A 143449-nucleotide genomic window follows, 5' to 3' on the forward strand; every position below is an offset into this window, starting at 1 on the left:
GAAATGTATTCATAATAAAGTTTTTTTGGGTGAGATCGCGTTATTTATGAATGTGTCGCAACCCTCTTCCACGCGACACGGCCAATCAGTAAAAAAATGTGTCACGTTGACAAAAGACAAATAGTTCACGACTTTAGCCTACCGGTGTGTTGAAGAGTGAATCCACAATATTTACAATTTTTGAGTAATAAATGTTGTGGATTCACACAGCATCTTTTTAATCGACGCACATTCCCTGCCACATGGGTCGGCAACGTGGACTGTGACAGATTGACCTGGAAGCAAGAGAGAGAGAGCGACAGAGAGAGAAGTGCACGCTTGGAATTACACAAAGAGACGAAGGAGGAGCGTATGGATCAGAGAACAAAGCACAACGTGAAGATGTCAACAGAGACTGCCAAGCAGGGTGGCCGTGGGAAAGACGCGTCTCCGCTAGAAGGGTCGATGGCCCATGGTCAAGACCGGTGACAAAGGGCGGTCGGAGGAGAGAATGCGTCAAAGGGGATCGCTCGCTGCGGAGATGGAGCAATGAGATCAGCCGATGCTCAGAGGAGCGATGGATCGCGGCGTCGCAGGACTGAGATATGGAAATGGCTTGGGGGGGGCCTTCAGTGGATAGATTATGGCTGATGATGAAGCAACGTGTCGGGGTTTTTTTTTTAATAAAAGTAAGCATGCACACATTTGTATGAAATTACTGAGCATAAGCGCGCAGCTGAAATTCTTAGAAAAAAAACATCCCTTGTATTTATATAACACACCCCTGTGCCATTGACCCCAAATATCCAAAAAGTACTTCCTGAACGAGCCCAAAGAGAATTAGAAATAAACTGAGTTCGGTTCAAAATATTCTCTCCCCGCATTGAAATGAGGCGAAGTTGAAATTCCTTCATCAGATCACGACGAGACGAAGCCACGTCCTCGACGCCTGACAGTGCAGTAGACTTAACAATAATAATTTCCCTACTCTGAAAATATCACTGCTAATTGGCAAGGCTATTTTTAAAAATGTTCCTGTCTCTAAATACTTAGCCAACTTGTTATATATATGTTTATGCGTGTTACAGGAAATGTAAGTGTCTGGAGAAACTTCTTCCATACGAGGAGACCACACGCAAACATCCAGAAAAGATAGAGATAAGCTTGCAATTTTCAGATAAATTCCCAAAAAATGAGGTCTAGGTTAGACATTTCGGAAGTGATGTCACTCATGTGACGACCAGAATTGGCATCGGATGGAGCCACTATTGCGATCATGAAGACATTGTACATGAAATCCGAAAATCCTCATACCGAGGGCTCAATAACGTGCAGCGTTTTTTCTACTGCCATCTATAGGCCACATTGCAGCCCAGCGAGTGGGTGAAGCAAGCACGGGGCGATACAAACTGGATGATTTAAATAACTTCTGGATGCAATAGCATCTCACGACGATAGGCAAAGCAGTGGCACATGGACATCGATTTGCCGTTATTAGGAAGCCATTGGGAGTTATGCTCTTTTAAATTCAAGTTGAAAACTAATTTCTTAAAAAATTGCTCTTTGTGTTTAGTTTGCTGTCCTTCCCTCACGCCTCCGACTAGCACGGTTGGCTACGTAGGGTGCGAAAGAAGTTCAACATACACACGTACATCCTGGGGAAATGAGGGATATTGTTTATTTATTGTATAAAGTAAGAAAAGGGCAGAGGAAAGTTGAAATGTATTTGAGTCTGTAATTCAACAGGGGAAAGGAATTGACAATAGACATCACTCGGGGAAGGAAGTTTCAGGTTACGCGGGTGGCTGCATACACGAATCTCTGTGCGATCCACCAACCCTGGTAAGGGAACAGGATTAATGACAGTTCCACGCCTTCGCAGTATTCGTTCTCTGCAATGTTGACGTGCTTGTCTTTGTTTTGCCTACTCGACATCTTTGAAAAAGAGCTTTATAGCTCATCGGATTCCTCCAGTACACATTTGTGATTCTGATTATTTTGTTGCTGCTGCTGTGCTCACGGCACCACGGATCTCTCGTGTACAAATAGTCGGGGCAACTGGCTAAACGGGATCACCCGTGCAACAAATCGAATGGTCTTGAACGTAAATGTAATTCTGCTGTAATGAAAAGTATGTTTGACCAAGACATGTTGCTGGAAAGAATGATGGCCAGTAATGGGCGAGAACACTTACAAGCCATTTCGCCACCGAGGGGCGTCACGGTGGCGAGATGTTAACTACCCCGCCTAGTATACAGGTGGTCGTGGGCTCGACCCCTTTGCCCTCTGGGTGGGTGAGTTCTCGATGGAGCTTAGCACACGCCGAGCGGGAAGCGGGCATTGAAGATGGCTGCACTCCAGTTGTTGTTTTTTCTCATGTCCTCGTTTGGACACAGAGTTTGCCGTGTTTGCTCTGTATATTTGGAGTTTGCATGTTCTCCCCGTGGTCGCGTGGATTTTTCTCCGGGTCCTCCGGTGTCTCACTCCACGTTCAGAAACACGCGTTTGCAGTTTTTGGCTGCTATTCCATTCCACACGATACACCCACTATTTTATAGTGCTTATTATTTGTCGCTTCTGAAAAGAGAGCTGTATAGGTCAGTGGGCCTTACCTAGTAAAACAATAGTTTAGTTGATCATAGTTTATAGTTTAAACAGGTCAAAGCCTATGCTACGATCTCTGCCTTGGATGGGATTCGCAAGACCGCGAGGGATCATGATACCAACGGCTTTGGGAGGCCTTCATCCAGCGGTGGATTTAATCACGGCTGATGGTTATGATAAGAGGAGTCCACGGTTGAGGGGGCTTGCTGACTCTCCAGTGAAGTAGAACTTAGTGGGGGGGGGGGGCTTGCTGACTCCCCAGTGAAGTAGAACTTAGTGGGGGGGGGGGTGAGGGGGCTTGCTGACTCCCAGTGAAGTAGAACTTAGTGGGGGGGTGAGGGGCTTGCTGACTCCCCAGTGAAGTAGAACTTAGTGGGGGGGGGGGGGGTGAGGGGGCTTGCTGACTCCCCAGTGAAGTAGAACTTAGTGGGGGGGTGAGGGGATTGCTGACTCCCCAGTGAAGTAGAACTTAGTGGGGGGGGGGGGTGAGGGGGCTTGCTGACTCCCCAGTGAAGTAGAACTTAGTGGGGGGGGGGTGAGGGGGCTTGCTGACTCCCCAGTGAAGTAGAACTTAGTGGGGGGGGGGCTTGCTGACTCCCCAGTGAAGTAGAACTTAGTGGGGGGGGGGGGTGAGGGGGCTTGCTGACTCCCCAGTGAAGTAGAACTTAGTGGGGGGGGGGGGGGGTTGAGGGGGCTTGCTGGCCCCCAGTGAAGTAGAACTTGGTGGGGGGGGGGGGGTGAAGGGGCTTGCTGACTCCCCAGTGAAGTAGAACTTAGTGGGGGGGGGGGGGGGGTGAGGGGGCTTGCTGACTTCCCAGTGAAGTAGAACTTAGTGGGGGGGTGAGGGGGCTTGCTGACTCCCCAGTGAAGTAGAACTTAGTGGGGGGGGGGGGGGGGTGAGGGGGCTTGCTGACCCCCAGTGAAGTAGAACTTAGTGGGGGGGGGCTTGCTGACTCCCCAGTGAAGTAGAACTTAGTGGGGGGGGGCTTGCTGACTCCCCAGTGAAGTAGAACTTAGTGGGGGGGGGGGGGCTTGCTGACTCCCCAGTGAAGTAGAACTTAGTGGGGGGGGTGAGGGGGCTTGCTGACTCCCCAGTGAAGTAGAACTTAGTGGGGGGGGGGTGAGGGGGCTTGCTGACTCCCCAGTGAAGTAGAACTTAGTGGGGGGGGGCTTGGTGACTCCCCAGTGAAGTAGAACTTAGTGGGGGGGGGGGGGGTGAGGGGGCTTGCTGACTCCCTAGTGAAGTAGAACTTAGTGGGGGGGTGAGGGGGCTTGGTGACTCCCCAGTGAAGTAGAACTTAGTGGGGGGGGGGGGGTGAGGGGGCTTGCTGACTCCCCAGTGAAGTAGAACTTAGTGGGGGGGGGGGGGTGAGGGGGCTTGCTGACTCTCCAGTGAAGTAGAACTTAGTGGGGGGGTGAGGGGGCTTGCTGACTCTCCAGTGAAGTAGAACTTAGTGGGGGGGGGGGGTGAGGGGGCTTGCTGACCCCCAGTGAAGTAGAACTTGGTGGGGGGGGGGGGGGGTAAAGGGGCTTGCTGACTCTCCAGTGAAGTAGAACTCGCTTAATGTAATCGGCCCCCTGGAAGCGTTAACGTCAATTCGAGCGTGACGGCCGTGGCTGAGTCTTCCAACTCGACGACATCAGTGAACTCTACCCCCCCCCCCTCCCTCTATTACTGAGCCGCAATGAACACATCAGCAGCAGCGGATGCGGTGGTGGTTGGTGGTGGATGGTGGTGGGTGGTGGTCTAGGCATACGTGAAGCTTAAAGGGGCTTAGGATTAGTGACAACAATTGAGGCACTAAATATCGGCTCCAATTCAGATCCTACAGAATGAACAAAAGCCAATTAACATAAGCTAATTCATATTTCTCACCCGTCTTGTTCTCTGATTTCTCACGTCTCTCCATAATAAAGTTGTTTTGTTTGTTAGGTTAGATCACGTAAATGAAGATGCGTCATTGTTTCCTCTCTACATCACATTTCACTGCACAGCTGTCTCATTTGCGTCTCTCTTCTCATTACGCGTCTGTTGTCCACATCTCTCTCTCTCTCTCACCTCACCTCACAGCATCTCTATCTCTTGTCTAGATCTCTCATCTCACGAGGGTTTTTTTTTTTTAATATGAACGGGCCAGCACCACCGTCTGTACGTGTGCGTGTGAGCATGTTGCACTTATTTCGCACCGCACGTAGCCAACCGTGCTAACCAACAGCGATTCACGAGTGATTCCAAAATAACGCCAGCCTGCACGGAAGCTAAATTCAAATAAAGACTCGGTGAAAACTCATTTCGTAAGGGATCGATGAAAAGGTGCATTTAAAACTTTGCAGGAACAGCAAAAAAACAATCGATGACTAATCTGCAGTGAAAGGAGTTTTTGTTTATTAATATATGTGTTGAAATATATATAATTGGCAAAACATATCTAAATCTTGTGGCAGCAGACAGCTGCTTTAAATCAAAGATTGTTTTCACTGGGGTGGGTTTTCTGCACGGGCTTTGAGCTGTCGTCAGGGATGACAAAGGAAAATGTAAAGACTTCACCGTGATCGCATTTCTTTACAAAATGAGTGAAAGTTAACACGTGTGGATGTTCGTTGCATTCCATCCACGCATGTCACTTTGGAAGTGTCACATTAAGGAAAAAAATGTTTAATCGACTGCGTTAATAGATGTAAACCCACATTATTGGACCGTTCACCATTTACGCAATCGTCTCCTTGTGTGTGTGTGGCCATTATCCAAAGCCCTCCCCTTTCCTGCTACAAGTGACGATTCCCGTGAAACGGCCCAGCATTGCCAAAGAGGAGCCTTCTGAGGCGTGAGACGAAGTTGAAACATTTTCCTGACCAAATAAAGGACCGTAATTACAAATGAATACCGTATTAGTAGAGTTGCGCGCGCGCGCGGAGGAACGATGCTTAAAGCAACGAGCAGATGATCGGCTGGTTACGCCATCAAGCTGGCACGTGACCGTGGCTCTGGTGCCCGCATCCGCCAGTCGCCTTGGCCAGTGGAACTAAAGCACCCGGATCTCTCCTTGTGACTTGCCATGGACTTAAAGTGTAGCTAGCCTGGCAAAAGAGCCACGGTGATGTAACTCTTTAAACGATTTTAACTTTTTTAAATATATAGCTATTTTTTTCTGAAGCGACCTGGCCACAAACTACACCTCGGCGAAGTGGAGTATCATCGTGTGGACATTCAAAGCAGCCAAATACTCTAAACGCGTGATGTTGATTATAAATGCGGAGGGGAAAAACCGGAGGACCCGGAGAAAAATCCACGCGATCACGGGGAGAACTCGCACACTCCAAATACACAGCAGGCGTCAGGGTCTGGGTCGAACCCACGAACCTCATGTACACCAGGCGAGGTAATTAACATCTCGCCGCTTTGGCGCCCTGATACTTGTTGGTGAACGACTGCTGAGTGTGTGTGATATTGTGATTGCTGCACGACAAAATCCGGGTGATTCAGCGGCACTTGGCATCTGGAACTGTTCCGAACCTCTTCAGGGCCGATGGATATTAATGATTCTCAGGGCGTTTCGACGTCAGCGACGATAGTGACGGCGCAGCTGTCGAGCGTGCAGGCGGTGCAACTGCACCGGGGAACATGAGAGAGGGGAGGGTGGTGGTGTGGAGTTTGAGGCCCCGTTTAATTCTGCGCACCACGTGGCATGAGCTGGGACCTGGCTATGTATGCTATGCTTGCCTTAATAGGTGCTCGCGAACAGCATTTTCCCGAACGGTATGCCCGGCTGAATGGTGATGTCTGCGTGCGAGTGGGAGTTTCTGTGTAAGTTGGGAGCGGTGGCGCAGCGGTTAGCGCGCTGCGGAAACGCCCCCAGACGCGGCCGAGTTCAATTCCCGCTCACGGCCAACACGAGCGACAATTCTCTGAACCCACTCCTGGCCCTTCCCGAGGTCGACTCAGCTTCAAATTAGTATTTGGTTTTGGTGTGTAATTATCAGCGCAGGGAGAGACAAAGACGGCTAGGCTGTGGTGCTGGCCAATCAACCCATCGTGTGCTTTGGCGGCCTTAATAGGTGTTCGCGAACAGCACTTGTCCCAAAAAGTCTGTTGAGGCTGTACGGGGGCGATCTTTGTCTCTGTTTTGAGATGTGGTCTGGCTTCCTGATTAAATGTCTGGCTGTCACTTCAGGGGATCGCAAAGCGCCCCCTGACAAAATCCACGCAGCATTAAAGCAGCACAAATGGGGGGGACAACTCTGCACACATTTTTCCATCTGTGGTAGGTGCTGATGGATGTCAGATTTGAATGGGTTTCAAGTCAACTGCTCGTAGCAATAGGCACCGTACAGAGGTTTCTTCGCAGCTGCTCGCTTTTTCTCTGGGCAAATGGAAGGTTATAAATGTATTCATATTCTTGGTTCTTTCAGGCCTGATGAAAACCGCTTGTGTTGCGATCGAAACGTCGTGGGTTTTTTGCTTTTATTATTTTCAATTTTATTATTAAAAATATATATTTGATCATTGTTACTCTCTATCACCTTTGTGAAATAATAAAATAGTGTACTCATCCTACAATTCAATGAGGCTCTGTGCAGACTTAGCTGTAAGGAAAAACAATTTAAAAACTAAAAACGGGAGAGAGTCGAAAAATGGTTCCTTCCTCGGCAGAGAGGACACGTGTCTAACTCGACTGTGCAATTAATTAAATTTAAAACAATCCGTTCTCTCACGCCAACGTTTACTCTGCTAAATATACTGAGCATGGATCGTCCTGTCAAAAACGATTTGGCCTGGCTGTCCGCACAGTGCTCTTTCTCAACCGTCTAGCCATGGCGGCCCCTCCAATCAAGCCAACCGGTCCCTCCACCCCCCTCCCAGATTTACAAGACCACAATACAGGTGTAGTGACATCGAATGAGTCATTGTAGAGCGTGGCGCTGAGAGATTGCTAGACAATGGAATTAGGGGTAGCAGCCCGCTCTACCAGTTAGAGCCGTGGGCCAAGCCCGGAGCCTTCTGGGGGATCCAGAAGGGGGCGTGGCCGAGGGCGGAGCCTGGCCACGGTGGGGAGAATAAAAGGCGAGCTCCGACTTCCAGTCGGGGCTGCTGCCATCGGGAATGGAACTCGTGGTGCTGCTGTCGTCGTGGTCTTCGCCTCTTCAAGCTGTGGGTCTGGAAGCATGTTGGCTGTCCCGACCCGGTATGGAGTTATCCCCTATGGCTGTGAGAGCCGGAATAAACAAGAGGGATAACGCCTCCTGCTAGTGTCTCTGAATTAGTACACTACACAGGGAAGGTTTACGCGTTCCACGCCTCGAGTCAATGCAATGTTGGCAATTAATTTGTTTCACGTGTTCGCGTGTTTTTTTGTTGTTGCTGCGACGTGGCACCACTGACGTTCCCCGTTCACATTTGAAATTTATCCTGCGCGGACTCCATGCCGAAGCATATGCTGCCCTGTCCCCGCCACCCCAAGGGGTTCACGCCTCCAGAGAGTTTGAGAACACACTTTGCTCTACCGTCGCAGCAGAATGCCGCAGCGAGGCTGCACGGAAGTGTGTCGAAGGTGAAAGCGTCACATCGACGAGCGCGCCACCGCGCTTACTCAAATGCATGCTCGGGTAGCGTGCATTTGTAGCGTTAACCCTTTGACCCCGACCCCCTGGGAGGCCTGAGTTCTCGATGGAGTTTGGCGCATGCCCAGCAGCAGGCGGGCTTTGACGATGGCTGCACTTGGTAGTGGCCTTTTTTCTTCCTTTCTCTCTTACATCCTCGTTTTGACCCAGAGTTGGCCGTGTTTGTTCTGGCGCAGCGAGGATGTTGGCATCACCTCACAGATGACGGTCTTGGGCAGGAACGTGATTTGCATGAGGCTAGCGATTATTTAAGGATGTATGGTAACCTCCCTACAAGTTTGCGGTCGTGCCAGACTATATTTTCCAGTTTATGCGCCAGATACTTGGACATTAGTTCCCACGTTATTTATCACTCGGCCCCATCACCTACTTTCACCAGTTTAGCGGTCGTTAGGGTGGAAATGGCACCAGGAGTCTTCTTGTTTCCACCTCGGAAAAGTATGAAAAATACAAAAGGGGCACCACTGGGGCGAGATGTTAACTACCTCGCCTGGTATACAGGAAGTCGGCACGATCCAGACCCTGATGCCTGCTGTATATTTGGAGTTTTGCATGTTCTCCCCATGGTCGCGTGGATTTATCTCCGGGTCATGCGGTTTTTCCCTCAACATTTAGAATCGACGTCACGCGTTTAGAGTATTTGGCTGCTATACATTTCCACACAATAAGCCATTTTGGTGAGCTATCATTTGTGGCAAGGTCACTTATGAAAGAGAGCTAGATAGCTCAGTGGGCTTTACCTGGTAAAGTTAAAGCTGTAAAAAAATAGTTTCATAGTTATATTTATTTGCAGACCCGTCATTTATATATTAACCCCTGAGCCATATCAGCTGGGGTACAGCCACACGCGACTTTATTATTGTACTTTCGCCAATATACGTCACAAGATGAAGACATTTCCGTTCCGAATTGGCACAGAGTTGTGCATCAATCACCCCGGCTTAGGGAATGGGCCGTGGAAGGCAACAACACCAAACAGATCGCTTCTAAAAGCCCCTTCCAAGAACCTCTTAACCACAATGGAGTGGTCGGAATTCCCTACATGTCCCGTTGTAGTAGCGTTTAAAATATAACATTCGTGATTATTTTTGTCATTTTTTTATTCTCAGAGCAGGAATTTTGTCCCAATAAAATACAATTATAATTTAACGTGATGGGGATTTTGTGTGTGTGTTCGAAGTTATGAGTGGGTAGTGGTCGTGTAGCAGTTGGCACGCTGCCCTACGAACCCGGCGACCCGAGTTCGATTCCCGCTCACGGTCAAGAACAGTGACGATTAACTTGAACCGGTCCTCAGCCTCCCCTAGGTCCACCCAGCCTCAAATTTGTCCCTGGTGTGGTGTGTAAAAACATCGCTACACTGGGGAGACAAAGGCGGTCGGGCGTGGTGCTGGCCACCCACCCGCTCGTGTACAGTGCCGGCCTTCGTAGGTGCTCGCTAACAACACTTGCCCCAAAAGTCTGTTAAGGCTGTACGGGGGATCTTTGGGACTGGAAAGAGACCATCAACTCATGCCTACACTTGAGAACCCAGTTTAATCACAGGTGGCTGTTATCTGGATTTGGACCCAGGTTTTAAGTGATGCTGGCTCAGTGCGCTGACCCCATTAATCACCCGGCTTGCTCAACAAGATAGTTTAAACACTGGTTGTACTCAGGACGTCCTTGTCTCCACTACGAGAGTGCAACATTTATCACTGCCAACTTGGGACCACCAAGAGAGCTGAGCACTACCAAATACTTGTTTAAGTGTGGTGGATAATTACTGTTTTATCATCATCTTCATCATCATCATCATCAAAGATTTCCTTTGATGTCAGGTATAACACGGTTGCAGGAGTTTGAAATTCATGTCAAGAATTGCCTTAAAGTACCTTCGTCAAGTTTCTCATCCGGTGGGAGTCTTGGAACCTGTGTTATACGACCAAAATATGTCTTTATCACGCGTTGCCTGCAACAGAAACAGACTGAGCAGAAATGTAACGGGATCTGAGTTTTCCTGCCATTTGGAGACGTGGCCAGGCACAGCCGGTAGCCATCTGCGAAGTCCGGTGCCTCCAGCACCCAACCATGAAGCCGCGTGCAATGGAAAAAGTCAGCAAAGCGATAGGAAACAATTGCGCGTGAAAAACGCGACGTGAGTACTCCATCTGAACAAACTGCAGTAATTACGTTTTTTTGTTTGTTGTTGCTGTGGTTTTCCTATCTCGAGATGTGCGTCAGTATGTTTTTTTGTCGCTTTATTATATTGCTTGAAGAAGAAGAAAAATAATTATTACGATTTGAATGAGTGAATATGATTTTGTGATCAGTTGTGGCCTGTGGATATATTGATCTCTTTATTACAAAGAAGGTATATTGCCCTTGTTTGCTTGAAATGTCACCGATCTATCTAAATAAAAGTCGCAAATTGTTTGTGTGTTCACGCGCTTACGAAGGATTTGGCTCTCCAACGGTGGGGTTTACGTAAAATAAAAATAGCCAGGTACCACGCCGTAGGCCCCTCAGTGAGCAAACACTATTCCTTTTTCACATCCGGCAAATGAGTTTAATTAGCGATTTAGTGCGATTTTTGTGCGCTTCCTTTGTATTTATTTAGTTATGACGCGTATACGACCATACCAACTCACGCGCCTTTGGTGGCGTGGACGGCCCATGCCAAGTCGCACGCCTTCGGTGGGAGTGAGGGGGACATTTTCTTTCGCATTAAAAATGCTATTAAAAAATACACTAAACGCTCAGGTAAATTCTTCACTGTGTGGTGTCCCCCCCCACCCCGATGCGTGCAGTTACTACTATACAGTCGTATAGGCCATAGATATTACTGCAGAGCGGCCGGGGAAATCGTGGCTGGGGGGGGGTCAGGGGTAGCAGCCCAGCCTGCCAAGGTGCTACCTCGGACGGCTGGACAATCTAGGCGAGGCTGCAGGCTCCGCACGGGACTAGGCCTCACCACACCACTCTGTCAGGTGAGTACTTTGTGCTTTCGAGTCGATAAATACTGCTATAGAGTCAGCATGTACTACTGTAGTGATAGCAGGTACCACCACAGTCGGTATCCACTGCTGTAATAATAGCAGCAACCACCACAGTCAGTATGCACTGCTGTAATCATAGCAGGTATCACCACAGTCAGTATGCACTGCTGTAATCATAGCAGGTAACACCACAGTATGCACTGCTGCAGTGAAAGCAAGTACCACCACAGTATGCACTGCTGTAATCATAGCATGTACCACCACAGTCAGTACGCACTGCTGTTAGATTTTTAAGAGTAGTTTTGAAAAAAAAATGTGGCTCTGACAACGCCGGGTACATAAGCTAGTTATATATAAAATACATTTCTTATTTTAAGATAATGTTATTGATGAGTGAGGTTTTTTTACGCAATGACACAAATGTTATATTCTTGGTTCTTACGGTAAAGTCACGTAAATAAATAGAAATGTATAATTAAAAATAAAAATCATACATTTTAAATAATAAAAATAATAAATTTAAAACAATAAAAGCAATTTTTAAGATCAATAACACTGCGGCCTTAACAGGCGATATTTCGGGCAATGGCCCTTCTTCAGAGCACAAAGATAAGGCCATAAACAAATATAGTGGTGCGGCATGGAAGTTCGTAGAGAGGGGAGGAGGAAAGGCGGGATGTCTGCAGTGAATTATCTTTAATTACAATGAGTGGGTGAGCATTACTTACGGGGGCGGCATTGTTCCTCGAACTTTCATCACGAGCAAGGCCTGGCCCCACCGCTCCCACCGGCGCCTAATGATGAGCCACCACCGTTTTTTGATCTTTGCTGAAGGTAATTCAATGGCACCGTGCCCTCTTTCTATACGCATACAAATAATGTATCTTAGATCCAAGTCGGCATATTATGAACAAACAAACGATAACATTTACTTGACATATTTTACCTATATTATTGGTTCTTTCGGTAAAGTCACGTCGATAAAAAATAAAAATAAAATACAAAAATAAATTAAAATAAAAAATCTATAAATGTTTTAATTTTGTATTTTAATTTTCTACGTGACTTTACCGAAAGAACCAAGAATATTAATTCCTGCAGTCACGAAAGTTTTAAGTCAAAATATTTTATTTCTCTTCAGACATTTGCTAATGAATACAGTGTACAGCAAGCCTACCAGGTCGAGAGTGAATGTTTGACTCTGGAATACAGCGGCAACAGCTTCCCATTGAGCTGGTGATTAAACTTGACCTTGGAAGCTCTCACAATGTTTTTTTTCGTAGAATAAACATTGCTCTAGTTCCACTTCAAACTGGTTCCTTTTTAACCACGGCTCTCTCGTAGAAAATGATGTTGCTGAAGTGTCGCCGGGCGGATACACACGACACCCAACGGAGTGTAACTTTAAATGTTAAAGTAACACCGAAAACAATTGTAATGGATCTACATCATGGGACCTCCTTTGCCAGTACCACAATATGGGAATAAGTTTTTCCCCTTGTATCTGGCAACAAAACAGGTGTTAAGTTGTTAAAACACCAAACTGAAACATTTTACAAGGAATCATGTCTACACTAACCACAATGCTTGTGGTCAAAATGCAAAAAAAACACTGATAATATATGCATTGTCTTTGAAACTGATTGGTCCACACCAGAGACGTCTTTCTTTTGCTCCGACTGGACATCTGAAAAATTATTTTATAGCTCGTCGGATTCCTCCAGTATACATTTTTTTATGATTCTGATGAACACAAAGCAGCCTTTTGTGCTTTCAATTCTTATTTTTATTTTTTTATTATTGTCAAGCACAGACCCCTAAGGCCCAACATGCCAAGAAGCTGGTAACAAACAGCCAGACTCCAAGTTTGAATATGTATTCTTCTTCACTTTATTAGTATGTTTTCTTTATACGTGACTTTACCGAAAGAACCAAAGAATATTGGAATCGAGGAGGAGTTCGTGCGTTTATTGAATTGAGCAAAGTTACGGGAAGTCGCGAGAGACAGACTCCAGAAGCAGAGCAGTGCGTGGGAAGAGCGCCGGAGCCCCCGTTTGTGTGATCATTACATTTCAAGATTGGTAAGATACTGGGGTCACAGGGAAATTCACGAGATCATGGTGGTCCTCTGTTTAACGAGAAGAGCATCCATGAGGTTAAAGACTTGCAGCAGAATCCCACCACCACCACCACCACCCCCTGCAATGGGACACTTGTCCCGCTCACAAGGCGTGTGTGTTGTTGTTATTGTTGTTTGTTGTTGCACGTGCGATACGTCTGGGACGTTCGGAGGAAAGCGGCGCGCGCCCGCGAGAGGGCTCCACGACGCTGAGACATTTCGCGCAGATTCAGGGGTCGTTCACCTACTTCCTGCACCACCCACAAACAAACCCACGGACCAACTTTGAAATGAAATTTAATTTAAAAAAAATATTTGAAAAAAATCCACGCCCTGTTGATACGGTTACAGCATTAATTTATTTTGTCTTCTGGATAAGCGATCGACCTTACGCCGACTCTATTTTACGAGCGCGGAGCAACGGGCGACCGAAGGCGTTCGTTCTCTGTACGTTTCCAGATGGAGCGGCCACCCCCCCCCACCCCACCCTCCCTTCAAGACGCCAATAAATAATGAAATGCTAATTAACCTTGCAGATGGAAACAATACAAACATTATGCGCTCGAGATGACAAGATGGATTCGTGCTCAGAACACGACCCTTCGTCGGATATCCGCTGCTGTATTCCGCAGGGGGTGCGCCGCGCGTCTACCATCCGAGTGTGTTTTAATTGCATCTTAAAATGTTAACCCCCACCCCCCACTCTGTCGTGTGCGCTGCGTCCCACGTGGCGCCTCCATTCGCCGCGCCTCTCTGTAAGTTCCCTTCCGTCGTCCGCGAAAGATGATGGGGCCGAATGAGATCTTTCCATTTCCCTCTGTCCGAGCACCTACTTATTGGCACGGTTGGGCTACGTACGTTGCGAAAGAAGTTCAACACGTATGTTGAACATCCTGGTCTCTTGAGTTGTGACCCAGGTAAACTTCTTTCGCACAGTACGTAGCCAACCGTGATAATTGTATGTATGTATGTTGACCTTCTTTCGCAAGTGCACAGCTCCCAGTGGCTTCCGAATATCGGAAGGAAGAGCGTTCCAGACGGCCGCAGAAGCACATCCGAAAGCGCGCGATGCAGAGATCTTTGTTCGATAGCCAGCCAAAAGACGCTGCGAGGATGACCGGTGTTCGTGTGATGGTTTATGTTCCTTGACGAGATCAGCAAGGCATTGTGGTTCATTTGTGGCAAGCACCTTGTGTGTAATGAGTGCGACCGGAAGCCAATACAGTTCAACGAGCACTGCACGGACACGTTGAGATCTTGCAGTACCCGTTACGACCACGTGCCAACTAATTTTGTACGCGCTGCAACTTACACTTGAAACGAAGAATACATGTTGCACTGCACTCACAGTTCCCTGCCCAATCAACTTGGGGTCGAATGCTCCATACAATCATTGATTGATATTGGTTATTCAGCTTGCAATACCGTGTACGCATTGAATCGCGTGCACAAGAACTGATGGTTTTAGATCTGTGCGCGTGCTGTATGGAATTCGTTTGTGTGACTCACGTGCCCGCAATGTTACAACAACATTTGATTACTGAATTCATTCATGACCCTGATTAACATTTTTCACGGAGGGATTGCGTTTATTTACCCAATATTCCCCACCAAAGTAGAGCACAGCGCTCGTTATGTATCTCCCGAATACAATTAGTAGGGTCATTCGAATAGTCATTCTAATACGGTATTCTGTCACCACGCCAATGTTTCTACATTTTCAAATAAACAATGCTACACCGCTCATCTCTGCCCTGAACTACTGATGGAAACTTACACATTCTTGTGACAGGGGACCAATCCTTTAGAAATACAACCACCGCTGGATCATCACGTAGTGGAACTCATTTCCGCCTGGCCAGAGTCGATGTCGCGAGTCGATATATCTGACTGGGAGTTGAGCTCACGGCCTTCCGATTGCGAGTTGCGTAAACCGATCGCATCTCCACAGGACAGGTCAATGCGCGACCGGCCTCTCGCTGATGAATTATTATTTAACCACAACTTCCTTTATCCAACAGCAGCCGCCGCCGCTGCTGCTGCTCCTCGGGCGATAACAACACAACCACGTGTGCGCTCAGGCGTGCGGGTTGCACGAGGCGAGAGACCATCAGCCAGTCGTGCGCAATGCCTCAGTGGCCGTGGTATCGAGCGTGCAGGTTCGTTAATTTCTTCATCTCCATATATGAAAAGTTGGTGTCGCTGCAAACAATGGCACTGCCGTTCTCCGCTCGCATTCGAAGATTTTTCTCCTGCACGGTAGCCATGCCGCAGAACTGCGCGCGGCGCTCGTGGGTGACATTTGCCGCTCGCGGCGAGAAGGGGGTCCTGTCTGAGTGCGACTCCCAACTCGGGCGCGCCCTTTCTGTGTCGAGTGCCAATGCTCACCGCCCCCCCCCCCTGTTCCACGTGGGGGTTTTCATCCCCGGGCTCCTCAGTTCCCTCTCGTCACCAAAAACGGGCAAAGTCATCCGGTGACGAAGTCTCGGACGCGCCGTCGTTCCTACGAAACAAGAGCGGTGCACTGGAAACGTTGATGGAGCGAGTTAATTGACGCAGTAATGTGCGTTCTTATCCTTTATAATGAATCGCAAAAAAAAATAGTCTAAAGATATCTCCGCTGTTGTTTTCGTTCGTTGGAATTCCACGCTATTTTTACACTCGGGAGAGGAAAGGGCACGTTCAATGCAATGACTCTGCAATAATAACTCACGTTTTTCATGGAATACCGGCGATTTATTCCCGGCAGAGCGAGGCGGAGGAAATGAAATAATCACAACGTAAACAAAGCTGATCGGACATCATCACCAGGAATAGAATTCCCCCGCGGGATATTTTTGTTCGTTCTCCCGCAGGGCATCTGTAAAGAATAAGGAGCGCGAGAGTCTGCGGCGCGTGAAACACTTTTAACCGTGAACGACGGCGAGCGCGTGGCTCTGACGATGCACGGAAATCGTTGCTATTTACGCGATGTCGCGTAGGATTGTCGGTGAATACGTAAATAATAAACACTCCCGGTGGCTATGAGATGTTGACTTGCCTCGCGTGGTATGCAGGAGGTCGTGGGTTTGAGCCCAGCCCTGACGCCTGTATTGTTGGTGTTTGCGTGTTTTCTCTCCCCGTGGTCACGTGGATTTTTCCACGGCTACTCCGATTTTTCCTTACACGTGTAGATTGGACGTGCGTTTCGAGTGTTCGGCTGCTTTAAGAGGCCGTCCATAAATGACGTCACGCGAATTTGGACGATTTTTGACCCCCCCCTCCTCCTCGTCACACGGTGTCACAAAAAGTCAGACCCCTACTCAAATATGACGTCACAAAGCTCTGCCCCCCCCCCCAAAAAATCTTCAAATCGCTTTAAACTATTGTCATTGTAGTGCGTATTTAATGTGGCGCTGCACTCTGATGTTGTAGGAGAAAACATGTATTAAAAAGTATATTTAATTAAGTAGAACGTGTTGTCTATATTTATTTAAAGTTGCGCATTTTGATGTGAAGTCACATTTCTCACCTCCCCCCCCTCGTCACACATCGTCACAAATGTCTGACCCCCCCCCCGCCCCTAGGTGCGTGAGGTCATTTATGGACGGCCCCTAAATTTCCACGTGACAAGCCACTTCGTTGAGCTACCATTTGCGGCCAGGTCGCTTCCGAAAAAAAAAAGCTCTGATGCTCAGTGGGCCTTACCGGTAAAATAGAAATGAAACAAACTGGGAGGGGAGGGGGGGGGTCGGATAGACATCGCTGTAGCCGTCTTCTAGTTTTCATCACTCGTGCTTTCCAGCAGCATTTGTGCCAGCAGGCGAACTCTGCATCAGTTCCATCCTGCCGTCTCGCCAGAAGTCGTGCTTTCGGGAATAATTGCAGCCTTTTTCCCCTACTCACGATGCAAATAACACAACTCCACAGCCCCTTTGCCAATCCACCGCTGGATGAAGGCCTCCCCACGCTGTGTCAGTCACGGTGGTCGTCTGACCTCACTTTCACCATAGCAGTCAGCGCGAATTGCATGAAGGGAGAGTCCAGGACCGGTTCAGACATCGCTCGCCACCGATGGGCTCTAAGAAATCACAACTGTAATCTAAGCGCAGTGCACAAACCACTGTGACACTTGCTCCACCCTTTTGCAACCTTACAATGGAGTGAAATGAGATAATGCTTTCCTTTGGCAGGAAGTTTCCACTGAGTCTGATTAATGTGTTGCTTGCTTATCCGGTATCTGGTTAGGACATTTGGACAATTGCTCTTTGTCTTTTATTCCCTTTTTGTCAATCCAAGGCAAGAAACGCGGAGGAAATCACTGCAAACATGCAAAACGTAATAACAACAAGCATGTATTTGACATTATCTTTTTATTATTTAATTGTTTCCCTTCTACGTGACTTTACCGAAAGAACCAAGAATATAAATCCCTGCAGTCACGAAAGCTTTAAATCAAAATTATACAAATGGTTAAATGTTTAATTCTAGCAGTCTAGCAATGCCTAATGTGTTGCATTAATATCAGTCTTACAACAACATCCATGTCAATTTATATAGCGTTTACATTTAACTGCATTTTAACAATTGTGGACGAATTCAAAACATACGCACTTCACTCAACTGCTACAAAAGCATTGTCTTTTTTTGAACCAAGCGTTGCGGTAACTTAACGCTATTTACAAACCCCTGCGTTAATTTCCACAACGTTACAACTGCTCACAAATAATCTGCCACTGCTTCGAGATCGTTCAGCAACAACAAAAAATATCGCTACCAAGTGGCCCTTAAACCAAGAATCATCAACCCACGTTTTATGATTCTTTACTTGAATGCGTTACGTGAACACGAAATTTTAAAAAAAGTACAAATTTCTCTCGAAATTAACACAGATCATGATGCACTGATGCATCGCGTCACCAATATATCACCAACGAGCCGGTGAATAACCAGTTAAACCTAGCCAAGTTGCGTGGCTAAAGACCACTGAAACCACCGATCCCTCCCTGCCAGAGGTACCTTGGGACAAAATTAGCTTCTTTAAGTGTCTGCAGTCCATCCAGGAAAGCCAGGAGACGTCTTTACAATCGCGCAAAATTCTAAATGGTACTCCGAAGGATACTGCGCGTGGCGAAATCAGAGAAAGGAAATTGTGCGTGGCATGTAAAATGTCACAATGTGTCTTTTGTCAGAGGGCCCACACGCACGCGCACACAAAGGGAATGAAAGTGGATACGAAAGTAAGAATTGTGTTCTGTCGACAGCGTTGCCCCAGCGCTCCCGCATCACGACGCAGGGCGGTGTTTGTCGGTGGAGGAAGCGCTGTTGAGGATTTGCCTTGCGCGGTTTGCTACTATCGCTGTTCGTTTCAGGGTTTGATCCCTGCCCCCAATGAGCAACACGTGTAGCGTAAACAATAGAAAACTTAACTTGGTCTCGGACTCTCTTAGATCAACTAGGCATGAAATGCATGCTCCTGTGCAGTGTGTCAACGTCAGCAAAGAGGAGGCGGTGTGGCCTCGTGTGGTGCCAGCCAGCACAGTCACCTCTGGATGCCAAACCTGGCTCTAGCGGGTGCCCATTCACTGCGCTTGCCCCCTACGTCCTGTACTGCTGTAGCTAGTAAATGTATCCTTCAACGGTGCAACGTAACCATCGTAAAGATATTCCCTAACGGCGGAAAGCATTGCCAACCTGCCTTGGCTCTTAGTGGAAATCCACCAACCCACTCGCTTCAGCCATCATCGGCAGCAGGCTTCGGGGAGACAGATTCCTAACGCTGGGTTAGCAGTGGCGTAGCGTGGATGCCATGGGCCCCGTGGCAAGTAATAAAAACGGAGGAGCCCTCCTGTCCAATCCCTCGTTCCCCCTCCCCAACTCACCGCAATACGGCCACGCGGGCTCCTCCGGGCTCGCGGTGCAGCTGCGCCGGCCGCACGCTCGGCAGCTGACGCAGCTGCCGGCCACCGCCAAAGGACGTGGTGTCTACGCTACGCAGGTCACAGTGGTCCGGCCGCAGCCCCCCCTCTCCCCCCACCTCCCCCCCCCCCCCGGCCAGAACTGTGGACCGTCGCCCGGGGGGGCCCCCTAGTACTGGCAGATGAAGGGCAGCATGACGCGACAGTCGAGGTCGTTCCAGCGGTGCTTGTATTTCGAGGTGGTGATGTGCACGCAGTCCTCGTTGGGGGTCTCGCCCGCGGGCTCGCCGGCGTAGAAGTTGCGCCAGGCGCCCCGCAGCGGAGAGCCATCGACCCACGCGAAGGTGCCCTCCGCCGCCTTGTCGCTGAGCCCGATCCAGTAGGACGTGTCCTGCGTTTGCTTGATGTACCTGCAGCAGCGAAAGCCATCGTTGTAATCTTGTAATAATCTAAACTAGAAACTCTGCACTCGACAGGAGCGACCTGGCTATCACTAATGATAGCTCGACGAATTGGATTGTCGCGTGGAAATTTACGGCAGCCAAACACTCTAAACGCGCGTTGATTTTAAAAGTGGGAGGGAAAACCAGAGAATGCGTGGAAAAATCCACGCCACCACGGGGAGAGAGACACGCAAACTCCAAATATACAGGCGTCAGGGTCGGTATCGAACCCACGACCCCCTGTACACCAGGCGAGGTAGTTAACATATCGCTACCCTGACGCACATCATCATTGTCAAAGCGGTCGGGCGTGGTGCGGATCGCAGTGATTGTCATCATCAGCAGCAGCATCGTCGTCGTCATCGTAATCATCAACAGTCATCGTTATCGCGGGAGGCGATAGAATCAGCAATCACATCGCGCTCCTTGTTGGTTACCTGGGCTGCGTTTATTGAGAAAGTGCACCCTCTGAAGCCTTTAAAATTGGCTTCCATTTACTTTCAATTCGTAGCCTTAACGACTGTTCGTAGGCGAGTGGTACACGATACGTGTGAGTGGTGAGTATCTGGTGAGGAGTGTCTGGTGAGTGTTTCAGGTTTAGCAGTGAGCGTCATCCCGAGGTTCGTAGCGAGTCGAGAAAATCTCAACATGAATTCCAGCTTGACTGCCAGCGCCCAACGTGAAACAAATTGTTTAGCGTCACTGCGTTGAAAGTGGGCAAACAAAAACTCCACACTGATGTAACTTTCTGACCCCGTGATCCTACTGGACTTCTGTAAAAAAAAAAAACACCTTCAAAGTTCGTCGGATTTTACAGTCGAAATGAACCCGTTCCCGTTCCGATGACGTATGTGCATGTTATCAGTTTTTCTTCCGATGTCGTTCCGATTACATCATCGGAACGTAGCCGGTAGAAAAACTAAAATGAAATGACTTTATCGGTAGCGAGGCTCCCACAAGGTCACGCGGGATGCCGCGTGGCACAGTTTGGAGCCAGCTGTCGTAGAGTGCAGTCGTGCCGCTACCGTCCTCTGTGGTGAGTAACGATGTCTTTCAAAACCAACGGTGCTGCGCCTCCCTAAATAAATAAAAAAAATTGAACGCCGAACCGCTTGCACGTTCCGAGATTCAGCGGTGAACGGGACACCCACACCCGGGCAGCTTGCAGTCGTCTCGGAATCGGGAAAGGGGTCGAGATTCCGATTCTGCAATCGGTGACGTTCCGAGTCGCCGCCCTGTTTCGACGCGGGAGCTCGCGCCCCTCCTCACCCGCTCAGGAAGCGCTGCGTCGCGGCGTCCTTCACCATCGCCAGGGCGCCGCGGCGGTTGGCGCAGAACTGCGCCGCATCCGCGAAGCTCCTCCGCTGCTTGAGGAGCTCGAAGCAGTACATGCCGAACTTGCGCCCCCACTGACAGCGCAGGGGCAGCGCTGGCGGCCGCCACCGGTCATGAAAAGCAAAAAAGAAAACCAGAAGAGCACCGCAGATGTTTCGAGAAAAATCTTCAGCACGTTAACCTCCTGGTGCGCACGAACTGCGCATTCCAGAAAATAAAAAATAAAAAACAATAATATCATTGTTATTTGTTTTTATTATCATACCGCTTGTTTACCCAAGGAAGCCTCACTGAATCTCATGACTTTTTCAGGAGGGTCCTGCCAAGTTTTTGCTAGGGGGGGGGTGTGTGATGAATGCTACGTGCGATCCCAATGGAGTAATTTTGCAAGGGAATTTTTCAAACGCGGCAAATCTGGACCACGACGGCCTGGACTTGTGCGTAACACACCGGACCTTCAAAGTCAACACAACCCGCAGCATTATCCAGGGCAGCCGCTGATTTCGAACCGTGAATTTCTGCAACAAAGCGGCCAACCGCATCGAGGTCTTTGTCACCTCCCAATTGGAGCAATGGTCAAGCCCAGATAATATAAATTTACAGCCCTTTGTCAACCCAAAGGGAATACTCACTCTTTACCCCACCACAAGGGGGACCCGCCCACCTACGGACTACCCATTCACACCGCTGAGTGGACAGAAACGGCACGTTGGAACTTATTTCGCACCGTGAGCAGCCAACCGTGCTAATCGGAGATGCGGCGGGCGTTGACGGGGACAACAAACCGAACACAAAAATCAATTCTAAACAAATGAGTCTTGAAAAATCGCACGGCTCCAGCGGCTTCCTCAGCGCCGTCGTTTAAAAAAGACTGCCGCGTCGCGCAGATCGAACCGGCGTCGATCCCCCTGGGCCGCGAGGAGGCCCGGCGCGCCCGCTGATGCGCCTGCCCAGGGTAGCGGCCCAAGTCGCACCTTCGAGCCTGTGCGCAATGGCGGACAGCTGCTGGGCCCCCTCGTCCGGAGTCGAGACGTTCCCTTTGGTTTCTGCGCCCGTCATTGTCTTGAGCCTCAGCTCCAGAGCTTGCATGTGCTTCCTGCAGAACGTGACAGCGTTTACTTTTGCAACAGCCTTCCTCAACGTGGGGAGGGAAAGGGGGGGGGGGGGTGGAGGTTGGGAGGGATGGGGGGCACCGCAGCAGATGCAAAACACAGATGTGACACGGCAATTAAATAGCCATTCCATTACGCAGCACATAACAGAGAGTCTGTGCTCGGCCAAGGTGAGCCGTTTGTTTTGTGCACACGAGGAGAGACAGCCCAAAACGTCAACAACGCTTGAGTACATTTGGGGCGGCGCTTGCCTCTCTTGGTGGCCCAGAGCCAGCAGTGGAAACTCCACGGTCCCCTTGGCAAAGGGCCCACGTTTGGCCGACCATTGTTAACTTATGTATGCATGCATGTTAAAACTCTCTCGCACCGTACGTAGCCAGCCTTGCTGATCGGAGGTGCGGGAATGGGGGGGGGCGGGGACGACAAACTGAACACAAAAAGCAGTTTAAAAAAAATGAGTGATATTCATTATGTCAGCGCCTAAGGAATAGTGCGCTCAATCTATAGGTCTTTGTCAATGCACTGCTGCATGAGAGCCTGCGCATGCCGTGCGGGTCCGTGGGGGTTGTTAGCCAGCGTGGTTTTGTGACGGTGGGGCGCACGGTAGGACCCCACGCAACCTCACTCGAAAACTGCTTAGGACACCAAGGACTCCAACTGTTACAGCCTCGTGTTACGATACACTACACTATACACGACACTACTATACACTCCACTACTATACACAACCACTATACACTACACTATACACTACTGTACACTATACACTATACGCTTCTATATACTACACTATACGCGACACTACTATACACTACACTATACACTACACTACTATACACTACACTATACACTACACTACTATACACTACACTATGCTGTTACAGCCTCACGTCGGTTTCTCTGCTGTCGCCCCTTCGGTGTGGAATTCTTTGTCCCTTGCACATCCACAACAGCAAATGCACTCGTGACTTTCAAGAAACATCGAAGGGCCTCTCTCTATCTGTGTTGGGTCTCAGGACTCTCGAGCAGCCCTGCGCTTGACTCCACCCCTCTGAGTTGTTAACTTGTCTGCAGAAATCTGGCGGCTTATAAATATCATCGTGATCATTGTTAATATCCAGCAAGGCCTCAGAGGCACTCATTTGAGGCTGAGTCGACCAAGGGGAGGCCCAGGACCGCTTCCGATAATCGCCACTGGTGGGTTCGAGCGTACGGTCACAAGCAGCCCCTTCTTTCCCGTCGGCAGAGCACCGACGGCTCGCTCACTCCTCATGACGAGCACACACACACACAGAGAGCAGACGACGTTCAGCTCCTGGGCCACGCAACACAGCCGGAGCCGGCGAGCCAGTCCATCAACGGACTCGACGGGGCCACGTCACCTGGTCGGTCCACAATAAAGGTTTATCAATCTAAATGTGTCGTTTAACCCGCCACCACCCGACACAGCCAATTGGCTGTTGGCCAATTGGCTGTGTCGGGTGGCTGTTGGCCAATTGGCTGTGTCGGGTGGTGGCGGGTTTAACGACACATTTATATATTTAGGCGATTTAACCCAAAACAAAATCCGTACTACGGCCAATGATTAAGGTTTGTCACGTAAACAAAACGTGCCAACAATCAGTGACGACTTCAGCGCACCGCCTGTGTGCTGCAGAGTAAACCCGCAAACATTTACAAATTTGATTACCCGTGACATTTACGCTAGCGATCACCGCCACCTTCGCCAGGCGATCAGCCAGCATTGTGAACAAGTTCCTCCTTTTTCGATTTAAAGCTTTCGTGACTGCAATGATTCATCTTCTTTGGTTCTTTCGGTAAAGTCAACTTCTTCAAAGAAGAAGTTCCTCCTTTTTTATTGTGGGTTTTTTTGCTTTAATTATTTTCAATGTATGATTTTTTTTATTTTTTATTTTAATTTTTTTTTCCTCCTCGTTTCTGCCTCAAAATTGAGGGACGGCGACGACGCAACCGCGAGCCTCACCTCGTGTCAGCGATGGTCGCCAGCTGCTTTTCGGAGGCCTCGCGCAGCCGCAGCAGCGCCGCCGTGTTCCTGCGCTGCTCCTGGCCCATTCGCAAGTTCTCCTGGGCCAGAGAAGCCACGAGCACCCGCAGGTTCCCCAGCTCCGTCCGCCCGGCCTCCGGACCTGGTTGATTCGCACGGGAGGACGGTGACCGCGCCACATTTCCCACGTGTCCGACAGCCGCGTGAGTCGAGGGTTGGCGGGGGTGGTGGAGGGTGGGGTTGCTTTCCAGAGAGGTGACTAAGGAAGGGACTAGGTGTGTGTGTTGAACTCCTTTCGCACCGCACGTAGCCAGCGGTGCTCATCGGAGGTGCGGAGAGTTTGACGGGAGCCCCCGAGGAAGGGTTGCAAGCCGTGCCCGAAAATTGGCACCTCCGTCTGGGTGGCAGGAATTGACCTGTGCCGGGATCTGGTGGTACTGCGCTGAACTTTCATTACGGTAGAGCGCAGCGCAGTCTGTCAAGGTTCATAAACCATCATCACGCAAACTCCGGTCATCCGTGCAGCAAGGCCTTTTGGCTAACCATCGAACAAAGACGGCCACTGCATCGCGCGCTCTCAGACGTGCTTCTGGAACGTTCTCTCCTTCCGATATTAGGACGCCACTGGAGCTATGCACTTGAAATCGAAATTGAAAACGAATTTCTTTAAAACTGCTTTTTGTGTTTTAGTTTGTTGTCCTTCCCTCGCACCTCCGATTGGCACGGTTGGCTACATACGGTACGAAAGAAGTTCAACATACATACAGACATACGAATCACCATGACGAAGAAATATGTCCGGTTTGGTCTGTGGATTAGGTGGCAACCCTGGGCCTGGGGCTGTTATAGTTTTGAGGCCCCTAATTGGTTATTGAGTTACCTCCCTTGACTTCTACCACCACCAATGGCCTGATGCCACAAACTCCATTGGCGTTCACCTTGGTTATTTCAGATCTAGTTTTTATACGATTTAGAGAGCGAAATCAAAGTTAAAACCAACCAAATTATTAAATTTGATCTGCACAGAACTGTATGAATACACTTAGGGATGCCATGACTTTAAATGGTCAAATCACCCAAAGGATTTATCATAGTGTTACAGTATTCCACTTCAAGCGTTACATATGAAAACCCGTGTGTTGATCTAACCCTGGTCCCAGGCAGGGCTTAATTCGAGCTGGCTCTGCCCGGTCTGCCATCCAAACACTATCCAGGCTCAGCCTTGCTTCGCTTCCAAGATATGATGAGACCGGCTGCGTTCTAAGTTAATTAGTCGCAGGCTATATCCATCGCGAAGTAGGTGAATCATTATTTTAGAAGCGGCATACATAATATCCATGGAAGCTCTAACTGCAGGAGCGTAAAACAAACACGCTGCGTTTTTGTTTTGTTAGATCGCGTAAACATCAATGTGTCGTTAATCCCGCCACCACCCGACACAGCCAATTCGTAAGGTTTGTCACGTAAATAAAACGTGCCAATTAGTTACTAGTTCAGCACACCGGTGTGTTGGAGAGTAAAACCACATAGTAAATGGTGTGGGTTTACTCTCCAACACACCAGTGTGCTGTACGAGTAACGAATTGTCACGTTTTGTTTACGTGACAAACCTCATTAATTGGCTGTGATGGGTGGTGGCGGGTTTAACGACACATTGATATTTACGCGATCTAACCCAAAAACCCCACCGCTATTATGGATATTGGTCGAGAGAGCCTACCACGTGTTAAACTGAGCATTGCCGTTATCTCTCTCTCCTCGTGTGCATGAAGGCCGATGAAACACTTTCATCCAGATGCCAGCCCCCTCCCACCCACCCACCCCACCGCCAAAAGGAATAACGCCAAACCCCGTCTCCTGCGAGAATTCCCAAAACAAACACCCCGTCAATTCTGTCGATGATCTACATTATCAATGAACGAATCGTTAACGTCTGCGCGGGCAGAGGCACCGCTTCCGATTGAATGTTCACGCAGACCCAGCTCCCTCCCTCCCTTGCCCACCTGCTCCCGCAAGCTCCATCGCCCTCCTCCAGCGCCGTAGAGACCCGACACGCGGCTCCTTCGCCTCCCCGCCGCTGCGATCCGCGCCTTCACGCAAGGTGCCGCTGCCGCTTCTGCTGCCGATGTCGCTGCTGCTGCTGCTGGTGGTGGTGCCGATGGTGGTGGCGATCGAGGTGACCGCGTGGCTCACCCTGGAGAGGTGGCTCACAAGAGGCTCGTCGTGGCTCAGGCGTTGCTGCTGTTCGAGGGTCGTCGCCGCGCCGTCAGCCGCTCTCCAGCCCGGCTGGGAAGCGCAGCTGCAGAGGCTCGTGATGAAGAAGACCACGGGGCTGTACCGGGACACCATCGCTTTCTTGTCTCCTTGCTGAGTCTCCCTTAGAGCGACTGTAATGTCGGCGTGTTTATTTACTCTCACGGTGTGCGCTCGCGTGTTCGTGTCCTGGCTTTCGAACTGCACGGCACTTGCCTCCAGCAAACCCGAGAAAGCCGACGCTGGGATTATGCCTCTGTCTGGACGAGCGAGCGAGTGATCGAGTGGCGTCCCCTTCCAACCCACCTCCACGTGTGACGCCGAGGTTATTGCTTCTGCTTTTTTGATTCGGTGCGGGGGGGGGGGTGTCTTAAACGATCCTTGATGTTGTTCCTTAAATACGTCCGCTTGCCAATGTGTGCCTTGAGTGTGCGGGAGGGGGGGTGGTGGGGGTGGGATCACGGGCACGGGTCGCCGGGAGGAAAATCCTGGCACGGAGGTGCGAATTAAATCGGCGTTCAGCCCTCGGCAGGCAACACTTTTCACGAGCCCGGCACACGCGCGCGTACGATAAGCACACGCGACAGCTCCCTTGCCCCCGTGGCGTGGTATATAGAGATTCTATTGGATGTTCCATGCGCATGTTGGCAGCACTGTGGTACAGGAGAGCCAGATCAGGGGTCGGCAAAACCTGCGGCTCGGAGCAAGCGTGGCAGGCTCTTTGCTGACTGCTTCGTGGCGTCGTGTGTAAGTGTGTGTGTGTGTCGTCTCATTGTGGGGAGCGGTAGTGTAGCGGTTAGCGCGCTGCTCTATGAACCTGGCGGCGCGGGTTCGATTCCCGCTGACGGCCAACACCAGTGACGATTATCTGAACCGGTCCTGACTCAGCCCGAAAGGAGAACCTGATGCGGTGTGTAAACATCGTCACTGGGGAGACAAAGGTTGTCGGGCGTGGTACTGGCCACCCACCCCCTCGTGTACCGTTCCGGCCTTCATAGTTGCTCGCTAACAGCACTTGCACCTACAGTCTGTTAAGGCTATAGTGAGATCTTTGTGTCGTCATGTTGCATTTCGGCTCTTGAAATGTGGAGTTTTGTACCCCATTCTAAAATAAAACAAAAACGGCCCTTATTATTATTATTATTATTTTGGTTGCCGACCTTTGAGCTAGACGCTCATGTCGAGGGATCAAGTAGTGCATTAACCACACGTACTTGTGGTTGATGTCTCTGGTGTATGCAAACAAACGTGATCCGATCAAATATGATGCACTGTCTATGAAACTGATTTGCATACACCAGAGACATCAACCATTGTCATGCCAGAGGCGAACAGTAGTCCAAAGACACTGCACGTATCAGAGCAGTTATAGCTCGGGGTGAGCAGCTACATCACGAGAGCGTTCGTGTGTCGTTCCTCCTCCTTCGTTGAAAGAGCGCAGACTCACAGTGGTTTAACAAATGAATCGATTGGCGGTGACCCGGGTCACCATCGTGACCCGGGATGGTGACCCGGGGGTGCCAAAACCTCCATAACTCCGAAACCAGAAGGCCTATGAATACGGGAGATGTCACTGAGCCCGATACGCACGTCAAATATGGAAATAAAAAACACACGCAAAACACCCATAAAAAGGGGGGCTGCTGGGGATTTGTGCGTGGCAACGGCTGTTTATCGCTTGTTTTGAAAGTACATCGGGATGCTGGTCTGGTCATTCCCCAGCACGTTGTGCTTCTTACGGGGGCGGCCACCCCCTTTGTCTTTGGGAGCGAGACCACTTGGAGGCAATGGCACACCAGGTGCTCTCTTGGTACGGCCGGCGGTCATGGTCGTGCTGGCGGGATCGACATTGTCGTGATCATCGCTCCCAGCGTCGCCCTCCGGCAGGACAGGGTGGTAGTACCAGCGATGCTCCCAGAAAAAAAAAAACCTTAAACTATGCCCGGCCCACCAATATTTTGCGACGACACGGGCTACCGCCAATCGATTCATATGGGTCCATATGTGAGTATGTGGTTTAACATATGGGTCCATATGTGAGTCTGTGGTTTAACATATGGGTCCATATGTGAGTCTGTGGTTTAACATATGGGTCCATATGTGAGTCTGTGGTTTAACATATGGGTCCATATGTGAGTCTGTGGTTTAACATATGGGTCCATATGTGAGTCTGTGGTTTAACATATGGGTCCATATGTGAGTCTGTGGTTTAACATATGGGTCCATATGTGAGTCTGTGGTTTAACATATGGGTCCATATGTGAGTCTGTGGTTTAACATATGGGTCCATATGTGAGTCTGTGGTTTAACATATGGGTCCATATGTGATTCTGTGGTTTAACATATGGGTCCATATGTGAGTCTGTGTTTTAACATATGGGTCCATATGTGAGTCTGTGGTATAACATATGGGTCCATATGTGAGTCTGTGGTTTAACATATGGGTCTATATGTGAGTCTGTGGTTTAACATATGGGTCCATATGTGAGTCTGCGGTTTAACATATGGGTCGAAAGAATATGGGTCCATAACTTGGGTTGCGTGGCCACGATCGCACAACTGTGCCTTGTCTTTGGGTTTCCATCGACGGAGGAGAAGTGAGCAACGGCCTATCGATGCCCTTGATGATGTCCAGGTTTACACGAGCGTTTGCGTCAACGTTAAAAGTTCCTCTCAACCAAACGGCGTGGGCACCCTGGAATTGTCACAAATCGTCCGTCCTTTATTCGGACGCCACCGGAGGCCACGCACTTTTATATCTCGATTGCAAACCCATTACTTTGGTTGCGAAAGAAGTGCATAGCTTCAGCGGCTTCCTCACATCGGAAGGAAGAGCGTTCCAGACCCACGTTACGTTCGTTAACATTATTATATCCAGAGTTATAACTTTATAATTGCACGCGTTTGCTTGTGTAGCGTCGGAAATACATAGCACACACCGCCCTATGTACACTTACCCGTAGTTGCGGGCACGGGTCTGTAGGGGGTGCCACCCTGAGCTAGAGAGAGAGAGAGAGAGACGGACCGTTGAGAGGCCGAGTTCCCCCCCCCCCCGACCCCAGGTGAGGGGTTGGGGGGTTATTCCAGAGCCCCCTGGAAGGTTCCAGAAAGGGGGCGGTACCGGGGGCGGAGAGTCCCCGAGGTGGGTATAAAAGACGGACCTCAGGACGGCTCGAGGCAGTGCTCTGAAGACGAAGACTGAAGACCAGCGAGGCTAGGACCCCCGGGACCCGACGTCCTTTTAAGGGCCGGGGCCGGACACGGGCCAGTGGTCGAGACCCGCACCTTGGCTCGGTCGGGTCAGTTTAGCCTCCCCTAGGCCACCCTTAGCCGGAGGACTCAGAGCCCGTAGCCCCAGTGATAGGGCACGTCAGTCCGGAGGCCATACCTCCACAGGTAGTGGGAGTAAAGGGGGTTTCTGTTATAAGATTCAAATAAACCGTGTTGCCTCTAAAGCTACGTCTCCGGTCTCCGTGGGAACCCACTCCACTTGCAAACGACGAATTCTATAACACACAGCAGCAGCAGCGACGAACGTTCCACGCGTCATTTCTCTTTATACCACTGTCGAAAGCGATGCGTTATATTTTCCCGGTGGAATAGGTGCTCGCAAATATAAAACATGCGTGCCACCCTTCGTGGACAACATTCAAAACAGGGGCGGAGCCAGGATTTCAGGCCGGGGTGACATTAAACAAATGTTAATTTCAAGAATGATTAGAGAGTCAGGCTGTTGAACTAGACGCCATCGGTTGGCGACACACTCTGACAATGCAGTTGCACGGAGTCCGCCAGACCGAGTGTCGTACACTTATACGCAGAATGTCGCCCCTGTCACCCCCCCTGGCTCCGCCCCTGATTCAAATTGACCTCGTTTGTGAATAAGCAACCCACCCCGCCTCCGGCTCCCCCCCCTCCCCGCACTCTCCCTGGCGTTGAGCTCCATCTGCCGTCTGTGTGTGCGTGGTGTAGCGAGCCACGAGGCTCCGAAGAGGAGCGAGGGCTCACGCTACCACCGCTGTTAGAGAGGCTGCAACTGGCTCGGGGGGAATGGTTAGCGCGCCCACAAGGGGTTCGGGCCAACCTTGCTTCTCCGCAGCAGCGCGCGGCTCTTTAGGGACTGTTTCGTGACTTTTTTTTTACGAAGGACCACCACCGTCTCCTATTCACGTCGCATTGCGGGTTCTTGGAAATATTGAGGGTTTTTTTTCTTCAGAATTCGACAAAAATTGCTCCTCTTGCTACTTTCGTTGTCGACCCCAGGGTTAACGCAACTGCACTTGCGATCCAGACGTCCGCCGGTTCAATTCCATCTTGCGGCTGCAGCAGATCAGAATCAGAATCTTTGTTTAGACTCCAGGAGGAATCCGATGAGCCATGAAGCTCTTTATCACAGTTGTCCAGCATGGGCAGGTCATCAAGTTACAACAGCAAACAATATGCAGCAACAGCGCACATGTCTCGCCTCTGTCCATCCAGCAGTAGAAATGGGTGCACCACAGTCGATGGGAAGGTCGCGCGTGGTGGGGTGAAAGTGTGGGTATGGCCATTTCTTCCCAATACCCTATGGAGTGAAGGCCTTATGGGTGCAACATTGGCAAGATGTTAACTACCTCGCCTGGTATACAGGAGGTTGTGGGTTCGATCCAGACCCTGACGCCTGCTGTATATTGGGAGGTTGCACGTCTCTCTCCCCGTGGTCGTGCGGATTTTTCTCCGTATCCTTCGGTTATTTTCCCCCTCCACATGTAGAATAAACACGCGTTTCGAGTATTTGGCTGCTACACATTTCCACACGATAAGCCACTTCGTTGAGCTATCATGTGTGGCCAGGCCGCTGCTGAAAAAGAGCTACATAGCTCAGTGTGCCTTACCTGGTACAATACAAAAAAATATCGCTTTTTTATAGTTTAGTTCTGCCAGCAGCGAAGTGAACAAGCAAGGGCCACACCTTTACCGTTTGACGATGCTACCTGAGACGAACCAACCGCTTTTGATAAGTAAATGGCAAAAGAGGAGCAATGTTAAAATTACTTCTTCGGAGGCAAAGGAAGTGCGAGATTGCTCCTAATTTGTTACCAAACGCTGACACCTGTGCAGCAGTAGCATAGGAAAGTTTCAGCACGGGCCAGGGGTCAGATGAAGGGCAGCACTGTGAGGGGGGTCCTGGACCCCCCCCCCCACCCCTCCTCATCGCACCAATCGGACCAAACCGATTGCTGAGAAAAAAGCACCCACTGCGTGGACAGCGTTCCCGATGTACAAAAACGAATTCGTTATTGCGCGCGGACACAGTAGAGTGCGCGCTCGCGTTTAGCGAGCGCGACCGCTTGGCGCGTGAGTTTCTCCGAAAGAAACGTGGCTCTCATCCGCCACTCCGCCTTCTGTCCCTCGCTCAGGCTACTTTCCATCTCCTCGGCATTGCGCTAAGATGCCACTCTTGAACGCTTCCTCTCATCGTTCGGGGAGGGGGTCGCCTGCGACCCGTTCGAGTCAACGTCAACAACAACAACAGAACTCAACATCGGCCACGGTTATTCCACCGTTGGAGGAAGTCCCCTTCACACCGTCGACATCACGCGATGCCCTGAGATGGCGGAATCTCTCTCACGCAAAAGGATTCGCCATTATACAACAATTGCGATGCCAATCGAGACTTGAAGCTTTCGTGACTGCAGGAATTCATATTCTCTGGGTCTTTCGGTAAATACTCTTTGGTTCTATTGGGTAAAGTCACGTAGGTAAAAAATAAAATAATAAAAATCACGACGTTTCGGCCACAACACAAGCGGCTTTCATCAGGTGAAGGGACGAGACTGTCTGGAGGACAGCGTCCCTTCACCTGATGAAGGCCGCTTGTGTTGTGACCGAAACGTCGAGACTGTCTGGAGGACAGCGTCCCTTCACCTGATGAAGGCTGCTTGTGTTGTGGCCGAAACGTCGTGATTTTTGTTATTTTATTTTTTACCTACGTGACTTTACCCAATAGAACCAAAGAGTATGGATCCTTGCAGTCACGAAAGCTTTAAATCTAGAATCTTTCGGTAAAGTCACGTAGAACAAACTTTTTCTTTGTTACAAAAAAATTCGAGAGACGATTGCTTGTGTTGCGATCGAAACGTAGTTTTTGGTTCAAAAAAAAATATTTGTTTTACGTGACCCAAATAATATGAGTTGCAATGCGGATACGCAAAGCATTTAAATGTGACCGCGTCTCAGGACGCTCGACAACAACAAACAACAATGGGCATGTTTATTGTCTTATAGACAGAGGCAAGGAAGTGGACATCACGGATAGCCAGGGGCAGGGTGGGCAGCGGATGAGAATGAGCGACCTCCCACTGAACCAAGAGCCACTTGAACCCGCACCTTCATCACGGCGTCGCCGCTTGATGCCACAGGTGCAGGGTGTGGGCCCTGCTGCGCCTGGGCTGATGCGCGACCTCGCGAGTCGATTCGCGTCCTGCAGGGACCAGAGCGCGGCTCCAACGAGACGGCACCACACACGTGGAGCAGCAGCCGTGCCTCGCGTGTTTACTCACCCAGTGGCCAATCCCCCTTGCGCGTCTCAAACGTTGGGTGATACGTCGCCCATTATTTCATGCGCATTGATGAACGAACGGTTGTATATTGATATACTGTGCATGTAATCGTGGCTGTGTGAGAGTTGATGACATTCAACTGTGCTCGCAGACGGCCTACTTGCTGTACACCCCCCCCCCCACCCCGCTTGGCCACCTCTTCCGTGAACTTGCAACGACCATCACCCTTGGCTCTGCCGCTGCTGCATCTTGCACGGGACCCGAGAAACGTGGGGCAGGCGCTCGTTTTCCTTCCACTCGCCCGCGGAGGGCCCCCATGAGCTGCTTTGCGATCGCGACGACGGCCTTCTCAGCCACGCGCTCGCTTAGCCGCGAGCGCACCCGGGCGGAGAGAGAGGCACCCGCGGAGGCCGCTGCGTCGTGGACAACGACGCCGCCCAAGCCCTGGTGGCTCAGAGAAGGGGAGCGGCGGGCGCTGGGACTCCCCCTGGCCCGGGCCGTCGCCAGGTGTCTCTGCGAGCACGCCGAGCCTCTGGTGGAGGAACGCCGCCTCGCGGAGCGAATTTTTCAAGGAGGCAACTCGTCTTGGCGCGCCACCGCCATGGACGGAATGGATGAGCGAGCGTGCGAATGAGTGTGAGAGTGGGGTTCGGTCGAATGTTGAAATGAGTCGAGCGCAGTTAGCGATTCGCGGGGAGCCTAACGATGCTGCTGCTTTTTATTATCAGAGTTGTCCTTTATTTGTTTGCATTTTGACTGCTTGTGTTGTGGTTATTGCAAACATGATGCCTTGAATAAAGGTGTCAGTTTTTGTGCCAGTTCAAAGGGTAAAACCTATTCCTATATCTTGTTACTGGCAAAGGAGGTCTCATAATGTAAATGCTCACCCCGAGCCCTCAATACTCTGATAGTGCGCTGTTTGTGAGTTGTACGCCTTTTGGCGTCTTCTGGTCCAACACCAGTGGATACTAGGCTCTAAGAAAAGCTGTCTCGGGTGTGGACCAATCAAATTCAAGGACAGTGCATATTATTATCAGAGTTGTCTTTTTTGTTTGTATTTTGACTGCTTGTGTTGTGGTTATTGCAAACATGATGCTTGAATAAAGGTGTCAGTTTTTGTGCCAGTTAAAAGGGAAAAACCTATTCCTAGATGCTGCTGCTGCTGCTCGAACTATCCGCGCTCTCCGATCGGTGACGTCCCGAGCACGTCACAGGGCGGTTGGGGGATACACGACCGCTCACGTGGTCACGAGGCTGTGAACGCATGTCCTGAGCTGTCCACGTGCTCGTTTGACTATTCACCTCCGCAGCTGAGTGTCCCCAACGGCCGCGTGACGCGCTAGGGCCCGAACGGTGCGAAGAGGCTCGACTGCCTCCAAATGTGCAATAAGGGTGGATGTGGGTTTTTTTTTGTAGACGTTGACTCGAACTGGATGTAGGCGTCCCTTGCCATCGTTCTGGACTCGAAACAACAGTAGGACGCGTCGAGAGCGTCACATATGAGCCCAAGGCCGAGGAAGCGCAGGGTAGCTGTGGTTAGTGAGGAGCAGAAGGTGGAGTGGCGGGACGAGAGCCCGAGTGTCTTTTGAAGAAACTCACGCGGGAAGTGGCAGCAGCAGCAGCACGCGCAGAATTTCTTCCCCGCTCCAAACACGACATATGCTCAGTGCTGAGAGCGTCCGCGGGTCCCCGTCGCAAGAGGAGACAACACTGGCAGGAAGATGATGGGCAGGAAGATGATGGGCATGAGGCGGCGAGTGGCGCTAGAGAAGCGGAGACATTGAGTGGAGGCGCGAAGGGGAGAACTCGGAGCGAGGGATGCGCGATTCGCGCGGCGCTCACCCGACTCCCCGCGTAGCACCTCTCTCTCTCTCTCTTGGTCGCGGTCATCTGCCGTGCTGTGCTCGTGCGCAATTCAGCATACGTTGTTGCCCATGGGGAACGCCGTCGACTGGTCGAATTGGTGCCATGAGGTGGGGGCACTGGACCCCACCCCCCGTACTGTCCTTCACCTGACCCCTGACCCTGCTGAAATGGTACAGGTGGAGGTTTCCTATTCTGCTGCACAGGTGTCAGATATGAACGTTGATTTAAAAAAAGGTACATATTCTCACCCCTTCCTCTGCCTCCGAAGATGTTCATGTGTTATCTTTGCTCTCGTTTGCAGTGTACTTCCCAAATGTGGTTGCTTGGTTGTTATCAGGTAGCATCATAACAGCATTGGAGTGAGCAATTGTATGCTCACTCCACTGCTGTTAGAAGCACCTTCACGGGTTATGGGATTGGAAGAGATGGGACCCCCTCACCCCCCACTTTACTCCGTGAGTCACCAAACGGGACTTTGATTTGGTCGAGGTAAAGACACAACACACACTGGGTTACAGAGAATATGGTTACGTTTATGTCAACGTGTTTCTCAAACAGGGTAACATTTACAAGGCGCGGTAACGTCGGTTTGAACGTCGATATTCATTTCAGTTGCACAACTAAAGCGTGACATCTGTTGCTACGTTTGATGATCAATTCACGTGTGATTTTGGACCATTTATTGAATTAACTTTTGTGGTATATCCTCGATTTATAAGCAACGCATTAACTTATTTAATGTGTTGTCGAAATGACATGTTTTCTTTTGCAAAAAAAGTCAAACAGGCATAGCTACTGTATAAGCATACACAGCAATGTGGGTGATGGAGGTAGGTGGTCGGGGAAGTACACGATGGAGACTTCGATAGGAGCACACACACGCTTCAGCAAGATTGGTCGTGCTCTTGTCAAGATCCAGAAAGCAGGGAAGCCTTGGCTCAAGAACAGTGCCGGATTATCCTAATAGCAAAAGTAGCTACGCAAGCTAAGGGCCCGCATTTTCAAGGGCACCCGCGCTAAATGCTTTCAAGCCATCAATTCCGGTTTCAGTGATTCTGCACTTGCTCTATTACTATCAAGGCCGTAATTATAATATATATTGGGGGATGACACATCCCCCTCCCCACAATATTCAAATATGCTCAAAATGCCCCCCCCCCCAATATATTGCTATATTAAAAAATAATTGCTATGTTATGTAAATAAAAATAACAATTTGCTAAACCTTGGCCACAATATCTGGACTTGTCTTCATATAAATCAATGCATAGATTTCTGTTCATATGATTGTGGTTATGGTTGTACTTTATTAATCCCTAATCTCTGCCATTACGTACAATGAAACAATAAATCATAAAAAAGTAAAAACAAAGCAATGTAATACAATACACTATTAGACATTATTGTAAAAAAAAAAACTCCATCCCATGTGTTCGTGACATTTTTATATTATATGCAGGAAATTAGTTTTCAAATTTAGATATTTTTCTGGGTTGGGACCCCGAAACACCCTGGAAGATTTGATCCCCCCCAATGTTGACTCCATGGCTACGGCCTTGATTACTATAGTACTATACCGCCTTCAACTTTCATGAACGACTGGGTGTTTAAGGTTAGCGATTTGTCGTATTATCTGGCTGTATAGCAAATGGAAAATACAATTACTTTACTATGCAAGTCTTTAAAATGTTTTTAATATGTACGTGTTTTTTTTTATATTTAGGGCCCCTTTATAACATTTGCTACTTGCCCGCACTAGCTTAATCCGGCACTGCTCAAGAGCGATGTTGATTACCCTTTGAATAACCCATCCGATAATATTTACCAATTGTAATCTATGTGCAGACATTAACCCCCCTCTTCCCTCTGGCCTTCTTACCTGATTGGCTCACAAGTGACGACGTCAGATGTACCCCTCTAAGACCGAAGGAGGAGGATTTCTCCACAACTCTGTCCGCCTACTGATGCGAGCTATAATTACTGGCGAAACGTCGGACTCGAATTATACATTTAGTTGGTTTACTCTCCAACACACCGGTGTGCTGAACTAGTAACACAAAAACTGGCACGCTTTGTTGACGTAACAAACCTTACTAATTGGCTGTGTCAGGTGGTGGCGGGTTTAACGAAACATTCATATCTACGCCATCTGACTCGAAAAACCTCAATTATGGATCAAGGGCGATGGCACGCCGAACGATCCGTCCCGTACCGCTCAGCAAACAGGGGACGGGATGCGTACGGATGACACATTTACAGTCAAGAAGATGTCGGGATGCAGAGCAATGCTATATCTGCAATTACTAAAACCAACTCCAGTGGAAAATAACGTTCAACATTCGAGCCTTGCATAAGAGCCACCGGCTTTGTGTTGTTTGTGCAGCAGCTGCTGCTACAGGGGACCTTTGGAACGCCTACCCCATGTAAATATAACGACGTGAAATGCTGCTCATTTTTTGTAATTCAATAGTTTATTGACTCAGCAACAGAAGCAATCTGTACGGTGGGGAGCGCAGGGAGAGGGCGAAAGGGGAGGAGGGAGCGGTGACTATGTGACTGTCCATATATTATCATGCTTGTTGACACAGGAAAGCGGAAAACCTAGCCGAATCTTAACTCTGTTTCAGAGTCGTGCCAAGTTTCGCAACATGGGGGCGGTGTTGCGACGTGTAAACACGAACGAATACTTTTCCTGATATGTTTTCACAATTTGGAATGTTTGACCAAATACAAGTAACATTGCATGGGGTTTCGATGTTATGGGAGGAAATCCCAGAACCCGGAGGAAACCCCAAGCAGAATAGTGGCCGAACATAACGAACTCCGCACAGAGAGGCACCCAAGTCAGGAATTGAATCCAGAAACGTTTTTGCGATGAGGCACAACGGTTACCATTGCACCACTCCTTGGAGCGGCTGTTGGTGACGCAGGTGGAGGGGGTGTTGGTGACGCAGGTAGAGGGGGTGTTGGTGACGCAGGTGGAGGGGGTGTTGGGGACGCAGGTGGGGGGGTGTTGGTGACGCAGGTGGAGGGGGTGCTGTGAGTGTAGGTGGATCACATGTTGTGAGTGTAGGTGGATCACATGTTAGGAGTCGAAAAGGAGGTGTGAGCTACTCGCGAGATCTTTGCTTTGCTAATTCATTCCGATACATTCTGCAGATGTTACTTCTTCTTCTTCTTACCCTTTCCCTTTTTGCCTTTTTTACCCTTGCCCTTAGTCTTGCCCTTAGCCTTGCCTTTACCACCCGCCTCCTCCTCGTCCCCCTTGGCGAGCTTGGCCCTCTTCTTGCCGAGTGGTGTCTTCGCGTACCACGACTGTGGATGACAGAGGAACAACGCAGCAACGTGACGGTGTGTGTATCACTGCCGCACACGAGTGCGCGCAGTCAGACGCCACCTTTACTTTCGCTCCAGCATGTTGGGCCTTTTGCTCGGAACTGCGGGCAAAAGCGTCCAACTGGCACTCAGAAGAAGGTCGTGTCTCTGCGTTTACGTGGGTGTCGACTCAGCCGCCTATGAGTGCCTAGTGCGACGTGTCAACATCGTCAGTCGGGAAAGAAGAAGGAGAAGACACATGGGGAGACAAAGGTGGCCGAGCATGGTGCTTGGCCACCCACTCCGTCGTGTGCCATAACCGGGCTTCACACGTGAGCGCAAATAGTGCTTGCCCCAAAAGTCTGTTGAGGCTAGACAAAGGATATTCTCCTTTGTATATACACACACGTGAGGAGCGGTCGTATCGTGGTTAGCGAGCTGTGCTATACAGTGAGGGAAAAAAGTATTTGATCCCCTGCTGATTTTGTACGTTTGCCCACTGACAAAGAAATGATCAGTCTATAATTTTAATGGTAGGTTTATGTGAACAGTGAGAGAGAGAATAACAACAACAAATATCCAGAAAAATGCATGGCAAAAATGTTATAAATTGATTTGCATTTTAATGAGGGAAATAAGTATTTGACCGCCTCTCAATCAGAAAGATTTCTGGCTCCCAGGTGTCTTTTATACAGGTAACGAGCTGAGATTAGGAGCACACTCTTAAAGAGGAGCACACTCTTAAAGAGTGTGCTCCTAATCTCAGCTTATTACCTGTATGAAAGACACCTGTCCACATAAGCAATCAATCAATCAGATTCCAAACTCGCCACCATGGCCAACACCAAAGAGCTCTCCAAGGATGTCAGGGACAAGATTGTAGACCTACACAAGGCTGGAATGGGCTACAAGACCATTGCCAAGCAGCTTGGTGAGAAGGTGACAACAGTTGGTGCGATTATTCGCAAATGGAAGAAACACAAAAGAACTGTCAATCTCCCTCGGCATGGGGCTCCATGCAAGATCTCACCTCGTGGAGTTGCAATGATCATGAGAACGGTGAGGAATTAGCCCAGAACTACAAGGGAGGATCTTGTTAATGATCTTAAGGCAGCTGGGACCATAGTCACCAAGAAAACAACTGGTAACACACTACGCTGTGAAGGACTGAAATCCTGCAGCGCCCGCAAGGTCTACCTGCTCAAGAAAGCACATATACATGCCCGTCTGAAGTTTGCCAATGAACATCTGAATGATTCAGAGGACAACTGGGTGAAAGTGTTGTGGTCAGATGAGACCAAAATGAAGCTCTTTGGCATCAACTCAACTCGCCGTGTTTGGAGGAGGAGGAATGCTGCCTATGACCCCAAAAACACCATCCCCACCCTCAAACATGGAGGTGGAAACATTATGCTTTGGGGGTGTTTTTCTGCTAAGGGGACAGGACAACTTCAACGCATCAAAGGGACGATGGACGGAGCCATGCACCGTCAAATGTTGGGTGAGAACCTCCTTCCCTCAGCCAGCGCATTGAAAATGGGTCGTGGATGGGTATTCCAGCATGACAATGACCCAAAACACACGGCCAAGGCAACAAAGGAGTGGCTCAAGAAGAAGAACATTAAGGTCCTGGAGTGGCCTAGTCAGTCTCCAGACCTTAATCCCATAGAAAATCTGTGGAGGGAGCTGAAGGCTCGAGTTGCCAAACATCAGCCTCGAAACCTTAATGACTTTGGAGAAGATCTGCAAAGAGGAGTGGGACAAAATCCCTCCTGAAATGTGTGCAAACCTGGTGGCCAACTACAAGAAACGTCTGACCTCTGTGATTGCCAACAAGGGTTTTGCCACCAAGTACTAAGTCATGTTTTCCAGAGGGGACAAATACTTATTTCCCTCATTAAAATGCAAATCAATTTATACCATTTTTCACATGCGTTTTTCTGGATTATGTTGTTGTTAATCTGTCTCTCACTGTTCAAATAAACCTACCATTAAAATTATAGACTGATCATTTCTTTGTCAGTGGGCAAACGTACAAAATCAGCAGGGGATCAAATACTTTTTCCCTCACTGTAAACCCGGCGACCCATGTTCGATTCTTAATCATGGCCAACGCCGGTGACGACTATCTGAATCGGTCCCGGGCCTCTCCTCGGTCGACTCAGCCTCAGATGAGTACCTGGTGCGCCGCGTAAACATCGCCACTCCGGAGACAAAGGCGGCCGGGCGTGGTGCTGGCAACCCACCCCCTTGTGTACCGTACCGGCCTTCAAAGGTACTTCTCTCTAACGGCACTTGCCCCTACAGTCTGTTAAAGATAGACGGGGAATCACTTGTTTCAAGTGCATTCCTGACGATCTGCCACTGCTGAAGCAAATAGTTTAATTATTATTCTGTATGTGAGTCCTGTTCTGTTGTAATGTGTGCAATGTCATGGTGGTTGTTATGGTTACGAGTGTTACTTTGAATTTGTTGTTTCTATTCCTCGTTTTTCAATATTTGATCGAATCTTCTTCCTCACTCTAGATGCGCTATTTTGCAATGTTTCTCTTATCTTAATGTTCAGTTCAGTTAAATTTATAATTTATAGATAAGTAATATATTGTACCTTTTTAAATATTTGTTGACTTTTTTCATTGCTGCATTTATTCTATTACTTAAAAAAATTACGCGACCTGTTGCAAACGTGGTGTTTTTAATCTTACAGTTTTTCTGTTTCGCTGATGAAACCCGATTCAAGATGCTTCTCAGCTCACAGGGCAATTCTAAATAAACTGTTCAAACTTTTTCTCCTCCTCCTCCGTCTCCTAATGCAGGTCGGGGGAGGGGTGGGGGGCAGTGTTGAGTGCAAAGGGGGGGAGGGTCAAACGGAGATGTCATCACCTTGAAGGCTTCCTCCTCCTCCAGGAAGACGGGATCTATGCGCGACAGCGACCCAATGAATTCGCCCGCCGTCAGGGGCCGCTTGGCCAACTGCTGCACGCGCCGTTCGCTCAGCACAGCCTGCGCCGCCTGCACCATCTGCCCCTGCGTGTAGCCGTCGGTCACCTTGGCCAGAGAACTGAGGTCGAGCGACGGTGTCACCGCACCGCAGCTCGTCACGAGCAGATGGCGCCAGAGCACTGCGATGCAAACACGCGAGCGGGGCACGAGGCTTATGTGGTTGATGTTTTTTTGTTTTGTATTTCAACTGCATGATAACAAATGCAGTTTTCCATCCACTGAGTATGTTGCGTGTGTGCTGGGAGCGCTGGTGTAGCGGTTGGGGCGCTGCGAAGCCCGGGTTCGATTCCCGCTCACAGCCAACACCGGTGACGATTATCTGAACCGGTCATGGGTCTCCCCTAGGTCGACTCAGCCTCAGATGAGCACATGGTGTAGTGTGTAAACATTGGCACTGGGGAGACAAAGGTGGTCGAGTGTGGTGATGGCCACCCACCCTCTCTCGTGCCGTACCGGCCTTTATTGGTGCTCCGTTTACAGCACTCGCCCCAACAGTCTAAGGAGGCTATACGGGGGATCTTTGTCTTTGTGCTCAAATAAAAAAAGCCCCTTCCGTTGTGGTGCAGTGCTGATTAGTGTTAGTGGCTCTGAGCCAGTGGTGAAAATTCCGCGGTTATATGCTGGGGTCCACTACTTCAAACAATAAATACACAACTAAGCATTACTATATACCCTGAATGTGTTCCGAGTTCGTTTCTTTAAAAATTTTAAAACATCAAAAGCGAATTCTGTGTATGCATATCAGCTTCAAGCCACATGCTAAAACATTTTCGTTGGCTAAACGTTGAAAAAGGGAGCTTCCTACTAAGTGTGAGGATTGTTCTGGGTTAAACTAATATTATCACCGGGATGATTATTTTTTTTACAATCATCCAGCTTGCGTTTGATACCGAAGCGAGAGGCGTAGTCGGGGCGTGGGATGAGCACGATCTTCTGGTAAAGCTTGCAGAAGGACTTCTGGTCGGCCAGGAAGGGCTGACGGGACGTGCCCACCAGCATCACACGGTCCTCAGCTTTCAGGAGCTTCAGCATCTTGGGCAGATCTTTCTTGAGTCGCTTGGGTTCCAGCTGTCGGACAAAGATGAGAAGCCTTTGCGGTAAAACAACAACAAAATACGCACGAAAAACTACGCAAGTGTCGTGAATCTTGAAGCCCCCTCAGGAATCGAAACAGGATAGGGTGGCGACACTCACTTTCTTGTCATCTTTGGGAACTTTCTTGTAGAAAGTCTTCTCGGCATCTTCAATCAACACCACGGACGGTTGAAGCAAGCGTGCTACCTGCAAGAAGAAGAATTGAGTGCGGCGGGGTTGGAAAGTGCACTTGCAAGGTAACTAACCTGAACTGAGTGCATTTGCTCATGCGTCATTGTACATGATGTGAAATGCACAACCGGTGATAAACAGATCAAATGTATTGTTTAAATGTCCTACTCTCAGGCTAAATTCCAGGAATTCCAGGAATTTAGTCTGAGAGACTTACATTGAGGCCTTCTCAACCACTCATCACCACTCATCATTCAGCCAGCAAACTCTAACAATATCCAATGTGAAACCTATTTCCATTCTCAGTTTCTAACAGCACGTTTTGTAATGTATGCATGTTGGACTTCTTTCGCACGGTACGTAGACAACCGTGCTAATGTAGAATACACAAAAGCAACTTGTAACTTGCTGACCCACCCATCCTGGACATCTGTGAAAAAAAGAGCTTCATAGCTCATCGGATTCCTCCAGTCTAAATAAATCTTCTGATCATGAACTCATCACTTTAGGTACGCACCTTTAAAACCATGTGCATCAGCATTTGGAGGCCGCTCTTGCTGGGGTACTTGTCCACAATGGTCTTGGCAGATAGGTCAAACAAGTTGGCTCCAGTTTCGGTACAAATCGCATTTACCAGGGTGCGTTTGCCAACCCCGTTTGGACCCGTCAAGAGCATCGACTTCACAAGTGGTGCCTTCTCATGGACGGCCTGGGAGCCTGCACACAACACCCACCAAGCACAAGTTTCAGTACATCAGAATCAGAATACTTATACGGGAGGGGACCAGACGGTCAAAGACAACAGATCTCCCTTATCGCCTTAACAGACTTTTAGGGCAAGTGATGTAAGCGGAGCACCAACAAAGGCCGGCACGGTACAAGAGAGAGTGGCCAGCCATCACCACACCCGACTACCTTTGTCTCCCCAGTTGCGATGTTTACACACCGCACCAGGTACTCACCTGAGGCTGAGTCGACCTAGGCGAGGCCCAGGACCGGTTCAGATAATCGTCACTTGCGTTGGCCGTGATTAAGAATCTAATATGGGTTGGCAGGTTCATAGCACAGCTCATTTGAGGATGAGTTGATGCCCAGCACAGGTCCAGATAATCGTCACCGGCGTTGGCCGTGATTAGAAATCTAACATGGGTCGCCGGGTTCATAGCGCAGCTCATTTGAGGATGAGTTGATGCCCAGGACAGGTCCAGATAATCGTCGCCGGCGTTGGTCGTGAGCGGAAATCGAACTCGGGTCGCTGGGTTCGTAACGCAGTGCGCTAACCGCTGCACCGCCGCTCCCCACGAACAGCAGTGGAGCTTCCCAAATGGAAATGTATCGACAGACGAAGATGCCCCACTCAAGCTTATACTGCAGACTGTATTGGCACAGCGCCGTCAGCACTTGCTAAGACTGGCAAGGTGTTTAGCAAATGTCACGGCTGTCTTTGTCTCCTCAGTGCCAGTGTATTTTGGAATCTACATCGAGGGTTGATCGTGAAGCGATTTGTAACAATGACTGGAAAATGTTAACTACAATGCAGCAGCAGTCAAATTAAATCTCTCTAATTATTTTGGCCTTCTCCACTATGGGAGATGGGAATCAGAATGAGGTCAAACGTTTTATCATTTGTCCAAGTGTAGGCGATTTTTTTTTATCCCAGCCCAGTTTGTGAAGTGGAAATAAAAGAGTCCAAGGAAAACATCCTCAACGTTTCATATTTGGGCAGATTTTGAACAGAACCAGCCAAAACTTTGACTCACTTTGTGAAGAATATGTCACATTCGGAAAGTATACGTGTTAAATCTACCAAACTGTAAAATAGTAAAGAATTTAAACTTTTGATTTAAAGCTTTCGTGACTGCAGTAATTCATATTCTTAGCTCTTTCGGTAAAGTCACGTTGAAGGGAAACAATCAAATATATATGAAACAATAAAAATTCTCACGACGTTTCGACCATAACACAAACGGTCGTCATCAGGTGTGTCGGTTTGCATTAATTAATTTATTTTAAAACGGTGTATTTCTTTATAAAAAAACGTCAGCGCCACGCGCAGCGATTTATTTAGAAGAACTAGTCGATCTATGTTCTGAAAAGAGGAGGGGGGAGACGAAAAATTAATGTATGCTGTCTGAAAGCCACTGGAAGCGTGAACAATCAATTAAGACCTGAAATGGTTAATCAAATCTTTCCAATGTTTGCTAAGCCAGAATCCATCTTCAACCGAGAAGACGGATTCTGGCTTAGCAATCATTGGAAAGATTTGATTAAACATTTCAGGTCTTAATTGATTGTTCACGCTTACAGTGGCTTTCAGACAGCATACATTAATTTTTCGTCTCCCCCCTCCTCTTTTCAGAACATAGATGGACTCGTCCTTCTAAATAAACTGCCAAATCGCTGCGCGTGGCGCTGACGTTTTTTTATAAATAAAGAAATACACCGTTTAAAAATGAATAAATTAATGCAAACCGGCACATCTGATGACGACCGTTTATGTTATGGTCGAAACGTCGTGAGAATTTTTATTGTTTTATATATTTTATTATTTTATTGTTTCCCTTCAACGTGACTTTACCGAAAGAGCTAAGAATATAATTTAAACTTTAGTAATTGAGCCAATAACTACAACATTTATAGATGAACATAAATATGTTTTTCCTACCCATAAACACCTCAGGACCGTTTTCAAATATTTAACGCTAAAATCTTAAAATAAGATTTTTTTACATGACAAAAATACTACATGTGATGAAAAGTGAATACGTATAACATTTCATTCTTTCAGCAAAAAAAAAATCACCATTTTCCACAAATGCGCCCCAAAAACTGTTCAACTTTTTCTGAATAAACATTGTTGTTATTGACCCTGGAGGGCTGGTGGCCTGAAAGATTTAAAGTATTTTTTCAATGGATTTAACTCCTTGGCCATAATGGAAAAAAAATACACATTTTCTGTAAGAAAAAAAAGTGCAATTGTAGTTGCTGCTCTGCATCTACATCAGCAATACGAAAGAAGACGTCAAAGAAGACTAGTTTAAGAAACCTAGAGGCAGGATGGCGTAGAGTGCTACAAGCTGCCGGACGTCAGACAAGGAGGGCATGGGTTCGATGTCCGCTTGCCGCAGAGTGGATCCCAGGTAGCTGTATTCTCCTGCCGAGAAAGATCAACAGTCGTGGTAAGCCGAGCTTTCCCCGGTGAAATTAGACACGCGGCTATGAGAAACAAATTTTAACGCGTAGGCTTTCGGGACGAACGTTAAGTTTCTTAATTGATTTCGGGTTAAGATCGCGTGAGCGCAATGCCGATGTGTGTCGTAAACCCTCATCCACCTGGCACACCTGAATGAATAAAGTTGTAATTGCCACGGACAAATGTGCCAAGTTTTATGGCGTCAGCACACCGGTGTGTTGAAGAGCAATCGACAACACTGAAACAATTTGGTACGACGTTTCATTGGCGATTACAACCAGCATATATCAGAATTCAACCCTTGTAGAATTGAACACTGCAAGAGTGGTTGTAATTACCAGCGATACGTCATACCCAATTGTTAAATGTTGTGGATTGCTCTTAAGCATACTGGTGTACTGAAGCCATCAAAATTTGCGTGTTTGTTCACATGGCAACTTCATGTATTTTTGTCGGGTGGTAGAGAGTGTATGATACACATGGGCATTGTACTCATGAGATTCGACCCAAACATCAATCATGAATGTTTGCAGACAAATGTAATTGTTGCAAGTGAAAATTGAGTTAGATTAGAGTGCGGTTGGGGACTAGGACAACACACTCAACCACATGATAATTTGAGAAGAGAAAGTGAATATTAAAGACCCTTCATCATCCATAACACAGGCCTTTTGGGTTAGATCGCGTCAGTTTGGACACCTAAGTCAAATAGGATCAAATATCAATCTTTAATTTACTCATACATGAATCAGAAGTAAATATCTCCACATAAATGATGTGGCAGGTATGGTAGAAAATTTCGAAAATACCATTGCCTGTATTTTCTAGGTTCTTCTTGCGTTCATTGTCAACATAACTTAGCCAAATAATCAGTTCTTACCCACAAAGTCAGACAGCTGCACTTTGGGTGGGCGGATCAGAATTCCCTGCAAGACCAGCTCCTCAAACAACGACTCTATAGTCCTGCGACACACACACAGACGAGACGTTAACACGTGGGTGTTTTGGTTAAAAAGTTAAACAATGGAGGCATGTTGTGAACATAAGCGCACGCACAGTCTGCGTGTGTTAGAACAAACATGTGACCTGCAGGAAAAGTGGGCAAATTAATGAGAGTGGCATCCTCTTAATTGCTCGAGCCCACCCAATGCCATGGCATTAGCAGAGGCTTTCCACTAACCCGGACCACAACACATTCTTTATGCACAATGAAGGCCCTGTTGAAAGCGCTGTGAGACGCTCCGATGTATGGGGTGTTGTATGAAAACAACTAATCATTACTATTGTTATTTCTTTCCAGCTTGTCAAGTTTCCACATGTATACTGCAGTGACGTGCGGTGAGGTCAATGGCTGGGGAGGCACTGGCTAGTGTCAGAGCCAGATTCACACACTGAGGGGGGTGTGGCCTCACGGAGGGGGAGTGTCCTCACTGAGGGGGGCATGTTAGATACGTCCCCCTCAGTGAGGCAGATGTGATAGCTGCCTCCCCTGGTGCTTTTTCATTGCAGTTTCATGACGAGACCAGCGAGCCTAAATATCTTTATACACATACGTGAAATAAGTTACCTGGAGTATGGAAGGCGAGGACATGAAATGAAGGGTCAACAAACATTACATTGGTGACATACTGAGATAGTAACAGGCACGCGCTTATTGCCCGTGCTCCATCCAGTTACTGAGGGGTTGCGCAATCAGAGGGGAGGCTGAGCTCGTCACTGCCTCACCTCTCGTCTATTCCTGTATTTGCAGCGGAGCTCCGCAAATTCGGCGATTTTGACCATAAAAATGGTTGGAATCGTACAGAAATGACATTTATAACACAGATCAGTGGAAAAATCTTAATATTTATTTTATTTGATAATTCTTTTTTTTTTTACTTTTCATAACAGCTATTTTCATTGGAGTATGACAGGCGAGGCTCTGCCTCCTCTGCCTCCCCTGATCGCACGTCCCTGGTATAGAGCACCTGTCAGGTGTCAGGTCTTTTTCTTTCTTCTTCTTCTTACCGCCCTTTTTATTCTTTTTCTAAAGAAGAAAAAAATATGTATCTTGACAATGATTCCAAAGTGGATATTTACGTCTGCATTTTTAACGTAACACTTTTGCGATTGACGTTCATTAATCCGTGTACTCTTAAGAAGGGCCATTTGCCCTAAATATCACAGTGTTTATTTGACAAATGTGTGAATTGTTTTTAGTTGCAATAATTGATCCGCTTTGTTTGTAAATTTACCTTCTTTCCACCTTTCTTCTTTTTAACTTTTTTGCCACGGTCTTTTTCCACGACGAGTTTCAGGTTCCTGAGTTCTTCTCGCATCAACTCATCCACCTTGGGAACAACAAAAGTGAAAATCATCATCGCTTGATTAGAAAGCTGGCTCCAGAAGAGCTTGACTTACTTCGTACGACGATAGTTGTTTTAAAAAACTTTGGGGGTGGGGGGGATATAAATAGGATGCAAAATATTGTTACTGTTGTCATTCTGACTTTAAAAAAGGGTCTTTCCATGTTATACACATGTTATTTGCAAGAAACCTTACCGTGTAATTAGGATACTGAATTTTACCTTTGATTTTAAGGTAATAATTGGTTTCTCAGGTTATATTTCTGATTCCAAATACAGTATAGTATATATTTATGAATGTTAGGAATTTAAATGCAAATTAGTGGTTAACTCAGCAGGTCATCCCTCCGGGAACAATAAGTGTCACTGAGCGAAGTTCAACATCAGCTGTCTGATGGAGAGACTAATCAACAAAACCACAACCACTACCACAGAAATGTGGAATATTAACCATTGGTTGAGTGCTGTCAAGAGTGAAATATCAACAAGAATCTAAGTACCTGTTTTCTGATCTCGTTTTCAACCTTCTTCCTCATTTCCTCTTTTACCAGCTCTGCATTGAATTTTTGGCTGAAATTGTTGGATTCATCGCGGTTCTGCCAGACATCTGTGAACAAAACAAAACCGATTGGACACCCTCCCACAATGCGCGCATTCAAACAACATGTTTGAGTAAAGTCCTGTTGTGATTTAAAGCTCAGTTCCCAGGGAATGCCTCCAGCCTGAAAGGCTGGCACAGGGCTAGGAAATGTCTTTGCAAACAGTCACGTTGTAGAGATATTGCAGGAAGTGCTTCCCTCCCATTTTTTGAACTGCTAAAAAAACACACCCTCGGTGCTTTGCAATTGAAAGCATATGCACGCACTTACTTACCCGTGTACGTTTTGTGACCTTCAGAAATAGTCGGAAGGAAATTGGAGGGGGCCATTTTCCACCCTTCTTCCTCCTCCTTTATGAAGAAAAGAAAGATTTACAGGCCATTATGTCTAGCTCAAGCTGTTGTTGTTGTTGTTCAGCAAATGGCATGTCAAAGAACAATAAGAGGACTGTATGCAGCTGTCGTAAAGAATTGCCACGTGCACACAGAATTGCATACTTCGTAAAACGGCTTTAATCCAAGGCGATGTGTTATTTGTTAAGTAAATGTAATGATGCCAGTTTTTTTTTACAAATTTGGTGCTGTGATTATAAAATGAAATCTTACTCCTAAATACAATCCTTATTTTACGATGCTTACACCCACGTCCCTGTAATCTTAATCTGATACTGATAGTCACCGATATTGCAATGCGATCAGTGCTTATAAAAAGAGGTACATGAGGAGACATTTACAATCCGACCTACACATTGCAAAAGAGTGAATGATTGTAAGAAAAAAATGGAATGGGTCGTATTACATTTGGACTAAAAACATGCAACTTTCCCCCAACAAAGTATACATTACTCACTTAATTCACATCTATTGAGACAAATGTAATAGCGTTAACATATTACTGAAGCATCTTACCTCGTCTCCTGCTTTAGATTTCTTTCCTTTTTTCTTTCCTTTTCCCTTTTTCTCATTTTTCCCCTTTTTCCCTTTCTTCCCAGACTTCTTCTTATCCTTTTTATTCTGTTGCTCTGCTTCTTTGGCAGCAAGTTCTGCTGCTACCTGTGAAGCGGATGAAACATGAATAATATGACCGATGTTTTTCACTTTGCAAGCATAACAAAGAAGTCTAAATCGGCCCATATATCCCTGTACGGTTGGCTACGTACGGTGCGAAAGAAGTTCAACATTACGTACGCAATTAAATGTATATAATATTACGGGAAAAATAAAGTAAAATAAATAATTACGATATGAACCGTACCTCTTCTGGTGTCTTTTCAGCAAATATTAATGCAGATCCTCCATCCTCTTCATCGGGATATTCGGGAAACTTTCCAGTTGCATCCCTACAAACAACGAATGTAAATGGATTTGAATCCCAAGAACATTGAAGTATTTATGCTGAAATATCTTTGAAATGTTGCCGACTTACAAGGCTGCTGACTTTAAAGTCTTCTGTAAACGTCCATTCTATATTAATATTTGCAACCAAAATTCACAACCCAGATCTCAATCTACAACCTCCAAAACATATTTGCAGACATATACTTTGAACACGTGAAAAAATCGTAATAAAATCGCATTAATTTAAAACCACTGGAAGTAGTTAAAAACTATTTGAAGAATAATTATACATTATACTGTATACGATAGCTATCAAACGCAGTGCAATAAAATGTAACAATTCCCCTTGCATGTGAGACATAGAATCATTGACGGCTTTTGATTTAAAGCTTTCGTGTCTGCAGGGATTCATATTCTTGGTTCTTTCGGTAAAATCACGTAGAAGGGAAACAATAAAATGATAAAAATATAAAACAATACAATTCTCACGACGTTTCGACTGCAACACAAGCAATCATCATCAGGTGTGAAAAATTTATTGCTGTGGTTTTCACACCTGATGATGATTGCTTGTGTTGCAGTCGAAACGTCGTGAGAATTGTATTGTTTTATATTTTTATCATTTTATTGTTTCCCTTCTGCGTGACTTTACCGAAAGAACCAAGAATATACAATGCGGGAAAAAAGTATTTGATCCCCTGCTGATTTTGTACGTTTGCCCACTGACAAAGAAATGATCAGTCTATAATTTTAATGGTAGGTTTATTTGAACAGTGAGAGACAGAATAACAACAACAAAATCCAGAAGAACGCATGTCAAAAATGTTATAAATTGATTTGCATTTTAATGAGGGAAATAAGTATTTGACCCCCTCTGCAAAACATGACTTAGTACTTGGTAGAAAAATCCTTGTTGGGAATCACAGAGGTCAGACGTTTCTTGTAGTTGGCCACCAGGTTTGCACACATCTCAGGAGGGATTTTGTCCCACTCCTCTTTGCAGATCTTCTCCAAGTCATTAAGGCTTCGAGGCTGACGTTTGGCAACTCGAACCTTCAGCTCCCTCCACAGATTTTCTATGGGATTGAGGTCTGGAGACTGGCTAGGCCACTCCAGGACCTTAATGTGCTTCTTCTTGAGCCACTCCTTTGTTGCCTTGGCTGTGTGTTTTGGGTCATTGTCATGCTGGAATACCCATCCACGACCCATTTTCAATGCCCTGGCTGAGGGAAGGAGGTTCTCACCCAAGATTTGATGGTACATGGCCCCGCCCATCGTCCCTTTGATGCGGTGAAGTTGTTCTGTCCCCTTAGCAGAAAAACACCCTCAAAGCATAATGTTTCCACCTCCATGTTTGACAGTGGGGATGGTGTTCTTGGGGTCATAGGCAGCATTCCTCCTCCTCAAAACACGGCGAGTTGAGTTGATGCCAAAGAGCTTCATTTTGGTCTCATCTGACCACAACACTTTCACCCAGTTGTCCTCTGAATCATTCAGATGTTCATTGGCAAACTTCAGACGGGCATGTATATGTGCTTTCTTGAGTAGGGGGACCTTGCGGGCGCTGCAGGATTTCAGTCCTTCACGGCGTAGTGTGTTACCAATTGTTTTCTTGGTGACTATGGTCCCAGCTGCCTTGAGATCATTGACAAGATCCTCCCGTGTAGTTCTGGGCTGATTCCTCACCGTTCTCATGATCATTACAACTCCACGAAGTGAGATCTTGCATGGAGCCCCAGGCCGAGGGAGATTGACCGTTCTTTTGTGTTTCTTCCATTTGCGAATAAACGCACCAACGGTTGTCACCTTCTCACCAAGCTGCTTGGCAATGGTCTTGTAGCCCATTCCAGCCTTGCGTAGGTCTACAATCTTGTCCCTGACATCCTTGGAGAGCTCTTTGGTCTTGGCCATGGTGGAGAGTTTGGTATCTGATTGATTGATTGCTTCTGTGGACAGGTGTCTTATACAGGTAACAAGCTGAGATTAGGAGCACTCCCTTTAAGAGTGTGCTTCTAATCTCAGCTCGTTACCTGTATGAAAGACACCTGGGAGCCAGACATCTTTCTGATTGAGAGGGGGTCAAATACTTATTTCCCTCATTAAAATGCTAATCAATTTATAACATTTTTGACATGCGTTTTTCTGGATTTTGTTGTTGTTATTCTCTCGCACTGTTCAAATAAACCTACCATTAAAATGATAGACTTATCATTGCTTTGTCAGTGGGCAATCGTACAAAATCAGCAGGGGATCAAATACTTTTTTTCCTCACTGTACATTGACTGCTTGTTGAATTGAAGGCCCTTGGCATGCCACACATTGCGTGAACGTACCTACACTCTATGAACCACTGCCGAATCTGCTCCTGCATGGCTTCCTTCATATCGGGCCCCTCCACCTCAAGCAGCTTCTGCTTGATGGACACAATGCCCTGCTGGTATTCTGTCTCGTGTTCGTCCTGAGTCAGCCGCCGCAGTGACTCCACTTTCTCGGCATTCACTTGGGCCAGGCTTTTCTTCGGCAGATTTGAAGGCAATGTCTGACGGTCAAAGCACACGGGCGCGCTCGTATCATATCCCGCGTCTTTTACGTACATAATTGCACGGAATGTCGTGAAGCGCACAGGGAATTTTGAGGGTTAGTTATCTCAAAGAAATTTGTCGTGTTAGTTGCCTCAACCTAGATCGCGCATTTTACAATCATTTTCCTGGCATAATGACTGGCAAAGTAAACTATTTTGTTTTGGTATTGAACTATGATAAATAGATGATTGTCTTAAATTGATATTCATATCAAACGGGGAGCTCACCATTCCGAGAAAAATCATTTCTTCCTCTCTTTCTCGCTTTGTTCGTCTCCTCTGCATGAAACCTTTCCACATCTGCACAGCAACACAAATCATAAGTTACTCATTGGGTAACTCACCATTCCGAGAAAAATCATTTCTTCCTCTCTTTCTCGCTTTGTTCGTCTCCTCTGCATGAAACCTTTCCACATCTGCACAGCAACACAAATCATAAGTTACTCATTGGGTTTTTCGGTAAAGTCACGTATGTAGAAATACCATAAAATTACATTAAAATAAATCAATCACGACGTTGCGACCGCAACACAAGCGATCTTCATCAGGTGTAAAAATACCTCCGTGATTTGTAAAATACCTCCGTGATTTGTTTTTTACACCTGATGAAGATCGCTTGTGTTGCGGTCGAAACGTCGTGATTGATTTATTTTAATATAATTTTATGGTATTTCTACATACGTGACTTTACCGAAAAAAACAATGAGTAATTTTTGCAGTCACGAAAGCTTTAATTCTATACAAATCATAAGCATTAACATTTAAAAAACCAATCACCTTAACATGACACCATGTCGATGTAAAGCCATCGTGTCTAAAACTAAAATGAATTTCCAGAAGCTTTATGATGAATGGAAATAAGTAATTTGTGTCGTGGGTGCTTGGAAAAAAAACTATGATAATAGGTATTCGATGAAAACCGCAGCAAAAAAATCCTTACCTTCTGAATGATCACAGCTGCTACAGTGATATCCATGGTAACAGCTCCACGCTCCTTGGCTTTGCGTTCCCGCTCCTCCTCCATCCTGATTTCCTGCATGAACTTGGCACGCAGCCTGCCCTGGCGAGCTCTCTCCGTCACCTGGACAATTCTCACCGCCTCCTCCAGGGACATCGGCTTCTCATCTTTAACCTGCTTCTGTTCACAAAATAAACAATACAGCAAGTCTGGCTCTCTCGTTCAAAGAGTTGACTCACAAATTAAGAAAACTTCTGAGTATAAATCTGTTGGTGGTCGATTCAGCTTATCATCGCTGTGTGATTGATGTCATTCAAACCGCTTCGTAAGATGCCAACATTTATTGCACTGTGGAAAGACTGGTAACTGCGTAGGAATTCTTACAAATATCGCAGTTTATCATTTGACTTGCATGATGATTTTTGTTCATACTCTCACTGTGCAGCAAGGATCTTGACATTGTGCCCAACTGGCCAATAAAGGCCAGTTGGCCGAAATATCAAGATCGTGTCATATATTTTGCTTGCTGTTATAAATTAGATATAAAAATCCATTGTACAGTACTGTATTTCAATACACATGTTGTTCCTCAGAAGTCAGGTTGCTACGAAGTGTGCTATATTATCCACCTTTGTGTGGCCCTTAAAATGTATAAAAAACAATTCTCATGACCACGTGATAATGTGGGATGTCTTCGCTAAATTTGCCAAAAGGATGTTTCAGTAAAGCTCGACATTCCTCACTAAAATGGAGAAAGTATACAGTACCTTAAAAATATACAATGTACCCCAATGACACACTCAATATAAAAGCAAATAATGGAATAAACATTTATTGCTATATTTGGTAAAATCCGAACTTTTTTTAAATATGATATGCTGTATTCAGGAGATATATCTGAAGTTGGGACTGGAGGTACCTTTTCTATATCTTCCATTCCCATCTTTTCCAGCACCGTTTCAAGAAGCTTTTCCCGCTCCTTGATGATTTTTAAACGATCATTGATAAAATACTTGGGAACAGGAATCTCCAGGTCTTGCTGCAAAACGAAAATACAAATATTAATGTATTCGATTAAAACTTTACAAAAGTGTATTTGCAACTAGCTAAGTAAACCTACAAAAGATGTGGCGATTAATCAGTATGGTAAATGAAGAATGGGGCGTCATTTGGAGTAAGATGAGTTCACACCGGCCAATGTGGCTACAATCCTTCTGACGGCTACCATTACATTCTTGCATATGGCAATATGTTAAGGAGCTAAGTGCCAATGTCGAGAGTGTGTGCAGTATTGCCATTCCTCCATCTGGAGATGACACCCGCAGATGGATTCATAGCACACTATGTATTCCGATGGAGCTGTGAACATTCAAATTTGGATCGAAAACTAATTTCTTCAGAACTGCTTATTGTGTTTAGTGTTGTTCTCCTTCCCCCTTACCTCCGATTAGCACGGTCGTCTACGTACGGCGTGAAAGAAGTTCAACATACATATACACATACTCAAGCCCCCTTTAACTTCACGCACATACATTCCCTGACTGCATCCGCTTGCTCCATGGAATGCGTTTCTTTGCACATGGCCTCATTTCAGCAGTGTGCAAAGAGCACCGGGTCCGCTGTCTCCTTCGTGCAATGGGGGCGGCAGGCTTTTGGGTGAACGTGTGCCTCGGTTGGGTGTTTTGTTTGTTTGCTTTTGGGGTACTCACAGGCGTGAGCTTGAAGTCCTGTAGCACGTCGTCCACGTAGTGAAACTCGGAGCACTCGAGGGCCACCATCTCCTGCTTGAGCTCCAGCAGTCGGCCCATGACGCCGTCCAGCAGGTGACGCAGGACGCGCCGCTTCTGAGGCTGCACCACCTGGTCGTGGGAGGCCTCCAGGCCCCGGGTGATGCCCAGGTAGCGCACGTAGAGCGTGGCCAGCACCTGGAAGGCGGCCAGGCGGTCCTTCTCGGGCCGTGGAGGCTCTGGTGGCAGCTCCTGGCCAAAGAGGTGAGCTATCCCGGCATTGGCCTCCGCCCACAGCGCGTTGTATGTGCTGCATGCAAGAACATAGCTCACATGTTCATTTCAGCAATTAGTCTTCACGAGTCACCTTCACGCTCACCTGTGTGACACTGACTCACCTGTGAGCCTCTAAAGGACACTCTCACATCTGTGAGATTCCCTCTCACCTGTCAGTTTCACTCGCATGTGAGTCCCTCTCGTCTGTGAGTCTCTCTCAACTGATCCTCTCTCACCTGTGAGATTCTCTTTCATTATCTGCGAGTCCCTCTCACCTATGAGGCCATCTGTGCGAGTCCCGCTCACCTGTGGGATTCCCTCTCGCCTGTGTGAGTCTCTCTCACCTGCGAGTCCCTCTCACCTGTGGGATTCCTTCTCGCCTGTGAGTCCCTCTCACCTGTGAGATTCCCTCTCACCTGTGGGATTCCCTTTCACCTGTGAGTCCCTCTCATCTGTGTGAGTCCCTCTAACCTGTGAGATTCCCCTCGCCTGTGAGTCTCTCTCACCTGTGTGAGTCTCTCTCACCTGTGAGTCTCTCTCGCCTGTGAGATTCCTCTCACCTGTGTGAGTCTCTCTCACCTGTGTGAGTCTCTCTCACCTGCGAGATTCCCGCTCACCTGTGTGGGCCTCTCTCACCTGTGCGATTCCCTCTGACCTGTGAGTCACTCTCACCTGTGTGAGTCTCTCTCACCTGTGAGTCCCTCTAACCTGTGTGAGTCTCTCTCCCCTGTGTGAGTCTCTCTCACCTGTGTGAGTCTCTCTGACCTGTGAGTCTCTCTCACCTGTGAGTCTCTCTAACCGGTGTGAGTCTTATTCTTAGCTCTTTCGGTAAAGTCACGTGACTTTACCGAAAGAGCTAAGAATATGAATGACTGCAGTCACGAAAGCTTTAAATCAAAAAATCTGTGTGAGTCTCTCTAACCTGTGTGAGGGTCTCTCCCCTGTGTGAGTCTCTCTCACCTGTGTGAGTCTCTCTCACCTGTGAGATTCTCTGTAACCTGTGTGAGTCTCTCTCACCTGTGAGCAACTCTAACCTGTGTGAGTCTCTCTCACCTGTGTGAGTCTCTCTCACCTGTGTGAGTCCCTCTAACCTGTGTGAGTCTCTTTCCCCTGTGAGTCTCTCTAACCTGTGTGAGTCTCTCTCACCTGTGAGTCTCTCTCACCTGTGAGTCCCTCTAACCTGTGTGAGTCTGTCTAACCTGTGAGATTCTTTCTCACCTGTGTGAGTCTCTCTCACCTGTGTGAGTCTCTCTCACCTGTGAGAGTCGCTCTCACCTGTGTGATTCTCTCTCACCTGTGTGAGTCACTCTCACCTGTGTGAGTCTCTCTCCCCTGTGTGAGTCTCTCTCACCTCTGTGAGTCTCTCTCACCTGTGTGAGTCTCTCCCCCCTGTGTGAGTCTCTCTCACCTGTGTGAGTCCCTCTAACCTGTGCGAGTCTCACCTGTGTGAGTCTCTCTCACCTGTGTGAGTCTCTCTCACCTGTGTGAGTTCTCTCTCATCTGTGTGAGTCTCTCTCACCTGTGCGAGTCTCTCTAACCTGTGAGATTCTCTCTCACCTGTGAGTCTCTCTCACCTGTGTGAGTCTCTCTAACCTGTGTGAGTCTCTCTCACCTGTGTGAGTCTCCCTCACCTGTGAGCCATTGCTGGCTGCAGAGGCCCTCAGGCCCAGCGGAGTGGACGCCGCTCTGGGTTTGTTGTGGCCGCTGTCTTAGCAACGCCTTCTTGGCAACGCGAGGGACCGCGGTGAACTCGCAGCGACAGCCTCAGCGATCACAGTAACAGCGCAATTTTTTAATATAACCTCAACATTTAATCCATAGTTTACAGAAATATCTTGCGCACAAAAAACAATATTATTACCCTATGATATCTATATAAAGACCTTAATCTGTACGCCTGTTAAAAAAAACCGCTTTGGTTCTTCCCGACATGGTAGAAAGCTGACATTTGATTCATAAGGTAGCTTTTGGGACACACAACAGGATGAAATCTGAAAATAAAACCAAGATTTTTTTCAATTTTAAAGCCCCCCAATTCTCGCTTTTTAAGAGCCCCATAAACATGTTTGTGCGTGGTGTCATTCAGACAGCGTTCAAAATATAGGATTGCGCTTTTTGTTAGTTTGATAAGACATCAAATTAAAGTAAAGCGATAACCATCGTTGTATCTTATTGTTTTTGAGATAATTCCGATTCAAGGCGTTTCCTCTCATAGACTATTAAGTTAATTCATCGTTGTTATTTCTAATAAAACAAAAGAACGGAATCTTTCAATTGAGCGGTTTCCAATGGGTACGTATATTTAAATAATAAGTTGAATCAAATCGTCAACCATTTTTGGGGTTTTTTTGGTGGAAAAATTTTACATTTTGGAGTAGTTGTTCGTGTCTCTGATCGTAGATAAATAAGAATTGTCAAAGAATCATATCAGCTTCTTGGTTCTTTCGGTAAAGTCACGTAGAAAGGAAATAATAAAATAATATAAATAAAACATAATACAATGACATTATCACGACGTTTCGGCCACAACACAAGTCGCCTTCCTCAGGTGAAGAAACAGAACTGTCGGAAAGACAGCGCTCCGACAGTTCTGTTTCTTCACCTGAGGAAGGCTACTTGTGTTGTGGCCGAAACGTCGTGATAATTTTATTTTATTATGTTTTATTTTATTATTTTATTATTTCCCTTCTACGTGACTTTACCGAAAGAATCAAGAAGATGAATCCCTGCAGTCACGAAAGCTTTAAATCGAAATTTTGAATCATATCAGGTTAATGATTATATCCATTGAAAACGTTTGCCTGGCGAAGGCAGGCTTTATGAATTGGTATAAAATAACCACGCTATTTAATTTCACATTTTTATTGCTTTCAAGTTGCATATTGTATAATGTATTGTCCTGCCTCCCAGCTATAACTGTACGAACTCATCATTGGGAGCCATAGTCAATCCACTGCTGGATGAATTCCTAATGATCACAGGTCGTACTCTATCGTTTAAACAAGCATGCTGATATGCACGGATATCGAGCCTTCATTGATACTAATTCGCATAATACTAAGTGTTCAAAGTTATGTCTTTGTAAAAAAAACACATTTTTTTAGTGTTTTCCTCCCGTGCAGTGCATTACATTCAATGGAAAACTGTCCATTGTAGTTTAATACAAGCGGCCACATTTGACACGTTCCTTGATGATGCTGCTTTAACGCCAGTGGTTTACACAAGCGCAATTAACAAATTGAACACAGTCTTCAACAAAACTGTGGCCTTAAAAGAAAATATATATTCGGCAACGTTTTGGGAAATAGCCCTTTTTCGTACGAATATAACTGTGCTAGTAATATATATTTACACGTTCTTATGTTGTTCCAATTTAGAACGCAGTTAATAAGGAAACATGCATACGGAAATTCAGTTGAAGTTGCCATGAGCTAGTTAAAACTCACTCTGACACATTGTGTTGGTTAATTAAACAAATACGCATGACCTCCCTTATCTCCACGTCAAAGTAGTCTTGGTCGGTTAACCTATGGCCGTTCCACAGCAATATTATTCAGCATCAACGAGTGTTTAAACAAAAAACCTGTGAATCGGTTTAGAAACGATGGGTCTCATCAACAGCCAGGTGGTGTTTAGCTACAGAATTGTTCATTATTAACGGAACTGCCCAAATATTCAAAAGCAGAGTGGGTGTTTTCCGTATGGAAGAAATGTATGTTATTACTCTTCTGTGTCATGCATTTTTTTTAAAATATATTTTTCCATCCGCAAAATAACGGCTCCCATAACAACGCAGAAGGCCAAACACTGGCATCTGTAAGGAATTATCTCTGCGAAGACATACTTAACTGTATATCCTACAAGACGTGCTGTATGATTCCGAAACGTAAAATTATTTAAATCATGATATATACGAGCAGGCGAGCTCAACGTTGTAATTATGGTATTTTACAATCATGACCAGGTTACAATGACTGCCACGATCACGTAATGAACGAACCCCCCCCCTCCTTCTCATTCATCACGTTTGTGATACTTGAATGGCCAACTCACCCAATGTGCACACAATCTCACTAGATCTCGGGTAAGCTCATACCTGTCAACCCCTTATCAGTGCCCTACCTTATTACAGACCAATTCAGACCTTATTGGTCAACCCGTGCCCCTTATAAATCTCAACGTTCATCCTCCAAAGTCAAATCACAAGGGAGAAACACAAACAAATACACGTAAATTATTTTGCCCGTATTGAAACGGCTGCACGCCGTATAGACCTGAAAACTCAATTTCCTTGTACAAGAATAGGGATGGGTTGACAGCTATGGTAGCTGGTAAGGTACTAGAGTTATGTTTTTACTGGTAGGAACCTCCTGGTTCCACCAGCCCACAGGGGATTATTGTGTCCGTCCGTCGTGCATCCAAAAATGGGAGGGGTGGGGCTGGGTGGGGAGGGGAGGGTGGGGAGGGGCTGGGTGGGGAGGGTGGGGAGGGGCTGGGTGGGTGGGGAGGATGGGGAGGGGCTGGGTGGAAGGGGTGGGGCTGGGTGGGGAGGGGCTGGTCACCCCGTGGTGCCCTTATAAAACTCAACGTTTAACCTACTCACGCCAGCTTGTGCCCGCCCTCACAGTCGGGCATGTTTGCGGAATACACCACGTGCCGCCGTTGACCCTGGCCATTGACCGAGCAAGCCAACGTTCCTACCAGCTCCCTCCGCAGGAATGTGTTTGTTGTTGTTAAAGTTATTTATGGAGTAATCGGGGATGGACTTGCTGTAATTAAAGCATTACAAGGTTGTGAGTTAAATTGACTTCCACTCCACTTTTTTTGGTTGACTTTGAATCAATATGCGCTTGAACAAGTTATTTTACAATCCACCTTAACGGAAACCGCAATGTGTTAAAAAGTCGAACCGAAGATCTGAACTAACTGCATATTTCCACGAACATAAACCGGAAGCATGACCGAAACTAAAGTATTTAAACCGGTTTAGTAGTTGTTGAATCTTTCGATACGAGGCCCTTATTGTTGGGGCAGGTATTGTCATATAATGGGAAGGGCATGGGAAACCACCACGACGTTCACAAACGTCACAGACTAATTTTGACCTAGGGGAGCTCCAGAACCGGTTTTAGACGTCACTCACGATAACCGTGGCCGGGGAATCGAACCGAGAGGGCCAGGTTCGTATGGCAGTGCGCGCTCTGCCGCTCCACCACAGCGGCTGAACACTCTTCACGAGGTGACGTGTGGAAGCCTCCCTGATGGCAGGAGGTCACGGGACAAAGGTGTTGTGTGTCGACTGCCCGAGATGTCACGCGCAAGAGACAAAGATCCTCTGTCTAGTCTCTTCCAGGCTCCCGAGGCAAGTGCTGTTAGCGAGCACCTATGAAGGTTGGCACGCCCGGCCGCTTTCGTCTCCCCAGCGGCGATGTTTATACACGGCACCAGGTGCTCATTTGAGGCCGAGTCGACCTAGGGATGGGCCCAGGACCGGTTCAGATAATCGTCACTGGTGTTGGCCACGATTAAGAATCGAACACGGGTGGCCGGGTTCATAGCGCAGCTCGCTAACCACGACATACGACCGCTCCCCGGGACCGGTTCAGATAATCGTCACTGGTGTTGGCCGCGAGCTGGAATCGAACTCGGGTGGCCGGGTTGTTCGGGAGCTGTAGCGCGCTAACCGCGGCGCCACCGCTCCCCGGCTCCCCCACGTATCGCACGTCACCGACAGCACGCGAGGTCCCCCCTCACTCTCTCCCTCTGTTGACTCATCCAAGCGCCCCCTTGCTCCCCGCCTCCGCCAATAATGACGTCTGTGGATGGAGGTTTCCTCCTCCTGCCTTTGGCGCGAGTAACCCAGAGCACAGAGAGACCCCCACACACACACGCAGAGAGACCTTGTATATATATACCCCGAACCGAGTCGAGGGAGGGTCGCCGTGGATCGATCGAGTCCTCGTGTATTGATTGACGGGGAGCTCTCTCACCTGGTGAAGTTGAGTTCACCTGGACACCCTTGGAGCCAGCACCAATAAAGGTAAGTTCCGTGCAACAGAGCCCGAGCCACAAAATAGGAAATCACAGCGATACCACTCGGCTAATCCTGACCCCGTGACCTGGGCTTGACCACCCGAATGTGAAAATCGCAGTCGTTGCTCTGCATCTACAACAGCCGCACGAAAGAAGAAGATACAAAGAGCGTCGTCTCTTGTTAGTTATATATACACACACACACATACAGTTATGGTTATGCAGACGTAGTTGTCCATACGAAGATGCCGTGATGGATTTATGGTTGGCACACTGGAACTGCATTTCAATTCATAGGACGCCGGAACGATTGCAGTTGAAACAATGGTACCCATTTATATCCAGTTGCATAAATACCCAGTGGTATAAATACCCAGTGGTATAAATGGGTACACCGAAGTCGATGGGCAGGCAAGGTCATCGCGTGCGGTGTGGTGGGGTTAAGCGTGGGTTACTCCCGCCTCTTGAAACGCGTCTGGCCCAGCGCCAGCATTGGAAAACGTCGACCATACTTCACCGCGCTGGTCAATGAGGGTCGGGTTCCGATGGTCACACAACGGTCAATATCCCGACACGACGTGGTGAGACTTACAGTCAAGTGTCACCTACAAGGGGCTGTAAGTTACACTTATACTGTGTGATAGTTCGTGCGTTGTCATGTGCAGCCCTTTGACACATTGTTTATATCAGCGCTGCAGTGGCCGTGTTTGTGTCTATGGATACCGGTTAGATGGGCCATAGCACATGAAGAAGGGCCATTGCCCGAAACTTCGCCGATTATATATTTTTTATTGATTTTAAGACAGTGTTATTAACGATTGCGTCTATACGCACTTACTACAGATCGACTTTTTTATATATATACAGCATTAGATATAGCGTGACTGGTAATTCGTTGAAGTTACGGAATACTGTATATCGTATCAAAGGCTAAATTAGATACCGGGTCTATATCTGGGGTAGGCGAATGCTCATTTGAAGGTGGGACCTTTGGGAGAGAGGACAACGCTGTTTTTTTAATGTGTTCGTGTGATTATTCACTTCGAGTTCGATTTAATTGGGGTGTTTGGAGCAAAATCAGTGAACAAAAGATGTGTTATGTCATTGGTTTACGTTTTCTGTAGGCCAAGAATGTTAATGACTCGCTTAACAGAAACAGTAATTGTACTACTCCAAAAGCAATTTGGCCAAGGAATTGTTATAATTAGGCTTGACAAAATTCGCTATGTCGTAATTATATGTTAACAACAACAAAAAAGGCTAAACGTATTTGTCAATAACACTGTTGGCCTTTAAAGGAAACACTTCATTCGGTGACGTGTTGGGCAATCGATCTTCTTGGCAGCACGCAGAGAGGCCAGAGAGACGGTGGATAAGAGTTAGAGTCTGCACTTTACACCTTGGGGCCTGATAAGAATTAAACAATATTTACTTTCCCTGAAGAATGGGCATATAAAGTCACCTATTAATAGCTATTGAGTCACAGACAAGCCCGTCAATTTGTACACAAAAGTAAAATTACAGCATGCTTCTGGAAACGTAATTATTATTACATGTTGGTGGTGGTGAGCGGTGGCACGTAGTTCCAGCACGCCTCGAGTCGATTCCAGGCCACGGCTACTAACATCAGTGGCGACGTGGTATGTGAACCGGCACTGAGACTATGGCCCTTTGTTTTACAGCGTTATTTAACAACGTGCGGTGACATCATAGCCACTGCTGGCTAACCACCCCCCGGCATAAACGTGCCCCTTGTGCGACAACCAAAGCCTACCGAATGATGCCACATCTGCGGCGTACACTCACTCGTGTGTACCTGGTTTGTTTTTGCGCGCGGTATCAAAGGATGTGCATGAGGTTTAGTGATGCTCTTGTTTTTTGTTGTCGCTGAGTGGGAAAAGGAAACCGCTTGAGGGGAGTTACGAAGCCGAAACGTCCAGATCTTTTCCTCTGTGGAATGGATTTAGTATTTTAAAGAGGTATTTATCGTTAATTAATTTAAAGGAGAACCACTGCAGCTTAGCACACGAGAGCATGTACACCATTTTAGAGATGTGCTCTGAAGAAGGGCCATTGCCTGAAACGTCGAAAATGATATCCATTAGAGATGATATATACATTAGTTGTAGTTACTGGCGAAACGTCGTACTCAGATTGTAAATGTTGTGGCTTTGCTCTCCAACACACCGGTGTGCTGTACTAGTGACGAATTGGCACGTTCTGTTTACGTGACAAACCTTATTAATTGGCTGTGTCGGGTAGTGGCGGGTTTAACGACACAACATTTATATGTTTACGCGATCTAACCCAACAAAAACCTGTATTATATACATTAGAGATATTTACAATAAGGCAGTGTTGTTGACAACTGTGTTGAATTTTAGAGATGGGTGTTTGAAAGTACACAGTTATATATTTTTTTAATTCTCAGGGCCATTAACATGAGCGAGGCGCAGTGGTTTGTGCATTGCACTCAGAACCCAGATAGTTGAGTTCGAAGAATCCCAGCCACAGCTATGATGAATCGGTCCTGCTCGCCCGCCGGCATGGAGAGCATTGGTGTACGGGAGTACACTGAGTGTGCTTGGGAGTTTTACATCAATTGCACCCATTGTGATCTTGTGTTGGGGAAAGCATTTGTTTCAAATGCATCCCTCAAACCCTTTTGGCCACACCCTGTACAAAGTTCCACACTATTCACGACGATAATGTATAGCCCTGACGCGTAATGTATACAATATGATGTCGACTGCACAGTGTTGTTGTCACAAGCCATGGTTGGTTGGTTTACTGCCGGAGTGTGTGTACGCGTAACAATACTAACAACACCACTTCACAGCAGTAAAGAGAGGCGCTTTTCCAAAGCATCATCTTAATTCACCGAAGCACGTGAGGAATGCACCCGTTGTCTGTTGAAATATTCGCAAAAAAGTCACCGTGCTTATTGTTTCTGCACATTAATATAATAATTATAATCAATCAGAGCCGTCTTACGCTCACGGGGGATGCATGATTTCACGCTAATTTATGCCTGTGCAGTAGCCAGGTTACTCGTCACGCTATGTGTCCTGGTCTCGCGTGAGTTCTCGACACATGGTTAAACAAAACAACCCCGACACTTGAAGGTCAACAATACATTCCAATCGAATAAGGCAGTTACTAGATGCAGTGCTCGTTAGGCGACAACAACAAAAGTCAAGGCGTTAGTAAATAACTCTGGCTGTAAAGGAACATGTATACTGCACACCGTACAGTATATAAACGGGTGACATTTTTTGACTAATGGCCAATATTCGTGTGTACGAAGGGTCATTCCGCGAAACGTCGTTTATTTCATAGAATTCTTTTCCTGTTAAGGCAGTGTTATTGACGACTTGTGTTGCGTTTGCCCAAACAATTCTCTCCACTGCCACCACTGCCCAAACAATTATCTCAACTGCCACCACTGCCCACGCAATTCTCTCAACTGGCTCCACTGCCCTCGCAATTCTCTCCACTGGCACCACTGCCCTCGTAATTCTCTCCACTGGCACCACTGCCCACGCAATTCTCTCAACTGCCACCACTGCCCACGCAATTCTCTCAACTGCCACCACTGCCCACGCAATTATCTCCACTGCCACCACTGCCCACGCAATTCTCTCCACTGGCACCACTGCCCTCGCAATTCTCTCAACTGCCACCACTGCCCACGCAATTCTCTCCACTGGCACCACTGCCCTCGCAATTCTCTCCACTGGCACCACTGCCCACGCAATTCTCTCAACTGGCTCCACTGCCCTCGCAATTCTCTCAACTGGCACCACTAGCCTCGAATTCTCGCCACTGCCACCACTGCCCACGCAATTCTCTCCATTGGCAGAAGTGGAATAAAATGAGTTTGGTTGTCTCGTATTGCCATCAGCAATTTGAGTTCCGTGGGCGAAACAAGAACTTGAAGTCGTGATGGATTGGGGGTTTTTCCTTGTGCGTATGACTGTTGATTTTTTGACACTTCTCTATCTTTTTTTAAAATCCCATTTGTCACGGTGATTTAAAGAGACGTCATCGAAGCTGGAACAAAAAAACAAATAACATGCAAATAAGGGAGCCCACTGTTAAGGGTGTATTACAAGTTACGCGTGTCAAAAAAAGTGGGGATTTGACTCATTATGTAAAGATGTGTCACAGCTGCCAGCAGGTCTGGAAGACTTTGCTGTTTTTTTCCTGGATTTTTCTGTTCATGTTTTTGTTTGTTGCGGTTGCACCCGATTCAAGACCCGAATGGTTCACAGGGCTACACCAAATAAATGAAACTAAAACTGAAAGGTCTCTGACGAACACTGTCATGTGATATGTGACTTTGACTCTGCATAATAAACAGCCCATCGACACCCATTACCTTTTGTTGCACTATAGTCCTGGAGATAAACTGCTTTAATGTATTTCTGTGATTGTCTATAGTTATGTACTGCAGATGACTCTGCTAACGTTATTGCGCGGTGTGTGTGTGACTGTCAAATGGGGAGTGGTGGTGCAGTGGTTAGCGCGCTGCACTGCCACGAACCCCTGCGATCCAAGTTCGCGTCCCGCTCACGGCCAGCACCAGTGACGATTATCTGAGCTGGTCCTGGGCCTCCCCTAGGTCGACTCAGCCTCAAATGAGTACCTAGTGCGGTGTGTAAATATCGCCACTGGGGAGACAAAGGTGGTCGGGCGTGGTGCTGGCCACTCACCCCATCGTGTGCCGTGTCGGCCTTCATAGGTGCTCGCTGACAGCACTTGTCCCAACAGTCTGTTAAGACTATACGGGGAATCTTTGTCTTTGTTGTCAAATCGGGAGTAGTGGTGCAGTGGTTAGCGCGCTGCGCTGCCACGACCCCCACCCCCCCCCCCCCCCCCCCTCCGCGACTCGGGTTTTGATTCCTGCCCAACAACCAACATGAGTGACTAATATCGGAACCCTGTCATGCGCCTCCCCTAAGTCGACTCAGCCTTAAATGAGTACCTAGTGTGTAAACATCACCACTTGGGGAAACAAAGGCGGCCGGGCGTGGTGCTGGCCACCCACTTCCCACAATGCCGTGTTGGGCCTTCATAGGTGCTCGCTAACAGCACTTTCCCCAACAGTCTGTGTATGCTATAGGGGGATCTTTGTCTTTGTGTAGTCAGACACATTATATGTAGTCTATCCTACATCTGGTATTTATATATAGACCCTAAAATAAAACGATTCATCAAACGGCATTTATCGAGGCGCTTATTTTGTTTTATTCAGATCAAAATTATCAACTTTTTCGTGCTTAACTGTTGCATTTCATTGCGAATGAAAGCTTTTTCTGACGAGGCATCGAATGGGCTCAGACATTTCTCGTTGGCTGTTCCAGCCGATGATTGTCAACAACATCTGGATGTCTGCAGCGTCGTTCATGTAGCCACTCTGTGCATTGCGCAGAGTATGGATATCCATGGATATGTTGAGGTATACAAATAATAACGTGTGCGCATTATCCATAATTGCATTTTTTTGTGGGTTAGATCGCATAAAAATGTGTAGTTAAATCCGCCACCACCCGACACAGCCAATTTGTAAGCTGTGTCACGTCCACACAACGTTTCGGTTAGTTACTCGTTCAGCACACCGGCATATTGGAGAGTAAACCCACAACATTTACAATTCGAGTACGACGTTTCGCCAGTAATTACAACCAGCCTCATCGAGCTACAGCCCTACTAATTGTCTGTCGGGTGGTGACGGGTTTAACGACACATATTTACGCGATTGTACCCGAAAAAACAACCTCTATTATGGATCATGTTGGCCGCAAAAAGGCTGCCACGTGTTAATGTGCCGTGCGTGTATTCTCTTTGCAGGCTGCGAACACACAGAGACAACTCCAACATGGACCTTACTCTTGACTTTGACTCGGAAGCCTTCTTGAACGTCACCGACTACTGGGATCTGGAGCCGACGTGCAACGAGTCTACAGACGGAAACTGCAGCTCTTTCTACGAGCACTTCGATTGCCCACACGTCCTCAACAAGGGCGCCCTTCTCATCGGCATATCCATCGTTTACCTCGTCATCTTCGTCGTCGGAGTCGCAGGCAACGTGGCCGTGTTCTGCTTCAACGTGTTCTTTCACAAAAACAGGTTCGAGACTCATCTGTACGTCGTCAACCTCGCCATTTCAAACCTGTGCATCGTACTCATCATGCCCGTGATGGTGGCCTCGTTTTTGCACGACGACCAGTGGCTCTACGGTAACTTCCTGTGCAAGCTCACCAACGTCACCTTCAGCGTCAACCTGTTCGCCGGCGTGTTCTTCGTGACCGCCATGAGCGTCGACAGGTACATCACCTTCGTGCACTTCCACGAGGCGTCCAGCCGGCGGAAAGAACGCGCGCGCCTCTTGATATGCGCCATCGCGTGGCTGCTGGCCGTGGTGGCGTCGCTGCCCGAGATCATCTACATCCGAGCCGTGACGACGCCCAGCGGCGAGACCCACTGCCGCGCCGACCTGCCCCCGGACCACTTTTTCAGGTGGATGGCCAGCATCAACCTGCTGTACAACACGCTGGGCTTCGTCGTGCCCTTCCCAATGATCGTCATCAGCTCGGTGCTCCTCTACCGGGCCATCGCGTGGCACGGCCTCTCGGAGAGGAACAACGGCCGCGCGATCGTGCTGGTGTACGCGACGGTCTTCGCCGCCTGCTGGACCCCCTACCACGCGCTCTTGCTGGTGGATGCGCTGGCGCTGCTGCGCGTGCTGCGGTTGGGCTGCGCGATGGACGAGGCGCTGTACGCGGGGCTGCACGTGGCGCAGTGCCTCGCCGTGGGCCAGTGCTGCGTGAACCCCGTGCTCTACTGCTTCGTGGACAAGCGGCGCCGGCAGGAGTTCATCCGCTCCGTCGTGGTCAAGTTCAAGGCGAGCACCGCCTCGCACGACCTGCTCGCGGAGGACTGCACCGTCATCACTCAGGACACGGAATGCGCGGTCATACTGCCGAACCGATCTTAGGCGGACCGCTGACTTTGAAGCGAGTTTGTTTGGAAAAATGCAAGACCCCCCGCATGGTGCACGCGTTTACCCAGCAATAGATAGGGCTTGTATCCAAATGTAAAACTTTGCTGCTTAAATTGTCAACTGTATTCTATGATGTGTAAAGAATGACCAAGTAAGAGTTTGCTAGCCGTGAAAAAAAACCTGTAGATGCTAAAATACTTTTCTTATATATACAATGTTGCATTTATACAGAGTGCTTGTATGTAATACTGGATAATATTGGTAAGTAAAATATATTTTACGACATGTATTTTCTAGGTATGAGACAAACAGGACTAAAAATCAATGGTATAAATTTCCCAAGCTGAAATGTTAACTTTTTTATTGTATAGAATTATCAATTCCATAATGAAAACGTATTTACAAGAGAAAGACTTGAACGTCAATGTTTAATAACTACAATTTAAAATACTCAAGAGACGATGAATGTTGTAACGGATCTACTGTCACAAACCATTCAACATTTCAACTATTGGATCGTAAAGATACCGCACGATTTTTCGAATAAAAAAAATAAACCCCTTTGGAATCGCACGAATGGAGTACTGTATTCAAGATATAAACAATATACAACTATATTGAGATTGCTTACTCATAACAAGCTGTAAGTTGTAATAACATGTGCTGTAGAGCCATTCATATTCTTACCCATTAATGCTATTTCAGAGTTTGGGGGTGCGGGGGGGAGAGGGGGGAATGTCTCTGCCTCTGCTCCCACATGTGCCGCTGGACGGGAGGTGATGGATGGGTGCTTGGTGATGTCATCATTACACTGGGCGTGGCTTTTAGGCGGTTTCCCACCTACAGGAAGCATGATGCCGTCGGGGCGAGCACAATTTTTAAAGAGACCCAAGAAATCGACCGCAACAAAAAAAAATGCGGATTACTAAATTCAGTCGATTGATCGATTTAATCGTCGCAGCTCGATTTTTGTTTTATCATCTTCCATCAAATGCAGAAGGATGTCAGTTTCTGTCTCAATACAGAAACTGCAAACATAGCGTGGGTGGGATGGGGTGGGGGGGGGTCACTCTGCAGACGCAAGCGAAGTTGTCATTCGGGCTGCACTACCAAGGGGGGTGCAGCAGAGTACGGCTGGATGACGCCAACGTCTCGCCAAGGCCACGGGGGGGCTTGCTTCATCACACATCTGACGAAATCGACTCACACAACGTGCCGCTTCCACGACCCACCACCCCACCCCCCCCGCCAAACCACCACGTCATTACGCAGTGGGGCTGCATGACCAAGGTACGCGCACATTTGGTGGAAACAAAGGTATCCATTTAAATGCCAGCGTAGGATTTCTGTGTGACCACCGCTAAGTGTTTGGGATGGTGCCATCGTCGTCGTCGTTATCGTCGTTGGGGAAATTTTGCCAAAACTGCTTCGAATCCGCAGAGCTCAACAATGCGTTTGTCAATAACACTCTGGCCTTAAGAGGGGAAGGAAAAATAAATCCACGTTTTGGGCAAGGTCCCTCCTGCCTGCATATGGAGAAGGATAACATGGGGTAATTGCCCAAAACGTCGCCTATTATTTACGTTTTAATTTTAAGGGCAGTACCGCCAAATAATGTTTGATTTGGTCCGAACTTAGGTAATCCAGATATTAATTTCGCATCGTTCCTTTACAGGCCCGTGTTGAAGAGCTACCGCTAGCGCGCACAATACCATGGATGAAAACGAGCCGTGGGACGCGACCTCGAATTACTCCTACTTGGACGCACCGCTGCCGGACGTGTCCGACAGAGTGTGCGATTTCCTCGACTGCCTGCCGTGCAAGACGGTGGACAACGACGCCTTCAACGCTGGAACCTCCATCCTCTACGGCACGGCGTTCGTCCTCAGCCTCGTGCCAAACCTCGCCGTCCTTTGGCTACTGGCCACCGACCACCCGCCGGGCTCTCGCGTGTCGACAGCGCTGCTGCCCCTGAGCCACACCGCCGCGAGCCTCTGCGGCATCTCCACGCTGCCGGCGCTCGTCGTGGTGACGCGACACGGCGTCGGCCACTGGCCGTCGGGCGCCGAGGCCCTGTGCAAGCTGCTGTTCTTCACGTTCGAGCTCTACCAGTACGGCACTGCCCTCTCGGTGGCCTCCATGGGAGTGGAACAGTTCTCCACTTTCGGGAGCGGGACGGGCGCGAGGGCGTCGATGTGCGCCGCGTCGTGGCTCCTCGCCGTCGGCGCTTCGCTGCCCAGCCTCGTCGTCGTGACGGCGACGGGCGGCCAGAGGTGCGAGCCGGACCTCGACCCGGAGAGCGCGCGCACGTGGGAGGCGGCCGTCGGCGTCCTCGGCGTCTCCTTGGGGTGCGCGACGGCCGTCGCGGTTTTCGCGTCGTTTTACATCGCCGCCCGCGGGGACCCGGCGTTCGACTGCAGCGGGCGGCGAGAGCTTGCGCGCGTATACTTCTGCTTGTTCCTGTTCTGCTGGCTGCCGTACCACACCCTGCTCTTGGCGGAGGTGCTGAAGTTGGCGGATTTCTTGACGTTTGACTGCGTTGCGGCCGAGGGGGTCTTCTATGGGAAACAAGCCGCGCAGTGCCTGGCATTCCTATACAGCGGCGCGACTGCGTGGGCATTCATCGTTTTGAAATACGCGAGGCCCGCGCGACAAGCAGGTGGCACGGCGCAAACCGCCCTTGCCCTATCTTAGGCGTGGATGTGCGTACTTTGAACTTCAACAACACCGCACGTAGCCAGCCCGTGCTAATCGGATGAGGTGCAAAGTCAACGATATGATTGGCGCAACTTCCTCCCGCATTTGCAACCTCCGCTTGCGGCGCAGTGGTTAAAAGCCGCTGTGCTACAATTTCCGGCGACCCGAGTTTGATTCCAGACCACGGCTAGCATCGGCGGCGGGCGATATCCGAAGCGGTCCTGGACCACCCTTCCACCCGGGTCGCTTCGCCAACCCGCACTGAACCAGCGTGGTGAGATATGGTGGTACGACACGGGGCGGAAAGGCTTCCATCAAGTTGTGGACTGGCAAAACGGCCGGTACAGTTCTTATGTCACGACCGTCGTTAGGCTGCAAAGCAAAAAAAAAATGCAGCGAATGCTTACACGAACATTTAAAAAATATATATATACCGAAAAGGCTGACATCATATTCAGAGGCTCCCCAAGGCCTTTTCTAATTCAGCCGCATGCGGCTCGGGAGTGGCGGGGTGCATCCCTTTACACCTTCATTTACCGTACAAAAGCATTTAAATAGATACATTGTCAAGACTGCGCCTGTCACATGTGTGCCGACCGCAAGACAAACGAGCGAATGCGTTCGGAGGGGGGAGTATCTAATAACGAACGAGGCTTGGTAAAACGCGACCGTACATCAACAGTGTTGCTTAGGTTGGGAAATCAACAGAGTTTTATTGGGATGAAGCAAGCAGCCTTCTTTCGCGAAGCTGTCGAGTGAAGATCAGCGGTAAGATAATGCCTCGGGCGTGACGTGAAGCCACGTGAGGGTTTATGGCGATAATCTCCGGGCCCGCCAGCCAGAACTGCGGCTTTAAGCATCTCGCTGCTTTCACTGATCCTGTTTTCATTTTCTACGGCTCATTTATATACCTAAAAAAAAAATTCAGCGTGTGTGCGCAGCAAAATGTATATGCGCAACCATTACCGCACCTACTTGGGTCATCGGTGCATTTTGACGTACAGGCATGTTATGTCATAGAGTTGTTTGGGTATTCTTCACCTATGACATTAACCTCTGATACTTTTTTTTAATTAGAGGGACAATGCACCCGCGGATTGTCGAAGTTCCACCGTCTGTTGCTGAGATGCCATTCCATCCTAAATATCAGCCTCTAAACATCGTGATACTGTATGTAGCATTAAGGCTAAACAGGTTTCCTTCGCTCTGTGTGAGAGTAAATGCGTTACTTAAAAGGGGGGGGGGCACACAAAGTGAAACCGCGCAAATTAACCCATCGACTATCTAAAAATCGATGTCTTTGTGTGTTTTTGAATAGGCATCATTTTTTACATTGTAGTATCAATTAAAATCTTATATTAATACTACATATTAACTAGGACTCTGTGGGTGTAAGAATGCGTTCCATTTCCATCAGGTTATGAAACGTGCGAGTTAGTTTTTTTTCTGATTAAATGAATGTTCGAAATAATGCTCGTAATTATATGTACATTTACTTCAATGATTACACATGCTCTATCGTATACAGTAAAACCTTGGATTGAGAGCATAATTCGTTCCGGAAACATGTTTGTAATCCAAAGCACTCGTATATCAAAGCAGTCGTATATCAGTTGTGATCACGTGACGCTCGGCAGACAAAGCGTACACGTACTACTTGTATTGCAAGATCCTCGCTCGTTTATCAAATTAATATTTATTTAAAATTTTGCTCGTCTTGCAAAACACTCGCAGACCAAGTTACTCGCAATCCAAGGTTTTACTGTACCTTTGTACTGCACTAAAAAAAAATAAACACTGAAATTATTGCATATTTCTAAACCCTTTCATCACATTCCACATGATACTTTTGTAAATCCCTTATTCTTAACTGCAAATCACAAACCTTTGCAGCACATCGCCAAAACGGTACTTGCGTGTGCCGGATGAACGTCACACGAAGCCTGATCAGAAGAACAATTTCCCCTTAATTCTCCCTACGATAGCAAACATCGGTCACAATCACCACGGCCGAATCGACAAGCGCAGTCCTCGGCCCGGTAAGGCTGGGCGGCTCACGCGGTGGTCACGTGATCACAGCCTCGCCTTCAGCTGCTCCCCGAGCTCTTGCTTGCCGATGGCCGAGAGGTGGACCTCGTCCGGCCCGTCTGCCAACCGCAGGGTGCGCGCCATCGCGAGCCTGGAAACGCAGACGCACCGCCGCACGCGCCGCCGGATGACGACCAAGTCGGGGGATCTTCGCGACAAGGGATGCCCGCGAGGGAAAGAGAGGGCACACGAGGGACAGTTGCGCTCCATGTCACCCGGCCCGCAATCGGAGTGCACGCAGAGAGCTGAGAGAACAATAAGGAGGGGCACAGGTTGGGAGCAGTTGCATTCACTTCTTGCTCGACTGAATTTTAGGGGAGATGAAGAGGTTGAGGTGGGTCGGGGATGTCAGCGGAAAGGAGAAAGGCAGGTTACCTATACGGGAACTAGAGTGGCATTCGGGAGTTGGAAAGCGAGCGGATGACCTAAAGTCAGACGGTGATGAGATCCCAAGAGGAGACCTTGCAGATATGGTATCAACTGTGCAAGAGTTGCATGGTCTAGCAGAAGGAAATCATTGGCGAGGTGTGGTTAACGGCTCAGGCAATTGCTGCCTTTAATTATCGGCCTTGATCTCAGGACTGGAAAAAAAAACCCCGAACTATCTGTAAAGGACCGCTCTGTAAACCCTTAAAACGACAAAGTGCTTACATGTGAGCGAGAGGGAAGTCTTCTGAGACCCCTGCACCCCCGTGCACCTGAATGGCGCGGTCCAACACTTTGCAGGCCATGCGGGGGGCGGCCACTTTGATCATGGAAATCTGCGGCGGCGACAACAGGCAAAGACCACACAGAGTCCACGGAGGCGTCATCATCTCATTGTCGCATGCTGCAAACAAATTCCGTTAGCAAAGACAAAGATCCCTCGTGTAGCCTTAACAGACTAGCGAGTTGGACCTATGAAGGCCGGCAAAGCACACGGAGGGGTGGGTGGCCAGCACCCCGCCCGGCCGCCTTTGTCTACCCAGTGGCAACATTTACACACCGCACCAGGTCATCATTCTAGTCTAAGCCGACCTAGTGGAGGCCCAGGACTGGTTAAAATAATCATCACTGGTGTTGCCCGTGAGCGGGAATCGAACTCGGATCGCCAGTTTCGCAGCGTGGCGCGCTAACATTCTACACTACTGCTGCCCCATAGTCCCTTACACATACACGATATAACATACACATGCAGAATTGAAGCCTAAACTTTAGTTTAGTCATGCATACCGATCGTCATTGTAGAGTGAGCACTCATAACACATGCCAAATGCCGACCCAGGGGAGGCCCAAGGCTGGTTCAGATAATCGTCACAGGTGTTGGCCGTGAGCAGCGTACTGCACGTCCACCATGCCACACTCTGCAACTGTGCGATTCCGATCGACCATCGTGCCACGCGAGTCGAGACTCGCCAAAATTCATCATCACCGCTGCCCAACGACGGGAAAAATACAACAGCCGTGCGGTGGTGTATTGGGACGTGGCCCCTAGCAGAGGGAGGGGCAGGGAGACTGGAAAAGGACGCCGCTAACCCCGTGTGGTGCTGAGAAAACTGGAAGCCCTTTTAAAGAAAGTTGACAAAAAAAGCATTTTAGATTTGCGCGTGAGCAGTTCCCCGGCGGACGACGTTGATTATCCAAACTCTTAGGAAATCAAAACATTCACGCGTCTATTACATTTTGAACAGTAAAATGTGCGCGTTGAAATGCATAAAGGGAAGATGGGTGTGGACAGAAAGACTACAAGTCAGCTGTATTTATGAAGAAGACAAAACACATTTTCTCCCTGCACCAGTAAACAATAGCGCAGCACTCATCCCCGCTGGTGACCATAAGCCAGTGGTGGAAATTATACGTTTCCATGGAAGGGCCCAGTCTATCAATGCGATGCACTGTTGTTGACCGCTGTTGACTTCCCATGGAGCGGTTACTCATCGGCCGTGGGTGGACGACAGGCCGAGTCCTACTGGACATCTGTGAAAAATAGTTCTATAAAGCTCATGGGGGATTCCACCAGTATAAATAAAGATTCTGATTCTGACCCCCGACCTGGATTTGAGCCCGCTGGCTACAACGCTACCTCAGGCCGGATGACAAGACGGGAAAACAGAGTCGCCACCTCCTTACTCTTTGGTTCTATTTGGTAAAGTCACGTAAAAGTATAAAACAACAAAAATAAAAATTAAAAGTAATAATAAAAATTAAAAATTCACGACGTTTCGGCCACAACAAAAGTGGCCTTCATCAGGTGAAGGGACGAGACTGTCTCGAGGACAGCGCTGGAGCGACCTTTAAAGGTCGCGGTCTGAGCTTGGCTGTGTTCGCTCCAGCGCTGTCCTCGAGACAGTCTCATCCCTTCACCTGATGAAGGCCACTTGTGTCGTGGCCGAAACGTCGTGAGAATTTTTTTGTTTTGTTTTTTTTTGTTTTTTTTATACTTTTTCGTGACTTTACGGAATACAACCAAAGAGTATGGATCCTTGCAGTCACGAAAGCTTCAAATCTAGAGTCGCCACCTCCTTGCGGGCACGGGCGGCGCCCACGGCGTCGATGGCGTGCGCAGCTTTCAGCGTCAGCAGCCGCGACTGCTCGATCTCCAGCCGGCACTCGGCCACCTGGTGAAGGACGACCTCCTGGAGGGGCATGAAGGGGGGGGGGGGGGTGGGGGGGGTATGCGTGGGTGGGGGGGGGTATGCAGGTCCACACGAGGTCACGGTGCGAGAACACTCCAGGGTCAGCAAGGGACTCGGGCGCTCGCAAACGACCTCTGCACGACGTCGAAAACAAGTTTCAAAACAACACACGGAGATGTGTAAAGAGCACAAAGACAAAGACCACCGTATAGCTTTGACAGGCTGTTGGGGCAAGTGCTGCTGGGGGAGCAGCACCGATGAAGGCCGGCACGGCACACGAGGGGGGGTGGGTGACCAGCACCACACCCGACCCGCGATTTGTCACAGATCGCACCAGGTACTCATTTGAGGCTGAGTCGACCTATGGGTGGCCAAGGACCGGTTCAGTTGGCCGGGTTCGTAGCACAACGCGCTAATCACTGCGCCACTGTTCCCCACCTGTGTAAAGAGCGCACAGCCTCTGTGCACGTGCAATTAATGTGGGCATTTGCTGAAGAAGTGCATTGTGTTTTTTTTTGCAATTGCACAAAAGGTTGTGTGCTTTTTGAAAAAATGTTGAGTGTTTTTTTTACTTGTGGTTTTTCCGGCCTGCACTGTTATTCTGTTACAATGGGGGTTTTCGCGTCATTAACAGATGTGATTCCCGAGCTAATGGGGCCCACAGCGTGCATGTGGGGACTCCACACACGTAGTTTTCAGAGGAAAGCCTTTGCAGCGGTGGACTCTGGTGACTCTTCTGTGCTGATGAGACCTCATGATGATGGAACCGGTCCACAGTTGTCTATTACTGTGTCACTGCTGTCGGGCACGATTGTTCAAATTTATTTTCATGTTGACCTAAGTAAGACAAGAGGAACCACGATGCAGTCTCAAGAACTGACGGTGTATTTTTTCCCAAAATGCACGTAGGCTGTGATGTTTTTTGCACGTTACCGTGTTGTTGTTGATGTTGTTTGAAATGTATGGTTTCTCCGGCCTGTGCTATTATTCTGTTAAGACGCTTGGGTTATTCTCCTTATATATAAATTTGACTTTCAAAAATATAAATCAAGTCAACGTGCCTCACTTGTCATTTACCGCTTCATATTAACGACTTAAGCATGAGATTCGAGCCTAAAAATAAAGAATAAAGTGATCAGGCGTCACCATAATCGATTGAACTCATGAGGAACGAGCGGCCGAGTCGACTTGACCTTAGATTTGACCTTTGACACGAGTCCAAGTGCGAGTGGCACGCTCTAACTCGGCCTGGGTTCGCCGCAGGTGCGCAGGCAGCAACATTACTTGGCAGGCACGGCAACTGGAAATTTTGAAAGAGTGTTATGAGATGATTTACTCTATCTGATATCCGTTATGGCTTTGCGTGGACGATGAATCAGTAAGAAATAAAAACGCATTCGCCGCCGGGCCAGGGAATGCGGCGGAGACGCACATGTGTGGAATTGCGTTTGAGAACCCCATGGAATGTTGCGTGGCAGGCTCGTAAGTACTTTATTTTTTCCCCAGGAAATTTTACGGAACTCTTGAGGACACCTCTCGTGCCAAAAGAATGCCGTATGGAATTACTCGTTTGGGGATTACACATAGCAGCCTCCTGACAAAACAGTCCCGAGACTCGGTGAGGCTTTCCTAGCTCGACAAGCACAGTACATAATAACAGTAAATATGCATCCCTAAAGCACTTGTGAGAAATTGGAGGCGCTGTCATTTTCCCAATTAACCCTTTCCCGTTCCCGTTAATGTTATCGGTACCGTGGCTCCCAGCTATCGTAGAGTGCGGTCGTGTCACTACGGTTCTCTGCGGTGAGTACAATGTCTTTAAAAAACAGCTGCGCTACGCCTCTCTCAATGAAATTAACGCTGAGCCCCTTTGCGTGTCCTGACATTGAGGCGAATGGGACCCACTCTGCAACTTGCAGATGCTTCGGAACGGCACTAATACAAAAATCCTGTCAAAACCTCTCCGCGCAAGAACCGCGAGGGGGTGCGGGGCAGCGCTTACGTGCTCGTAGAGCTTGCGGCCGAACGCCTGCCTGGTGGCCGCTCGCTGGCACAGCAGCTCCAGCGCCCTCTCGGCCAGTCCCACCGTTCGCATGCAGTGGTGGATACGGCCGGGCCCCAGCCTGCCCTGGGCGATCTCAAACCCCCGGCCATCGCCTGCGACAAACGGAGAATGTACTCTCCTGTTAACGCCGCGTGCTTTCATCACGCGAATTGGACACAACGCGATTAATGTATTAGGGAACATATTTTTGTTATAACGCGGATGCGGATTGGATCAAACGCGATTGTGTGGACGGAACTACGTCGCGCGAGTAGGAATAAGCGGCCGTACGGCTGCCTCGGCGTAGCATCACACAAGAAGCTGGATGCTTCTAGATGCTACCCACGTGCCTCAGTCTTTGTTTTCGCTGCGTACGCATCTCACGTGGTATTGCGGACTGTGCTTAACCCTATATTCATGATTATTTATTAGAACGCAATTTTTCCTAAACGCGGTATTTTTCAGGGACGCAACTACCGCAGCGTTGTGGGAGAACGGACCGTACACGCACGTTGGAACTTATTTCCCACCGCACGTAGCACAACGGCGCGTTTATAACCGGAGGTGCGGGGAGAATGCGACTCGGCAATCGGTCGGCGTGGGTTTGTTGCGAGCGAGGACTCGTCAAGCTCCGTTGTTTGTCCACGGCGACCGGGCCAGAGCGGCGGGCACGTTACGCAGGAAGGCACGACTGTTTGCCAGGGCTTGGACACAAGAGTCCGCAGGCCCAGACCAGATATTTCACTTGTCGGTGCCGCCGGAGGTGTGCGTACGTTGAACTTCTCTCGCACCGCACGTAGCCAACGGCGCTAATTGGAGGTGGGCATAGCTTCAGCTGTGTGTGGCCAACGACGGCGACTCATGCGATAACGATTTAACGTGAGTGGGGCGGTCAAATAATACACATTAGTAATCGCCATTTTATGTGCGGTGAAATTATTATGTTTATTTTGTTCAAGTAACAATGCAAATGGTGTAATGTCAGATTTAAGAAAATTTGGAGGAAACGAAACTGTACGAATGAGTTACCCTGGGAAGTTACTCACCCAGCAGTATGTTGGAGGCAGGAACTCGCACGTTCTCAAAGTGGATTTCAAAGTGCCCTCCATGAATGGCATCTGCACAGCACAGACACCACCGCCACCACACCGTTACCACACCACCGCCACCACGCTGTTACCACGCCACCACCACCATACCACCACCACACCACCACCACGGAGACACCACCGTCGCCCCACCGTCGCACCACCGTCGCTCGGAACGCTCGGGGAATGCCATTCGTGATCGTTAAATCCGCGAGCATTCGACAAGGCTGGACAAAACAGCTCACCGTCATAACCAAACACCATCAGGGGCCTGATGATCTTAACTCCCGGTGTGTCCATGGCAACCAGGATCATGCTGTGCTGCTTGTGTCTGGAGATGACAGCCAACCACAAGTGGCATTTGGCATGTGTTACCAGTGCTCACTCTACAATGACGACAGGTACGCATGATCAAACTATTCCCAGTTTAGGCTTCAATTCTGCATGTGTGCGTTATATAGTGTACGTGTAATGGACTATGGGGCAGCAGTAGTGTCGCGGTTAGCGCACCGCACTGCGAACCCGGCGATCCGAGTTCGATTTCCGCTCACGGCCAACACCAGTGACGATTATCTGAACCGGTCCTCGGCCTCCACTAGGTCCCCTTAGCCTAGAATACCTGGTGCGGTGTGTAGAAACATCGCCGCTGGGGAGACAAAGGCGGTCGGGCGTGCTGCTGGCCACCCATGCCTTTAGTGTGCCGTGCCGGCCGTCAAAAGTGCTCGCTAACAGCACTTGCCCCCACAGTCTAAGGCTACATGGGGGAATCTTTGTCTTTGTGCAGGAACTATGGGGCAACGGTAATGTAGCGGATAACGCACCGCACTACGAACCCAGCGACCCGAGTTTGATTCCCACTCACGACCAATAACGGTGGACAATATTTAAACGTCACACCTAACCCCCTCCACCCACCACCCACCTGGCCAGGGAATCATCTCCAGTCCTTCCCATCACCACCGCCAACGTGCAGTTTGGGTTACCAGCTCCTGAGCAACAGAGACAAGGGGAGCGTTGGTACAAACGGAGAGGAGATCGCGCGGCGAGCTCAAAATATCCTGTCCCTCGCTGTAGATGTACGTGCTATGAAGAAGGGCCATCGCCCAAAAACGTTGCCGATTTTAGATATGTTTTTTAAGGCAGTGTCATCGATGGACGTGTCCTGTTGTGTCCTGAGTTGTTGTTGTTGATTGTGCTTGTGCACAACTGCCAATGCAGCAGCAGCAGAATCTGCCTCTTTGACGAGTGCTAGCTTCAAGGGTTTTGGAGGTGGCGGTGGCTACTCTGCACCTTACTGCCTGCGATACAGCGCTGCAGAGGCAGCAGCGAGGGTTGGTGGCTCACACCCAGATCATTGTTGTGAACTCCCTTCCCGTGGGTGTCGAGGAGGAGCCCATACCCTTGCTTTCCGGGAGAAGGCAGTACAGCCATTGAACTAATCGCCATCTGTTTCAATCTGTACGGGGATAGTGTGTTGCCCCCTCGTGCAAAGCATAGGTTTTTCAGCAAATGCTCGGGTTTCCTCCACAACGTGTAACAATAAACACAACTCATCATGAGTTGGGCTGAAAACTATTTCAAATACAAGCCCCAAATGTAGCACCAGGAGCCACCTGAAGAAGAGTCCTACGACTCAGTGTGGCTCTCCTGGATAAATAAGTCGTTTATTATAAACATCGAACCCCTAAGACTATTGAAGGTGACAGACTGGCTCCCACAGCTTTGAGCAATAATACCCTGAACCCCTGAGAAATCCAAGGGCATCTTGGCTTGGATCTGTGCACATAATCACTCACTGACAAAGATGCGGTATTCAAGATGACAATCAAAACCATCCACATGAACTTGTATCTTGCCTTGGGCCCTCTAATTGTACTTCCTTTCATAGCATCGCAGTTTACAGCTGCATAGCGCAGTAATGATAACAAAACACGCGACAACGGTTACGTAAATTACAAACACAGGGGAATGCAAAACGAGTTCAGATAACCATCGCAAGCAAGAAGTAACATCGCAGAAAAAGCCCTGATCAGCTGACAGTCAGGGTTGCTGCTGTCTGTCCGCACCAAGCTGTAACAGCTAGTACCACCACGTGACGTGGGCTAGAGGTGGTACCAGGCAGTACCACCACGTGACTTGGGCTAGAGGTGGTACCAGTCAGTAGCACCACGTGACGTGGGCTAGAGGTGGTACCAGTCAGTAGCACCACGTGACGTGGGCTAGAGGTGGTACCAGGCAGTACCACCACGTGACGTGGGCTAGAGGTGGTACCAGTCAGTAGCACCACGTGACGTGGGCTAGAGGTGGTACCAGGCAGTACCACCACGTGACGTGGGCTAGAGGTGGTACCAGGCAGTACCACCACGTGATGTGGGCTAGAGGTGGTAACAGGGAGTACCACCACGTGACGTGGGCTAGAGGTGGTACCAGGTAGTACCACCCCATGCTAGGCCATGACTGCCGATGGCAGACTGCTGGTTGGTGTTAGACCAGTGCCGCTTCAAAGGCAATCGGGGTCCCAAGTGAAAAGCAGTCCCGGGTCAATGGAAAGAGGCCTAAGTTAGGGAAGTGCCTTGGCGGGGTCCGCGAGGATAGAGGGTTACGAGTGGCACCGCCCATAGCGATTCAATCAATTGTCAAAATTCGGCTCGTACGATTCAAATTTAAGTGTCGATTAATTGTTGCCCCGTTCATACGGTCTCATTTTGTATTCTCCGCCTCGTAACGTGTCCTGTTTGTTCCGTCTGGTTTGTTTCGTTAGCCCCAAGGTTAAGTACGTTGAGTATTTAGTTTACATCCGAGGCTAAAGGTGCAGCCCTGAAAATACTTGCACACGAAACTGATGGCAGAAGAGCCTCCATTGGAGGAAGCTCAAGAAAGCCCCTGTCAATGGTGTTTGGCCTTCTCTTACGTGCAAATTTGAACATACAGTGCACGTAAGAATCGATTGCGGATTCGCCTATATCGGTGAATCAGTACTGTTCTGATGCAAGTCTGTGGGTGTTTGCCACCCTTGCAGCCGTGAGTCCTCGTCAGGGACACCAGCCCCGTCGCCCAACCGGCCGGGCCTGGCATCGCTCACCACTGCTCCACCACTTGCGCCCATTCACCACGTAGTGGTTGCCGTCCCTCCGGATGCTGCACATGATGTTGGTGGCGTCGCTGGATGCCACGTCGGGTTCTGTATGGGGGGGGGGGGGGGGAATGTATGAATATAAATGTCTAGATGCTGAACTTCTTTCGCACACTGTACGTAGCCAACCATGCAAATTGGACGTGCGGTCTATATTACAATGGACTATATACAATGATGCGAACAATATTATTTCCGCTATATAACTCAGCTCAAGCCTCCCGTAAATAATGTGACTGCTTTGTGGCCACCCCCACGCTGAATCCCTCCGCTCTCCTTGCTGCCCCCTGTCAAAACACAAACACATGCTGCACCGTGCAGCTCACCTCTCCTTGCACCTTCCTGCTCTCCATCTCTTTCCTCCCCTCTCATAATCACCCTCTTAACGCCGCCCTCTCAACGTCGCCCTCTCAACGTCGCCCTCTCGACGTCGCCCTCTCATCCCCGACAGCTGGGCCTGGTCATTTCCTTCTCCCCTTCCTCCTCCTCCCCTTCCTCCCTGACGCTCATCTCGAGCCGTTCCCTCTTTGTCTGCCTCGGGGACTTTCCGTCCTGGCATCTCTTCCCTTTGCCGACGCAACAGATTTTTACTTCCGTGGCGTGGCCCCCAAAACAACAAAAAAAATCACAGCACTTGGTCGCTGGAGGCGCTTATATAAATCATAACCCCAGCGCGAACAAAGTGCCAAAGTTTAAACACCCGGTGCTCACCAGGGCCCGACACAACTGCGCGTTACGCAAGCGCATGCGACTCGTGGCGCTCTACCGATGCCCCGTTACGAAAGCAACTCGGAGCAGGTGGAGGTGGTGGTGACGGTGGTGGGGGCTCTCGTCTGCCAGGTTGGCGGCAAAAGTGTTCGCGTCTGGCCAGACATTCGATGCTGTCGGCCCAGTGCATCGTGGGCAGCCTTAATCTGTCCACCAGATTATCTATTGCGGCTTGGAGTGCAGCCCTCGCGGCATGCCGATGACCTGTCATGCAAAAGCAGGAGTGGATCTCCCCGCGCAGCAGGGGCTCCAGCCAATCCCTCTTCTGTTGCTCCGTCCCGTAGAGATGAAGAACCTCCATGTTGCCCGTGTCTGCAATGATAATAATTACGCTGTAATATACGTGCCATGCAGAAGGGCCATTGCCCGAAAATGTCGCCTGCTATACACCTTCCCTATTAAGGGTGCAGTATTGTTGAGATAAGCATTGAGTTTTGTTGTCAATTATAACAACGATGATGACGGTGAGGACACGTTGCTGTTAAAGGTGGAAATAAAGTCCACACGTATCCACAAATGCGATGATTGTGCATATCCCCAGTGGCTTCCTAATATTGGAAGGAAGAGCGTTCCAGATGGCCACAGGTGCACATCTGAAAGCGCGCGATGCGGTGACCATCTTTGTTCGATGGACAGCCAAAAACTGCTGCGTGGATGACCAGAGTTTGCAATAACCACCACCACCGCCCCTCTATAATGGTCGTTATGTATGTATTTGAAACTTCGTTTCGCACCGTCCATAGCCAACCGTGCTAATCAAAGGACAACACGCTACGTCTCTCAAGTGGAGATGCTGGTATACTGGCCCCAGCGCTCGTTTCAGATAAAATCAACTCAAGGGAAGCTCAAAGAAAACAAAAGAGGTTCTCTCGCTACAACGGAGCGCCGACGAACACGGCCAGGAAGGAGGACGCTTTCAAGCGCAGCGCGGGATACAAACAAACGGCGCCGCCGCGTAAACACAGGACAAGCGCGACCACAGTCACGCACGCGTGGCGGATGCTGGTGGGCACCTTTGCGAAGAGTGGACAAAGTGTCCGACGTTACGTTCGTGCTCACGAGTTTGGGAGACGAGACTCTGAAGAGTTGTTTGGCGGTGATGCTGCTACTGCTGCTGCATTAGCAGTGGTCCACAAGCATGGATAACAACAATACCGCGCAACACGTCCGTCAGTACAACTGTGTGGCCTTAAAAGGAAATGTATATGGTTGGCAATATCTGTGGGACCCTTTTGCCATTACAGTAAAACCTTGGATTGCGAGGATAATTCGTTCCGGAAACGTGTTTGTAATCCAAAGCACTCGTATATCAATTGTGATCACGTGACGCTCGGCAGACAAAGCGTATACGTACTACTCGTATTGCAAAACCTCGCTCGTTTATCAAATTAATATTTACTTAAAAAATTTGCTCGTCTTGCAAAACACTCGCAGGCCAAGTTACTCACAATCCAAGATTTCATCTTGATACTGGCAAAAGGGTCCCCACAGATATAACTGCTTGACACAAGTTAGTAATGCTTTGATGCATTGCCCTTGTGCTGTTCGACTTTTGGCGGAATTTGGTCTTTCACTGGTGAGACAGAGCTGTCTCTGGTGTAGGCCAATCCGTTCCAATTACATCATCAAAGCATGTTTATACTGGTAGGAACCTCCTGGTTACACCAGCCCACAGGGGATTATTGTGTCCGTCCGTCCGTCGTGCATCCAAAAATTGGAGGGGTGGGGCTGGGTGGAGAGGGGAGGGTGGGGAGGGGCTGGGTGGGGAGGGAGGGAGGGGCTGGGTGGGGAGGGGAGGGTGGGAAGGGGCTGGGTGGGGAGGGTGGGGCTGGGTGGGGAGGGGAGGGTGGGGAGGGGCTGGGTGGAGAGGGTGGGGAGGGTGGGGCTGAGTGGGGGGTGGGAGGGGTGGGGCTGGGTGGGGAGGGGCTGGTCACCCCGTGGTGCCCTTATAAAACTCAACGTTTCACCTACTCACACCGGCTTGTGCCCGCCCTCACAGACGGACATATTGTGCTGAACACACCACGTGCCGCCGTTGACCCTGGCCATTGACCGAGCAACCCAACATTCTTACCAGCTCCCTCCGCAGGAATGTGTTTTAGATTCATGTTTTTGTTCCACAAGTATGTGTGGTTAATGCAGACTCGTTGCCTTGTGATAGGTGACTATTTTAAGCCTGAGCATCTTAACACCGGTATTTATTATTACAAATCATTAAAGAAGCATTGTTTCAGGCAATGGGCCTCCTTCGTAACACATAAACTATATATAGATTTTAAGGCAGCGTTGTTGACGAATGTGTTGAGATCGTGTTTACCACTGTTAGTTCTAAACTAGCTTCAAATAAAACATTAGAGTACTCACGTCACTCCGGTTATACACCGCGCGTCAGGACGTTTTTTTGCCAGAGGATGTTTCGGATTTTCCCAACAAACGCGTCACAAACGCACGCACAAGTTCAATTCGAGTACAAGGTTCGATGACAGATTCTTGAGACTGCTGCCAAAACGTGACCACTTCCTCTCCATGATAAGGTCAAACATATCCAGCCAAATGTTGCTTCCACAATAGATGCTTTTTGGGTTAGATCGCGTAAATATATAAACGCGTCGTTGAAACCCGCCACCACCCGACACAGCCAACTAGTAAGGGTTGTCACGTAAACAGAACGTGGCCAATTAGTCACTAGTGAAGTAAACAGAACATGACGTGTTAATAATTATTTCTAAATTTAATAATAATAATCATCATCCTCTTCTTCTTTCGTATAGCCGATGTAGATGCAGAGCAGGGAGTTTCACAACATCTGTGCGTGGTGATCCACCAACCCTTGCTGCTACCTCCAGTGCTGGTTGACAGGCAGCCACGTGCATAGTCAGCCACAACCGCCCGACTAAACTTCTGGTTTGTGGCATAAACCAAAATAACCCTCGACTCGATATCCAATCCTGCTAAAACCCATGCGACCCGCGAAGACCATTAAACCCGACCTATTGAGATGATGCACAGCGGGAGAGTGAGAGATGGCGGACGGCTTTGGGAAGGAAGGCTTTCATCCGGCAGTGGATTGAGCGTGACCGATAATGATGATGATGCATAATAAATAGGGACCTGTCTGCCTAACCAGAGGCTCGCGTGAGCCGCATTTCACTAGCACAGGGGGTCGGCAAACCAAAATGACAAGAAGAGGCATTTTTTGTTCGAATTCGGTATTAAAAAAAGATTTCATAACGCGGCGAAGCAGTCCGTAAAGAGCCTGCGTGCGGCTACGGCGCCGCAGGTCGCCGAACCCCCGCACTAGCGTCGTATTACACCGACAAAAAAATGTACGTATATATTTTCTTTACGTATTCACAATTTCCCGTGGAATTTTTTCTTTTCAATAATCGACGTCAGCCCGGCATCATTTCGAAGGTAACCAAAAGCAATTTCCTGCCACGAATGAATCACACTTTGTATAAATCTCACGTTGGCCACAAGAACAACAAAGGATACTGTGATACGGTATGTGACGAAGCAGTCCGTATCCGTTGTTGCGGCGTATACCTCGCTGATCTTGTCAAGGAATATAAACCATCATCACGCAAACTCCAGTCACCCTTGCGTCAGCAGCTGTTTTTTGGCTGGCCATCGGACAAAGACGGTCCAACGCATCGCGCGGCGCTTTCAAATGCCGCTTCTGCTGCCGCTTTGGAACGCTCTCGCTCTTCGGATATCAGGAAGCCACTGGAGCTGTGCACTTTTAAATAATCGAGATTGAAAACTAAATTTCTTTAGAACTGCTTTTTTGTGTTTAGGTTGTTGCTCGTCCCCCCCGCATCTCCGATTAGCACGATTGGCTACGTACGGAGCGAAATAATTTCAACATACATACATACATAAATATTTTGCCACCAACTAAGCTGTGGGTGTGTGACCTTTCATCCTCTACAATTAACCAGCAAACATTTCCGCACATCTCAAAAGGAAATTACATGCCAATGGTCAAAAGGAAACATACTTTTTAATTTTATTGTATTTCTACATACGTGACTTTACCGAAAAAAACAATGAGTAATTTTATGCAGTCACGAAAGCATTAATACCTTATCATACTTTTTTAACTCGGCATCGAAGGAAGCAGTTGGACGTTTTAAGGTTTTAAGAAAGTGCCACCATATGAACCTATTTCCAGTTTCCAAGGGAAACCATCAATGTGGAAAGGCTATTAATGCGAGCATATGGAACACTACGCTCGTCCTCATGCTGCTGCATATTCCCGTATGAACATTTCCAAGTATTCGAGAGAAAAACACAAAGATTTACCGCATTGAAACTGAGGCAATTCAGACATATATCAACCTTTGCTTTATACGGAAAACGTTGGCTCTGAGTCTTTTGAAATCATGTGTATATTTCCCCCATCTCCTCCTCCTCCCCTTCTCACCTCCACATGCTCGGGATCTCCCTTCTCAAGTTGGTCTTACCCCCCCCCATCACCTCCTCTTCCCCTAATAATCCCCCGCCCCCCAACCAACCCATTTAAGAGCCCATTTCCCGCCCACCACCGGCCAGACGCCCCCACGTGATTGGGGCAGTGGTCCAGCTTGTCCCCATCATTTATGCCCCACCCTTAAATGGCTCTGTCGTTTTGGGATTGTTTTTTTCCCGCGAACGAAATCACCCAGCTGTGCACGCTATGCAGCAACGTGCTGTGTGACGGGCCTGCGTTCTTGTCTTTGGGTTAGATCACGTACATAAAAAAGTGTCCTAAAACCCGCCACCACCCGACACAGCCAATTAGTCAAGTTTGTCACGTAAACAGAACGTGGCCAATTCGCTATTAGTACAGTGCACCGGTGTGTTGGAGAGCAAAGCCACAACATTTACAATCTGAGTACGACGTTTCGCCAGTAATTACAACTGGGTTCGTCAAATGACAGCCAGATTTGTGGAGAAATCATCCTGTTTCGTTCCTTAAATAATAAGTCGTACGCGTATCAAGGCCTCCCTTTTGATGCAAAGGGTTTACCACGGGCAATGCAATCGCTGCCCCAGAAATGTGAATCCTTCTTTAGGCTGAAGGAGGAATCCGATGAGATATGAAGCTCTTTTTCACAGATGTCCAGCAGGGGTGGGTCAAAAAGTTACAACAAACTAAACCAAAACAGAGAGGAGTGCAACGTATAGGAATGGTAAGCAGGTCATTAAAAATAGGTGCAAAAAAAGACCCAAATAAATCAAGTTTAAGTACAAACTGCAGAAGCACATCGATCCCTGCCGATTTTTCAGCAATAAATGCAAGCTTTGGCGAGGCAACAAAACAACAAAAATAGTCCCAGACCAGAGAAAGACAACACACAGCAGCCCTAAAAAAAATGCACATTAAAGTGGAACTATCGATACAACACGGCTAAAAAGGATCCAAGTTGGGAGGCCGCAGAGCGAGTCATTAACCAAACGTGCAAACGGCCTGAAACACATGTTTACCACGTGTGTGTGTTTATGTGTGTGTGTGTTGGGCGGTATGTGTGCAATTTTATTGTTTCTGGGGCCAATAGGGTTACTCTAACGAGATTCTCCCTCTTTGAACTAAGCATGAAACGAGAGACTAATTTTTTAAGCGTGAAGATTAAAGCCTTGGGGGGGTTGGGCAGGAAGTGTCCCCCTTGCAGGCAGGATGGCGAGGGCCACTTCTTTGTGCGTTACACTTCTTTCACGCCGCACATAGCCAGCCGCGCTAATCGGAGGTGCGGGGGAAGGACAACAAACTAAACACAAAAGCAGTTGCGTGAAGAAACGATTTTTCAATATAGATTTAACAGAGCATAGCTCCAGCGGCTTCCTACTATCGGAAGAGCCTTCCAGACGGCCGCAGAAGCGCTTCGGAAAGCGCCGCGCGATGCGGTTTGACCCTCTTTGCTCGACGGCCAGCCGAAAGCCGCTTACCCGGCGCCTGGCAGTTGAATATCTCGGGAGCGAAGACGCAACGCCCCGTCTCCTCCGCCACGAAGGCGTAGTCCAGCTGGCCCAGGCCGCTCACCGCCGGCAGGAACAGGTTCCAGAGGCCCGCCGCCTTAGCCCTGTCCTGAAGCGGGCCGCCAGACAATACACCAGGGCGGCAGTTTAAACAACAACAGAACTCTCGAACGTAATTTAACGTGAAGATAATTGATTAAATATGGCAGGGAATGGGGTGACGATAGAATGTCTCGGTGACAACAAACTGTACAAGAGTCAAACTGTGTTGTTCAAAGAATAACTAAGGGGGGGGGTAGAAAACTAAATAGATGCAGTTTATTTCATCACCTATTTTGTTTATTAAGTCAGAATGCGTTTGCCATCTGCTGTATACATGCTGCTGTGTTCGTGTATGTGTACAAGCAGCTCTGCATGTGATGCAGCTCGGGAACTATTTTGGTCAAAGACAAAAACATATAAAAATGGCTCTTCTTCTTGCCGACCCCAGCATTACACGGTGTTCATAAAATCATCTTTCCCATTTTAAATGTAAATTGAAAGAAAAAAAACACCCAAAACCAATTAGACAATCAAAAAGAGTGGTCAGCGCAATCTTTGTAGCCCAACGCAAAGAGTCTTTATTGACACTGCCAGCCGACTTGCGACTTGCACGTGTGAACCCTCAGCAGCTCTCAGCACGTCCGACATTCAATTTCAGTCCACGGTGGCTGCGACAAGTTTTTCACGGTCGCCGGTTTGCGGGTTTGCTCTCCGCGCACAGGAGTGCGAACCGTAAGTAAACGGTGTCAAGGAAAAAAAATATATTTTGAGTCAAGCTACAAGATGACACCAATTGCTCTTTTTTTAATGTCTTATCGGTTCGTTTTAAATGAACGGTCATCCTCGCAGCAGCGGCGTTTGGCTGGCCATCGAAGAAAGACGGTCAATGCATCGCGCGCTTTCAGATGCGCTTCTGCGGCCGTCTGGAATGCTCTTCCTTCTGATATTAGGAAGCCACTGGAGCTATGCAACTTTTAAATCATACACATTGAAAACGCGTTTCTTTATAACTGCCTTTGTTTCTAATTGTTGTCCTTCCCCCGCACCTCCGTTTAGCGCGGCCGGCTACGTACCGTGCGAGAGGAGTTCAACATACATGCAAACACCCAACCACGAAACCAACGCCCGTCCGTATTCACAGAGAGGCTCCTCTCTCTCTCCCTCTCCAGGGTGGCACCTTGAGCTGTTGGATGATGGGAGGGCGTTTCCACCGCAGTGGGGAAGAGGCGTGCTGCTGGTAGTACTGCAGCACCTCCTGGGGGATGCAGAGGGGCAGCGCACGTCACCGTCCGTGCCCAGCTCTCCTCTGGGTTCCGTAGTCCAAACAATAGCACGTCGCCGTGAACACGTCCTCAAACAGGCTTTCCCAGGCTAAGAAAATAAATAAGTAATGCCACTTATTTACTTAGTTAAGTTTTACGCGTTATGAAGAAGGGCAATTAACGGAAACCTTTCCTTTCCGATATGTATTCTTTAAGCACCACAGTGTTTTTTTATTATTGTACCGAGTATAGTTTTTTTTAATAAAGTCTTATGGAGCCTCAAGTCTTTTTTTTAGCAGGGTCCAACATTGAGATGCTTGGCCAATCCTGGTTAATGAGAGTGTGGCTTGTTGGTCACACTCCAGGGGCCACACAAGTAGCTTCAAGAATCCATTTGATTCAATTCCCTCTCCTGGCTACCTTGCATCCCGAGCCTCCAAAGCCCTCGGTATTCTTAGGTTAAGCAGGCTCCAGACCCGGGATCACAATTTAGAAATTGTAATGGACTGCAATTGCAGCATAACTGTTGTTGTATTTTCAGAAAACAGAACTGCCAAAGATCTACCGTATTCATAATTGAGCCCATGTCTGTCCTGAGTTTTATGAAAGTCTAAGAAGGGACTATGGGACTGTTGTTGATATTCCACAATATTGTACCTATGTTATCGACCCTGTAAGCATGATGACCTCAGCTGCCCCCCACCATGTGGAAATCTGATGCCACCACGTCCCCAGTACGAGACGTACACTCGGCCATGGTACGACTGCACCGTCCAGATTACAAAAAAAAAACAGGACAAATTAATTCCTGTCCCATTGTGTGCATACCCCCGAATGTGTTTCCATGCTCCCCTGTCAGGCGTGGCCAGTAGATTTATGGGGAAAGTTTCATCTGCAACCATACATTTTGTACCAGCTGTTACGGGCACACCCCAAGAGGGTGAGCGTTTGGATAACAGAGAACAACATGGTGACGCATTTGCTCTCTCGGAGGAAGTGTGGTTGCGATCATTCCGAGAACTAACGGCGCTTATGTCCAAGAGAAAAAACATGAAAAACGGGGACGACAGGGTGCGTGGTGCAGTGGGAACACTTGCGCATCGCAGCAAGGGCCTGGGTTAGATTCCCCGCTTGGGTGACTTTCTGCTCTACTTTCCTCCAGCTTCTCCGGTTTACTCCATAGCTAAAAAAAAACCCCATCCCATCTAACGGGTATCACAGCAACAAGCGCCTGAGTTCGAATTCCGATCCGGGTGGCTTTCTGTGTTCCGCTCGGGTTTGCTTTGGTGTTCTTCGGTTAGCTCCAAAGCTAAAATAAAACGATAAAATGTTACCGATATTAGCCCAAAACATCCCAATGCTGAGGGATTATCTGCAAATCACTCACTTGCGATAATACATTGCAGCAACATCACCCCTCCCCCCACTTCTCTTGCCAAAACTTGAGAGGACCCTCCTGAAAAATCGTTCTGAGAGTCAGCGGAGCTTTCCCGGGTAAACAAGCATAAACGAATTGGGAAAATGAAATGACAGCTTCTCAAAAGCTTGATGCTCACCGGTTCTGCAGGGTAGATATGCTCGCGGAGGAAGGCCCGGACCTTGTCTAGCATCAGCTGGCCCACTGGTGAAGGCCTGAAGAGCTCAGGGGACCTGCACTTCCCTTCGACCTTGGCAGGCACCCTGCTGTAGAGAGAAACAGGCTGTGTGCTTTACGGCATCAAGTGCAGCTGTATGCATGCACGTTGAACCTCTTTCGCGCCGAACGTAGCCAACCGTGCTAATCGGAAGTGCGGGGGAAGGACGATAAACTTAAACGCAGCTGTGGTAAGAGCGCACTTTTTTGCAGTGTCGGCGATCAGAAAATCACGGAGCGTGTCAATTTGATTCCTCTTTGCACAACGATGAAATTAATACCATTGCAAATTCGCGGGAAGTTTTTTTTTTTTGTCACGACGACTTAAATGTACTTTAGAGACTAAAAGTTGACGACGTGACTCACGCTGTAGCTAAAGCGAGCGCCGTCTCGGCCAAAGGCTGCACGGCGCCGCAGAACTGGGAGGCGTTCTGCGCGCTGGCGTTGCCCAGGAGGTGGCGGGCGTACACTCCCTGTGCGGCACACCACACCGTGCAAGCAATACCACACCGCACCACGCCACACAGATTAACTCGATCAAGCGGGCATTATGGAGCTCTCCATTGGTACTCGTAAAATCAGCGGTGAAAACCACGCACAGAAGCGACGGCTCTCCTGGCAGGTTGGGTCAGCACCTGAATGCGATTTTAACTCGACAAACAAAAACCCTGACAAATGTCAGTCAACTGGTATGTCCACACATGCACTGAACTGCATCAAAGCAATCAGAGCGTCACTGTGATTTGATTTCATCGAGTTTCAAAAGGACGATGGCGTTCATTCGATTTTCGTCACATGAAGGGGATTACGGAGAGCAGTAAACACACTCCTTCAAAGAATTCCGCTTTTAAACATTGGTCCGAAAGCACCGTTAGGCCGGTGGACTAAAATATAATATTAACAATGTCAAGTGGAGGGCAAGGCCACCGTTAACCAGAGTAAACAATGCGTTGTTTTTCGGGGAGACGTGCTGTTCGTTGGTGCGCTTGGCCAAACTGTGTCCGCGTACTTGGGCAATGGAAGCGATCTTGAACAGAGCCAAGGCTATGAAGAAATTCCAGTTGGGCAGGGGGGCGCTGGGCGTTTCCCGGCAGCGGCAGTACACGGACAGGAGCTCGGCCTCCGTGGGAACTCCTGACACGCGGGGCGGGCGTGGGGGGGTGGCGCATGTGGGGAGGGGGGCATGACAAATAAAACAGCTCACAGCATAACATATATTTTTTGGAGAATACATGATGATCTCCATTCTGCGATCGCATGATGGCGTAACCTGCTCGGATATTTATCGTAGAATATTGTTCGTTTTTCAATGCAGGGTACGGTAATGAGTGGATGCATGCATTTGCAAAATTGACAGAAAGGCGGTGTGGCATCCTTCTCAGCTTAAAGTCCACAACAAGGCTGATAAAATCAACAACACGCCACGGCGAAATGACATACAAACCTTTGCTCTTCTCCCTGCCAAGTTGAACTCAAATACTCCGAGACACCAGGCACGGCACTGCGATAAGAGCTGAAACTTGCCGTCAACTCCTCCCCTTCTTCTTCTTCTTCTTGTTCTCCTCACCATGTTTCCCCACTCACACAGGGACAGCCGTTTCTGCCCCTCTATCGCCGCATATGTTTTTGCCAAACAAAATTTCCGATCATGAATTGTACTTGAGGACCCGAAGCCGGAATATCACAAAGGAGAAAAAAAACAAAGACTGTGATGGCTGTAGTGGCCACGCCATACGAATAGCACATAACCGCATCCCTAAAATTGCCCTGAGATGGACGCCTCCGAGCAAAGGAAAACCGGGGAGGCCAAAAACCACCCGGCGAGGAACCATCACGGAAGAGCTTGGTCGGATGAACCTCTGGTGGGGAGAGGCACAGCATGCAGCCAAGGATGGGAAAAGACGCAGAGAGCTCATTTATGGCCTAATATCCCATAGGGGATGAAGAGTAAGTAAGTAAGCATCGCCACTTAGTCCTCGCCTGGGCCTAGGCGTGAGTACCCGACTATGGAGGTATCGCCGGGCTCCTCTCTCCCGCGGGACAAACCGCGGACCTCGCTGAACCACTGCTGGAACGCAACGCGGGATGGCGCGCCTCCACCTTGACGCAAAATGTAAGGCGAAAAAGTGCTCGCCACAAATGAACCCCAGCGCCTCGCTGGCCTCGTCGAGGAGCGTAATAAACCATGGTCGCGCGAGCTCTGGTCATCCTCGCAGCAGCAGCGGCTTTTGGCCGGCCATCGAACAAAAGGCGGTGGTCACCGCATTGCACGCTTTCAGATGCGCTTCTGCGGCCCGTCTGGAATGCTCTTCCTTCCGATATGAGGAAGCCACTGGAGCTATGCACTTTCAAGTTGTCTAGATTGAAAACTCATTCGTTTAGATACTCTTTGGGTCTTTTGGTAAAGTCACGTAGAAAAATTATAAAATATCACAGTGGGCGGACTGCCGTGGCAGGAAGAAATATTTCTTCCTTCCTGCCTCGGCAGTCTCCGCCCGCTCTATTTTTTCACCTGAAGACGATTGCTTGTGTTGCGATCGAAATGTCGTGATTTATTATTATTTTTATCTACGTGACTTTACCGAAAGACCCAAAGAGTATGAATTGCTTTTTGTGTTTAGTTCGTTGTCCTGCCCCCGCACCTCCAATTAGCACGGTTGGCTACGTACGGTGCGAAAGAAGTTCCACCTACATACATCAAAGAATCGCCTAACTGCGACTGGGGTGAAGTCCAAACCAACAAACGGCATCACCGGCCAACGCGCCGTCCATGCAACGTCCTGGCGTTCCGGTGACACTGCGATCCACACAGCGTCTCCGCTACTGTCTCCTTGGACCGGTTGAACAAAAAAAGCATTCAACAATAACGTGTTTCAACACTGTTCCTTTTCCCTCCTGCCATACGAAATATAAAAAAAAACTGCACGTCCTTCGTATCCTGGTTCACGACCTCGCACCACCGCCGCCCCTCGCCTCTCGGTCCGCACCCTGCTGCTTCCCAGTTCCGTCACCTTTGTTCTTTGGATGTAATTTTTCTTCCCCTCCATATGGCTACGTTAAACATGAAGACACAGCTCACCGGGCACGGTTGGGATGGGGACGCTGCCCAGTCCCGAGGGCATGGCACCAGTTGGGAGCTGGTGGTACGGCAGGAAATTGTAGGCCAGGTCAGCCAGCGGGTGCCCTATCGTCGCCAGCTCCCAGTCCAATACCGCGATCACACGAGCCTGGGGATGCGAGCGTTTTGACGCGCACGAGACAAGCCGCCGGTCACCAACTGCCACCGACTTTCGTCAGCGATCGTCTTCGCTTTCTACGCGGGCGTTCATTGCCTGGCCCGAAGGCGCCGTGGCAAGGGAGCCAAAGCCACAGTCGGAAAGGTCCGTGTTAAAATCGCGGCTGCGGGTCGATTCACGCCATCATCCCTCTAGGGTCAATACATTTATCACGACTCGGTGAACGGCTGGCCTGTTGAGACTGGCCCTGACCACAGCGATGTATGCCGCTGATGGAGATGAGCACACCTCTCTCCTCCTAAGTATTATTCATACAGTGAGGGAATAAAGTATTTGATCCCCTGCTGATTTTGTACATTTGCCCACTGACGAAGAAATGATCAGTCTATAATTTTAATGGTAGGTTTATTTGAACAGTGAGAGACAGAATAACAACAACAAAATCCAGAAAAACGCATGTCAAAAATGTTATAAATTGATTTGCATTTTAATGAGGGAAATAAGTATTTGACCCCTCTGCAAAACATGACTTAGTACTTGGTGGCAAAAACCCTTGTTGGCAATCACAGAGGTCAGACGTTTCTTGTAGTTGGCCACCAGGTTTGCACACATCTCAGGAGGGATTTTGTCCCACTCCTCTTTGCAGATCTTCTCCAAGTCATTAAGGTTTGGAGGCTGACGTTTGGCAACTCGAACCTTCAACTCCCTCCACAGATTTTCTATGGGATTAAGGTCTGGAGAGTGGCTAGGCCACTCTAGGACCTTAATGTGCTTCTTCTTGAGCCACTCCTTTGTTGCCCTGGTCGTGTGTTTGGGTCATTGTCATGCTGGAATACCCATCCACGACCCATTTAATGCCCTGGCTGAGGGAAGGAGGTTCTCACCCAAGGTTTGACGGTACATGGTCCCGTCCATCGTCCCTTTGATGCGGTGAAGTTGTCCTGTCCCCTTAGCAGAAAAACACCCCCAAAGCATAATGTTTCCACCTCCATGTTTGACGGTGGGGATGGTGTTCTTGGGGTCATAGGCAGCATTCCTCCTCCTCCAAACATGGCGAGGTGAGTTGATGCCAAAGAGCTCCATTTTGTACTCATCTGACCACAACACTTTCACCCAGTTGTCCTCTGAATCATTCAGATGTTCATTAGCAAACTTCAGACGGGCATGTATATGTGCTTTCTTGAGCAAGGGGACCTTGCGGGCGCTGCAGGATTTCAGTCCTTCACGGCGTAGTGTGTTACCAATTGTTTTCTTGATGACTATGGTCCCAGCTGCCTTGAGATCATTGACAAGATCCTCCCGTGTAGTTCTGGGCTGATTCCTCACCGTTCTCATGATCATTGCAACTCCACGAGGTGAGATCTTGCATGGAGCCCCAGGCCGAGGAAGATTGACAGTTCTTGTGTTTCTTCCATTTGCGAATAATCGCATCAACTGTTGTCACCTTCTCACCAAGCTGCTTGCCAATGGTCTTGTAGCCCATTCCAGCCTTGTGTAGGTCTACAATCTTGTCCCTGACATCCTTGAAGAGCTCTTTGGTCTTCGCCATGGTGGAGAGTTTGGAATCTGATTGATTGATTGCTTCTGTGGACAGGTGTCTTTTATATAGGTAACAAGCTGAGATTAGGAGCACTCCCTTTAAGAGTGTGCTCCTAATCTCGGCTCGTTACCTGTATGATAGACACCTGGGAGCCAGACATCTTGCTGATTGAGAGGGGGTCAAATAATTATTTCCCTCATTAAAATGCAAATCAATTTATAACATTTTTGACATGCGTTTTTCTGGATTTTGTTGTTGTTATTCTGTCTCTCACTGCCCAAATAAACCTACCATTAAAATTATAGTCTGATCATTTCTTTGTCAGTGGGCAAACGTACAAAATCAGCAGGGAATCAAATACTATTTTCCCTCACTGTATATGGCCATAGTTAAACTCCAGTCTTTAATTGGGCATACGGTGTCAGATAAAGTGAAGTTCTGAATTTATTGTAAGCGTAACTCGACAGGACATTCTCTTGAGTCGATGGTCCACGCATTCAGTGCTCTTGAGTTGGTGGTGTGAGCAAGGCCGAGGGAACTTTTGCACACACCCCCCCCCCAAATTCTGCGCATGATACGTGTGTTGTTGGGTCTAAGCGTACCTCTGTGGGGTGATAAATCAGATTGTCTATTCTGAAGTCTCCGTGCACAAGTTTCGCCTCGCTGTCGTCGCCCGGAAGGTTTTTCTGCAGCCAATCGGACAGCTTGTTCATGCTGTCGATGTCCGTGTGTGCCGCGGCGTTGTATTGCTTGGTCCAGGTGAGCACCTACAGACACGCGTTCCAAGGTTGCCTCACTTCATGACGTAAGAAACTAAACAAAATCAACCAAACTGTGCACTCCCAGAAATGTGGTGCGGCTGATATGGGTTGCGTGAGAAATAATTTTATATTTTTACGTGGAGAGATGGATATCAAAAGGAGATGGATTTTCTTCTCATCATATTATTTTTTACTAGTTTATTTTTCACTTCGTTTTGGCTTATTGCGGCTGTGAAAATTAAACAATGTGGTTTAATTGTTACGTGACGAAGACCCTTTTATATATGGTCATAAGAGTCAAACTCCAGTTTTTAAATGGGCGAAAAACCTGGGGCCGGCCCAGAACACGCTGGCGGGACTATGTCGCTCGGCTGGCCTGGGACCGCCTGGGAATTCCCCAGGAAGAGCTACAGTCTGTTTATTGTAGTGTATAGTGTAGTGTATAGTAGTGTATAGTGTAGTGTATAGTAGTGTATAGTGTAGTATATGGTAGTGTATAGTGTAGTGTATGGTAGTGTAGTAGTGTATAGTAGTGTAGTTGTGTATAGTAGTGTATAGTGTAGTAGTGTATAGTGTAGTGCATAGTAGTGTATAGTGTAGTGTATGGTAGTGTAGTAGTGTATAGTAGTGTAGTTGTGTATAATAGTGTATAGTGTAGTAGTGTATAGTGTAGTGCATAGTAGTGTATAGTGTAGTGTATGGTAGTGTAGTAGTGTATAGTAGTGTAGTTGTGTATAATAGTGTATAGTGTAGTAGTGTATAGTGTAGTGTATAGTAGTGTATAGTGTAGTATATGGTAGTGTAGTAGTGTATAGTAGTGTAGTTGTGTATAGTAGTGAATAGTGTAGTAATGTATAGTAGTGTATAGTGTAGTGTATAGTAGTGTATAGTGTAGTGTATGGTAGTGTAGTAGTGTATAGTAGTGTAGTTGTGTATAGTAGTGTATAGTGTAGTAGTGTATAGTATAGTGTATAGTAGTGTATAGTGTAGTAGTGTATAGTATAGTTTAGTAATGTATAGTGTAGTGTATAGTGAAGTGTATAGTAGTGTATAGTGTAGTGTATGGTAGTGTAGTTGTGTATAGGAGTGTATAGTGTAGTAGTGTATAGTAGTGTATAGTGTAGTGTATGGTAGTGTAGTAGTGTACAGTAGTGTAGTAGTGTATAGTGTAGTGTATAGTAGTGTAGTAGTGTATAGTTGAGTGTATAGTAGTGTAGTAGTGTATAGTGGTGTAGCAATGTATAGTGTAGTGTATAGTAGTGTATAGTGGTGTAGTAGTGTATAGTAGTGTATAGTGAAGTGTATAGTGTCGTAGTGTATAGTAGTGTATAGTGTAGTGTATAGTGTAGTAGTGTATAGTAGTGTATAGTGTAGTGTATAGTGTAGTAGTGATAGTAGTGTATAGTGAAGTGTATAGTAGTGTATAGTGGTGTAGTAGTGTATAGTAGTGTATAGTGAAGTGTATAGTGTTATAGTGTATAGTAGTGTATAGTGTAGTGTATAGTGTAGTAGTGTATAGTAGTGTATAGTGTATAGTAGTGTATAGTGCAGTAGTATAGAGTGTAGTAGTGTAGTGAATAGTAGTGTATAGTGTAGTGTATGGTAGTGTAGTAGTGTATGGTAGTGTGGTAGTATATAGTAGTGTTGTATAGTGTAGTAGTGTAGAGTGTAGCAGTGTAGTGTATAGTGTAGTGTATAGTGTAGTAGTGTATAGTAGTGTATAGTGAAGTGTATAGTAGTGTAGTAGTGTATATTGGTGTAGTAGTGTATAGTGTAGTAGTGTATAGTGAAGTGTATAGTAGTGTAGTGTATGGTAGTGTAGTAGTGTATAGTAGTGTATAGTGAAGTGTATAGTAGTGTAGTGTATGGTAGTGTATAGTGTAGTGTATAGTGTAGTAGTGTATAGTAGTGTATAGTGTATAGTAGTGTATAGTGTAGTAGTATAGAGTGTAGTAGTGTAGTGAATAGTAGTGTATAGTGTAGTGTATGGTAGTGTAGTAGTGTATGGTAGTGTGGTAGTATATAGTAGTGTTGTATAGTGTAGTAGTGTAGAGTGTAGCAGTGTAGTGTATAGTGTAGTGTATAGTGTAGTAGTGTATAGTAGTGTATAGTGAAGTGTATAGTAGTGTAGTAGTGTATATTGGTGTAGTAGTGTATAGTGTAGTAGTGTATAGTGAAGTGTATAGTAGTGTAGTGTATGGTAGTGTAGTAGTGTATAGTAGTGTATAGTGAAGTGTATAGTAGTGTAGTGTATGGTAGTGTAGTAGTGTATAGTAGTGTATAGTGAAGTGTATAGTAGTGTAGTAGTGCTGGATGTCTGACGCCAGGGACAGGGAGGTCTGGACCTGCCACGACTCAGCACGCTGCTGCTGCGACCCTCACTAGGACAAGCGAGCTGAGAAACGAACGAACAAACGAATGAACGGACGGACACCTTTTGCAGGAACATATAAAGAGCAGTGCGGCCAATGAGGTTGGCTTATCGGAGCGACCTGAGATGTCGTTCCACAATATAGTTTCCTGGGGCCGTTTCAAGACGCAGGCGGCAACACGGTTCGCTGTCACAATTCCAAACGTAAATGTCTCCACGTTCGTGATGGCACGGCATCAATAGCAGAACTGGACTCAAAATTTGGCGAAGAAGAAGGAATGTAAGTAAATATTTAAACAAAACTTTCAAGCACTGTTAAAATGGCAAACATGTAGAAACTAATGGACAACTGACTTAAAGATTTCGTGACTGCAGGAATTCATATTCTTTGGGTCTTTAGGTAAAGTCACGTAGATAGATTCAAAGAAAATAACAAAAAAACTGCGACGTGTCGCTCGCAATAGGAAAACAAGAGAAGACGACCGTTTGTGTTGCGATCGAAACGTCGTAGTTTTTTTTGTTTGCTATTTTCTTTGAATCTATCTACGTCACTTTACCGAAGACCCAGAGAATTTGATGGACAACTGGTGACGATGATGACGATGATGTCGCATGGAGGCACGGGAACATTTTGCCGTGTGATCTCAGGTTTTGATGTCCAGGCAAGAGGAAGGTACGCAGTGAACCTTCAGAGACGTTCCTGGGGAGTGAGCACCATGGGCAGCCGAACAACTTGGCACTGCCAAGTAAGTGATCGTTGGTCACACGCTCACGAAGACCAAGAACCGCCGCAGAGACTGTTGGGGCAAGTGCTGTTAACGAGGCCGTGAGTGAAAATCGAACTTGGGCCGCCGGGTTCAGTAGCGCAGCGCACCAACTGCTACGCCACACTCCACGAGCACACACACACACGCGCACACGCGCACACGCGCACACGTACACGCACGTACACACGCACCTGTCGTTTGCAGTATCCTCCTTTCTTGCCAAAGCCACCGAGGCCGAGGCCCTCCCAGTCCAGCGAGTGGAGTCTGGCCAGGGTCTCGATCATGGCCACGTACAGCGCTGCACGCTCGGCAGGGCTGTGCCCCGGCAAAGCCGGATCTCGGAATATGCGGCCCTAGGGCACAGACACGGGCGGTGAGGCTGTGGCCCACGGCTGGCGCACTCTCGCTGCTTTGTTGCAGGGGTTCGCGGTTCGGATGTACGTATGTTGAATTTGTTTCGCACCGTGCGTAGGCAACCATGCTAATCTGAGGTTCGGGGCAAGAACAATTCATCACCAAAAGCAGTTCTAAAGAAATGAGTTAGTAATCTATATTTAAAAGTGCACAGCTCCCAGTAGCTTCCTGATATCAGAAGGAAGAGCGTTCCAGACGACCGCGGAAGCGCATCTAAATGCGCGCGATGCGGTGGCCGTCTTTGTTCGATGGCCAGCGAAAAGCTGCTGCTGCGAGGATGACCAAAGATCACGTGATGGTGGTTTACGCTTCGTTGACGAGATCAGCAGCAAGGTAATTGTGGTTCACTTTGTGAGTTGGTTCACTTTGTGTGTTAATGAGTGCGACCTTATAATGTGTCATGAGTGTGACCGTATTACTGTGCCGCCCCCCCCCCCCCCCCGGTTAATAATTATGAGTGTGGTTGTGTGGTTTAACCGTAAAAATCCTACCCGCCGTGAGCTTCATTACAGCGGATGCTAAGGAGCCAGTGACGGCCGTTCAGATGAGTGGACCGTTGCGTACCGGGGGGTGGGGGTTGTCACGGTCCAAATTTGGCAAATTTGGACAAGTGACAAGAAAGTTACTCAATTTGAGCATAGAGTATGTGGGTAATGGTCGCCCCCTACTGCGTAAACTTGGTAGGGCCCTTCTGATACAAACAAAAACCATGAGACTCGGGCTTTCCTGGGTAACCAATAATCTTTTAAATAAAAACATGAGCCACAAGAGCTATTACTGCGGCTAATAATCAGCGTGAACTTGTAACTAATGAACAAGCAATACACGCAAACGTTGTTACCGCGTGGTGCTTCACTGGCCAGCGTGCCACACCGTGAACCCAGTGACCCGAGTATTGATTTCCGGCGATGGTTACCATCAGTGGCGAGCGATATCAGAATCAGTCCTGCCCAGCACTCCCCCCCCACCCCCCTATGAAACACCCGCACTGACGAGCGTGGTGAAGTATGGTTAAAAAAAAAACCATGACCGTCATGGCGTGGGCATTCTTCCATTTGTGGATTCAGGAGAATGGCTACAATAAATAGCCATTTATTTATTTATTGCAGGACAGTTCCTTATTAGGCCACTGGGTCAAACTAATTATGGACTAAACAATATTTTAGATTAGATTTAGGTGACTGATAGTTGCAGAAGGTGCGTGGAACGATGCATCGGTTCATCAACCTCGATTCTCGAGCGCACGACACGTAAAAATTAATCGCATACAAAGTACCGTATATGCAAGAATGTTTTATTTTTCGATTCACGTACGTTGTATGCAATGGGTTAACCTCTATCACCTCTGCAGCCCCCGAGAGACGACGCCAGCACTCACTTAAAAATGAATGCAAGAACCAATTTCTTGACTTGAATTAACACCCGGAAGTGATAATTTAATCTAATGGCCACAGGTGGAGGTGGAAAGGGTGGTACATGGTTCCAACCCCGGGTGCAGTAGTATGACCGGCACGTGCCCTTGCTCCAACGAGCAATCAGGAGACATACCTTAACGTGCTCCATCACGTAAAATGGAGTTCCGATGATGGACTTGTCTTGGCAGTACAGAAGTGGCCGGGGCACAGGAAACCCCACGGAGCTCAGGGCTTGCTGCACCCGAAACTCCCTGTCCACCTGCATGATGACACGCAACTCATGGGCACCGTGGTGTTCAAGATCAGACTTTGAAGCCTTGCCCCATTGCTTTGCCTACAAATAAATGTTCCCACGTCTGTGGTCAGTACAGAAAGTTACCGTGCGCCAGTTTCCTCCTCTACATACCTTGTCCCTTCAGTCACCAAAAAAAGAAACACCTGCCCCATAATCCTCTTCCCCATAACCTACTTTCCATTTCCTATGAATGTCTTCCTTCTTGTACATCACCCTGAGATGCAACTGCATGTAGACGCTTTAAACAGTCTAAATGCACAGTTGTTGACCATGTACAGTTGTTTTTTAATTGTATTGTTTTTTGTTTTTGTTGGTGTTGGTGTAACCGGGTTTCTCTTGTGCAACCGGGTCCCCGTGGAAAATCCCGAGTGGCTGAGTTGCCCCGCATGGGGCTAACGAGGGCCACGTTGGCAGCATGCGGAGGGGCTAATGGCAAGAACGTTGCCACACAAACTACCACTGCATGTGGCTGAACCCTCAAAAGCAAATATGGGCCAGCAGGCTTCAAGTGTTTTTGTTTGGAGATGAGGGCCACCGAATTCCTGATGGGTGCAAACCAACAACAAAAATCCCCCCACCCCCTCCGTGTAGCCTTAACAGACTTTTGAGCCAAGTGCTGTCAGCGAGCACCTATTAATGTCGGCACGGCACACGAGGGGGCGGTTGGTCAGCATCACGCCGGGCCACCTATCTCGCCAGTGACGATGTTTACACATCGCACCATGTACTCATTTGATGCTGAGTCGACCTAGGCGAGGCCCAGGACCGATTCACATATTCGTCAATGATGTTCACCTTGAGCGGGAATCGAATCCGGGTTTCCGGGGGTTTTGTAGTGCAGCGCACTGACCACCTACACTGCCGCTACCCGCGCACACGGACACACGCGCCGACTTTGCGCTCTGCAAATCCAGAGGGCACGCGACCACCCCCTTGCTCACACACCTGGTGGGCTCCAGGCAGGAGGGCACCTGGAGGACTCTTGCGCAGTACCAACTCCTGTCCCGCGGCCGTGCGGAGGTAATACGTGGGGTTGGACTGGCCCGCGCTGACAGACAGGGTCATGTGGGTGGGTGGGTGGGGGGAGATAATCAGGGTAGAGCCGTTAGCGTAGCTTCGTCTGCCCACAAACGCTACCGACAGACACATCACAGAATATTGGTTGCTTTTTGGGCAATTGCAGTACAATTGGACTTCCCCACCGCCCCTTCCCCATCGCCTCTTGAGTTTCCCTTGCTGAACCAGGCCAGATGGCATCGTTGGTGAAGAATGCAACTCACAATGAGTTCAGCTGTAAGTTCAAATCAGGGGTTTTACTGACAATAATAGTTTCAACTTGGAACGCGCCACGCAATAATCTCTCTCTCTCGAGAGAGAGAGAGAATGACTCACAAGGCGCGAGGAGCTACAAGCAGGAAAAGCAGCCAGAGGGCGAGCCGGCGCCAACAATTTCCCAAGCTCTGCGGCCCTCTCTATATTAAGGAAACCCGAGCATCATCTACCCCATTGAGACGGAAGAGTCCACATTTTTCGCCCAACGGTGGAGTACTGTGTCCTGCCTTCTCCGGGCGAATCAAACGACACCTCGAAGCTCACGGGAAGGGAGTTTCGCAACAAATGTGCGATCCACCGAACCCTCGCATCCACAGCGCTGGATCACCGACACGGCCCGTCACGATGTGGTCCATCAAATGGGGCCGTCCATAAATGACGTCACGCGATTTGGGACGATTTTGACCCCCCCCCCCCAAAAAAAGAATATATAAACATGCTTCAAATCGCTTCAAACTATTGTCATTGCAGTGCGTATTTAATGTGGCGCTGCACTCTGACGTTGTAGGAGAAAACATTTATTATAAAGTCTATTTAATTAAGTACAACGTATTCTTAGTTTTTTCGGTAAAGTCACGTTGAAGAGAAACAACAAAATAACAAAATATATATAAAACAATAAAAAAAATTCTCACGACGTTTCGACCATAACTCAAACGGTCATCATCAGGTGTGTTGGTTTGCATAAATTTATTTTTAAACGGCACATTTATTTATTTATAAAAAACGTTGGCGTCACGCGCCGCGATTTGGCAGTTTGCCCAGGACCAGTCCATCTATTTTTTTTAAAAGAGGAGGGGGGAGACGAAATTTTTTATAATGTATGCTGTCTGAAAGCCACTGTAAGCGTGAACAATCAATTAAGAACTGAAATGGTTTATCAAATCTTTCCAATGATTGCTAAGATAGAATCCATCTTCTCGGTTGAAATTGTCTCTGTGCTTGTATATGTGGATAGCCTCATGAACGAATCTCTCATGGAAGCCAGATGGCTTACAAAGAACCTCCGTCTTGGAAAAGTCAATGGCATGTGAGCCTACTGAATTAGAACAATGATCTGCTACGGCCGAGGTGTTGGTCCTACCGTGTTTAAGGTCTCCCCCCTTTCTCCAGTTATAGCTAACATTTTCATGGAGAAATTTGAGACTGACGCCATCCAGACTGCCACTCTGCGCCCAACCTTATGGAAGAGGTACGTGGATGACACTTTTGTCATCTGGCCACATGGCCGGCCTGCTCTAGACCAATTCTTCGACCACATCAATTCCATACACCCAGCCATCAGATTTACCATGGAAGTCGAAATAGATGGCAAGATACCTTTTTTGGATGTCCTAATTAAAAAGAGACCTGATGGTTCAATGAGCCACTCTGTCTACAGGAAAGCTACCCATACGGATGCTTATCTGAAACCGGATTCCCACCACCATCCATCACAGAAGAATTCTCTCATCAAGACTCTGTATCATAGAGCCCAATGCATATCCGACCAGGAACACATAAGCAGTGAACTCAAGCACGTACACCAAGCTCTTAGGGCTAATGGTTACTCCGACTATACAATCCGCAAAGCTATCACTCAAACCATGAAGAAGAACCCTCTTGAGGAGCCTTTCAAAACCATCACTTTACCCTACATTGCTGGGATCACAAAAAAGATCTCCAAAATCTTGAATAAACACAAGATCCAGGTCCGTTTCAACACATTACATAAAATCCGTGATCTGGTTCCGTCTGTAAAAGATGTGATTCCGGACATACAATACCCTGGTGTCTACAAACTAAGTTGCCTCTGTGGTAGTAGTTACATTGGAGAAACCAAACGCCATGTCTCGGACCGCATTCGTGAACATAAAGCAGACCTTAAACACGGTAGGACCAACACCTCGGCCGTAGCAGATCATTGTTCTAATTCAGAAGGCTCACATGCCATTGACTTTTCCAAGACGGAGGTTCTTTGTAAGCCATCTGGCTTCCATGAGAGATTCGTTCACGAGGCTATCCACATATACAAGCACAGAGACAATTTCAACCGAGAAGATGGATTCTATCTTAGCAATCATTGGAAAGATTTGATAAACCATTTCAGTTCTTAATTGATTGTTCACGCTTACAGTGGCTTTCAGACAGCATACATTATAAAAAATTTCGTCTCCCCCCTCCTCTTTTAAAAAAAATAGATGGACTGGTCCTGGGCAAACTGCCAAATCGCTGCGCGTGACGCCAACGTTTTTTTATAAATGAATAATTGTGCCGTTTAAAAATAAATTTATGCAAACCAACACACCTGATGATGACCGTTTGAGTTATGGTCGAAACGTCGTGAGAATTTTTTTTATTGTTTTATATATATTTTGTTATTTTGTTGTTTCTCTTCAACGTGACTTTACCGAAAAAACTAAGAATATGAATTACTGCAGTCACGAAAGCTTTAAATCAAAATTTAAGTACAACGTGTTGTCTATATTGATTTAAAGTTGTGCATTTTGATGTGATGTCACATTTCTCAACCTCCCCCCCTCGTCACAAATGTCTGACCCCCCCCCCCCCCCGGTGCGTGACGTCATTTATGGACGTCCCCAAATGCATATTTTTTGATGAGTCACCAGTGCGGAAAGCGCAAATGTGAAATTTCCACGAGTGGATGCGTGCCGCAATTTAGCTCTTGTAAAGGAGACACTTTTACCCGGACTTCTCAGACGTTGGTTTAACACTTGGCCGTGTTGCAGTTCGTGTGCGTGAGTGGCAAAGACAAAGATCCCCCGCATAGCCTTTAACAGACTGTCGAGGCAAGTGCTGTTATCGGTAAGCGCACTGCGCTACGAACCCGGCGACCCGAGTTCGATTCACACCGGGTGACGATTATCTGAACGGGTCCTGGGCCTCCCCTAGGTCGACTCAGCCTCAAATGAGTACCTGATGCGGCGTGTTAACATCACCACTGGGGGAGACAAAGGCGGCCGGGCGTGGTGTTGGCCACCCAAACCCCTCGCGTGTTCGCGGCCGGCCTTCACAGGTGCTGCTCGCTTACAGCACTTGCCCCAACAGTCTGCTGAAGGCTACACGGTGGATCTTTGTCTTTGTGTGCGAGTGGCACCTGTACTGGCGCACGGACAGAAGTCCCTGGGGCCCATGGCGAGCCGGGAGATTGCGCTGCAGGAATTCCTGGAGGGCTCTCACGTCCAGAGGGATGCGCACCTCTGTGCTGTCTGCCATCGCTGCGTCTGCCTATGCGAGCGGACAGAGCGTTTGCGTTCTGCGTCTCTGAAATGTCTCGCCCTTGCTCTCTCTCTCTCGATGTCGTCCGCAGTCCACAGTCCACGGGTACTGTATCGAAGTCTCCTCCCTCTGCATGGGTCTGGGGTCATTCCGCCCCACGGTGACCCAAGCGGTCGAGTTGCGTCTCTTCCGCAACGCGTTCCGGGAGAGGGGGTGGGTGGGGTGTGTGGATTTCACCTCCCACCCACCCCACTCCTCCGTCGACTTTGCACCAGGGGGGCAGGGACACGGCGAGTTTGCGCCATGGGAGTGCGCTACAAAGACAAAGATGCCCCGGATAGCCTTCAGCAGATTGTTGGGGCAAGTGCTGTGAGCGAGTTGCACCTATGAAGGCCGGCACGGCATACGAGGGGGGGGGTGTTTGGGTGGCCAACACCACGCCCGGCCGTCTTTGTCCCGCCCAGTAGCGAAGTTTACACACCGCACAGGGCACTCGTTTGAGGCTGAGTCGACCTAGGGGAGACCCAAGACCGGTTCAGATAATCGTCACTGGATCTTGACCGTGAGCGGGAATCGAACCCGGGAGGCCAGGTTCAGTCGCGCAGCGCGTTAAGGGGCCGTCCATAAATGACGTCACGCACCGAGGGGGGGGGGGGGGGAGGTCAGACATCTGTGACGATGTGTGACGTGGAGGGGAGGGGAGGGGGGGTTTGAGAAATGTGACGTCACATCAAAATGCGCAACTTTAAATAAATATTAACTAAATAGAATTATTATAACAAAAACTTTGATTAATTTTGATTATTAACTATTTTATTATTTAAAATTACTAAGGTCACCTTTTATTTATTCCATGGGAGAATGGAGAAGCATAAATGTTGAAAAAATTTTGAACGATTGTTATAAAATATATATTTTAATGATTCTACCAGGGCTTTTAATTCTGTGGAATGAATATGTGATTGTTCTAATTGTACTTTCCATTTTCCTTCGTTCTACTACAAAGTTTCAAGTATTTTTTTATAGTTATAATTACTTTTAATATTTTATAATTATAAGATATAATTTTCTCCGATACCAAGGTTCTTTGCAAACCCACGGGTTTTTATCAGAGATTTGTTCACGAGGCAATTCAGATTTACAAACACAGACACAATTTCAACCGAGAAGATGGTTTCAAATTAAGCAACCATTGGAAAGATGTTCTAAATCGAACCAAACATTAAACTAATTTTCAATGGTACAGTATATTTTTTCAAGTAGTGGTATCCCAAACTTTCGCAGCTGCTTAAATTCCCTTTTCACACCATCAATATGTAAACTCCCCCTCCCCCCCTCGCCGGTCTGCACATGTTCACTCCCTCTACACCGTTCACCATGCTAAGTCCGCCAATTGAATGCTAATTTTTTATGCTAATTCCTTTGTCAAGGCACCTTAATTCCTCTCACACAAGCTTAAAGGTCACGGTCTGAGCTTGGCTGTGTTCACTCCAGCGCTGTCCTCGAGACAGTCTGGTCCCTTCACCTGATGAAGGCCACTTGTGTTGTGGCCGAAACGTCGTGATTTTTGTTGTTATATTTTTTACCTACGTGACTTTACCGAATAGAACCAAAGAGTATAATTATAAGAGAATTGCAATATCATATTCTGAACATCTGCAGTTTTAGTTAGAAGTTGAATATTTTCAAGTGAATTGCATACTCAATTTAAGCTTTCCAACGCCTTTTTAATAAATGTTTTCTCCTACAACATCAGAGTGCAGCGCCACATTAAATACGCACTACAATGACAATACTGTAGTCTAAAGTTATTTCAAAATGGAAATTTGGTGGGTTTTCTTTGGGGGGGGGCAGAGCTTTGTGACGTCATATTTTAGGGGGGGTCTGACTTTTTGTGACGCCGTGTGACGAGGGGGGGGGGGTCAAAAATCGGCCAAAATCGCGTGACGTCATTTATGGACGGCCCCTAACCGCTACACTGCCGTTTAACACGTAGGTTTTCGCGACCAATATCATCCATAATACAGGGGGGGGGGGGGTTTGGGGGGGGGGGTTAAATCGCGTAAATATGTGTGTCGTGACATCGGGGATGTCGCTGTATGGTGCCGGCCCAGGAGGGTTGAGGCGTGCGATGTTCCTACGTCGCGGACAGCACCGGGTGGGTTGCTGTGAGATGCCGGCTTCACTATAGCACGGCGTTCGCGATGTCGCTACACACGTATTGTGAGCATACTGATAATTTCGTGCCTCCTAAACAATGTACGTACAGTGCTTGTAACATTTCACATGTAAGTTGATGATTTATTTCAATTAAACCAATTTCGCAGATGTATTGACAATGAAGACAAGACATTGATGAAAATGCTAATTTATTCCGGTGTAGGTCAGAGTTATAATGACAGTCGATACACAGCTGATCATTTCCCAGCTGTCAATAATGGAACAAACTTTCAAAATAAGAATTATGAATGGTGATTGTTTTTTACTTGATGAGTCCAACACCATTGGAATGTGGAATTTTCACAATTGTCTTTGTGCCACCAATGCGTAGCCAACCGTGCTAATTGGAGGTGTGGGGAATGGTGATTGGGCTGAGACCATAACATCGCCCAGGAGGTTGGGGGTTCGATCCAGACTCCGAAGCCTGTATATTTGGAGTTTGCGTGTCTCTCTTCCCGTGGTCGCGTGGATTTTTCTTTGTCCACATTTAGAAACGCGCGTTTAGGCTGCGATGAATTCCCATTTGTGGCCTGGTCGCTTCTGAAAAACGCTGTCTAGCTCAGTGGGCCTTACCTGGTAAAATTAAAATAGTTTACAGTATCACTACACTCGAAAATCCAATTTAATCACAGGCAGTTGAAATCTGGATTTGAACCCAGATCCCAATGGTGACAGCCCAGTGAGAATCCCTCTTTCCCCCCAGCCACCTCATCGTATTCACACTTTTAATTTAATGTGTGTGCATGTGTAGAGTAAATGTGTTAAAGGTGTACTTTACCATTTGGAATGTATGATAAAAAAATTGTTCTAACTAGTTTGTAAGTGCTTCCAAATTTATGATTGCAGAACATTAATCTATTGGGGAACAACTTATTCTCGGGAGAGAGACCTGCGACCATACAATGGTCGATCATCCAATACCGTTGTGCCAGAGTTTATAAGCTTGGCATTAAGGCACTGATAAGGCTCGCTATTGTCTAAATATAGCAACCTAGCCTTTTGCAGTAAATCTGAAACTTGCAAGCGAAATGCAGACTGCGACGTGATATATTCATTGCATCCATTCGTGTGCAGTTTGTAAGGGCGCGGTGACACAGACCTATTTCATTTAAAGGTTAAAATCCCTTGTTCATCATGACGTCCTTTTTACTTTGATGTCTCAACAGCGTTACGGAGATCACGTGACGTGAGGGTTCTGCCTTTGTAGTGAGGGTTGTAAGTTGACGCTGAGGAGGGGGGAGGAGGCGCTGAGGAGGGGGGAGGAGGCGCCTCAGCCCCCATTGTGGAGTGACGTCACCCGCTAATTATTATTAATGAGGGGGGTGTCCATTTGGAGGACGTCACCTGTTCATGATTATTAATGAGGGGGGCTGTGCGATGTGGAGTGACGTCACCTTCTCATGATTATTAATTAGGGGGGGTTCTCCATGCGGAGTGACGTCATCCACTCATGATTATTAATGGGGGGGGGGGGGGTCCGTGTGGAGGACGTCACCTGTTCATGAGTATTAATGAGGGGGGCTGGTCGACGTGGAGTGACGTCACGCACGGGACACAGACATTCTTGACTCATTATAGTAGTAAATAATGTCACAGCCTATAACATCCTCTTCATCGAAGATGGCATTCTTTGATGATATTCTGCATGTGTGGTCGAGGTGAGATGTTAATTTACATGCCACGTTTGATACTAATGTGAGTAAAATGTACTCACAACAGGTAGAATGTAATTGCATTGAAGTCATGAGTCATTTTGATAAATGCCCGACAATCTTTAATGATAACCTATGGGGAGATGCATAAACTATTTTACTGCAATGTTGCAATGAAATACCGTACAAAAACTTGGTCTTAAAATAAAATAAAAATTGCGAAAATGATTCAAGAACAAAAAACCTGAGAAAGGTTTATTAATGAAAATATTTTTAAAACCTTGCACTAAAAATAAACGAAAACCACACACTGTGGCACACCTTATGAACGCACCTGAACAGACCCCAAGGATCACGTGACCTCTCCTTAACTGCACGTGCGTGATCGTTTTTTTCTCATGCAAACTCAACCTTTGCAGAGTAATAATTATTCTGTGCGAGTAAAACCCTTATCAACTGGCTCGTGTACACAGCTTATATTCCGCTATCAATCCACGCAGGCTTCTGTTTGTAGACAAAATGTTGATATTGTTTTTATTCTGTAAGTGATAAAAAAAAAACTGAAGCTTACAACAAATGAATTCGAATATTAATACAGCATGTACTTTTTTGGTAAAAAATAATAATTTTCATCTGAAAATGTCCAAAACATTATTTCACAGATGCGCGGCCTTTTCTTCGGCCAGCCCAGCATCTTTCGCCATGGTGTAGAAGATGCCCCTCTTCTTCAGGAGAGCAGCCGGCGAATCAAACTCGGCAAGACAATCGCCGCACCATGCCTCTGAAAGCGACACAAAGGGTGAAATTATAACGACAATGACAGCGCCAGTTGATGTTTATGTTTCGCCAAAAACGAGCCCCACAGATTCCCCTGGCCATTCCCACATCAGCACCTGTGCCAGTAACAAATGGCCACCAGTCATTCCCCGCCAGATGACAATCTCGAGGGTTGTAGTGTCTTGTGTGAATTGCCAGCAAAAGTGGCCGTTAGCCACGCGTTCTTGCCCAAAAAAAAGCGGCTGTAAATGGTGCTACCTGCAAAGGTGGGAATAGCATCCAATTTAAGCAAATTGCCAATCCACTGCTGGATGAAGACGTCCCCGTGGCTCCGATATGGAACAATATTTAAACATCAGTAAAAGTATTATTTGAGTCTTTCGTTAAAGTCACGTAGATAGATTTTGATTTAAAGCTTTCGTGACTGCAGTAATTCATATTCTTAGTTCTTTCGGTAAAGTCACGTTGAAGGGAACAACAAAATAATAAAGAATATCACGTAGATAGGTTGAAAGAAAATAAAAATAAAATTACGACGTTTCGATCACAAAACAAGCGATCGTCATCAGGAGGAGAAAAGAGTAATGCTGCTGAGGCAGACTGTTTTAAAGGTTTAAAATGTGAAGCCCAAGGGTCATAAACGAAGTGGGCGGGGCTAGTGATGCTAATGTGAGAAATTAGCATGTTAATGTAAGATCGGAGAGCGGCGTCCTCGACGGCGCGAAGGTGGTTCTGTTAATGTGAGACGCCAGGGTATTGCATGTCAGGGATCACATCCTTCACAGATGGGATCAGATCACGAATTGTTTGTACTGTGTTAAATTGAACCTGGATCTTGTGTTTGCTCATGGTTTTGGAAATATTTTTGGTGACCCCTGCTTTGTATGGCAAGGTGATGGTTTTGTATGGGTCCTCAGATGGTTCTTTCCCAACGGTTCGGGTAATAGCTTATGGATTGTGTAGTCTGAATAACCATTCATCTTGAGAGCTTAGTGTACGTGTTCCAGTTCACTGGTTATGTGATGACGGTCGGAAATACATCGAGCTCTATGGTGTAGAGTGTTTGATGAGGGAATTCTTCTGGGATGGATGGTGGTGGGAGTCAGGTTTTAGGTAGGCATCCGTATGGGTGGCTTTCCTGTAGACAGTGTCCCATTGAGCCATCTGGTCTCTTTTCGATTAAAACATCCAAGAATGGTAACTTGCCATCCATTTCCACCTCCATGGTGAATTTGCTGGCTGGGTGTATGGAATTGGTGTGGTTGAAGAATTGGTTCAGAGCTGGTCGGCCATGTTGCCAGATGACAAACATGTCATCTGCGTACCTCTCCAAAGGACGGACGTAGAGTGGATGCCTGGATGGTATCTGTCTCAAATGTTTTTTTCCCATGAAAACATTGGCTACAACTGGAGATAAGGGAGAACCCATTGAGGTACCTTCAACTTGTTTGTAGAATGTTCTATTCCAGATAAATAAGTGTTGGTGAGGCAGTGTCTTACCAGGGCCGGTACATCAGCATTCAGTCCTTGTTGGGCCAAGTCTTCAATTATTGCAATGGTGTCGGCACAGGAACGCTCCTATCTGCTAGAATCCCCACCGGCTGAAACCCTGCGGAAAAGGAACACGTTCGGCTGGCGGTTGACGAAATGTTGGCCGCAGACACCGTCCACCAGCCCGTGGGGAGCCCCAATTGTACTTTCTGCATTGACTTCCATAAGCTTAATAAGGTCTCAATCGCGGATGCGTATCCCTTACCTCGGATGGATGATTCGCGAGACGCTTTGACCGGGGCGCGATTCTTCTCGACCCTTGATCTCCTATCCGGGTTCTGGCAGTTGCCGTTTGACGAAGCCTCGAAACCTTTCGTACATCACAGGGCTTGTTCGAATTCAATCGGCTTCCCATGGGTCTTCATTCCATGCCAGCCACGTTCCAGCGATTAATGGAACTGGTCCTCGCTGGTCTCCAGTGGGACTCGTGCTTAATATACCTCGATGATGTTATCGTCTTCAGCTGTACGTTTGATGAACACCTAGAATGTCTACGCGCTGTCTTTCTCAAAATGCGTGCGGCTAATCTGAAATTTAAGCCACAAAAATTGGTTCGGTATCTTGGCCACATAGTTAGCGAATCGGGTATTGTGACCGACCCGGAAAAAACCGCGTGCGTCCGAACTTGGCCGACCCCCACATCAGTGGGGGAGGTACGCAGTTTCATAGGATTTGCGTCTTACTATCGCTGCTTTGTTGCCAGGTTCGCTTCCATTGCTAAACCTCTCCACGCATTGACAGCTAAGGGTAATAAGTTCCATTGGAGGGAGGAGGAGGCCACATTTTGTGCCATCTGGGATAGCTTGGTGAATGCCCCTCCCCTGCGCTACCCTGATTTTTATTTGCCGTTCATCCTTGATATGGACGCCAGTAACACCGTAATTGGAGCTGTTTTGTCTCAGGTTGTCAATGGTGTTGAGAGTGTTGTTGCATACGGCAGCAGGGTGCTGTCTCCGGCCGAACAGCGATACTGTGTCACGCGCCGGGAACTGTTGGCTATCGTGGTTTTTGTGCAACAGTATCGCCCCTACTTGTACGGTAAACACTTTAAGATGCGCTTTGAATACGCAGCGCTCCAGTACTTGCTGCGTGTCGACCAACCGTTAGGCCAGCTATCACGCTGGCTGGAGGTCCTTCAGGACTACTCCTTTCAAGTTACTTACCGCAAGGGTTCTCGTCATATGAACGCCGACGCCCTGTCGTGATTTCCAACAAGCGAGGGGTGCGCATGCTTTTCGGGCTCCGGATGCTGTAAATCAGCTAATGTGACCTTGCCCCTTCACCTCGCAGCGTCGGCCGAGGCTGTCACAGTCGAGGCGGACGGCAGTTCAGCCGCACGGGACGCTGTCATTGGGTTGGACTACGAGGAATGGGGATGCCTCCAGGCGGAGGACGCTTCACTGCTTAAATTACGTCGTGTCAGAGACACTAATGTGGGCACGGATTGGCGCAGTGTTGCCTTTGTCATTCTTTGGGGCGGCTTGCTCATGCATTGGGACGGGGGTCTGCGCCGTTATAACATTGTCGTGCCCACTGCCCTTCGAAGCAGGGTTGTTTGGGCTGTACACGAGCGTCTCTTGCACCTGGGCATGCAAAAGACGCTGGCCACACTCAAGTTATATTTCTTTTGGCCCGCCATGGCTGAGGATGTCGCTAATTTGCTCAAAGGTTGTGTGCAGTGTGCACTGCGGAAGCCGCCGGCGAAACCTTGTTGCCCACCATTACAATCAATTCAGGTTTCACGTGTTAACGAACTTGTTGCTCTGGACATCTTTGGTCCGTTTCCCACTACCCCTGGGGGAATAAGCTTGTGGGAGTCGAGTATTTTTCACGCTGGCCCGTGGCCTGGCCGCTCCCCAACCATTCCTCAATGGTTATGTAATGGGCAAGGGTGCTCCCGAACGTCTTTTGACCTATCAGGGCAATCATTTTTCTTCTAAATTGTTGCGTGAAGTTTGCGATTTGTTGGGCTCGAAGAAAGTACGCACGTCACCGTACCACCTGCAGACGGTTGGCATGGTTGAGCAGCTGCATAGGACTCTGACCTCTATGTTAAGCCATCAGGTCAGTGAGTCCCAACTCGATTGGGACTTACACATCCCTGCAGTCCTGGCCGCTTATAAGATGGCCCCTCACGCATCCACCAGCTACTCACTGTTTTTTTTAATGCATGGAAGGGAACACGATCCCCCGATTGATGTTCAGTTACAAGCCGCACCCAACAGGGCTAAATCTAAGATTTCGGACTCTTTGCGCTTCACCCTTCAAAAGCTTTCCGAGGCATGGGAAGCTTCCAGGGTAAATTCCGAATCGCGCCAATTAGCCAATGAGCGGCTTAAGGCGGTTCGTACTTCTACGCATGAGTGGGTACCTGGGGACAGAGCCTGGTTGCACTGTCCACAGGTACCGGTGGGTACGTCGCCAAAAAATTTCAAACCCTGGAGAGGGCCGGTTGATGTCATTCAGGTTGTTCGGCCGCAGTATGTCCAGATCCGCTTGGGACGGCGGAGTTGGTTCGTACATCCCTCTCGCCTGAAGCCATTTATTGCTCCGTGTGAGTTCGTATCATCTCCATACTGCAGGGGCTGAGTGTCGAGTGTGTCCGACGAACCGGGGTGTGTACCCGCTGAGGTTGGTCCTCAGCGGAGTGATTTTGTTCCGTCCTCAGGTGCCACGTGCATGACGTCTCCCAGGCAGCCGCCTGTGCCGGCTTTGCTGGCTTCGGACGAGGAGGACCCGTCTATCCGGTCTACTACTCTTCGTGGGGAGCTGGGTTCGCGGGACATGTGCATATTCTCCCCTGGACCTCCAGGGTGAGCGAGCCCACCTCCCCTGGGGGCCCGGCAACACGGACTTGCTCAAAGACTCGGTTTTCATGATCCCCATGCAAACACGTTGCCACACTGTCAGTTGCTTATCGCGCTCGTTGGGTCATGGCGGCTATTGGCTGAACCTAGCCGTTATTGTTCTCATGGGCGTTGTTATACGCTGAAGGTGGGAGGTGTTGGTGAGTACAGGGATTCCGAGCGTTCGCGTGTTTTCGTTTTTTATTTCTCTTCTCTCGCGTTATTGTTCGGGCTTCCGCCCTCTTTCCCCGTTGGTTATGTATATTTGTTCATAGTGTAATTATTGTATACGTGGTTTGGGTATTTATTGGTAATTGTTCGCCCTTTTATCGCTTTACTCACTTGGTTCGTTTTAAGGGGGTAGTTGACAGCCGGGACGGCTGTGTGCTACGAAGGGGGGGGGGGGGGGGGGGGTGATGTAGTGACATCGCGGATGTCACTGTATGGTGGCGGCCCTAAAGGGGCATGGCATCTGATGTACTCACATTGCGGACATCACTTATGCAGCAGCATCGCAGATGTCACCAAGTATTGCCGGCTCTAGCGAGGCACGGCGTGCGACGCACCATCATCACGGACACTCCGTAAGTGGGTGTAGTACCAGCCCTAGTGAGGGCTCGGTGAGAACTGGGATAGCGCAGTGGCACCACGCGTGGCGTGCAGTGATGTCTCCCACCGGACGGAGTGGGAGAGTATCAGCCCAGGGACAGGGTTACCCTGGGCCATGGCACTCTGGTTGACCCCGAAGAAACGTGACCGGTAGAGTCTACAGGGGGGGCCCCAGGTGAGGGCTAAGGGGTGGTCACATGTCCGGGAAAGTTGTCTCAAGAAGAGTCGAGAGAGAGCCAGAGCTCTCTCGAAGGTGGGCGGGGCCAAGGGCGGAGCCGGCCCTAACCCGGGAGCATATATGCCAGGTCCCCGTAGGGGCCGGGGTTGGTTGTTGTTAGCGTCATCTGAAGATCTACGTTCTACGTCCAGAAGAGTCTCCAACACGTGGTCCGGAACCCGAGCCGGGGTCCAGTCCATTGTAGCTAACTCCCAGTGTGTTAGTGTAGTTAGCCGGGTCGTTCACCGCCCTAGGCTGTTATCTGGTAAAGGGGCAGCTACCCCTTTGTGTATTCGTCTTGGTGTAATAAATGTGTTGCCTCTAAGAAGTAAGTCTGCGACTCAGTTGGACCCACTACAGAAGTACCACGACCTCAATAACGTCCCTCGTCATCGCTTGAAGTCACATAAGCCCTTCTGGACCCGTGCGCTTAACCTTCAACGATGCGAGATCAATCCCAATTAAGCTTGGAGAGCTAAATGTAGTTTAAAACAACTCACAAACAAACACCTTGTGAAAGACCCAATGCAAAAGATTCCTTGGCTTTGTTCTTCCACGAAGCTCATGGTCCACAATAACTCGTATCCATTGCACAAACTATGGCAGATGTGAATACCTGATGCACAAATGAAAAATAAACTCTCCAGTGTGCGACTGTGATCATTCAGAAAAGACCGTACAAAATATATAATAACGCAATGCCCGATCCACAAATATACGAAGGAGACATTGCAGCGAAAACACTCCGCTGCTCCTGACGGGGTTATCTGGCTTAACCACCTCAATGTGAAATTGTAGTTGTTGCTCTGCATCTACATCAGTCATACGAAAGAAGAATATCCTCGCAAGAGAGGCAACATCGTTTCACGTATCTCAATGAGTATATTGAATACTCTTTAGTTCTTTCAGTAAAGTCACGTAGGTATAAAATGAAATAAATCACGACATTTCGGGCGCAACACAAGCGTCCATCATCAGGTGGGAAAGCATGGTCTGCTGCTGAGGCAGACTGCTTTAAAAGGTTTGAAATGGGTGTAGCTCAAGGCCGCTCTCCTATCTTACAGTTACATTCTAATTTCTCACATTAACATCACTAGCCCCGGCCACTTCTTTATAACCCTTGAGCTACACCCATTTCAAACCTTTTAAAACAGTCTGCCTCAGCAGCAGACCACGCTTTCCCACCTGATGACGGACGCGTGTGTTGCGCCCGAAACGTCGTAATTTATTTTATTTTCTACCTACGTGACTTTACCGAAAGAACCAAAGAGTATGGATTCCTGCAGTCACGAAAGCCTCAAATCAAGATTATTTAATCTAGATTATTTAATCTAGATTTGAAGCTTTCGTGACTGCAAGGATTCATACTCTTTGTTTTTTTGCAGCTATCTTGCTGTGACTGTTCCACCTGAAGACGGAAGCTTGTGTTGCCTCCGAAACGTCGTGATTTAATTTAGTTTTCTTTTATTTTAAATTTTGTTTTACCTACGTGACTTTACCGAAAAAAGCAAAGAGTATCATTTAATCTCTTGGATAAACAAAGGGTAACATCAATTCTTCTTTTGCACCGTGTTTGAAAAAAACAGCAGGCTACAATTGTATATTTTATTTTATAAGATATTCCACTGCATCTGGGATGGTAGCCGAGTGGAGGCTGCTTGTTATCTGTGGTATGCCCAATACACCACCAGGATGTGTGCGGTGTATTGGGCAGTCACCTGCGGTATGCTTGGTTGATTGACGATTGACGTTGTGCACCGTGCCGAATGTGGCTCCAATGCACGTGGCATGGGGAAAAAAAGAGCAAAGAAAATTGAAAGGAAACATTAAAAGTCAGATGAAGCTTCACAAAGGGACATGCTCCAGTTATGAGCATGTGTGTCAGCTGCCAATAGTCTCGGTCAAACCGTAACACCTGGGTCTGTCCCATGACCTCCTGTCAGCAAGCTTTCCACACTTAATTTGGCTTCAAATTGCACGTAGCCTGGTACAAGGGGCCGTGGTGGCATCACCGTCACTTAGTGGCTGCTCAATCTAAGGCAACTTCTCATGGAGAGTCCTGCAGCTCAATCAAGGGGCAACAGCGACATCGTTAGACTGTTTTATGAGGACCCGGTGTGTTGTTATGCTGCACCAATGTGGTACCGCCAATACATCCAAATGCTGTAAGTAATGTACTTCGATAGTCACCAAGCACACACGCGTACACGTAAAAGCACAAACACAGGTACGCAGCCATGCCACACAAACCATACAAATGCACACAAGCAGAGGCACAGACATCACGAAAACGGATTAGGTAAGCAGAGCACACCCACACCGATAGCCAGACCAAACAGCTACATCAAGGCACAACATGCACATCCACCTTATAGCCTCAACAGACTTTTGGGGCAAGTGCTGTCAGCGAGCACCGATGAAAACCGGCATGGCACACGAGGGGGTTGGTCGTCAACACCACGCACGGCCGCCTTTGTATTCCTATCAGCGATGCCCTAGGGGAAGCCCATAACTGGTTAAGATATTTGTCGCTGATGAATGAGCGGGAATTGAACCCCGATCGTCAGGTTCATAGCACAGTGCGCTAACCGCTGTGCCACCACTCCTCCTACCCGCGCAAGACAAAGATCACCCGTGTAGCCTTAACAGACTGTTGGGCCAAGTGCTGTTAGCGAGCACCTATGAAGGCTGGCACGGCACACGAGGGGGTGGGTAGCCATGACCACGCCCGGTCGCCTTTGTCTCCCCAGTGGCGATGTTTCTACACACCGCACCAGGTACTCATTTTAGGCTGAGTCGACCTAGGGGAGGAAGTCCCGGACCGTTTCAGATAACCATCACTGATGTTGGCCGCGAGCGGGCATAGAACCCGGGTCTCGTCGGGTTCGTAGCGCACAGCGCGCTAGCCGCTGTCCCACCACTCACCCCATAGCCGCGCATGCATGCCCGTTCACATTGAAACGCAGTCGCTCACGCACGCATCTCCGCACCAATTTGTTACGCGGCGCCCCGGAGAGAGGCCAATTAATTGTTGAAGACGAGCCGGGCGGAGGGGGCTGGGCACGTGGTTGTTTCTGGAGGTGGTGAGAGTGGTGGAGGGATCGTGAGCGAGCGCATGGGAGCAGACAGAGACGCTGCTGGAGAGGCGTTGGAGGCATCGGCGCTGGACGGAGCGACCCCCATCCCATCGCTGCCCTCACCCCGAGAGAAGCTCCTGGGGGGAGGGGGGGGGGAGGAGGCGTTATGAGATAACGCTCTCAACCTGAAGACGGTCGCTTGTTGTTGCGATCGAAACGTCGTGATATATTGGGGTTTTTTTCCCCACCTCCGTGACTTTAACGAAAGCACCAAACAGTAGAACGCTGGAAGGTGAAGGAGCCGCACGCTGGAGTTGGCGTGAGGACAAAGTGGGCAGCGCGTAAAGCCCTCTAGCCCCCACCCGTGACCTCGACCCCTGTCCACGTGCGATCTATCCTCTCTGCCGTCAACTCGGATCGGAAGGGGGGCAGTTCGATGACCATGTGCACCCGGAGTCGGCGTCTTTGGCGTATCGCTGTGCTGCTTCTCATCTTCTTCCTGCTGCTGCAGCTGCTGCTGCCCGTAAGTGCCCGAGGGGGTGGTTGACACCTTTGCAAGGCACCTCAAGCCACCCCTTGCTACCCAGATGCCCCCCGTGTTGTCGCGACATTGATGCTAAGAGTGAGACGTTTCGGTGCACGCGAGGTTCAAACTGAGACCCCCGCATGTATCCATAGCTCTCGTATTGGTGAACATTGACGACGATTGCTGAATAATGCGAATGACAATTATTGTTATGTTATGATGATGGTGGTGGTGGTGATTCGTTATGTTTTAAGAGAATGGTGAATGATGATTGACTGATGATAATCGTATGTGGTTGATGATGATGATGACGACCGCGTTTGCTGTAATCTGCACAGACGAGGATCCTCGTGAGTTCGAGTCTCGAGTCCCGCGGGGACCCTGGCTGGGTCTCCCAGCCCTGCGGGACACACAAAGGGAACTTCAGCGCCTCTTGCGTGGAACACGTGCCCTTGTTACTGATATCAGCATCGGCAGCACTAACAGTAGCAGAATCAGGGTTATCATCACTTGTAGCAACTGACGATTTATCAGCAACAGGATCATCAGTTGTAGTAGCAGCAGCGACAGCAGATGGGTCGCCATCATCGGCAACCCTATCGGCAGCAGGAGATAAAATAACATCTGCGGGGCGAGCAATAGCAACAAAATCATCATCAACAGCGCTCGTAGCAGCAGCAACAGAATCATCACCATCATCAGCAGCAATTTCATCAACAGCGTCATCGTCATCAAGTGTCATCTCGATGCATCGACGGCGGCTCCGAGCGGTGCACGTGCACGGATTCAGTCAGGGTGCAGGTTCCAGCGCCGCTCCTGATCCAGGCGGCAGACCCCGAAAGCTGTTCAGCTGGGGGGACTTCAGCGCCAGCATCCGCACGTCCCGGCTCCAGGTGCTCATCACGGCGAAGATGGTGGACCACGGCAACGGCTCAGTGAGCGTGCACTTTCGGCACAACGCCACGGGCCGAGGCAGCGTGTCGGTGAGCCTCGGGCCGCCCACAGTGCCGCTGTGCCTCACCCCTCACAGACCCCTCACAAGCCAGTGGCGGCAGCAGCAGCAGCAAGAGCGGCAGAATCATCAGCAGCAACAGCAGTGTAGCGACAACCAGCAGTGGGGTCATAACCAGCAGAACCAACAGCAGCAGCGGGCTGAGTCAAAGGCGCCCAGGGACGGGGAGCCTTTCCGCTGCCGTGTCGAGTACGAAAAAGTGGATCGAGCGCTGAAGAGCGTGCCCTGCGCCCAGCCACGCAGGTCGGGCCCTGCCAGTTTGAGTCCCGGTCCTGGTCTAGGTCCCGGTCACAGTGCTGGTTCGGTTCCCGGTCCGGGCAGCTCTTGCTACCGCGAGCAGGTTCAGAGCCACGTGTCGTGGATCTGCTCGAAGCCGATCAGCGCCTTCTGTATCTACGTCGCATTCCAGGGCGCCAACTACCGCCTGGCACACAAAGTCTGCCCGGACCTCCACATGGTGCGTACGCCCAGCGGATGAGCAGCGTGGGGTGGGTGGTGGATACAGAAGGTGGACGGGCAGCAAAGGTGACGAACAGACCATGCTGTATATTTATAATTGTCAGAATGTAGCCCAATTAATTGAAAATGTCGTATTTCGACCATTCAGCATAACGTATATGTGTTAACTACCCATGTCGCAAAAAATAACCGGACTATGAATATACGAAAGAGAGTTGAATAGTTTCAGTGTTATTCGAGGTACATTTAATTTAATTATATGCATTATATGTATAAGTTTGTTGTGAATATTAGATTGGTACTTTCTCTCTGTTTCAGCAGAAACCTCATTTTCTGATATAATCAGTCCGCCCATTCACCCGACTTAATGCCATTAGATATTTTTTTAATCTCTTCTTTAAAGTAACGTCTACAACTAGCTAAACCAAGGAACCTTGCAGAACTTAAACATCGCATTATTGATGATGCCGTGTCATCATCCATCCCTACAGCGGTCTTGTAAAATGTGTTCTCAGTGTGAACGCCGAATTAGATTGATGACACTGAATGATGGACTACATTTAGAAGTTTATTCAAAAATTGAGAACATCTCATCAATACCAGTATTTCGAATTACATTTCATATGTACTCATATTAAATTTATGTCAGTATTTACAATTACAATTAAGCTATTCAATGTTCTTTTTGGTATATACATTTCCGGACACCCTGTAAATTCTTCATATATCTGTCTCTCCACTTCAATCATAATTCTATCAGCAGTGATACAAAACAAGCAACATTTTCCGACAACATCTGACAGTTCACCAGCATTCATTCAAGCGAGCGTGACTCTGCTTTGCCACTGTTTGTCAACACCATCTGACAGTTCACCAGCATTCATTCAAGCGAGCGTGACTCTGCTTTGCCACTGTTTGTCAACATCGGTTCAGGATTGCATTTGCTTTTACAGAATCAATGTTGCAGAAAGTATATGCACGCCCAAAAGGTCGTGGAGATGACAGGTTGTGTAGGAAGAACGTTTTATTGTTTACGTGGAGAGACGCATATATGCAGAATAATTTTATTTTATGGAGCTACAGTAATACCCCGATTTACACCCTCCCGCACTTTCGCTATAATGTACTCAACTCATTGATGCCCAGTCCCATTAAGCGTACCGTGGTACCTCGCCAAAATGTACTCGAGATTTACGAACTTTACTGCAAAGACTCTTTGTTGTCCTTCCCCCGCACCTCCAATTAGCACAGTAGTGTCAGTGAGACGGAGACGAGGTTTGTAGAGGCACCTTCTTTATCATCATTAGACCTCCTTTGCCAGTACCAAAATGTAATAATAGGGTTTTCCCCTTTTTTCTGGCAACAAACCTGAAACCTTTTTACAAGGATTCATGTCTTCATTCACCACAATACCTGCAGTCAAAACGCAAACAAAAAACATACTATGATAATATATGCATTGTCCTTGAAACTGATTGGTCCACACCAAGGGACGGCTTTCTTTTGAGCCTCGACCCAATTGGTGCTCGACCACATGACGCCAAAAGGCATACAGCTCAAAGACAATGCACTATCAAAGTAATGCATTTTGACTGCAGGTATTGTGGTTAATGCAGACATGAATCCTTGTAAAAAGGTTTCAGTTTTCTTGCCAGAAAAAAGGGGAAAACCCCTATTATGGCACCTTCTTGATTGAACAAACATGATCTCGCCTGCCCACTCGACAGTCGCTAGCCTATACACAACACCAGCCATCTAACATCAATGGCGCTGACCGAGACAGCTAACAGGCTATCCAGCAGCGCAATATCGAGTGAAGACGGAAGTCGACGATGGCGATGAGACGACAGCAACGTGACGATCCAATCCCCAAAACCGGCAGCCTCAAGCTCCTGCTCTCGTACCCTTTTATGCTATCAGCGCGGCCTGGCTCCGCCCTGGCCGCGCCTCCCTTCTCGAACTCACTAGCAGATTCCCAGATCATCCGCCCTGCCGACACACCCGTGCATATGCTCACCGACGTGTGTACTGTTTGTCCACCACAGTTTCTGCTGCTGGACACCAGCCAGCGCTATTACACTACACATAAATACACAAGAGACCCAACATTGTTTACGCTACACGGTGACATTCACGTGCCAGATGTTGCCCTAACATTCGCGTCCCTGACTACAGGAGTCTCTTTCTGGTGACTATTTTTTATACAAGTGTAAACATTTTTTATATGATGAACAACTAACGTTACCTATAAACGTCATTTTTGTCTGTCTGCCTGTGTCTCTGTCTGTTTCTGTCTGTCTGCGCACGCCTTACAAAGCTTTTAACTGACAAGCTGCTGGGTTTACGTTTCAACAAAGTACATAGATACAACACACTAAGCCCCCCCGCACGAAAATGTGCTATTTGTTTTGCCCTCGGGTCAAATGTAAACTAATAAAATCACTCTTTATAATAATTTATTATTACATTTTGATTTAAAGCTTTCGTGACCGCAGGGATTCATATTCTTGGTTCGTTCGGTAAAGTCACGTAGAAGGGAAACAATAAAATAATAAAATATATATTAAACAATAAAAGTTCTCACGACGTTTCGACCATAACACAAACGGTCGTCATCAGGTGTGTCGGTTTGCATAAATTTATTTATTTTTAAACGGTGTATTTATTTATTTAAAACGTCAGCGCCACGCGCAGCGATTTGGCAGTTTATTTAGAAGGACTAGTCCATCTATGTTCTGAAAAGAGGAGGGGGGAGAAGAAAGAGCTAAGAATATGAACCAATAATAATTTATTATTACACAAAGCACGCATCTGCGCATGCGCGGAAATGCTGACTCGCGGTTGCCCCGAGCAATGCACACCACCTCACTGAGCCGCGACTGGAGAGAGAAGCACAACACTGATGTAAATCCTGAACAGTGTGATGTTCTCTTGTCCCCCTCCCCCACCCAATGTGTGCAGTTACTACTGTTTAGTCGGTAGATACCACTGTAGAGTCGGTAGATACTACTGTAGAGTCGGTAGGTACTACTGTACAGTCAGTAGATACCACTGTAGAGTCAGTAGATACTACTGTAGAGTCAGTAGATACTACTGTAGAGTCAGTAGATGCTACTGTAGAGTCGGTAGATACTACTGTAGAGTCGGTAGGTACCACTGTAGAGTCAGTAGGTACTACTGTAGAGTCAGTAGATACCACTGTAGAGTCAGTAGATACTACTGTAGAGTCAGTAGATACTACTGTAGACTCAGTAGATACTACTGTAGAGTCGGTAGTTACTACTGTCGAGTCGGTAGATACTATAGTAGAGTCAGTAGATACTACTGTAGAATCAGTAGATGCTACTGCAGAGTCAGTAGATACTACTGTAGAGTCAGTAGATACTACTGTAGAGTCGGTAGATACTATAGTAGAGTTGGTAGGTACCACTGCAGAGTCACGAGACACTGCTATAGAGTAAGTAGATACTACTATAGAGTCAGTAAATACTACTGTAGAGTCAGTAGATACTACTGTAGAGTCAGTAGATACTACTGTAGAGTCGGTAGATACCACTGTAGAGTCGGTAGATACTATAGTAGAGTCGGTAGGTACCACTGTAGAGTCGGTAGATACTACTGTAGAGTCGGTAGATACTATTGTAGAGTCAGTAGATACTACTGTAGAGTCAGTAGATACTACTGTAGAGTCAGTAGATTCTACTGTAGAGTCAGTAGATACTACTGTAGAGTCGGTAGTTACTACTGTAGAGTCGGTAGATACTACTGTAGAGTCGGTAGATACTACTGTAGAGTCAGTAGATACTACTGTAGAGTCAGTAGATGCTACTGTAGAGTCGGTAGATACTACTGTAGAGTCAGTAGTTACTACTGTAGAGTCAGAAGATACTACTGTAGAGTCAGTAGATACTACTGTAGAGTCAGTAGATGCTACTGTAGAGTCGGTAGATACTACTGTAGAGTCAGTAGATACTACTGTAGAGTCAGTAGATACTACTGTAGAGTCAGTAGATACTACTGTAGAGTCAGTAGATACTATTGTAGTGTCAGTAGATACTACTGTAGAGTCAGTGGATACTACTGTAGAGTCAATATATACTACTGTAGAGTCGGTAGTTACTACTGTAGAGTCAGTAGATACTACTGTAGTGTCAGTATATACGACTGTAGAGTCAGTAGATACTACTGTAGAGTCGGTAGATACTACTGTAGAGTCAGTAGATACTACTGTAAAGTCAGTAGATACTACTGTAGAGTCGGTAGATACTACTGTAGAGTCAGTAGATACTACTGTAGAGTCGGTAGGTACTACTACTGTGCTCAGTTGATAATACTGTGCTCAGTAGATACTACTAGAGTCAGTAGATACTACTGTAGATACACGACTATACGATTTTATGAGTACTACTGTAGAGTCAGTAGATACTACTAGAGTCAGTAGATAATCCTGTAGAGTCAGTATATACTACTACTGTCAGTAGATACTACTACTGTCAGATACTACTATGGTCAGTATATACTACTCCAGTCAGTAGCTACTACTATAAAGTCAGATACTAATGTAGAGTCAGTAAATACTACTGCAGGGTCAGTGGATACTACTGCAGGGTCAGTGGATACTACTATGAAGCCAAAGACATCCAACCTAATAATGTAACTCAGAGAGTCAGCTAAAATCGCAGGAAGGATGAAAACATCACAGCAGGTGCAGGTCCCTGCAGGGTGGGCTGGTAGGACAAGTCTCTGCGCTGTCTATTGCTGATTTTACACCCAACAGCACGAGATTTCACTTCGTTAAAGTATTGAAAGAGGACGGACGGACGGACACATTAATATATTGCAGGCTGGTACACTCAGTTTACAACTTCGTTCCTACCAGTATAAGACTTACCTGGTTAATCACGTCATTCCAATGATTGCTCAATTTGTACCCATCTTCGCGGTTGAAGTTGTGTCTGTTTATATATCTGGATGGCTTCATGAACAAATCTCTGATGATAGCCAGTGGGTTTGCAGAGTACCTTCGTTTTTAGAAAATTCAATTTTGTGTGTGCCCACAGCGTTTAAACAATGATCCGCAACGGCAGAGGTATTCGTCCTTCCATGCTTCAGATCTGCCTTGTGTTTGTGAATATGGTCCAAGACATGTTGTTTAGTTTCTCCAATGTAACTGCTGCTGCAGCCACAACTTAGTTTGTAGACACCACGATATTGCATGTCAGGAATCGCATCCTTTACAGATGGGATCAAATCACGGATTTTGTGTACCATGTTGAAACAAATCTGGATCTACAATACAGTTAGTTGATACTACTATACAGTTAGTAGATACTAGTATAGTCAGTAGAAACTACTATAGAGTAGGTAGATACTTATAGAGTCTGTAGATACTACTGTAGAGTCAGTAGATGCTACTGTAGAGTCAGTAGATGCTACTGTAGACTCAGTAGACGCTACTGTAGACTCAGTAGATGCTACTGTAGACTCAGTAGATACTACTGTAGAGTCAGTAGATGCTACTATAGAGTCAGTAGATACTACTGTAGAGTCAGATACTACTGTAAACTCAGTAGATACTACTGTAGAGTTACTAGATGCTGCTTTAGGGTTAGAAGATACTACTACACAGTCAGTAGATACTATTATAGAGTAGGTAGATACTACTGTAGAGTCAGTAGATACTTGTACAGTCCGTAGATAATACTGTAGACTCAGTAGATACTAAGATAGAGTCAATTGATACGACTGTAGAGTCAGTAGTTACTACTGCAGAGTCGGTAGATACCAGGCTACAGTTTACATTATAGACTGCCAGTACACTCACCCAGCTAAATAACCATTGCTACAGGCTACATTATAGACTGCCAGTACACTCACTCCGATTAAGAACCAGGCTACAGTCTACATTAGTGTTTTTTAACTTTATTTTATTTCTATCTAAGTAACTTTACCGAAAGAACCAAAGAACATAGGATTATATTTATTTTAACAAATCACATAGGGTTGCAGAATCTATTTTAACAAATGTTCAAACTGACTGCCATTAACATTAATCCACGCACGAATTCTGTTTTGAAATGAATTCAGGACTTTTGAAAAGATCACAGTTGTGTCATCTTTGAACATTCATCAATTCAGTTTTGTCTCAAGTCATTCCTGGGTCTTGGTCGAGTTTTGTAAGCGTCGGATTTAAGTAACCCCATAGAAAAAAATGACAATATTACCTTAAGGAATAATTAATGCGTGCATTAATGCTAATCGAAGTCAGTTTGAACATGTGTTAAAATAAATGCAAAAAAAACTATGATGTGATCAAATTAAATAACCCTGTGTCCTGACTTTTGGGCCACAAAAACTACTTAATCGAATCCCTAAATATAATGACATTGAGCGATCATTGGGTCGGGGTGAAAAACCAAATGTAAAGTTACTGTGGGTTTTTTTATTGTTTAAAAGCTATTAATCAGAATATTTATACTGGAGGAATCCGATGAGCAATTAAGCTCTTTTTCCACAGATGTCCAGTAGGGGGAGGGGGTAAGCACGTTACAACGAACAATACAAAAACACAATGAATGGCAGTACAAAGTACTGCTATTAGTGGACTGGGTTGAGACCATCAACTTACTCCACTCGAGAACCTGGTTCAATTGGGGGGGGGGGGGTATTGAGGCTGAAACCCGGATTCGAGCCCAAAGTCTCGGGGCGATGTTGGCTTCAATGTCTCTGACCTCCGAGCCCCCGAACTGCCTCTCCTCACCAACTATGTTAAGTCCTCGCCTGGCCTTGAGACTCATTCGTATTTATGCAGTTCCCCCCCCCCCCCCCCCCATTTAAAATTCCTCACTGCGTTGTAATGAATTCCCACGGGAGTGGTGTTTTTAATTAAAAGCGATGTCTGCCGTTAAGTGGATGTTTAGAAAAAAAACTGACGTCGCCGGCAGATGAGGCTCCCCCCCCACCCCACCGTGCATGGCTGATGGCATCCAACATCTCAACGAAAGAGGTTTTTTGGGTTAGATCGTGTAGATATGTCGTTAAACCTGCCCACACCCGACTAGTAAGGTGTTTCTCCAACGCACCGGGGTGCTGAACTAGTAACGAATTGGCACGTTTTGTTTATGTGACAAACCTTACCAATTGGCCGTGTTGGGTGGGGGCGGATTTGACGACATTCAACTACTGAGCGGCTGTTTCCGGTGTTGTCCTCGGTCCCCATGGCCGAGTCTCCTTGGTGTTTACCGACTGCCTAACCCATGCAGGAGGCGGCAGGGTCTGTTCCAAAGGTTCGCTACTCTATGATGCCTCAGCAATGAGATACAATACTCCAAAACGTAATATCGTACGACGATCATTACGATATCAGTTCCCATGCATGTTGTAGTATCGTCCTGTTTTCTTTCCATTAATGCATTTCAAATGCGAATAAAAAATATTTCAAATCTGTTCAAATGCAGTTTACTCAACACAAATTACTTTCTCTCAGGCAGCCATCGTCGACCCGACGAGTCTTCTAACCAAGTGTTTCGTAACTTGTGCTATGCTGCGGCAAAACCCCAGGTGTGCCGTGTGGTAGTTACAGGGTGATAGGAAAGGCGAGAACTTCAAAGTCCCCATCGTCGCTCTGTCGTGTCCCAACTGAGTCGTTAGCCCCCCAGCCATGGCCCTTGAAACTTGATGTCGGTCGCGCATGCCCAGTTGGGCAGACACAGAGACACGCAGAGACATGCTGTAATGGTGCGTCCTTTTGGGACATGCTTTAGCGTGTTTCGGTTTATACCCACAACCCTAGCTAGCATCACTGTTTAAATTATGGTGGGGCCCCTATTTCACGCGATGCCCCAAATTATCGTGTGCAGAATATAACCAAGACCACTGGCGGTATATTCCAAATGTATAGGGTTTACTTGGAGGAACTGCTGCACAAAACCCCGAAGGCACGCCCAAAGCATCACCCGGCTCTGAAACAGAACACTCTCAGCGGATCAGATCAGTCCCGGCCACCTCGAGCAGGGTCAGTCCCGGCCACCTCGAACAGGATCAGTAGTAGAGTAAAATCCCACCCACCTCAGTTTCCACCTCCAGCACAGCAGCTGCCTCGAATAAGAGAGGGGTTGGGGGGATATTCCAGAGCCCCCTAGAGAGTTCCAGAAGGAAGGCGTGGCTAGAGGTGGAGAGACCCTGGAACGGGTATAAAAGCCGGACCTCTGCACGGGTCCGGCAGTCATCGTCAAGCTGAAGACCTACTTAGGCTAGGACCCTGGGAACCCCGGACCCGACGTTCGTCTAAGGGCCGGGGCTGTAGTGGGCCAGTGATCGGACCCTGGGAACCCGCGGGACCTGACGTCCTTCTAAGGGCCGGGTCCGAGTGGGCCAGTGGTCGGGACCCGAGGACCTTGGCTGGGTCGGGTCAGCTAGCCTCCCCGAGGGCCCCTTAGCCGGAGGGCTGAGAGTACGTAGCCCCAGTTGATAGGGCACACGAGCCCGGAGCAAAAGGGGGGTACAGCCCCCCCCCTCCCCTCACACAACCGCCCGCCGGAGATAAGCAATAAAAAGTAATAAACCAACCAAAGAGAAAGGCGGGGGGGGGGGGGAATTCCTGAAAGCCTCGCAGCTTCTAGGGCGGCAAAAACCGGACAGACAGGTTTTGGGTTATTTTTAATTAACAGAAAGTCCAAGAAAAACTCAACAAGAATAATTCCATATTAACGCTAACGTTATTCACCTTACATTACATCTTGCCGTCACATGACCTTACAAAAACCAAGGAATATGAATTCCAACAGTCATAAAACTTACCTATAAAACTCAAGACATAAAAATTAAAGTAAATAATAACTCAAGCATAACAGCACCGATCACCGGATACAGACGGGGGGACGAAAATTAATAAACCCTAGGAAATGCGTCGTGATGACAATGAATCACAAATCTTAGGAAACATAAACCAAATGGTGTTTGTGCAGAAGAAATGAGGCAAAATGGGTCGGGCTTACACAGCCAAGATAGACTGTGTTCCATAGGAAAGGAGCCTCCCGGCCGTCTTTGTCTTCCCGCAGCACGGGATAGCAAAAAATGATGCCAGAGCGAGAGAAATTACTCTTTATTGCAGGGGCCATCTGTGCATCCACGGATGAAAAGATGACTCAATAAATGACACACACACACGAACACACCTACCCCCCCCCCCACAACAACGCAGAGCGAGATCAAAGGAATCCGGTCCTTTGTGACAAAGCATGGCGGAGTAAGCATCTGTTTTTTTTCCTCTCGCAAGAGACGCGCAAAGGGGAGATTTTTCGGATATAAACAGCAGCACGACGCACACAATTCAGCTCGACAATTCAGCGATATCCCAGCTACCAGCGGAAAAAGACAGCGACCATCAGCTCGACAAGAAGACACACAGCAGCTCGGCAAGGGACAGCAAGCCAGCTTCGGGGCATGGCCTCGAGACATTAGCAATGGGTGCTGTGTCTCGCAGAGAAGAAGGGCGAGGTGATGTTAGGTGCTGAGCTCGTCAATTCATCTCGACAAGGGACAGCTCGGCGAGCGACAGGAGAGGGCGGAAAGCGGCAGGCTCCGAGGTGGGCCCCGCAATCAACCGAGGATGGCGAGGCCTGCAGAGTAGCGATGTGTCACCGAGTGTGAGTTCAGAGCTGAAAGACGAAGCATCGCTAAAAGAGTTTTATTCTACATTGAGTGCCAGCTCCCAGCAGCAGCTGCAGCCCAAGAGAAAGAGTGACGAGCGACGAAAGCAATCGTCCGCCGTGGGAGAGCACGCCGCAGGAGAGAGCGCGCAATCAGCGCAACCAGCGCAACCAGCGCAACCAGCTCCACCAAGCAAGGGTGCCAGCTGCCAGCGGGCAAGCGTTGTGCCGACTCGGCTCATCCAGCAGGGGAAAGAGCCTGACCAGCCGCCCGTGAGCAAGAGAGCCAGCGGACCAGCGGCAAGCGTGATCGAGCATCTTCAAGGACAAGCAACGTGCCGACGCAGCTACTCCAGCAGTGGAAAGAGCCTGTATCTGCCAGCGGACGGGCAGCTAAGCCGACGCCCCGAGCAAGAGCGAGAAGGAAGCAGTTTGTGTGACCCTCCCCCACACTCACACCCTCACGACGCATCACCCGGCGTCTGCTTTACGAAGACGCACAACACGCATACCGGGACAAATCAAGAAGGGTTGCCATTCCAAGGTGGCCCATTAAATATCAACTGATCGTGAAGAACATTGCTGCTGTCCATTGAGTTACGTGGATACGGTCATTTAGAAGTATTTTAGTCGTTCGTTTTTTTAATTGCATAATCTTGCCGATTAATCTATTGACGTATACTTTTGCATTTGGGCTATAATAATTGCTTTTATTGCCTTTCGTATGACTATGGTCGGATGAATTTTTAAGAACTTTTTATTCCTATTTGCCGTGTATGCTCGTGTTACTCTGAAGCAATCATTGATCTGTTACCCCATTAACAACATGATCGTTGAGGGTTAAATGTATGGATCAATGAGGGGAACATCTCCTCGAGTACTGTGTTGACAATTTCAAGTATAAGAATGCGCATATTAAGAGTTAAGGTTTTTGTTTAGAATATTGTTGCATGCCGGTTTTAAAGACTCTCCCTATCACCAACTAAGCTCGTGTTACGCAATGGAATTAATCATGTGCGGTTGCCAAAGTGAAACAACACAACCATTGATGGTTAAATGTACTGCTCACTGAGGGAAAATTCCCCGATGGTACCGGGGGTAATTCCAAGCATGAGAGTTCACATATTAGGGTGTTAAGGTTTTGTTTAGAAATTAAAATTGCTTAACACAGAAGTGTTTGAGTATTTATTTCCTGAGTTCATGCATAATAATATTATTTATAAGAACTGTATCCTGCGTTGAGATTTGAATTTGGAGACCTGACATAAACACTAATACATAATCAGTAAATGTTAAAGCGAGAATAAGTGTATCATACCGATTTATAATACGAACCTAGACAACGAAGCCGAGTTAATCTGGCATTCTTACAGCACACCTGCATAACTTCATACGATTAATTGTACGATCCCGATTGATGATACGACCCTCGTCAGTGAGGCAGGGCCAAATTATCATAACGGCTTGCATTAGCATAATCTCATACATTCGATTTAAATAATATGATTATCTCTCGAATTAGCATAATTTATGCGCATTATTACATCAATTAACATAATTTCGAATTACGTATTTTTCCACATTTTATTTAATCTTTATTATTTTCATTAAAAATTTTCAATACCCGGCATATACGACACTTACCAGGCTTTTGAGGTAAGTGCTGTTCGCGAGCACCGAAGCGCCTATGCCTGACCGCCTTTGTCTCCCGAGTAAAGGTGTTTGCACACTGTACCAGGTAGTCATATGAGACTGAATCGACCGAGGGAAAGCCCAGGACCGGTTCAGGAATCGAATTCCGATTTGTGATGCAGTGCGCTAACCACTGCCCCACCGCTCCCCCACTGCCCCACCGCTCCCCACAACAACCGCCTTTTGCTACGAAGTGGCGGTGACGACATCACAGCACACTGTACCAGGTAGTCATATGAGACTGAATTGACCGAGGGAAAGCCCAGGACCGGTTCAGGAATCGAATTCGGATTTGTGATGCAGTGCGCTAACCACTGCCCCACCGCTCCCCCACTGCCCCACCGCTCCCCACAACAACCGCCTTTTGCTACGAAGTGGCGGTGACGACATCACGGCGCTTATGCCATGCGTACCCCTCCAAAGACAAAAATCCCCCATATAGCCTTAACAGACTGTTGGGGCAAGTGCTGTTAGCGACCACCTATGAAGGCCGGCACGACACACAAGGGGGTGGGTGGCCAGGACCAAGCCGGGCCGCCTTTGTCTCCCTAGTGGCGATGTTTACACCACACTCGGTACTCATTTGAGGCTGAGTCGATCTAGGGGAGGCCCAGGACAGGATCAAATAATCGTCACTGATGTTGGCCGTAAGCAGGAATCGAACTCTGGACGCCGGGTTCGTATCGCAGCGCGCTACCGCACCCCACAACACACAGAGACAGACACACAGGCATGGAGACACGCGCACAGACAACAACCGCCATTCGCCACTAAGTGGCGGTGATGTCACCACGACGCTTGTGCCAGGCTATGTGCACCTTGAGGCCACGTTAAGTGTCGAACACCCGCTGGCAGGAGGTCACGGGGCAGACCCAGATGTCACAGGTCGACTGACTGAGATGACTGGCTGACGCACAGACAAAGACAAAGATCCCCCATATAGCCTTAACAGACTGTAGGGGCAAGTGCTGTTAGCGAGCACCTCGACACACACTGAGACACACACAGACACGAATATACTCACGCAGTGGGGCAAATGATTGTTAAAGATTTTGACAGCGACACTTGATGTCCATGTTCTCGATGAGATGAGTATAAGCGAGGGATTGCTAACGCATTCCCACCTACCCAGCCGGGGTAGGTAGGAATGTAATGTTTCATTCGGTCTGCCGGGTCGATCGAGCAAGATCGAAAGTGAGAGCCGTAGAATTAAAACAATTTGAGAAGCCCTGGGCTAAACCAATGCGACTGTACAATCTATAACGCTTATGATGCACATGCGATAATAAAACATTTAAGACGTCATCTAACAATGCCATTAATTTATTCTGAAAAGCTGAAGCCAGGTGGTATATGGATTTATAACAATGCACAAACATGTATAATAAGTACGCAGACTCTGTGCATTGTGCAAAAAAACCATCAGAGATCCCTGAAGAAGTGCATTGTGTCTTGACTTAAAGCTTTCGTGACTGCAGGAATTCATATTTGTTTATTTGAACCTATCTACGTGACTTTACCGAATGACCCAATAATATAAGTGCATTGTGGTTTTCGTCCGACAACAGCAGTGATAGACAAGTGGTTTCGTTCTCATTAGGACTCATAATTACAGGATAGTCACTCGTGCTCACTGCTGCGAAGTCTGCCTCAAGGGAACCAAGCTTATAGAGTGCCCGCTTCCACCCCGAAGGGGCCCATTTGTGTCTACTATGATGGGGTTTCCTCGTCATTTAAAGATGTCATTATTGAGCCAGAGAAATGAACGGTCTTTAAATGGACCTTGTCCAATTTGTGGGGTGCATCGGCCCAAACGGGGCTTTCAAATTACTGAATCTGTCGCTGGCGACAAAAAAAATCGATTAATCAACAAATATATTTTGATTTAAAGCTTTCGTGACTGCAGTGATTCATATTCTTGGTTCTTTCGGTAAAGTCACATATATATTTTTTTATTATTATTTTCTTGTTTCCCTTCAACGTGACTTTACCGAAAGAACCAACAAATATATATCATAAGCGACAAATGCCCCACAAGCCACACGCAGTTACACAACCTGAGACCAGACGTGAGGCTCCTCCAACCAAAAAAACACATGTTTCGTGTTATCTGAGCAATCGTGCAATCAAACCGATAATCTCTAAGTAATAATAACAGGCCAAATGGCATTGAGACTGTTAAGAGTGCTCCTTAAAGGATCAGAGGGACATGCAAGCAGCTCTGGACTTCGGGCAGGGCAGCCGCTCTCAAAACACTCCAACGTTATTGGGGGTGAGTATGTGAAGCACCGCTGCTGGTGCTTAACAAAGCAAGCGACAAGAGCAAAAAAAAATAACTGGATTTTAAAACACAAAACAAAAAAAACATTAATGCGGAGGATGCTGGGAATTGCAGAGCAGGATCCGGTAAGCAACTTGAATGTTGGGAACAGATCGTGACGAAAGGGGGTTGTAGACGCAATTAGGGGACGTCCATAAAAGACGTCACGCACCTAGGGGGGGTCAGACATTTGTGACGATGTGTGACGAGAGGGAGGGGGGGGTTTGAGAAATGTGACGTCACATCAAAATGCGCAAATAAATATAGAATTGTTATAACGACACTAATTGTTATAACAACACTCCTACAACATCATAGTACAGTGCCACATTACATACGCGCTACAATAACAATAGTTTAAAGCGATTTGAAGCACGTTTTATTTTCAAAATGGAAATATGGTTGGGGGGGAGCAGAGCTTTGTGACGTCATATTTGAGCGGGGGTCTGACTTTTTGTGACGCCGTGTGACGAGGGGGTGGGGGGTCAAAAATCGTCCAAAATCACGTGACGTCATTTATGGACGGCCCCTAAGTGGAATCCGTGGCTAGGACGGAGGCGCAGTTTACGGGAGTATGGCAGTGGAGACCTAAAACTCTGATGCCAGATGCTAAATGAGACGGACTTGGAGAGCAACAATTAAGAACGTGTCCGTTTTGTGACAATGGGAAGACCTTCGCTGTGGTCATGGCTTCACAACCGTAGTGGAATCTCTCAGAATAGGGGAAGCGCTGGCGAGGTGCGGAAGCGTTCAGGGCATTGGTGGCCACCTTGACCTCTGGGCCTTGACCTTACAGAATAACCAAACGAGGGAGGGTTTCTCGATTCGTGAATAATGCTCCCGGGACCGCATTGTCGCTTAAATCACGTCTAAAGGCGACGCCAGTAGCATCCCCAGGAGTCACACGACATCTCGAGCATGCGAAAGGGCACCCCGAGTGGCAGATGTCTGGGACCACAAGCGACTCCGCGGGACCTGGCTTGCAAAAAAACATGCATTCGTTTTCCAGTATGAGGGGTGATGATTCTCCAAGGGATACGCCGAATGCCAATTTATTAACATGGAGGTGGAGAAACGCACGAGAAATTAGCCGGGTTTGCTGGAGAGCAGGAAATGTGATGTAGAAGCTGTTGGAGGATTAAGGGTTGTGCGCTACGAACCTGACGACCTGGGTTCGATTCCTGCTCACGGCCAGCAACACCAGTGACGATTATCTGAACCGGTCCTGGGCCTCTCCTAGGTCGACTCAGCCTCAAATGAGTACCTGGTGCGGTGTGTAAACATCGCCACGAGGGATAATAAAGGCGGCCGGGGCGTGGTGCTGGGCACCCACCCACCTAGTGTGCCGTTCCCGGCCTCCACAGGTGCTCGCAAACATCACTTGCCCCTACAGTCTGTTAAGGCTACGCGGAGGGTCTTTGTCTTTGTTTTGCAGGGGGTGTTTCCGCTGGTTATTGAACTATCCCGCGGCCAACCGAGGCAGCTCCGACTCCGCTGCGCGCTTAATTCCTCGCAGACGCTCAGGGCATTAACGGCGCCCATAACGGAGAAATATGCGACGAGATGAGCGGGCGCTCCGCGAGGGGCCGGGGTTGGGAGGAGGAGGAAGGGGCAAGGTCGTAATTATCTCCATATATATAAAAGGCAAAGTTGTGATTGTGTGTCTGTTCAAAATGTTTAGCGTACTTCCCGACATGCAACAAACTTGAAATTTGCCATGTGGGTACTTTCCAGACTGTACACCATGCAAAAATTATTAAAATACACTTTGGGGGGGGGGGGGGGGGTGCTCAATAATGCATAGATTTTTTGCACGGCAAGTGAGCTGTGACGTCAATCTGTCATGTGACCCGCGCATGTGGAAGCGTAACGCATTGTAGTGTAGCGGTTAGCGCGCCGCGCTACGAACCCGGCGACCCGAGTTCGATTCCCGCTCACGGCCACCACCGGTGACGATTATTTTAACTGGTCCTGGGCCTCTCCTAGGTCGACTCAGCCTCAAACAAGTAACCGGTGTGGTGTGTGAATATCGCCACTGGGGAGACAAAGGCGGCCGGGCGTGGTGAATCCAAGTCCCGGGCGAAACCAGGTAGGAAAACTAGTAATATATATTTGGGGGGACATATCCCCCCCCAATAATAAGATATGCTTAAAGTGTTCCCCCCCAATATATTGCTATACAAATATTTTTTAAAATAATAATTGTAAATAAAAACAACAATTTGCTAAACCTTGGCCACAATATCTGGACTTGTCTTAATATAACAATGCATAGATTTCTGTTTACGTGATTGTGGTTATGGTTGTACTTTATTAATCCCTAATCTCTGCCATTACATACAATGAAACAAGAAAAGGTAAAAAAATAAAAAACAGAGCAATGTAATACAATACACTATTAGACATTGAAAAAAAAATTCCATCCTATGTGTTATTTTTTTATATTTTAGGCAGGAAATGGCAAGAAATTAGTTTTAAAATTTATATTTTTCTGGGGGGGGACCCCAGACCCCCTGGAAGATTTGGTCCCCCCCCAATGTTGACTCCATGGCTACGGCCTTGAGGAGGGGGTTGCGGGGATGGTCAGAGTCGGAGACGTCGGGGTTGTCAAGTTTTTTTGCGTGCTTGAGTAGGAATGAGGTAAATTTTGATTTAAAGCTTTCGTGACTGCAGTAATTCATATTATTAGCTCTTTCGGTAAAGTCACGTTGAAGGGAAACAATAAAATATATATTTTATGATATATATATTTTATTATTTTATTGTTTCCCTTCAACGTGACTTTACCGAAAGAGCTAAGAATAGGAATGAGTTGTTGATGATGGCGAGTAGCAGGGCAGGAGGGAAGGGGTTGGCAGAGGTCAGGAGGTTACGGTGAGGATTGAAAGGTGGAGAACTTGGGGGGGATGTGGGAGTGGTCGGCAAGGATAGGCAGAGAGGCTTCCCCCGGCTGCTTACATATTTAATTAGGAGTGCTGCAACGCGGCTCCTTAATGGCCCACGCGCTCCAGTTAAACGACTTTTTTGTTCCAATTAAGAAGAGGCGAGCCCTATTACTCACGTGGAACCTATTATGGGGCAGCGGGGTAATTATCGATGAAGGAATGAGCGTGGAGGTTCCGTCCGTTTTTCTGCGAGGTGGCCCTAAGAGGCTGCAGGAAGATGAAGGTGGGGGGGGGGATGGTAGGGCCAAGAGGGATTCAGTTCAAGTGTGCAGAGTATGTCTAACCAGAAGACTAGGTTCGTATTATTTGTAAGAGCGGCCTGACTCACCGATATGACCAAGAAGAGTTCGTTTACTGTGAGTGACGTTCGTCAGCGGGGGGGGGGGGGGAGGGAAGAAGGGTGGATCATCGTCCGGTGGTCAATCTGCGCCCGTGTTTGTTGCGTCTATGTGGCAGTGAAGCGGTCGAGCGGTGGCGCGTTCGCTGCTTGTTACCAGGAGGTTCACGGTTCGATGTCAGTGTCCCACCCCGATCAATACTTGCGGGTGTAAGTAAACTCCCCGTCTTCACACCACGCGACGTCTCACTTCACTTTGGACGTCGTAGGTGCGGTGACGTAATCCGATGAAGTCACGCGCCGGCTTCAGCTTCAAAAAGGTCGCGTAATTTTGTTTTAAAATAAAAATAAACTTCTTTTAAAAAAACGTGTTTTTTAAAAAAAACAATGGTATTATTCACAACTGGCGCGCCTAAGACACGTGGCGCCTGGTTCTTTTGCGAGGCGATTCGAGTTTAGGGACCGCGGCGTTTTTTGACCTACACACACAAATAATAAGGCGTCCATACAAAATGTGAATTGCTCTAACGTAGCGAATTAATTGATTCATTGATGCCGAATTTTGATACAGGCGTGCATTGTCACCGGATCTGAGTACGTGTGCAAATTTTGGAATTGATTGGACAACAGCAAGAAGACAGAAATTGTATTACAAGATTTGACCACGACACAGGAGTTAAGTAAAACCGTTGAAATAGCCCGCGCGAAGTGCTGAGATCGTGTTGAGTTATAGCTCCGTTGCGATAGCACATCGACCACTCCACCTCCTCGCGCCCTCGATAGTGCAACGGACGTTGCAAGCTTGTGCCCACATAGATAGCTGCCACTAAAGAATGCCCTTTGACACGTTTGAGATGTATAAAGTACGCTCTGGCTATATCAAAACAAATCATCATCATTATTACGTCTTTGTCCCTTTGACTACATTTGTATGTCTCATGGGAATAGTGGAAGTGCGTGGTGAACACACTGCTGCTCCATGCCCGGCAACCTGAGTTCGATTCCCGCTGGATAGACAAAGGCGTCTATTTACCCCTATAACCCTAACACGAACCCACGGGTACCCGTGTGTGTCTCGAAGTGTCTCTCTTTCTTCTCCAGCGTCGCTCGTTCAGCGTGGTCACCCAAACCGGATCGCCCACCCCATCCTAAGTCGTGGTGGTGAGGGTTTGACAAGGGAGGACGTCAGGGGACCCCCACGAGACACCACCACAGCTGTCAACCCATACGGGTTAGCCGTATTCTTGTACGGGGAAATTGAGTTTTTAAAAAAGGTGTCTATTTGTTTGTGTTTCTCCCTTGTGATGGGACTTTGTAGGATGAACGTTGAGATTTATAAGGGGCACGGGGTGACGAATAAGTCACTGAATTGGTCTTTAATAAGGTTGGCAATAATAAGGGGTTGACAGGTATATGGCAGTGTATAATAGTGTAGTGTATAGTGTATGGTAGTCTGAATTGGTCTTTAATAAGGTTGGCAATAATAAGGGGTTGACAGGTATATGGTAGTGTATAATAGTGTAGTGTATAGTGTATGGTAGTCTGAATTGGTCTGTAATAAGTTTGGCAATAATAAGGGGTTGACAGGTATATGGTAGTGTATAATAGTGTAGTGTATAGTGTATGGTAGTCTGAATTGGTCTGTAATAAGGTTGGCAATAATAAGGGCTTGACAGGTATATGGCAGTGTATAATAGTGTAGTGTATAGTGTATGGTAGTCTGAATTGGTCTTTAATAAGGTTGGCAATGATAAGGGGTTGACAGGTATGCATCACTGCGGCGTCTCTACCGCAAGTCTGGCGATACGTTTCTGCAGCGACCCAGTGTCAGCTCTCACCGCCTGTCCGTCTGTCTGTGACGGCGGGAGTGAGAGCCAAAAGGTACGTTCGAGATCCCGGTCTTCGCGTATTACATTGCAATTAGCGCAGGAGAACGCGGCCGCTGAATTGATGACTGGCGCTTCCGCTCGCCCGATTTGTGTAAACCTCGTAATCAATCACTCAACCTGTTCACAGCCCATGACTGCACAGTATTACGGAAACATCGTCAATATAATTAAAAGTATCATCGTCATAGAGCTCCTGCAGTTGATCCACCTTGTGTCACAGAACGGCCTTGTAAGGTGACATCACGGATTTCAGTTCAGTTTCATTTATTTGGTATAGCCCTGTGAGCCATTCGGCTCTTGAATCGGGTGCAACCGCAACAAACAAAAACGTGAACAAGAAAACATCTTAAAGTGACTACGCGCAACAGAAAAATCCAGGAAAAACAGAAAAGTCTTCCAGAAAAAGCACCGTATATCAATGCTGTGTGCAAAACTCCAAGTGGGATGCAAGTCAAACAATAACAACCATAAGACAATTTACATTAAAGTTATCAGTCTAACTCTGTACTACAACAAAGAAATATGGCTCAACCAAAACGTTTTCGAAATAATCAAAATAAAGCTATAAAAGCAATGCAACGGTGATCATAGGAACTGTGATTCAAATTTAACAATAAACGAAAAACATTCAAGTTTCATTTATTAGGTATAGCCCTGTGAGCCATGCGTCTCTTAAGTCGGTTGCAACCGCAACAAACAAAATATGAATCTACATTGCAGAAAACTATTACACCACAACCAGACCAAAATAAAGCTACAAAAACAATGTAACAACAGTAATCATAAGAACTGTGATTTTCAATTTAACAATAAACGATATACATAACACGTACGACAAAACCTGCAGCCATAGCTGGAAGCACGACACTCCCAGTGTGTGATGTGTGAGTGAGTCAGCAGCAGTGTGAGAGAGTGTATGATGTGCGAGTCAGCGTATGATGTGCGAGTCAGCGTATGATGTGCGAGTCAGTATTAGGTTGAGTGAGTGTATGATGTGCGAGTCAGCGTATGATGTGTTAGCGCATGATGAGCGAGTCAGTGTATGATGTGCGAGTGAGCCAGCACACGATAAGTGAACCTGTGTATGATGAGTGAATTGTTGTGCGAGTGTATGATGTGTGAGTGAGTAAGCGCATGATGAGCGAGTCAGTGCATGATGTGTGAGTGAGTCAGTGTCGGCTCCCTCTGCTCGCGCCGTCGCCCCCCCCCCCCGGCTCCGTCGCCCCCCCACCAGCTCCGTCGACCCCCCCCCCCCGGCTCATAGCCATACTCTTTGGTTCTTTCGGTAAAGTCACGTAGGTATAAAATAAAATAAATCACGACGTTTCGATCGCAACACAAGCGACCGTCATCAGGTGAAACAAACACAGCAGGAGAACTGCTGACGTAGGAGAAAGAGCTGCTGCAACAAGAGTTTATATCGGGTTTTGGTGGGCTCAACCCAAGGGTAAGTGGGCGGAGCTAGAGATGGAATTTGTACGTAAATATAAATGTGAGAGATTAGCATGTCAATGTGAGAAGATCCCCAGCCACCAGAGGTGGAGGGGATCCTAGCCATGTTTTAGGGTTGGTCCGTGAGGAGGACGAAGTGAGTGATGCGAACGGCGGTGTATTTGGATACATTTTAATCTGGTGTGTTTTGATAAAGATATGTCCTGTTGATCCTAAATGAGGATACAATCCGTTGACAATGTCTTGTTTTGTGGGCAGTTCTTTGCCATCCAGGAATAGTTTTTGTTTGGTAGAACGTTTTGCTTTCCTTTGTTTTCAACTGCCATAAGAGTCTTGGATTTTTGTGTGAATGTGAAATAGTTTGATGATCATATGAAAATGTAGCGTTTCTTATTTGGCGAGTACATCTGTTTCTTAGTGTTAGATAGGTAAAGGGTGCTATGATGGTGAGATGGTAACTAACTTGTCTGGTATACAGGTGGTTGTGGGTTCGAACCCGACCCTGACACCTGTATATTTGGAGTTTGCATGTTCTCCCCGTGGTTACGTGGAATTTTCCTCCGGGTCCTCCGGGTTTTCCCTACACATTTAGAAACACGCGTTTAGAGTATTTGGATGCTATAGAGTCCCACACGGTGCAAGCCACTTTGTTGCTGGACATCTGTGAAAAAGAGCTTTATATCTAATCGGACTCTTCTCGTATAAAGATTCTGATTTTGCTGAGCTATCATTTGTGGCCAGGTCGCTTCTGAAAAATAGCTTTTAGCTCAGTGGGCCTTACCTGGAAAAATAAATAATAGTTTATTGTTAAAAAATCCAATCAGAGAGGTTGTTTGATTTTTTTCCTTATTCCAGGATATATTTCTAGTTTTTTTTTATTTCAGAAATGTTTGGATCAAACCATTGTGGACGATCACTCTTAATTCTGAACTTTTTAAAGTAGCATTATTGTAATTAATTTTATTTATAAATTGGTTCTTAAAATATGTCCAAGCACTATAAAAAAAATTGCATTTTCCTCACCACATCCCAGTAAAAATGGTGGGTGTAATGTATAAATGCTTGAAGGTAAAAAAAAAAAGTTTTTTATAAAAAAAATGTAACAATTTTTTTTTTTAACAGCCGTTGACGACCGGGCTGAGACTCACT

The 143449-nt window shown here is 47.7% G+C and overlaps 6 protein-coding genes across 9 annotated transcripts; 3 read left to right on the forward strand and 3 right to left on the reverse strand.

Annotated features, from left to right (window-relative positions):
• Positions 1-19313: 19313 nt before the first annotated feature.
• LOC116949402 (uncharacterized) lies at positions 19314-27220 on the reverse strand. Its single transcript, XM_032966691.2, has 5 exons — positions 26095-27220; positions 24071-24233; positions 21949-22070; positions 20909-21068; positions 19314-19606 (listed from the first exon to the last, which is right to left on the reverse strand). Exons 1-5 carry the CDS (start codon positions 26438-26440, stop codon positions 19366-19368), a joined length of 1032 nt encoding a protein of 343 aa, XP_032822582.2. The 5' UTR covers positions 26441-27220; the 3' UTR covers positions 19314-19365.
• An 8044-nt stretch (positions 27221-35264) lies between these two features.
• On the reverse strand, positions 35265-57093 carry LOC116949393 (dynein regulatory complex protein 11-like). Of its 2 annotated transcripts, XM_076069200.1 has the most exons (19): positions 56984-57092; positions 55059-55386; positions 54269-54388; positions 53332-53529; positions 52620-52691; positions 52144-52349; positions 49728-49812; positions 49382-49525; positions 48748-48823; positions 48375-48481; positions 47764-47859; positions 47497-47555; positions 46410-46492; positions 45383-45490; positions 42854-43053; positions 42265-42351; positions 41961-42138; positions 40951-41189; positions 35265-38067 (listed from the first exon to the last, which is right to left on the reverse strand). In XM_076069200.1, the coding sequence occupies exons 1-19, from the start codon at positions 56992-56994 to the stop codon at positions 37915-37917; spliced, it is 2550 nt and encodes an 849-aa protein (XP_075925315.1). In that variant the 5' UTR covers positions 56995-57092; the 3' UTR covers positions 35265-37914. The 2 variants fall into 2 exon arrangements, with proteins under 2 accessions (XP_075925315.1, XP_075925316.1); XM_076069201.1 differs by lacking the exon at positions 45383-45490 and having other exon boundaries at positions 56984-57093.
• A 3948-nt stretch (positions 57094-61041) lies between these two features.
• LOC116949380 (atypical chemokine receptor 3-like) lies at positions 61042-68964 on the forward strand. Its single transcript, XM_032966641.2, has 2 exons — positions 61042-61392; positions 67239-68964. The coding sequence occupies exon 2, from the start codon at positions 67267-67269 to the stop codon at positions 68383-68385; it is 1119 nt and encodes a 372-aa protein (XP_032822532.2). The 5' UTR covers positions 61042-61392; positions 67239-67266; the 3' UTR covers positions 68386-68964.
• Positions 68965-69470: 506 nt separating this feature from the next.
• Positions 69471-72896, forward strand: LOC116949384 (atypical chemokine receptor 3-like). 2 transcript variants are annotated; one of them, XM_032966664.2, is made up of 2 exons: positions 69471-69708; positions 70067-72896. In XM_032966664.2, exon 2 carries the CDS (start codon positions 70105-70107, stop codon positions 71083-71085), a length of 981 nt encoding a protein of 326 aa, XP_032822555.1. In that variant the 5' UTR covers positions 69471-69708; positions 70067-70104; the 3' UTR covers positions 71086-72896. The 2 variants fall into 2 exon arrangements, with proteins under 2 accessions (XP_032822555.1, XP_032822546.1); XM_032966655.2 differs by having other exon boundaries at positions 69471-69681.
• Positions 71782-107274, reverse strand: ACAD11 (acyl-CoA dehydrogenase family member 11). 2 transcript variants are annotated; one of them, XM_032966627.2, is made up of 20 exons: positions 106948-107274; positions 103464-103566; positions 102357-102482; positions 100586-100747; positions 97098-97262; positions 94799-94946; positions 92729-92853; positions 92086-92192; positions 91643-91766; positions 90002-90079; positions 88753-88891; positions 83029-83136; positions 82006-82104; positions 79846-79912; positions 79169-79254; positions 78882-78953; positions 77794-77948; positions 75675-75791; positions 73828-73937; positions 71782-73267 (listed from the first exon to the last, which is right to left on the reverse strand). In XM_032966627.2, the coding sequence occupies exons 1-20, from the start codon at positions 107064-107066 to the stop codon at positions 73162-73164; spliced, it is 2316 nt and encodes a 771-aa protein (XP_032822518.1). In that variant the 5' UTR covers positions 107067-107274; the 3' UTR covers positions 71782-73161. The 2 variants fall into 2 exon arrangements, with proteins under 2 accessions (XP_032822518.1, XP_032822508.1); XM_032966617.2 differs by having other exon boundaries at positions 91643-91769.
• A 12795-nt stretch (positions 107275-120069) lies between these two features.
• On the forward strand, positions 120070-124280 carry LOC116949363 (neurexophilin-1-like). The gene has a single exon (XM_032966603.2). It carries the CDS (start codon positions 121291-121293, stop codon positions 122032-122034), a length of 744 nt encoding a protein of 247 aa, XP_032822494.1. The 5' UTR covers positions 120070-121290; the 3' UTR covers positions 122035-124280.
• Positions 124281-143449: the final 19169 nt, after the last annotated feature.

The sequence above is a fragment of the Petromyzon marinus genome, chromosome 2 (assembly GCF_048934315.1).
Source record: "Petromyzon marinus isolate PM22_M1 ecotype Great Lakes invasive population chromosome 2, UKy_Petmar_22M1.pri1.0, whole genome shotgun sequence".
Taxonomy (NCBI): domain Eukaryota; kingdom Metazoa; phylum Chordata; class Hyperoartia; order Petromyzontiformes; family Petromyzontidae; genus Petromyzon; species Petromyzon marinus.

What these genes read in the sequence shown, in the direction of transcription:
- LOC116949380 (XM_032966641.2), top strand. Translation starts at nt 67,267, where the DNA reads ATGGACCTTACTCTTGACTTTGACTCGGAAGCCTTCTTGAACGTCACC.
- LOC116949402 (XM_032966691.2), bottom strand. Translation starts at nt 26,440, where the DNA reads ATGGTGTCCCGGTACAGCCCCGTGGTCTTCTTCATCACGAGCCTCTGC. An exon ending in CATTGCGCACAGGCTCGAAG is followed by an intron (nt 21,069 to 21,948) that starts GTGCGACTTGGG and finishes GGCGGCCGCCAG; the next exon opens with CGCTGCCCCTGCGCTGTCAG. An exon ending in ACGCAGCGCTTCCTGAGCGG is followed by an intron (nt 19,607 to 20,908) that starts GTGAGGAGGGGC and finishes TCGCTGCTGCAG; the next exon opens with GTACATCAAGCAAACGCAGG.
- LOC116949384 (XM_032966664.2), top strand. Translation starts at nt 70,105, where the DNA reads ATGGATGAAAACGAGCCGTGGGACGCGACCTCGAATTACTCCTACTTG.
- LOC116949363 (XM_032966603.2), top strand. Translation starts at nt 121,291, where the DNA reads ATGCATCGACGGCGGCTCCGAGCGGTGCACGTGCACGGATTCAGTCAG.
- LOC116949393 (XM_076069200.1), bottom strand. An exon ending in GCAGCTGTCTGACTTTGTGG is followed by an intron (nt 45,491 to 46,409) that starts GTAAGAACTGAT and finishes CTTTCTCGGCAG; the next exon opens with GAGAATACAGCTACCTGGGA. An exon ending in CGACTACGCCTCTCGCTTCG is followed by an intron (nt 41,190 to 41,960) that starts GTATCAAACGCA and finishes TTTGCATCGCAG; the next exon opens with TGCTCTGGCGCCATCTGCTC.
- ACAD11 (XM_032966617.2), bottom strand. Translation starts at nt 107,066, where the DNA reads ATGGCAGACAGCACAGAGGTGCGCATCCCTCTGGACGTGAGAGCCCTC. An exon ending in GGAGATGATTCCCTGGCCAG is followed by an intron (nt 79,255 to 79,845) that starts GTGGGTGGTGGG and finishes TGTCATCTCCAG; the next exon opens with ACACAAGCAGCACAGCATGA. An exon ending in GACTTCCCTCTCGCTCACAT is followed by an intron (nt 73,268 to 73,827) that starts GTAAGCACTTTG and finishes CTGCGTTTCCAG; the next exon opens with GCTCGCGATGGCGCGCACCC.